This window comes from Nilaparvata lugens, chromosome 3, assembly GCF_014356525.2.
Source record: "Nilaparvata lugens isolate BPH chromosome 3, ASM1435652v1, whole genome shotgun sequence".
Taxonomy (NCBI): domain Eukaryota; kingdom Metazoa; phylum Arthropoda; class Insecta; order Hemiptera; family Delphacidae; genus Nilaparvata; species Nilaparvata lugens.
The window spans coordinates 35,331,962-35,457,402 of NC_052506.1; the positions used below are offsets into that span (position 1 = coordinate 35,331,962).

Consider the following 125,441-nt stretch of genomic DNA (forward strand, 5'->3'; position numbering starts at 1 on the left):
TCATATGAATTCGGATTTTTATATTTTGTAACAACAAACTTATATCGTCATTTGAGTAGGAAAAAATGGTTTTGACAGTATCATCAAAAGAATGTTACATTTTTTTGAGATATTTAATAGTGAACACTAAATGCCCTAAAATATAAGTTAATATATATATAAATGTAGAATGTAGCCGATAATGTATGATAGATGAGATCTATTATAGTATGATGCAATGGTTTATAGGCTATATTATGAATTCGATTAATACATAATATTATGAAGAATGTATGATAGTAAATGTACGGCGATGTTGTTGCATGTTATCTTGTCTGGAAGGAGCTTACAGCTTTACCACCACACATCCCCCCCTCCGGCCATGTTGACGTCACCTACCACCACTGGGTGATCGCTGGAGCCAGCCAGCAGCCAGGTGGGCGAAGGTGAGTGAAATTGGCCAGCCAGAGAGACAGGCCAGTCTTCTCCAGTGCGTAGTCGAGACAAGGCAGTGTGCCGTCGCCGTCCAATAATAATACAGTACAACAGCCAGCGAAAGAGAGAGTTCCTTTCACGCGAGTTGCTATAGTGGCCGAGTTATTGTGAATAATAATTATAATTATTGTTGTGGTTGCTGTCCAGCATGGAGAATGTCGCTGGAAAAGTGGTGACCGCCGTGCAATTGTAGCAGCTGGTCTGTGCCTGCCGAAAATCCCTCGCATAATTGCCTACCGCCGATAACGTGAGTATAAAATCTGCAATAATGGTCTTATGGGAAAATTGAGAATTCAGATGTATCCTTTGTAATTTTTCTGTACAGTGTACATCCTGCATATTTCAATTACCGAAAACATGCAACGCTTCTCTTTTTTTTTACTGGAGAGACAATAAATTTATTCAAATCAAACTTACCATAAATATTATATTTTGTATATGACTATCATACTGTATAACAAAGCATACTTCAACTATAAGTACCTTCATATCATTTCTGACCCCTCCCCCCCAATTCTCAAAAATTCAGCTTCTACCCCTTCTACAAACAGTGAATCCGAAAGGGGCCGTTGGTAGTCATTTAAAACACACGACCTATTTTTGGGACCCCCCCCCCAAGAATTTTACTCCAGCTCTACAATATGGTTTTCGTTGGAGAAACAAAAAATACATCTGTAACTTCTACTTTTCCATAACTCTGCATATCCCATACTGTATAGGATATTCATCAACAGTGAATTACAAATTCCTATTCGCTCACATCTCTCATGTACCGTATTATATTTATCTTGTATTTATCATGTTACAGTATGAAATGTATTTGTACTCATTCATTGTTTGATGAAATAGAAACATTCTACAGTTCTCCAGTCTTTGCAGTTGTAAAATCCCCAAGTTCTATAAAAACTTATGTGTGGACATCGTGCAGCGAAAAGCAATTCATTCATTTCATTAGAACTGAAAATATCTTTACTACTTGTTCCTTTACATGCAATTGTTTCTATTGAGGATTTCTTCGAAGGATAGACTTGTTTCTATATTGAGGATTGGATTGAAGTGAAAGTGCTCCTATACTCAGGCACGGCCCTAGGGACTTTGCCGCCCTGGGCGAGATCGGCAACCGCCGCCCCCCTCTCAAGTATCCCGTCTAATTGTTAATCCCGGGTTCCACCCCTTCCTTGAGGGATCGCCCAACTTTACTATTGTGTCTCTGCTCTAATGCGATCGCGCCATTCGCACCACAGAGTCTCAGGAAACTCTAAATAATTAAAGCCGACTAAAAATTTACCTTAGGTTATCAGCTGTTCAAGTTACAATTTATTGACATTTAAACAAATATTTGATAAATATAAATATTGGGGAACAGTAACACAAAATATCTGATTAAACTATTTTTATGTTCGAAACAGGTACACATGAAGATAACAGGCTGTGCAAAGGCTAAAAATAAACTTTCTACTGGTGATATTTTTCAAAGTTTTTCGATTTGTGTATTATCAAGCTATCAAAATGAAAAAGTTCTTTTAGGAAAACATTTTTTTCCAATCATTACTTTTCAAGACATAAGTGCCCAAAGTTTAAATTTTTGGGACAGAACATTTCAAATTCGGTATGAGATAAATCAATGAAACTCAAAGGAAGTCTTCATGGATGATTGAATAAAACAAAAATTTTCTGAAAATATCTGATTTAAAGAAAGTTATTCAATTTACTAAAAATTACCAAAAAAAACGTTTAGTTGAGTTATTTTTTGTCATTTTTGGTAAATTGAATCTCTTAAAAAAATGATATTTTCAGAAAATTTCTGTTTATTCAATCAACAATACCATGAAGAATTTATCCTTTGAATATCATAATTTTATCTCTTACTGAATTTGAAATGCTCTGTCCCAAAAATTTAAACTTTAGGCGCTCATATCTCAAAAAGTAATGATCGGGGAAAAATGTTATCCTGAGAAACCTTTTTCATTTTGATAGCTTGATAATACACAAATCGAAAAACTTTGAAAAATATCACCAGTGGAAAGTATATTTTTAGCCTTTGCACAGCATTAAGACGTAGACTGCAAGAGAGTCTTAGGTCTAATTAACTTGCTAAGTAATTAAAACTAAAATTTCTACAACACATTAAATTTGCTTAACACACCTGTTTAATTAAGTAGAACTCGTCTGACTTTTGCATGGGAGAATTCCTTCACCAATTCTTCAAGATCTAGGGACTGAGCTACTTTATGTTCGCTAGACCACTCAGACTTCCTTGGACATTGTTGATCTTGGAAAAGTCTTAATATTAGCTTCTCAATTAGAAGTTTGGAAAAGCTTCTTATACAATTTTACTATTCACATTTATTATTATGAATTTATTGTTTATGTTGTGCCGGGCACTCTCTTTAATTCAGGCCTTTTCCCAAGTTATAATAGTAAATTTAATACGCAATAGACTAGAGCCATTATTGTAAGTGAGTTAGCGAAATAAATTATTTTCTCTCTCTATTATGAACGGCCATGACTTCGAGTTTCCCATGATAGATATTTAAAAATTGTGGCTCCGAGTCGTCGAGGAATGTAGATTATGGAATTATCTCTAAAACTTAGCCTTCTTGTCGCGACATAAAGTGCGATAAGTTGGAAAACAGCAAGCATTGAAATTATAACAAACTACCGATTTTGCAGTTACTATTTGGTCCAAAGGCTCTAGAAGCCACGCGACGATTGGTCAAATTGATTCCATTCGCCCAATAGGAGACCTGTTTCTAAATACAGTAGTGGGGATTCCCCAGTCGAGAGACCAGATTACGTTTCGGAGGACACTTTGCTAGGAGCACTACGAGAGTAAAGATGTAGTCATTATGTTTCGCCCTTTTTGGGCAAGTTTATGAGTTTATATCATTTTTAGTTAATGTAGGATCTAGTTTTATTTTTTATTAATGTTTAAATTTACTAGTAGTGCCATGTCCTGAAAGGTTTAATTGTGTTTCTTCATCATGTACGAATAATTGTTTCTTCAAATAACCGCTAAGGTACGTAAAATAAGGTTAAAATATAATTTAGGGAATTTAATTGATTGAAACTTCCATAAGAGTATTGAATTAATTAAGCCTGTTATTTTTAAGTTAATAATATGATTGAGAATAATCCTTTTGATTTTATTAGTGATGGAAGATAATTATAAATTTTTTTTCTACAGAAGTATAGAAAGTTTTCAGTTACGTTACATTTGAGTTATTGTTTCTGGAGATATATTATCGTAGAGTATTGCTGAAAGTCAGGAAGATAGCCTTTAAATTGGAATGAAACTTTTAAGAATTGTTCATATTGAGTTTATGACATTTTTTAATTTATATTTTTCAGACTCTGTTTTCTTATGTCATTAAGGCTTTTGAATGATTTAGTAAATTTTTTATGATAGAAATCTTAATAGATGAAGAAGAAAGTTTTCTTCTCCAGGAAATTAATATTAATGAATGTTCAAATTTTAATACAATTTAAATTATTTTCTATGTGTCTACTAATTTTATTTAATTAAAGGTAAAAACTATCCACAAGATGAATCTTATAAGGCAAACATTATCTTTCCTTAAAGTGAAATTTTCAATATTTTTTTCTTTTATTGTATTATAAAGTGTCTTGTTTTATTAGGTGATAAATTCATAATTTCAGTTGATACTAGTTTTTGGACTTGTATTTGTAGGTAAATCAAATCATAAACTCTGGAATGTTCATTTTTAATTAAGGTTCTGAGCAGTTTTGGGCGAATGCCCGTTATTTACTCTTGGATTGCGTCCTATAGTTCATAAATAATAAATAAAATAAATGTTGGCTGGCGCACAAGTTTCCAACAATACTAGCCGAGCTACTATATGAAAAATTATATTTGATTTCGCAAACCAAACGAAAAATATCATATAAGTTAGCATCATTTCAATTTGAATTATTTGTGAAGAAAGATCCATTAATTCTGATAAAAAGAATCAGTAGTTTAAAGATAAAAATCTATATAAAATGAGGATTCAAAGAATGAGAGAATTTAATTAATTGTAATCAATAGATAACTCCTGTTTTAGCTTTTGATGAATTGTAGGAAGAGTTAGAAATTAATGCTGTAATACATTTATTTACAGCGGTCATGTGTGTTCCCAAACCAACTTCTTGTACTACCACCCCTTTGGTTCCGCAATTTATGTAACACCGCTTCAAGACACCCGTTCAGACGACAGGTCTAGGGACGTAAGAGGACGTCGCCGTCAAGCCAAATTCAACCGGTAAAAGCTCACCGCCAAAAACAAGGTACTGTAACCCCGACGATAAAGCAACGTACAGACCAACGAAAGTGCAGTGTAGTGAAACAAAGGTTCATTCGAGAATGTCAATCAAAAGTGGGGATTCAAAATTATTATGAAATGGGTTATATGGGTTACTATCGACGAAACTTGGGTTCAACGGGCTTTTCTTTCTTGAGGATTGGATTGAAGTGAAAGTGCTCCTATACTCGTAGTATAGGTAATATCAAAGAAAATATGTTGTAGGTCCATTCTATTACTATCCTCTTTAGTCATATATTAAAACTTTATAGATTGGAGAACTCCTATGGTCAATATTCAGTAAGATGAAGATGAAAATTGTCCGGTATAGTCTACAATAAATAGGTAGGCCTAGTTGTTGATCCTTCTGTTCACCATCCACCTACTTTATTTTCATCTACAATAAGATTTGCGTCAACTTGATAGATCTTCATAACTTGAAAAACATATCTATTTTCACGCAAGGAAACAGATTTTTGAACAATCTGAACAATGCATGTACCGTATATGTAGAATCTTTGAACATACTATTTCAAGGATGTAAAATTGATGAAACAAGCGAATAATAAAACAAAGAAGAATACAGAATACAGGATTGGTCATTTGATAGATCATATTATCAAGTTTTTCTATAGAGTAAACATTTAAAAGTATATGCCCATCTCTGTTTAGATGAATGTAATAAGAAACTGAAAATGAGCATGATAAAGGTTTATACAGTTTTGAATCTGAAGCTTATTATACCTGTTCTATAACTGTACCTTTATCTTATTCCCATAAAGGTGGAAGAGTGTGTGAGAACTTGATGAAAATACTTCTTGTACGGTGAAAAAATCATCGAAATGTTTATTATTTCACAGAGGCATTCAAATTCTCATTTGCTTGATTCTGATTATTCTAATACAATTTGTCACCATGATTCACTATTGACATTTCCAAGTATTTCCCTGTAGGCTGTAGCCAATCCAAAGAATATTACCGTATCACATTCTATACTCTCTGGGCGAATCAGGGTCTTTAAACTTTGCCTTTTCTCACCCAAGATAGAAATATTGTTGATTTCTTATGGGATATCAGTTTCTTCCTCGTTTCATAGTCATGGTTTTTCCAAGACTCTTACCTTTTTGAATGTGAACCCCCACGTGAAGGTGAATGACACTGGATACCATGGCCTCTGGCTGTGGCCATCGACTGTGGTGAGGTGCGAAGGTCCGCCTCCGCAGTTTGTTATTCATCACATCAAGCTAGTCTCCGTTATTGCATGCACTCTATTGTGGGAGCATCTTCATTTGCCTGTGCTACCGGAGCCATCCGTTTGCTGCAACACTAAACAATCAAACTAGATTCAAAATAACTTTATATTATTTTTGTAAAAAAATCATTACATTCTCTCCCATAATGGGAAATTTGAAATTAATATTTTTAAATATTATTTTATATGAGTAATCTGTGACGCAATTTTTCTATTTTATTATTTATGATTCTAAGCTGACCAATATAATATCAGTGATAGTCGGCCTTTGTATTATTTTTGTGAGAATGGAATCTACTTCTCCAAAAAAGTTGTTTTTATTAAAAAATGAATAATAAATAACTAACATCTAGGCTATTATATTTAATACATATTATATTTATCTCTTCATGGATGAATGTAACACTATGTAACGTTTTTTGTGAGAAGTATTTTTTCAATTTTTAAAAAGTCCTTAATAGGCTACAGGAATAGAGTTCTAAAATTCATAAGAATTCTCTCATTTTCCAATTTGCAATTCTCTATTATCCAATTCCTTGTAATCACACAGTAAAGAAAACCCTGTAATTAAATTCCTTTCTCCATTGAAAACTGTGGTAAATTTCAATTCTCCTTTAGAGTAAAATAAATCATTTGACAGGAACGTCCCTCTCAACGGGCTTTCCTGATGGACAGGAATTTGCCCTCCCTCTCTTCCAATAATTATAGAATAGAAGTCGACGCTAATGTTAATGGTTGACGTCCTTGGGCTCTATACCTGGGAATTTCTAGGTATCATATCTAGAATTTTAGAATCCAATATCAACGTACATATTCTATTATATACGGTAATAGAAAATGACGAACAATCAGAATACGTATCCAATGTTATTGAATAAAGCATTGTTTTTGTGACATTGATTGTTTCTATGATTCACTGTTTAAGTCCACATCAGTTAGGTACCGTACCTCATCAATGATGGCCACAATGTTCTCATAATATGAAGGTAAAAACTTCAACTTACCGCTACCCCACTTTACTACTTATTCCTTATTGTGTTATTGATATTTTATATTATGAGGAACAAACGCCAATTTTTCTTAATCAAATACAATAATATTTTATTAGAAATATTCTCACAAAAACTTATGAGATGTAATAATGGAAATCGAAGTTATCGTAACATCCTTAACATTCTATTTGTGTTGACTGAAATTGCAAGTGTTAACCGTATTCTCATTTGAAGAAATGGTCATCAACGAAAGTCACAGAATCTTTTCGATTGTCAATAACACTCCATTAGTGAGAGATATCCTATAATTGTGATCCTATGATTTATGGCAGGTGACTGGCGCCTCTTGTTTGAAATAGATATATGTGAATGTCATTTAATCAGTCATCGTCTAGCTCGTTAGTGGTTAGTTCATCCTTTTATCGGTTCACTTTATCAACTGTTTCATTCACTCTATTACAGTAGGCCTAGTTCATTGCTCTCAACATTCCGAAAATATTCTGAAACATGGGAGCAAAATAAACCATAAATTATTATCAACACAGTCTTTGTAGATCAGAGAAGCGAAATCGAGACACATTTGTAGGAGTCGACTACCTAAGCTACGTTTAATTCCTTGGTAATTTATAATAGATTTCTGTATTATTGTTTGACGTTCTCAAATCTTAGTTATTGGTGATAATGAGGAACTTCAGGTTTTGGGACCGACCAATTCTAAATTGAAAGTGAAAATTTTCTCTTTTCCTTTGGAAGAGTTAGATTGCAAGCAACCACAACGTTGGTCTCAGCCACCTCTTCTTTCTCGCTTTCCTTCTTTTCTTTTTTCCTTTCCTTTACTCAATCGTCGATTTCCCGGCCCACCAGATGAACCTGACAAGGTCATCGTGCCTCCAACGTGTCATCTGTCCTTGGCGACATGCTTATTTACTATAACCTTTCAACAATTTATCATTAATCACACACTTGGACTGAATGAACTTACATTGTATATTCTAAATTCAATCATCGTCATACGATTAAATACTATTTTGAACCATAGTGGTTAGAAAAAGATAGGTAAGTAGATAGAACCAAAGTACCGTACCTAGAATACATGTATTCTAGGTGCCTTGAGTAGAACGAAAGATAGAAGAACTTATTGCAATGTTTATATCACGAACTTTATCTTTCGTTCAAAATAAAGATAAAATATATTATAAATATAATAAAGATATATTGTGGAATCTTTAATCATTTGTCAAAAAACATCAATTTCTTGTAGAGTTGGAGTAGACAACCAGGGCCGCCCGAAGGGTGGGCCGCCCCGGGCGCCGCGGTCGTATAATGATTACCGCCCCAACATTATCGGTTCAAGTACCTTTATTTCACCTTCACCTTAAAAGTCTTGAACCATTTTCTAATCAATCTATTTATAACTCATTACTTATATGTGTAGTGTAAATTGTGGCATAAACAATAGAAACTTGACGTTCACTGACTGAACTTTGGTAAATACAGTCACTCTACGCATAGCATAGGCGTATATTTTTCCAGTCATTGAGTGCGCCTGTGCGCGCCCACTGCTCCTGAAACCCGCAAGTCTTCATTGTTCGCTGGTTACAAAATTTTTCCATTTAGGAATATCAACGGAAATTTAAAATTAAATAGGTTTTAGCCTGCATAATACAAGGTTAGAAAAGACTATGAGATAAGACAAGCTGGGCCGGATGGTTTAAATATGGAGCTGTTCAAGCATGGGGAACTCTTCTTCAAACTTCGCTTCCTCCATTTGATAAAATGTATGTTCTGGAGACAATTGAGCATCCTAGAAGTTTGCAAAGTTGCTACAGTCAAATCTCTTCTCAAGAAGAGAGATAATAATAGTCACCATATACATTGGTGCTTGCAATTTATAATGTAGTTCTAATTTTTTAATATATTATTCGGATACATGAGAAAAGTCCAGAACCAATTTCTTTATGCAAAATTTCCTTGTGCTAGATACAGAGTGGCCGAAAAACCTCGTATTTCCAGTTCATTTTCCAGCTATTTCTGCCAAATCCAGTACGGTAATCGGACGGAAAAATTTGCTCTAACCTTTGTTTCAGATTATAAAATTCTGAATAAAATGAGATCATTCAGAACTCTCTATCTTTAATAAGTACTGAGCTATGATTTTTCAAAAATGAGTGAAATTTAAAGAAAAAATCAATTCTGATGAATTTTAGTTTTTGATCAACAATATCTTCCGATTGTTATCATTTAGTTAGATGTAAAATTCAAAGTCCCTCTGGGCGTATTTGTGTGCCTACAATCTAAGATCAGGTCGAGCGCTCTATCTCATATAGATTCTCAGTTACAACTGACAACAATGCTCCTTGTATCATGAAAAATACCTCATTTTCGGCTTCAACCATCCGTCCGATTACTTGATTTGGCAGAAATAGCTAAAAACTGGAAAATTAACTGAAAATACGAGGTTTTTGGGCCACTCTGTATCTATCACAAGTAAATTTTGCATGAAGAAATTTGTTCTGGACTTCTCTCATGTATCCAAATAATATATTAAAAAATCAGAACTACAATATAAATTGCAAGCACACCTTCTTCTTTATGTCTATATTGACTGGACTAAGAAGCTCCTGTGAAAACTGTAGAGGAATCAGCTTGCTAAACACTGCTTACAAAATCTATAGCATGATTATCAAGGAGAGAGGATGCAGCCCTTAATGGAATTTCTCCTCTTGGAAGAGCAATGTGGCTCTACTTTTAAATACTAACTTACCGCCCTATACTTGGGGGGGGGGGGCGCATATCGAAAGCTCGCCCCGGGCGCCTATTAACCTGGGGGCGGCACTGTAGACAACAATGTACTTTAAATAATGGATTTCAAATGCACTCTTTAAGAAATTTTGACTGTGCCGGGTTTATATACTCGGCTTATAGGCTAATCGTATCTATATAAATATACTGATAATTTACTCAATTTATTCTTTTGTACCACTAAATAAAACTACCATCATTCAGGCTTTGCTGCTGTGTCGATGAAGATGAATTAAATTTTCAAACATTTTTCTATGCCAGGCTAAATACTGTATTGGATATACATACTATTGGATCTCTGCTTCTAGCCAACAAATTCAGTATGTCTAGTTGTTCCGTTGAGTATATAGTTTTAAAAATTCTTTATCGATATTACAAGGATACACAGTCGTTTTCGCTCGAGCCGACAGAGAATGTCAGTTACCTAAATAATATCCTGATTATGAAACCAGGTCTTGCCTCTTGCAGACCACGCTGCCTGCAACTCCTTTCACTTTTCCTGCACTGCTCACTCCCCCACTCATTGTATTATCTCTCCTTGTCGCTCACTCACTCAATTACTGTCTCCCTCCTTCACTCACTCCTTCCAACCTCTTTCATGTACCGCTCCACTATTTTATTTTTCTATCTCGCTCAATCAGTTTAATCATGCTCTGTCCCTCCTTGCCAATCCCAGCTAGCTGGCTCATTCGATGTCTTGTTTGCCCACATTTTTCTTTCTCACTTGGAACTGAACTTCAATATTGCTATTTCTTCTTTATTATTTGAGAATTGATTTTCAATATAGCTGTCCGCTTCCATATGACATTCTGTCTTCTATTTCTTTTTACAGTGTAATCCAACATTGAAGCTACTGAAAGTTTTGCCTGACTCATATTCTAAACAGGATACATTTTATTTTCAAGGATTTCATGATTTCAAGATGCAACTTCTCCCTTTGATTTCAATGTTCTAAGTGAATTTCATCAATTGCTGCAATTGAACACTTGTAAAGTTAGTTATGTGCTAATTTAGTTTAGACTTTTCTTCTAGATTGCCATTTAATTTCTACCTTATAAGGTTATTCATTATTTCAACCTATTGAATCAATTGTGAGACCGGTTTGAAATTTTTAATAAACTTGATGTTACGGTGCATGATTATCGGAACTCAGTTATCATTTTTTAGTATTTTGACTGATAATGCATTGGTTCATCAATAAGTATCAGTTTCTCCATGATAATTTAATAGGGTTCTTTGGACCCTACATCGCAAAACTGATGTGTAAATAAGGTACTATTCTGATTATCTGACAAATGATTTTCAACATTCAGCAATCTTATTTCTCTTGAGTGATTCATTCCTCATTTTAATAGAAATAACTGTGAATTACTTCAACTCTATAGAGTAGTGATGGACAAAGGCAAGTATGTATGTCGAGGACCGTTGTTACTTTGGAAGGACTTTCCTATATATTGGGAAAAACAAACCTCTGAAGGGATTAATGAATTGATTAATTAATGATATCAATGAGGTTTGAGATGAACCAATATTTAAATGCATAATCTAGATTGGAATAAGATCTTATCAGATTAAACTATGATGACATTGCATTCTTTTATTGAGCCAATAGCTTGAGTCACTCGCATTGCAACCCTGACATATAACATTCTAAAGAAAGTCATCGGTTTTACAGCACTCGCGTGAATCACTGGTGAATTGATCAGCGTTGAGTTCCATTCAACAATTAAGCAATCTCACCAGCTCAGGATAGAAAAATATAGTACAAAGTATCATTTGTTTGGTTTTTGTGCCGTGTGCCGTTTCTTATTGCTTTGTACGAGTATATGCGTCATGCGGAGTGCAGCCTCTCTCCTGGCTCAGTACTGTTCTACTGTACAGTTAATCTTTATTTCAAGGTCTTCTTCAGACTCCTTTACACCCTGCTCTGCTCTTACCCAAGTGATTGTAACGGACTGAAAGCTCTCAAGTAATAGCTATTTACTGTTTAATGAATACGGATATGACTATGCAAAATATTTCAATTTTATAGTTATGAGTTTTATCAGGATTAGGTTTTAGGATTAGTTTTATCAGGTGATTGAATGCAACGCAAAAATGCATAGTTTCCTTATTAGCTTATCACTGATACGGAATTGAAATTATTATTCAGCGAATGTGTTCATTCATAGAATAAAATAAAGCATAAGGTTTGGCTATGACTTATGCCATCTCTTCTCTATGGGTCTTCTATACATTCTCTGCTAGCCAAGCTAGTTGCTCTTACCTATTTTGAGTCTGATAAGTTAGCCTATACTTAGAAATATTATTGTGCATACTGATCCTGCATACTCAGCTATTTATTCAACAATACATTGGTTTTATTTATTTTTCATTTGAAAACTCTTGAACTCTTACAATCAACAAATCATAATTATTATTGAATTTATCATTAAATTCATTAGTTTATTCACTTCTATTTTTATACAATTATTTCTGTATGAAATTTTCAAATGAATAATTATTATCAGAATCAAAGTGAAATACGAATAATATGGTTTTAAAGAGTTAATTACAATATTATAATTTTTGCTGAGGATGATCCCCACATAAGCTTGAAGCTTGTGTGTGATGAGTGAGTAGGATAGTGAACCCACAGTTTTATATGGGTTCTGAACCACTGGTTACTCATAAATAATGTTTGTTTAGGGGGCTCGGTTCCTCAAGTGGTCAGTCGGGATCGGGAGTAGAACGCGCGTCATGCGATATCTATTAATCTGAATAAGATACAAGCAAGACCACATTTTATTTTTCAATGTAATCTTGAAAAAAATATTAATCTGATAAGGAAGTTAACAACTTAAGTCAGATGAATGAAGTGGTCAGTAATTATGTGGAAATAGTTCTATACACACTCATTACTTGGAGAGCTGGATGTTCCACTAACCTCCTAACGTACGAACTCACTCTCACCACCTGTACTCGTATCCGATCTCAAATAACTCTCGTCCCGACCGCAGGACCTGTTTCATCGCAGAGGACAGGTTTCCTTTTCATCTGGGTGTGGAGTGGTTTGCTAGAGATGCAACCCCTCCCCCCCATTCTGTTGATGTGATCTGTATTGTAATAAATTTTTTATTAGATTGAATTTAAATGGGATAAAAACTCTTATTCTGCTCTTGTTTTGATTGCAAGTAGCTACAATTTCTCTCTCGATTTAAAAGAGTGCTTTCTAAATGCGGCTTTCTATCTTATAGAATGAAATTTAATTCACAATGACCATCTTTAATGAACCCATTAAATTATTATCGTAAACTGGAGTTCAAAACATTGCTTCTCATTTGTGATCCCATGGTAAATAGATTGATGTATTTTGATAAAAATGTGTACTCTTTCATGAGAATTGCGTCAGTTCGTATCATAGTTTCCTATTTGAAAGTGGATGAGAAAAAGTAAAATAGTAAATCGATATTAATTGAAGTAAAATTTCCAATATCGGCAACATGCATTTATGTAAATTAATTAATTTATCATAAAAAAGGAAACAAACATAGTCTTCTACAATACTGTTTCAGTATTGACTGTTGTGAATAATGAAGACCTTATCACAAAATTGATAAATATCACAAATATCAGATTATTCAGACCGATATCAGAAGAAATTCGAGCTTACAACACACTCATTTGCTTTAGAAACTTCTCTCAACTCTGGCAAACAACTCAGTACTTTTGAAATTTCCTTTTAGCAGTTGAATCACTACTATAGTGATCTACCTCATCTCGGTGTGACTATTGGATTCATTCATATCAAGGTTTTGTTTCAACATACCACATTTCCTTTTGGAAAATTTTAATCTTGATCTACTGTTCTACAATCTGTAATCGAGTAAAACTCGAAATCACTTTTTGTTTCAATTTTCTCAGTATTAATAAAAAAGATAGTCCTCTCATCTCCAAACGTCTTGTACTACTGTGAATGAAGAGCGAGTCTGCTATTGCAAGACAAAGGGTTGGAAAGAGTTTTAACGAAAACGTCTGAAATAGTGAATGTAGAGTGAGTGATGTGGTAGATTGAATGTGACAGAGACAGCAATAAGCGAATGCACCACTCGATTTGCAAATCACGTTCAGCTCTGAGGCGTAAATAATGTGAGAACGAAATTTCACCAGCGAAAACTATTATTATAATAAGCTCTATAATGATCGACCGTTATTCGGTTCATGTCTCCCTCTTTTATTTATGCGATCAAATCACTGCATTGCAATATAAGTCTCAATGCACCGTTAAATCTGGCAATTATATTAGACTAGAAATTGAGCCATAAAAAATTACAGTCTACTTTCTTGAGATAGACTTTTAATTGTAGGATTGGAGTAGTCGCACTTATCATTGGTTAACTTGGGACAATGATTTATTCAATTTGGAGAATAATATTGCTGAATCTGTTCCATCCGTATTGATTCTTTAAGTAATTAATTTTTTCAACATTTCTCAGCAATGATTTCCAGATTCTGTTGTTGGCTACTGAGGTGATCTTCTAATTTTTTGTAGCTTTATTATAACTGAGCTATATTATACGAATTCTCTTAAATTTAGTTCTTTACAGAAACTAAGTAGCCTACCTATATTCAATTGCTTTCTTACAGACAAAATAAAGAAAACGATTTCTTCTTCTCCTAGAAACGGATCCGTCATTACCAAATGTTATTTTTCCAGGTAAAAGAATACTGGAGTCACAAAGAAGCCAGGTACTTTCTTGTAATCTGTCTTGTTAAGTATTTTTTTAAATGGATTGGAAAAATATAATAGTAGATATAACTATTATAACATAGATATACGGTAACACCCTTTTCTTAACTCAGGTCCTTTCCAATTTGTATCTCTTCTATAAGAAGTAGTATCTGAATAACTGGCTATAGACTATAGACAATGAATCAATGCATTGGCTGAATTATAAATCTCAACTGATATTTGATAAGTGGGAGGAGCATTATTTGAAGTTTCTGTTGTCCGCCGGGGTTCAACGCATCTTAAATCAACTCAAGAATTGTTTCTGCTGTGGTGCCAAGGCTATAAGCGCTTCAAATTTATTGCCTACCAGTTAATTTATGTGCCTTGTTCGGTATATTCACAGTTGTTGATGTTGACTGCTTTAATTTACTGCAAGGTCTGTAAAGTTACAATGAATGAGGATGATATTTTACAATAACAATGAACAGTGAGGGCTATACAATGACAGTTTATTTTGAAACATTCTCTTCAGTTTTCAAAGTAATTTTCAAACCGAAACTTATTCTGGAAAGTCATTTCGAATCATTCCATCAACTAGAGATTGCTCAGGTAAAGTATAATCAAGTGAGAAAGAGAAATATTGCAAGTTCTACCCTCTGAGAATCAATAACCCACCAGTCTTAATTGTCTATTTTTCATTTTTTTGAACAGTATTTGTTAATAAATTACTGTCACATAATATTTTCCATTTTTATACAAACAACCATGATGTTAGAAACAATTATTGTTTACTCATAGGACTCACGCTTTCAAGTTTCATGAATTCATTGTCAACAGTTCATGAATGAGTTCATGCAACTTTAAAACGTTATGTCACCTTCATCTCTTTGACATACGCGAACATGTGCCAGCGAGTGAACAAATTGTTTCCTATATCCATTATAACTGACTGCATGTCGATATGAAAGCAAAAATGCCATGTATGTATAAATATATAGCCGCTAGGAAAGGATCCAGGAGGCAACATTCTTTAATTATTACATTTCATTAAATGTTTAATATTGCAACTATGGTACGAGCTACGAGGGTTCGTGCCATATGGTACAATTTGGGTAAGAGGATGAAACATAAACTCAAAAGCCTTCAACTTATTGAATACGTGAAAGAATAATTATTCAGTTGTCAATCCAAGAATAATTTTAGAATAAGATGCATTTATTGCCAATTTTTTGGTACCTGTACATATGAGAAAGACATACAAGATTCAAAATTGTACACATTATGTGCAAAGAAAGAATTCCTTGATTATTATAAAGTGTTAAGACATTATATTCTTCTACTTTGAACTGCACGAAAATTTGTTTTAATTATTCTGTCGAACATTACCTCTCAATAATTGAGTGAGGTATTTAAATTAACTATTACTATATCATTGAAAGAGTCTTGTGTGATTACATATTGTCATTTCTAAATTTTAAATAACAAACCACAATAATGGAGATCCTCCTTGTCCAAAAACGGAATTATTCAATTTCTGGGTTGAAAACCTCGTAGCTCACCATATTTTAAACTCACGCTCATGGTGGGCTGGTAGAGTGATATTCTCTTATTTCTTGTTTGGAGTCCTAGCACGCATATAGTAAGGCAGCAGCGCGTGGAAATAGCTTTTCTTCTGGGTCTGGCGAAGGGGAAATTCTCGGTTCTTGCGCAAACCCACAGCATAAACCGAACAAAGGCTGTGGTCAGGCTAACGCTGTCTCTATAAGAATACCATTATAGCTTTCGCAAGCTCCAAATATCGGCCTGCATGATTGGTCTCTATCTTATTCTACACCTACTGCTTGCAACTGGAATCAAAAATGTTTTGGTATTACTGTGGGATATTTGAATAAATCTTGAAACATTGCAGTTATTCTAGTAGAAGGCAATGATTTGGTTGTAGGCTATACTGTTCAATGAAAGCAAAACTTTATCCTGTGTCTCTGTAGATATCATTTACTGTCGATAACAGCTTGTTGTAACTTTAAATTGTTCTGGTTTCTGTCCAGTTAATTTTTGATAATGGTACAATTTCCGATTTCGTATTTTCGTTTGAAAATTTCCAAAAAATGAAAAAAATGTCAGTAATGCTCCAATATTGGTGTATCCTCTTGGAAATGTTAATAATCCGAATATTGTTTTCAACATTGCTATCTACAGTTATGCATTTTTCAAAGTAATAGACAGCTCAAGCTAATTGGTTTAGGTATCAGCATTTACAAGAAATTCAAAACAAATATGTTTTGGAGCATCGTCCGCAATTTTGACAGAAGGTGGTAGGCCAATGATTTACATTGTATATTGCTAAGTCTTTATTGGATACTATGATGAGATATGTTTTTTACTTTTAAGAAAATAGTTGTCTAGTGGTTTGTTGCGAAACTCTGATTCAAATATCTCATAGCAGGATACATAATTATTCCATGATAAAACAAAGTCAGGTACCAATTTTTCCTATTATTTGACTATATGAATTAATTCAATTATAATTGATAAACTGAGTTGATATATGGAAAGTGGATTGAATTTCACTTAGCACATGAAAAATTGCAGAGTAAAATGATGAATCTTTGGTAGGGGTACAATAAAAACTTACATTTTTATATTGATACTTTGAGACTCACATGAGCAGTTTGAAATTCAAGTTCATTTCACAAGGTCAAGTAGGTTGCTAAAGGAAGTTGGTAGTTGTAATTAGATGTTATAGTCGAATAACAATCAATCATTGATAACTACTGCTGAAATCTACTAGCTAATTTGAGACTTTCCTGTCAGTCCTTATTTCTCAGATTATACCAATGATGGTCGTCAATAATCCATCAATTTTCAACGTTCTTAGATGGAATATCGTCTTATTCCCAATCCAATTAGCATTCTGTAGTTCTTTGATAACTAAAATCCATTAATGTTGTAGATTACTTTATTTTTGTCTTCTAAATCTTGTTTCCTTTGATTTAATTTGACTCGCTTAAATTCTTTAAGGAACTCAAACCAATCAAAATTAGGGGGTTTCACGAACAGGTCAAACTATACTATTTTATGGAACTAAGATGATTCTTAAATTCTGTTCAGGAACTGATAATGTTTATGTTTATTCAAAATGATCATATTTTGTATTCAGACCCTGTGTTCTGTACTAAAAGTATTATAATTTATAGGTGATTAACATCTTAATTATTGAACAGCAGGAATGAGCGAAATGCTACTGTTAACCCATGTCTGGACCACTCTATGAATGAATTAGCAAAAAAGTTAGATTTGTACCAAATATTGTACAAAAATAAATAGCTTGGGTAACGTCATGCAACATTTACATCAGAGATGAACCACATCATTTGTCTTTGAAAATCTTATAAATCCAACAGATTAGTCCAAGTTTCATGCCTGAGAACATTTTTTTAAATGTTTAAAGAATTTTAGAAACCAATATCATAATTGCCAGGAATTATTGGCATACTCCAGGACGTATGACATACTCCCTTTCAATTATGCGAAAACTTCATTGGATAAGACAAAACTGTATTGTCCATTATCACTTTCTATTTCAAGAATACGATGACTGTTTAAATCTGTTTAATTCACTGAGCATTAATCAGAATTAATCCTTACCAGACTGAGCGGTCGTAGATTTCCTAATGGTCTAATTTCAAATAGGTTCAGGAAGACTAGAGGCTTTCATCCTCAATTAGAGAGATATTTTTGATTCATTATCGGTAATTATCCGTGATAAGAGTATAGTTGTCAGGCACGAGTAGAGCCCCGGCCCGTGACTTACCACCACGGATGATGCTTTATGTAATTGAGATGCATTCGTCCAACTAGACGCGGCGAGATGTTTATCTGAATGGGGAAGCGATTCGATTAATTAGGCTACTGGAAGCGCGCAACGCATTCCATGAATGGTGCGGTGCACTAGATCGTAGTTGTTTTTAAATCACTGCTCTATTTCCATCTCGAGAGGGAAGCGTTGATTTAGCAATACGCTAATGCTAAGAAATCGCTAATTGAATCTAGAAAAAAGAACGACGTTACATCTACAGTCTCAGAAACCGTTTTCTGTGCAGTGTTTGTTGAATTATGTAATTTTTGTGATTTTGAGAACTGAGTTGAATATATAATACTATAATGGGGTGGAACGGAAGATGTACAGAATCGTTGTGTGTTTGAAATATTATAAAATAATCATTTGATTTTGTATTTTCTTTAATGTATCGCAGTCTTATAAATATCGGGCTACTAACAGACAATTCTATTGAGGATTTGAATTTGACTGACACTTCTAGTTTTATGTTCCATTTTCATTCTTGTTCAGCAGTCTTCTATTTAGTTGTGTCGTTTAGAATATTATAATGTTTCATTTACATAGCCATTCCCTTATGACTCATACTTTGAACAGAAGAACTTTTCTAGATGTTGCAGAGTCACTCAACCATTTCCTTTTTCATCTACCATAGCTATTCCCTTGAGATTCATACTTTGAACAGAAGAACTTTTCTAAATGTTGCAGAGTCACTCAATCATTTCCTTTTATATCTAACTGACACCATACTATGTAGCCCTTCGTACCTCAACCATTGAACGTTCTTCCAAGGTTGACACTCGTCCAAGAAGAAACTATTATCCAGTATGACTCCTACAAATTAACAGTTTCCTAGTAAATCTCGTAATTTCATGCTTATTTTCCCTAAATAATAACTCGCGCTTGACAAGAACAGGCGCTTTCAAATCAATAAATACATTACCTACCGCGTATTATTCACACTCTAGAAGTGACGATAGTCCAAGGAACGTCTTGAGTTTGGAAAGTGAAGCAATCAGTGTCGACAATATTGATTCCTTTCACTAGTAGCTGAATGGATGCGAGCTCTGTGGCTGTGTGAAACGAAAGAAGGCACTTCCTCGTGAAGTGAATGAAAGTGTGCCAGTAGTTTCTAGGAGGCCATCCATCGTCTGAGGTGCACTGCACTGATTACGGTGCTGCGTTGCTTTCCCTCGCATTGTGAACGCTGTTCACTCGCACTCAGAATCGTTGGTGACCGAGAAAAAAATAGCGTCCGATTTCATTGTGTGATCTCGTGTTTCGCTCAGTGTGTTGCATTATGTTCAGCAGTTTCTCAGAGCATATCTTCTTCCTCTTAAAAGAAAAACAAACACCGGCGTACATATGTAACAGCTTCAATAAAAATATAGTCAACAAGTATTAAGTATGTAACAATTTTATTCAATATGTGAGATGCCTGAATACTACACCTTCTTCACATCTTCCACATCATCTACATTACCTTAGTATGTAACCAAGCGTAGACACGGTAAAACGTATGAAAGAGATATTTGAATTGCCCTAATATTATCTGAATACTGCAATTCATTCACCCAAAAGCTTAGCATGGCTTACATATTATCCGGTAAAATGAGAGAAAACAATTCAAAGGCATTGTATTGTACGCAATGCACGTACAAGTTTGTTATTGAATCTTTATGTACGAGAGTATGTTTACATTGTGGTCTTTTGAAAAATCTGGATGGATTGCCAATGTGATCAACTCTTGGAATGATAATGCTGAATAAACCTTGATCAGCAATGTTAGGTGTTGTAGTTGCATATCTGAACTGTATAAGCAAAGAAAACTACTATTCAAATAGAAATTAAGTCATTATTTGAAATTGGTTGAGCCATGATACCATGAAAGACGTTTATGAAAAATATTAAGAGCTGTGTATAACGTAAATTTTAGAGGTGGCTGGGGTATGACCGATACAGTATTTAAACAATGGTATGCAGTAATATTCACTCAACTAATATAATATTGTAATAATTTGGAATTTTGTAAGTAAGTTCATATGCTCTTATGAGAGAAATTCCTGCGATTTGCAATTTCTAATTACTCCTCAATCAAGTCACTCGATCAATGTGTCTTTAATACGGTTCCAATTCTAATGACAGTACATCGTATTAGGAAGGAAATTTTATGGCAAGAAGGAAATTATTTTTAATTGGACATGGCAAAACTTCCAAACAAAAAAAAATATCTGTAACATTTTCATTAAATGATAATTAAAAAAATGAATAAACCTCAACATATCTCATGGAAACAGAGGAGTAACTTAATATCTAATGATACTTGGTAGGTGAAACAACAGTACTGTATCGAAGTCTCTTTAGGTACCACTATTAACAGATATAACTAGCAAAACAAACTTGACATCAAACTCATATCTAGATTTCTGCACAACTCTGACTGTTCAGCGACTCATCCTTGAGGAGGCAGCGACGGAATTACATTCATCCACGTTTAGCCATGCGCGTCATTACAGCTGAGAAACACCACTAGGCTACTCTTGGAATGGAGAGATCCGTTGGCTGCAATTAGACGCAAAATAACGGCGCGTTCACTTTCCGCGGGAATCTGCCATAATGTATTTGTGTCTTCTCAAGTGAGAGGAGAAAGAGAGAAAGAGACTGAGAGAGTGTGAGTGAGAGGGGGAAATAGAGGAAGAGTGAGTGAGTAAGAGAGAGAGAGAGAGATTGAGTGAGTGAGGTTGCGAGTTAGTGAGAGAGATTACTATATAGAAAGACCGCTTTGCGCTTTCGCCGTTCCATGGAAAGGAAAAGCCAATCTGAGGTCTGAGCTTCTCAGCCGACCATTGCATCGGCTTCAGGGCACTTTTAGTTTCAGGCGCATCCAACCAATGCTCATCACTACTCAACCTTGCTCTTCTTTCCTCGGTCTTCAGCCTCTTCATAACCTTCTCCTCCTTCTCCTAACCACCTTCTCCCAACCTCCTCCTGGTCCTCCTTCAAAGGAGGTGGTTTATCATCCTCCTCACTGATTCTAACTCTTGCTCGAGGACGTTCCAGTCACGGACGTCTAGTTGAGGATCATGAATTACTGTTGGAGAATCTTATTTACATTGAGTAGTAGTTGGAAAATGAATAGTGAAATGAATTGAATGAATATAACTTAATTGTCATTCAACATTACAGTTAGATATTATGTCAGAAAATCAACTTGAGCGATTGCAACATACCGCTCGTAACATATACAATGACGTCGGGCAAGAAGTTGAGAGTTTCATATAAATTATTATTAATTGTTTAATCATTTTGCAGACCTACTTTTAGTGAAGCTACATTTTGAGTTTGGCAAAACATCGAGAAATTCCATATATGATATCTATAATATTCTGGGATATAATGTAAACCTTTGAAAGTAGGCTAAGTGAATCCATGTCTCTACAGTAATATTCCTCAGTACACTCAGCGTTTCTATTTGTTCTCTTTTCGGACTTCATTATTGCTTCTTCATCTTGATCTTCAAAGCTCTCACGAATTTTCCATTAGGATACACCTTCAAAGCTCCCACCAATCGAACAACAAATCCTCTATCTGTCAGCAAACATTCAGCAATCTGTGAGTTCAACGAGTCTTTCTTGGTCCAGTAATGGACAGATTGCATAATGGACAGCTGTAATCACTCACAATAGTGAACTGATAAATAATAGTAAAATATAGTATAGTAAATGATATGGAGAGAAATGTGGTGAAACAAGCTCTTGATTTTTCAGATCACCTTCAATCACATAACACAGCACTTACATAAATAAGATCATACTCTATGAAGCGAGATGATTTCACTCTATAATAATGTCAATTCTATCATTTTCATGTGCAGTATTCTGTAGACTCAACTGAAACTGAAACTGCCACTACAGATGCCAACTCGAAACCCGTTCCATATCATTCAAACAAGGATTGGCACCACCATACTTGCTGTTTTATAGGTCTCAAGGTCATGAACAAGTCAATTTCCATTTTGTTGAGCAGTTGCTTAGTCGGCTATAGCGGATGTAACACAATCCTCTCACATTAACCAGTGACGAGTTTGGCTAGGCTTATGTCACACAAAGCAAAGGATAGACGCTTAGAAGTTACATGAAATATCTCTGAGCAGAACTCTCTATTGGAACCTTATTACATATTTATAGTAATTTATTATAACTGGAGAAAAATAAGATTGAACAATGTGTTTTGTTATATTTTTTGCCTAAATTTCTAGAGTGTATTGTACAACTTTTTCAATTATCCCTGATATCAGAGAACAGTGTTCATATAGAACTGATACAGTGATCCATACATATTTGCTTCCTGAAATAACTCCGGTTATTGATATAAATGTAAAGTAAAATAGTTAAATGACGTTCCACACTGTGTATAAATAATAGTCTGTGATTTCATAGAAAGTCTTCAATGAGATGTCTCTGTTGTTATGACAAATTACTTCTCTTTAGAGAAGCCGTTTTACATGTTTGTTTACTAGTGAGTAGCCAGTTCACTCTTACATCCAGAGACTGCAAGACTGCATGACCCTTATTTTCTTTTAAAGCAAGTATTTTTATTCAAGTATTTTGGAAAAAGTCTTGCGGGCATTGTAACTTCAACAATTCATGAATGCATTTACTATGCTCAATAAAATCAATAATTTAACTGAAGATCCAGACTTGTTGACCCGTTAACCTGTTACCGCGTATAAGTCAGAAAAATGGTCACAGCTACGGAATGTGAAACCGGATCGAGATCATTGTCCAAAATACTGTAGGTAATGCGTATTGAGGGCTAGAAAATGATACTCATTTATCAGTACTGGTAACCCATGATTGATGAAGCTGGTGAGGTTAATACAGCGTATCAACCTTGTTATGTTGCAACCCTGCAGCTACATCAACATCACTTAGCCATTCCAAGCGCAACTATATGCAATTTTAAAAGGTGGTGGTCACTAAGGATCAAGGCTACTTACAGTACCCACAGAAAATACCAACATAGCAATCATTATTGTATTGAAACAAGCATAGGTCGTGCAATAATAGATTGATTTCTTTTTACTGTTATTTTTCAGTCGATATTCTTTTCTCTTTCTCTCCTTCTTTACTCTTTCACATTGGATTGAGTAAACTTGTTCGGATCGGCCCTATGCTTGAGATTGGAAGTCTGCTATCGTAAACCTGGCCTTGTCTACGAAGGACGCCCAGATTAATATTGACACACCTATATCACAATCCCCAGTACCGCTTGTTCTATTTCAAGATTAAAATCAACTTCATATTATTGTTATTTATTCAATTTTTCTGATCGATTGATTCAAGGAAGTTTCATAAGAAACTGAAGTTGGGAATCGTCTTAATCTTAATTTCATGAATGATATCTCTGATTTATTCATCATCATTTTCATTCTCACAACAAATGAAAAATTCATTAGAGGATTAGAGGTTGAAGATTTCCTATTTTTTCAACTTTCATTATGACAAATAGAAAATGAGCCGCATCCGCGAATAACGTGGGTTGTGGGTAGACCACTCAATTTTCAGCCTGGAACGGGAAAATAACTCGAAATTCTAACGTGGCAGAGCACCCACTCCACCCCATACGCGTAAGGTGATGCTTAATATTATATTCCTGATTTCCCATTTATTTATTGTTGAATTATGAAGTGTATTATTAATATTGTTGTAGTTTATGTATAAATAACCAATAAATTTGAGTACTTCATGAATATCAATGGGCTGCGGTGATGCATTCTCATTATCACCTTATAAATTATAAATATCATTGAGAATAACTCATTTCATTTTTTGTAAGGACTCCCGTATCCTATTTTTATTATATATGCTATTTATATTATTATATCTTTTACTAACCTTGCTCTTTGAAACTCAATTATATTCATGACTTGAAAAGATTTCAAAAGTTTATAAGAATTTATTTAAAATGAGAATGTGTGCCTTCTTATTGTTGACTGATGAACATTATTGTTTTGCGATTGCAGGGGGCTGCAAGATGACGGGTCTCCGACCCCATCTATTGACCAACAACCCTGGCAGTGACGACAACTTCTCCGACGATGAGGGTTCGCCGCTCAATCAGGAGATCTATGGAGGGAGGTGAGTTATAATCACCTAACAACTAACTTATCTACCCTCAATTAGTAGATAAGAATTCCCTGCTTGCGATCTATCATGGCTATCTCATGTCTGTCATTCGTTACAGTTTGATATTCTGGGGTGGCTATGACACACACCTTGGGGTAATTTTCAGGAGGCAGAAAAGAGCTCTGAGAATAATCTTCAACCTCAGTTCCCGAACATCCTGTAGGCCTTATTTTGTGAGAGAGAGTATATTAACTTTGCCAGCCATGTACTTTCTGGAGATCATCACGTACGTTAGTAAAAATTGGAGGGCATTCTCATCCGTTCTACTTGATCATTCCTACAATACGAGGAGTGGTGGCTCAATCCTCGGTTACCCGGCACATAGACTAACCCTTCTGGAGAAAGGCCCACACTATTGCGCAATAAAAATTATAAATAGACTCCCCCATAACTTTAACGATTTTTCCAACTTTTCAAAGATGACCGGAAGGATAAGGAAGGTTCTGTTAAAAAGAGCGCCATACACAGTGGATGAATGTGTGGATGTCTTGAGGGAAGAAAATTACATGTCATAGAATTATTACAGAAAAAAAAATTTCCTTTAAATCAACTGAAATTAATCGATTTCTTCCAGGGGGTGTTCTTTGAGACAGTGTTTTTCTTTGACGTCTCCTCTTTGCACTAATTGTATTTTTCTGTGTTTTTTTTATTGATTGTGACGATTCAATGTTGAGAAGCTTGTCTTTTATATGCAACTACTTGAATAAATGAAATTTGATTGATTGATTGATTTGATAGACTAGATTATTAATACGTCAGAATCCCTCGAAGATTGCGACAGTAAAAAGAGAAAAAATGTCACATTTAAAAAGAATACACACCATGACTTGAAATTGATTCATATTAGGCTTAATTATTAAATTTGAAATTAGAATGAATGATTTTATCATCATTGACATATTAGTGAAGGTATTCTTTCAAATTGATCAAGATATCAAAAACAATAATAAAAATTGAGATACAATAATCTCAACTCAAGAGGAGTAATTCTGAGAGGAAAAAATATTTTTTACGATTGTCCCAGACGACAGAAATCTACATGAAAAAGCAGTCATTCAGAGAATTGAATTTTTCTATGATCTAACTATGGATATCAGTGTCTTAAAGTACGAGGAAGACACGACTCCTTGGATCGTTTCTTATCCTTTGGAGGAACCAACGACCCTTGTAAGCCAGCAAAGAAGAATAGAAGATTGGGAAGGCTCAGGAGCAATACAAGGACAAAGTGGCATTGTCTTGGACTAACCAGGCTTAGCCGACTGGCTCGTGTTAATCGTGCGCCACTGGGACAATAAAGACTTAAGGAGGTCGAAGAAGAGCCACAAGGAATAGACAAGGAGAGCCTGAAGACAGATAATAGGTGGAAGGGAGTTGGAGAAGGAGATTCAGAGAAGGATGTGTGGACCACTCACTGAGGAAGTCCACCTTTTCTTATCTGAAAGATACTGCGCGGAGATCATTCTTCTTGCGTAGCTGTGTCCTTAACCTCTTCATTTTAGTCTGCCGAATTGAATTTTCAATGCCTCCTCAATTATTATTTTCACAATGTATGAATGAGCATAATTAATATTCAGTTATTTCTATGTAGATATAAGCAGGAAATTGAAGCGAAAAGTTTTTTCATACTTATACATTTTAGAACATTGAAATGTGTTTAATGTGACAATGAATTAAATTATTCTTCGTAAAATGAACTCTATAAACATTAATTATTGAGAAACTGCTCAATAAACCTACAATTATCTATAAACAAGTTCAATCTCTTTTCGACTGATAAGACTGATTAACTTACCTTTACTTGCATGGGGAGTTTCAAATCTCAAATGAAGAAAAAATGGATTCAATTACATCAATATGAATCTAAAAGTCAGGAATGCGAAGTCTGAACCACTGTCAGTGACACTTATTTTGAAACACATAACGAAAAGTTGGCAATACATTCAGTTGATATAAAATAATATTTGGTTGGTGACTCTTTAATTGGATGGATGTAATTAATATCGAGATCCAGTCAATTTCACCTTCTCATTTGCTTGGACAGCCGAAGGAAAATTTTAAAGAACATTCATGGATAAATATAATTTTTCTTCATGATTGAATGGTTTGAATCAACTTTCATCAGAGTATCTAATATAGCTCAATGTGAACCAGCTTCAAGAGAAGTGTTTTAAGATTGATCAATATGGGAAGAATTCATGTTTTCTCCTTTATTGCATTACTGAGAACGCAAATCTAATCTGCCAACAAATCTGTTTCGCAGTCCCTTTCATGAGTTCATTGCACATCTAACTGTCAATCCAGTTTTATATCTTCGTCCACTTGTTCTCCGTCATCTATCATGATGAGATGTAGTATTGAAGCAATAGAAAGGTTGATGAGTATCACTTGGGAAACGATCAAGATTCAAAAGAATGGGAACGGAAGATGAATTTCGGTTCCTATCAAAAGAATCGATCGATTGCGAAGGCAGTGTCACCGGAAACACTTCTTTCTTTGTTCGTAGGCAGCACCCGCCTTCTTCGTTATTTTCTTCTTATCCTCTTCTTTTTATCTTTGATTCTACTCCGCATCTATCTATCTTCTTTTACGTTTTGCTCTTTGACAATGCGAGAGTAGGCAAGCAAAGCAAGATAGGTGGTGTCCGCTTGAGATATACTATTCGCTACGAAGCTTTGCAAGACGCACAGGCTGTTACAAAGAGTTCATCAAAGCCAATGGCAAAAGATTCGATAGAAATATTGCTGACTACACATGTCATAGATACAGTGAAAAAGATGAAGGTGATTGACTTGGTATTCTGCTTCAATTAAAAAGAAGGAACCTGGACAATGATATTTTTTGTAATAAATAATATCAGTGATAAGATAATATTGGCGTATGACAAAACTACTAAAGGGGGCTTTCAAATACAATTACAGTGTTACACATAACGTTGAACAGCTTCGTTTTTAAACTATCTTCTCCACGCGTGAGTACTAGTTTTAATTACTGTTATTCAATAAACTCGACTGTAGTGTCGTGAAAAAGTAGTTCGTCATGCAAGGTATGTGAAATAGATGAGTGTTCAACATCTTTTAATATCTCTGCTGATGAAAACCTTTCCAAGACAGCCCTTATAATGATAAACAAACAATATTAATTTAATGATATCGTCTTATGATAGACGACTGTCTATTAACTTTCAGTACAATAGTGGAGTATTATCCTATCATTAATAACCAGTAGAGCTAGTAGTAACAGTTTGACGGAATCCACCACACAGAATCCTTCAGCAGTTTTGAATGTGGGATGAATGATTGGTCTCCAATTCCACAAAAAACTGATAGCTAACAGTAAAAAGATAACAGTAAATCTAGACTCCTCTGAAACTCTACAAGGTCCCGATCGTACTAAAAGGCATTAGATGCAACCTGAGAACGACCTCTACAGATCAGTTTGTTTAAATAATATACTAAGACTAAGCTATAATAATCAGATACATCTGATACAAGTTATGCTATCTTCGCTCTATGCTATAACCTATAAGGAAGATTGTTGTTGAAAATCCAGTTTAAAACTTTAAAATGTAGTGAAGAAAAGGGGAATGGGGTTTCTTGGTTACTGACAATAAACTAACCAATTATTACAGAGAATTAATGATAAACAGAAGTGTAGACATTCAAAATTCTTCCTATCTTGTTCCTTATTGGCTAATAAGATGAAAATTATTCTTCAATATTGAAGAAATAAAATGTCATGCACCAACTCACCTTAACATGCTTATAGACGTTGCCTCCAGTAAGGAATATCATGCTTTAATTATTCACAACAGAATGTTGCATTTGATGAAGCAAAAGTAAACATAAACATTATAGACCTAATTCAGAAAAGTAAATAAAGGCGATTTAGGAGATAAAAAGTCATAGCAGATCCGGCTTCATGATGCCGGAGCATAAAATTGTCACAGCATCTTTGATTTAACTTATCTATCAATCTGTAAATCGATTGTGACTGCCATTATTGGTCTCTCGGCTGGATACATACATGCTCGGCTAGAAATGCTCGCATCATGGGGATCCTTGGGTAATAAACGCTCAATAAGTTACCAGTACGGTACATTGCAAAAAAGGTATCAAATGAAGTCTTTTCTTAATGTGACTCACCTTCGATGTAGTAATAATCCGACTTTATTGTTCTCAACCGGAACAGTTGAACCACTAACCAGTTGTAGGTGTTCCTTGTCTTGTATGGTTGGCTTTTGCCAAAGGTCATGGCATTTCAGTTGAATTACGACCTACCATTTAGATCACCCAGATATACCTAACCAATGTTCTTTCTACAGCTTATATACTCCACATGCCACTTGGAAATTAATATACACGTGATATTTTCTTCACGTGTCCAATTTTCGCAACTATTGCAAATAGCCTCCACTATCCTCGGCCATAATAACTAAGGTTCTTTGGAACACTCATGCAATTCTCCAGCATTCTGCCTTCAGAAAATAATCAAAAGTGGCAAACTTGAACCCCAATCACGTCTAAAGTTGTGTAGCTTGTAATTGCGATCTCCAAAAGCTAGAACACTGTATAGGGTATTCTCTTTTATCAAAATATATCTATCAGAGTAGCCAAAAATAAGCTATGCATTTTCTCCGTTGAGTGTAGTTCAAAAACTATTATTTCTTGACAAATTTGTTCAGATATTCAACATATAATTACGTCAAGGTGAACACAAAAGGTATCTATTAGAAAAACGTCAAGAGAAAGTTGACTGGAAATAAGAAAATTCCTCAAACTTCCTTGTTTTATCACGTAAACAAATAGCGCCTTGAGGCTAATTACTAGTCGAAATGGGAATTCTCATTCTCCGAAGGAAGTACAGAAGATCCAATCATCGAAATAAGAGCTCAGACCTGAGTAAGAAGTCTCACCCAATGATTTTATTCTTCTTTGCCACTCCAGCGACACCATAATATCATTATCATTCTTAAAAGCATTATTCTATCTATCTATCCGGCTATGTATCTATCTATCTATCTATCTTTCAAAAAGCATTATTAATCAATCCAAACAATCATAATGGGTGATAAATGTACACATCTATTCTAGTACATGGGTTTCCCATAGTTGAGTAGGTTAATTTCCAATAGAATTAAATTCCATATTTTTTCATAAGCCAACTATTGTATTGTAGATATTTTGTACATTTTATGTTTTAATTGCTTGACTGTATTTTTTAAAGGAAATAAATTTATTTATTATTATTATTATTAAATGGTCTTTCAGCATGTTTTTCATCACAATCAAGAAATTACGAAAGAGTTTTTTCCCCATTCGAATTTTTTCTCCAAACAGGTAGACTCAATAAGAACAGCGAGAAGAATGAGGTAGATTGGCATTATTCTGAACATATAAATAATTGAATGTAGATCGTATTGGAGTTGTTGAGACTAGATAAATTGTTTCAATGGAATGTATTTATGTTTTTTTTAATGCTTATTAGCTTATAACATTATCAATAACTTAATAGTAAAACGCTCTGAAGTGAAACACCGTAACACTTCAGCAACAGGATAGTGTAGTAATTCACTATCGAACAATTTCAACAGCCCGATACTACTTGTAGTATGAGTATACCTTCGACTATACTCATAACATATAACTCGATAAGCTAATATAATTATATAGAACGTCTATGTAGTCTTTGATAATATATATATTCTCATGTTCGGCCCCGTAACCAGTAGGCTACTGAGCTTGTAATAAACTCATTACCGGTACCAGTTTAGTAGCTGGCTTATGCAACCAAGAACTGTGCTTCGATCAAACAGTTGTAGCCTGTTCATTGTTATCAATAATTGACAACTGAGTCCCAACTCATTTGTGTTCATTAGATAGGATGATGTAAAGCTAAGAATCTTCAATAATGCTATTTCTTTGAAATTTCATTATATCGGTGAGACGGAAACCCATACTTGAAGATGTACATACTTATATGTTGTAAAAGACATTGATTAAGTCTCTAATTTCAGGTCTATTTTGAAACCATAATAATCAACAGAGCTATAGACTTGAAGAATGTAAAGATATTCAATACTCATCGAGGTCTGCTGCGATAGTGGAATTATTGCTATTTTCTATATTGTGAAAGCTGGTAGCTTAGAGTTTGAGCTATGATTATCTTTTCAACGAGCATTGGGAGAACGCGGATACTATCAGGTCATTAGATGCATTATTTGGGATTAATGACTGTCGGAAATGAGACATCAGTTTGAGTAATCGTGAGTATTTCGATCATGGAACCTTTTTCATGCTTCTACAGATTTACAGAACAATAATAGTGTTATGTAACACAGTATTGCTGTCTTCATGATAGATATTATCAAAGTGTCATTAGACGTATAGTGCAAGAGTTCATTGGGAGAGAAAGCCAAGTGCATTTTCTAGTTAATGCTTCTGGAAAAACTTCAGCTTTCAATCTTGGAATAATATCATTTGTTGATGCAAGTATATCATGAAAACATAATTTTTTCAAGTTTATGAACAATGTTCACATGAGAAGTAATACGGACTAGAACATTAATAAAATATTGTAAACAATGAAAAAAACATACATGTATTATAATAAGTTGGTTATCGAATCAAAGCTTCATGGCGCTATCAAAGTGCTTCATTGTTATTAAAATGTATGAGCTCTCAGTATTGAATCAAGCTTTTTATCATGTAAAAGCATTTAATTGTAAAATAAAAGTACTACAAGCATTAACAATGACCACTACTTCCCATTCTGTGTTATTTCTCACAATCAAGTTTCCTTACATCCACTAAAGTGTTTTTCTCAAACTTTCACTTTCTAGCTCAAAGGTTTTATTTTCAAGAATTTATTTTTCATCATAGAACTCAATTTCGAGTGAATCATAGGAATATGAACTCCATGAAGTAGCTTTAGAAGTATATTTTATCCAAGTAGCCTACATAATATTGATTTATTGTGATGATTCAGGTAGAATGCAAATTATCACATAGAAGATTTTCCAAGATATTTATCTAGATATTTTTATGGTATTTACCTATCATTTTAAAGCTGTACCTCTCACTCCTAATCTTTCTATTCACTAGTCTGTATTTTATTCAATATGAGATCTTCATATTATTAATAATCTACTCTTTCAATAAAATCTCACAGTAGAATGAATTCAGCGTCAATGACATATAGCATGTTATAAAGTCTTTGAAACGAGTGACATTTAAATAAATATACCATCCAACAAGAATCCTTTCCATTTAAACGCAGTATCTCTTCTCGCTCTTTCTCATACAATTTTAAGGCCTCTTTTCTCACTCTTTACTCAATGTCCACTTTTACACACACTTTTTCTCCTGAGAATTATAATTCTCCATGAAAACAGTCATTCTTTCTTTGTCACTCCTTCATCATTCTCACATCTTCTATCTCACCGTCAAAATCAGAGTGTCGTGAGCTGTAGCCGCAATCTTATAATCATAATCGCCATCATCATCATCATAATCATTGGTGGGGTTATCGAAAGCTAGCTCGCGTACTGCATAAGCAAGGTCGACGAGATTCCTCATCACCCTCGTCATGCCATGCCATGCCATGGACCCGCCATACTAACAATAGCTGGCTGGCATGCTGGCGTTCAACACTTCTTTTTTTCGCTTGCAGTGGACAGCGGACAGCACCAGAGTTATAAATTTAGTTACTTTCAGTTAGACTATCTCTACCTCTAAATCTTTCGCGCTATCCCCCTCCACTCCTACTATACTCCTTTCTCCCACACACTTTCAGTTATCATAAGTTAGTCTTTTCAGCCAAAGGATTTCTTAGCCAACAGAGAATACTTCGCAGCTCCTATATTGTCCAGTCTTTCCTCGTAACTTTTACCATTCAATTACCTGCACTAATAGGAAACTTGACTTGAACAATATTATTTATTATTTAATTATTTATGGTCCAACACGCTAACAACGAAAGTTATTTTCTGTAATTGATAGTAGAAAAGGTTTGTTGTGAGTGTGAGCATAGAAGTTCTATTATGACATGAAATGTGTATAGCATTAGAGAGAAGTTAGTACTTCTCTTAGATCTTCCCCTATCTCTGATAGCATCAACCACAATATTCATAATATGTTGATCATTTGTCTTGAATTTAATAGACTCAATACAATTGGTTGCCTTGGGAATCAGGGCTTCCTCGGCTTTACAATAGAAAAAATTAAATAAAAGAAGTTTTTATACAAATATATGGAGTGTTTATCTTAAATTGAATTCATAAATAAATCGTAACATACGATTTTAATAGATAATACATTTAGTTTTTATATGAGTTTTGTATACTCTTGATTTATCATGCTTTTTTAGATTATAATAAATATTTATACAGAAATAATAGTTATTTGTATTTCTACACATCGACTTCCTTTAGTATACATAATATATCCTTTATGAGTGAATTTTATATGATTCAACCGGTCATATGGGTTGATCGAATAATCAGCTGATTCGTTCAGTATTGGTTCTAATAATTATCGATTTATCCAAGATCGACTAATTCTTTTCAAAACGTAAACAAGTAACTCTAACCTCAATGTTCATGCATTTTATTTTATTTTTTTGTAATCCGCCAATAATAATTATGCCGCTTTATAACTTTTTGATCTTACCAATGGGTTCTCATAATTATTAAATCACAATAATACATGTTTTCTTATCGTTGTTGATAATGCTATTACTCCTAATCGCTAATAATACTTGATTTGAGTTGATTTACTCTTTGGATAGGTCTAACCTTCTTTCCAATTTTATAGTTCTATTACATTTTATTGGCTCATTTAAAAATATTTGGTGGTTTCAAATTACCACGTGACAACTAATAGGAAACTTGACTTGAACAATATTATTTAGTCTATTATTTAATTATTTATGGTCCAACACGCTAACAACGAAAGTTATTTTCTGTAATTGATAGTAGAAAAGGTTTGTTGTGAGTGTGAGCATAGAAGTTCTATTATGACATGAAATGTGTATAGCATTAGAGAGAAGTTAGTACTTCTCTTAGATCTTCCCCTATCTCTGATAGCATCAACCACAATATTCATAATATGTTGATCATTTGTCTTGAATAATAACTAAAAATATCGGGGACCGAGCTTCGCTCTGGAGTACAAAAGCATAAAAAATTATTACGAAAGAAGAAATTATAATAACATTCATAGTTCATACAGAAATGTTCTATCTAATCACAGTAAATTGAGATTAATTCCCAGAGGAATGCAAAAATTTCCCTCATAAAGGCCCGGTTGCACAAAAGCCGGTTAAATGTCAATCCTGATTAATTTCACGTGAACCAAATCAGAGAAGACCATTTCAAAAAGATGGATCTACTGGAATTAATCAGGATTGAAAATAGCCCGTTTTTTTGCAACCGACACTAAGTACCTGATTGAATGATTACAAAAGTTCAGCAGCTGAGTCATAATTTTGACACAGTCCCACACACATGAACTCGCTCACTCACTTCCATCATCAATAGACGACGAAATAATAAAATTATTATCAGCTGTTTTCCCAAGGATGAATGATAATTATCCTTTTAATGTTCTTTAGCGAGTTTTCCCAGGGATTAGACCTGGTGCAATGGAATTTTTATATTATAAACCTACTATGTTCTGAATTTCGTGAGAATCGTTAGAGCAGTCTTCGAGATCCGGTGAAATACAAACATAAAAAAAATCCAAACATCTAAACAGAAATTGCTCGTTAAATAATATAGGATGAATTTCAGCCTATTCGTTTCAAGTTTCAAGTTTTATTGTTTACATCAGCAATACAACAAAATAAAAAACATCTCATCAGATACCTATAACTAACAATTTAAGGATACTAAGCACTTCTGAAATGTTAATTTGGCACTATATAATAATGTATCAATAATACAGTAGAAATTAACTTTAAACTTATAAGTACACAACTCATATCAACATTTTGGAATAATGTAACTGATGGTGGAAATGAACCTTAACATTTTATGTGAGAACCGATGCAAACAAAAATACTATTCACAAAAGAGCCTCCGCAAAGCCCTTGTCCGTGAATAGGAGTTTGAATAATGGGATAAATATGAAAACGATAAGACACATACACACACGCATTCACACAGTCATCAATATTCGACAATTGACACATCGGAGCATTCCCCTCGTTACTTATATCTCATAGTGATATAAACTTCATGTGAACAGAAGGGAGGAAGCCACCACCTATAAATCGACCAATAGGTATTTTAAGGCAGAAAAAAGAATTTAAGACAGAAGAGAGAAGAAGAAGAAAAATGTTTAGGTTTTATGACAATTTATTTACTTAGCTTACCACTCTGAAGAAATTTTCAATTTCCAAAGGTGAATGAAGCCATAGCCAACACTTCGTTTTACGGATGAATTGTTTGCAAATTTTCAGTTTCCTTATTTCCTCAGGAAGGATATTGTGAAATTTTGGTCCCAGAAAAATGAAACATCTTTGGAAGGTGGTACAGTTGGGTTTGGGAAGTCTCACCAGCATTCGTGTAGTTTGCCGTGTAACCAAACTGTCTTGTCCAATATTTTCCATCAAATATCTATCCCCACTCATTTTATAAAACAGGGATAAACTTTCAACACATACATATATCTAAAAGGGAGAATACCCAATGATTTAAAAATAGGGAAAGTATGAGCCCGTCTACTAGCACCATAAATGACCCTAATGACAGATTTTTGTAGAACTATAAGATTTTTAAAATGTGACATGAATGTGGAAGCATAGCAAGAAATGCCATACTCCAACCTACAATTGAAAAAAGCAAAATACATCATACGAAGAATAGATACAGGGAAGAACTCTCTTAATCGATAAAATGTCTTTACTAAATATAGAAGGTAACTTTTTATTTTTCTTATGTGAAAGTCCCAAGTTAAACTCTGGTCCAAAATCAATCCTAAATATTTGACGGATTCTGATTGTTTTATAACTTCACAGTCACAACCCACCGAATCACATCCAAATTGATGGTATTTAATAGGATCTGGGAAATAGAAAGTTGCTGACAAAGAGAAGTTTATGTAGGAGGTTTTAGCTGCATTAATTGCTAATTTGTTGCAATCAAACCAACATCGCAGATCAAATAGATCATGCTGAATCATTCTATGCAATTCTCTTTCGTCTTTGGCTGAGTATGCTTGGGCTGTGTCATCAGAAAAGGATGTAATGGATCCATTAAAAGTATGAGAAAATAAATCATTGATGTACACTAAAAATAGTATCGGACCCAAAACTGATCCTTGTGGGACACCATATTTAACCATTGCCAAATCACTATCACTGTTAGAAATTGAAACATATTGCTTGCGATCTGACAAATATGATCTTAGCCACATGTTAGCCACCCCACGGATTCCAGCAGCACGAAGCTTTTCCTAAAGGATATTGTGCTCTACAGTGTCAAATGCTTTTCTTATGTCTAAGAATAGACCTGACGTTCTGTACTTATGAGGTGTATTGATCCCGTGATAGATATCTGCCATGAACTTGTTAAGCGCCTGCTCTGTACTTAAGCCCTCCTGGAAACCAAATTGATCCCTATGAAAGAACTTTACTCTACTGAAAAAGGATATTATTCTTTTTTTAAAAAGTTTTTCAAAAATTTTGAAAAAACTGAGAGTAATGAGATGGGTCTGTAATTTGAGATTTCTGTATTAGATCCACTTTTGAATATCGGGATCACTTTTGCAGTTTTGAGTCTAGTTGGGAATTTACCCTCTGAAAAGCTCGCATTAAAGATGTGACACAAAATAGGTACTATTGCATAAGATATTGATTTTATTCAATTAGATGATATATTATCCGGTCCTGGAGACTTTCCTCTCTTCAATATTTTTATTTCAGCTAATAATTCAAAAAAATTATGGGTTTTAGAGAGAAAGAGTTACAGAAATTAATAGTTTTGAATTTTCTATTATAATTATCATTCATCGATTCATCTGGATCATGTATAGAAAAAATTATTTCTTGTGGTATGTTTATGAAATATTCATTGAATTTATTTGCGATGAGTTTTTCATCAATCAAAACACTATTTCCGCAATGCAGATGGATAGGCTTTTTTTTAGAAGTAGCTTGACCACAATGATCATTGATGGTCCATCCCACTGAATGTCTTTTGAATATCGCATTGCTCTTTTTATTTAATAAAAATATCGCAGCATAAATTTTTCCCTAATATACATTATATACTTATAAGTTCGATTGGAAACGAACTTATTTATATAATAATATAAGTTTATAATTATAAGTTATTTTATACATTGCCATTGAGGCAATGGTATATCCCACTGCTTCTTTACAGGAAAAGTCTTCAATTTTGAAAAGTATTTATATTTTTGTTCTTTTATCAATTTATTTATATTACTCTTTGCAGTTAAAAAATCATGTTATAATTATTATTTTGGGGATATTTCTTGTGTTTTTTGTAAAGTTTATCACGATTTCTAATTGCAAGGCTAATGCTATCTGTCATCCATGGTTTCAAGTGCTTATTATTTTTAAAAGAACTTTGGCGCTGGTAAGTGCACTGATTTATATAGTTGAGGAGTACATCCATGAATATGGAAAACTTGCCATCTACAAGGTTACAATCATATAAATAAGTCCAGTCGTGTTCCATCAATAAGTCAGCTAACTTTATTAAAATCTGTTATATTTTGAACTACTGGAGTAGCATCACTGTCTCTATATTCTGGTAGACTATTGAAAATGAAGCTGAAACCGCTCTGTGGTCAGTAATGAGCGATTCAATCACTGCACTCCGAACTTTTATCCTATTATATTTCGACTTAAAGAAAATGTGATCAATACAAGTAGTTTCCATTCGACATCAATTATTAACAAATATAAAATAACTTCATGGTTCCCTTTTTTGAAAAATTTTTAATATAAAATAACAGATAAAAAACACAAATTAAAGTCTAATTAGGCCGCTAGGTATGTCCAAGTTTTAATTTGTGTTTTTAAACTGTTATTTCATATTAAAAACTTCTCAAAAAAGGGTACAATAATGTTATTTTATAAATAAAATATGAGTAGTCCTGAATCCATTAATTTTAAGAATATAACAAATATAAATATTTACCAGTATGAATAAATATGCAGATAGCAAATTAGCAAATACGCGTCCGTCGATTTGAATCTGATACACTGGAAAAACGTAAACAGATCGCAGCACTGTACGGACTGTACCACGTGAGTTTAGGTGATGATGTTTTGAGGTTATGATAATATTATTATTGTTATTAACAATCCATCTTGTTCGTTTTCATAATAATTTCAAATTTCAGTGTTTATGTGTTTATAATATTGTGATTATAGATTAACTTATAGGTAGTTGTTCAGCTTTTCTCTCAGTTCAATGAATTAAATTGAAAAACTGATTTACTCAAGGTTTTAAGATAAAATCTTGAAAAAGAAGGCGGTAACTTATATCAGATATCAGCATTGTTTACCGTACGTAAAAAGTACTCTTATAAACTTGAAATTCTAAAAAACGACAAAATTCACTAGGTACGGTAAGAGTTTAAAGCCCAACCCAATCTTTTTGCACTATTAAATAGAATTAGTGTAATTTTAATTTATAAAAATTAAAGTAGCTACAAGATTGAGCATCAAACTCCTACTAAATCAAAAATATAGAAATTCTCTAAAAGAGCAGAAGGAATTATATTCAAGATGAGTGTGATAATACTTTTTTCAAAAAGTTATTTACAGGCAGACCCCTAGTATTGAGGCAATGTAGGCTACTGTATTCTATAAAAATGTATTGGTGTTACCGTACCGGTAGTTGTGCATGGTCTATCATGGTCTTAACAAGTCTGACATAAGGTGTTATAGGTACAATATTTTTACTCTCAATAATTTGAAAAACTTGAGATGTAGTCCTCGGTAGAATATGAAGTTAGTACCTATTAAATAGAAAACTGAGGCTTGAAACTCTACGTCAAAGTCTGGATGACTAACCTCCTGGCATAAGATCACTCATATTTTCATGTTATTTGTTACCTATAAGGAATTTTTATAGATTAAATTGAATCTGACTATCGCATAATTTGTATGAATTGAAATTTTAAAACGTATGTCATTTCCTTTGGCTTGATACACTATATCAGTAATCCATCCTCAGCTAACTTAAAACTTGAAAAAAAGGATCAAACTAAAACAAAAAATCTGGTGTGGCGCAATCACACAACTTTCCTTGCCGTTATGAAAATTGATCACCTGACGCTAGTGTTCCAGCCCATCTCAAGTCTACTATTCAAAGATTTGAGCCAGCTGGTGACAGGGCAATAACGCTGGAGACACACGAGGTCTGCTATCTCTTCATAGTGAATGATTCAATAGAATCAACAATAATTTGCAATTGAATAATCACATATTCTCGAATTTAGAGTTTATTTTCAATTTTAGGTGGAAATGTTACTGAACATTAATTGTAGAGATTTTCATGCTCAATCTATTCCACTTGATTTTTTTTCGTTTAAATTGTATCTGAAGCCTGATAATTGGGAATCTAAAATCAAACTTTGCATTGATGGGGTGGAGCTCCTGAAATGTTTACAGATATAGGACTTGTGGCAGTTGATAGAGCTTATCAATGAATATTATAGGTATGAATTTGATCAAAATCGTTGGAGCCGTTTCCGAGAAAATCATGAAAAACCCTGTTTTTGACAACATTTTAGCCGCCATCTTGAATTGCATTTGATCGAAATGGTTCGTTTCGGATCCTTATAATGAAAGGACCTTAAGTTCCAAATTTCAAGTCATTCCGTTAATTGGGAGATGAGATATCGTGTACACAGACGCACATACACTCATACACACACACACACACACACACACACACACACACACACACACACACACACACACACACACACACACACACACACATATACAGACCAATACCAAAACACCACTTTTTTGGACTCAGGGGACCTTGAAACGTATAGAAATTTGGAAATTGGGGTACCTTAATTTTTTTCGGAATGCAATATTTTCCTTACCTATGGTAATAGGGCAAGGAAAGTGAAAATAATTTGACATACGTTACTATGTCATATGGTGTCCTTCGGCTTGAGACACCATCCATAATCCATTCTCTAAGCTGACTTAGAAAAAAAGATCAAACAAAAAATGCAAATTTAAACAACAAATGATTTGACACACGTTGTAACGTACTTGAAACAAAAAAAGGGTAAACGCTCTCCAGAGATTAAAAAACGAAATATAAAAAAAAACACTTTACTAGTTCAACTAAATCACAAAGTGCATTACTTATTGTTTTTTAATAATCAATGAAGAATCTATTGTAAATCAAATACTAGGGAGACTATTGAAATATATAGCTCTGTTTATGTTATTAAACAACCTCTCAATGAAACTTAAAAAAATAGTTTTTATGTCAGCTATGTATTGGAGCGTTGTAAAGCATTCAATTGTTGAGATTTCTAGGCCTACTAAAAAATTAATCTCAATCTGTCGGTATCAAAATCCTGTCAGTTTTTACCACGGAAACTCCATCTCAATTACTGGCGAATCAACCAATCGCTCATTCAACAGCAAGGCGTTATGTCGCTCTAGGCAATATCGCAACCTATACCGATGTCTTCCGTGTAGGTTGGTTTATGTAGCCTTCTAGTTCTAGTCGCCCAATGGGGAATGTGGCCACTGCATTGCTTGAAGGTTGTGATTCCGTTATCGCGCGCAGTGGCAGGAAAACGAGAGCGCATTTTCATGTTGCAATCTAATGACAATAATAATTCTGGTACAGTTTTAATGTAAAGTTGCGGCGGCGGCGGTGTTGAGAGACGGGGCGTGGTTGAGATTGTGGTACAGTTCATTGTTCCAGAGCAAGGCCGTCCAGACCACTCTTGCTTTCTTAGGTCAGAAATCACCTTCCCACTCCAAGTTGCCACTCTGGACTCCAAGCCACATCACCTCCCACTTATCTCCAACAACAGATCCGCTAGTCTGCAACAAACTTGTTTTCGCTACACAATTGAACATGCCAACGTGTCTCATGTCTAGCGGCTTTTAATATCAACTTGTATAATGGCTGATTTGAGTGAATGTAATAGCATGGTCCTTGATTGGCACATTCTTTATTATTTGGCGGAATGCGGGCTACTCAGTCGAAATGAGTGAGGTGTTGCTGGAACTTTCATTGCACCTCTCCATTTTCCAATAAATAATTTTGATGACTATCATATCCCTTTACAATATATAAGTACTAATAAGAAATATTCATACGGATTGAAATGAGATTTTTATAAAATCCAACGATTTATATACAGAGTGATTCATAATTATGGTAAAATAATTTAGAACGTGATAGTAGAGGTAAAAATAAGAAAAAATTCTAATAAACATATATCCATAAACGCTTCATTAGCGAGCTATACAGGATGAAAGATTTCGCCCGGAATTCAGTTCCTCTGGTGAAATACACCGATGCTGAATTGTTTTGGGACTAGTTTTTGAAAAACTTATGCTGGATTCATATGGAAAAATATCTGAAAAACTGAATAAAACTAGTCTGGAAGCTGTAGTGTGAGTAGTTTTTGAGATTCATAAGTTGTATCTGATTGCAAATAAAATATTAGGTTTTTTATGAAAAGTTTTTTTTTCATATGAAAGTAGCATATCTAAATGACATTAAACCTATACCAAAAGACTAGTAGAGTATGCCATTAAGCCTGGGAGGAAGCTCGAACAGAAGTAGATGATCTGCTATGATTCCTGCCCAAATGTTTACTGAAAACTGATGTTGTGGAAGATTGGGATTGATGGCATGAGGATTCTCAGCTGCCCAAATATGTTAGTTGTTGAGGTTAACGATAGCTGTTCTTGTAAAGTGTGCCTCGTCGGTAAATAAAACGGTTGTTAAAAAGTTTGGGTAAACAAGTTTTACTAAAAACCATCGGCAAATACCAGCACGGGGAATACAGTCTCGTGGCAATAGAGTATGAACTTTCTGGAGGTGGTATGGATGTAATTGTTGCTATTTTAGTATCCTCAAAATAATAGATTGATTGACATTAAACTGCACTTTATTCTCTCGTGCTCTTCTCTGGATGTTCATAAATTTCATTAGGAACTTGTTCTTCTAACTCAACAGTCCTAGTAGATCGGGGTCTGCCTGCATAAATGTGCTCTTTGGACATCAGAGAACCTGTCTCAGACAGACGTTGATGAATAGTGGAAAAAAACATTGAACTTGGACATACTCGGTTAGGAAAGTTCTCTTGATACAAACGTCTTGCTTCAGTACTATTACAGTAGTGTCCCATTCCATACATTAAATGCATGTCAGCTAATTCGGAGTATGAATAATGTCTAAAATTACCTGCCATTTTTTAAAAAGTTAACACAGAAGCAAAGTGAAATGGTTACAAATAACTGGTTAATAGGTTAAACAAAAAACACAGCGCGGCTACAGTAGGCCTAACTTACAGTTTGATTTTTTGTTCAACAGTGAGCTAAAATATTTCTGAAAATAATTCTCAGCTGATAATTTCTTTTAAATATCTTTTTATTTAAAACAAAAAAAATCAGCTGTTTTGGAACAGCTGTTCTTAAAATCAATGTTCTATTTGCAATCAGCTACAACCTATGAGTTATTAGTGTTCTCTCCTCATAAAACAGCAAATTTTGTGGTGTAATGTACTACATAAGAATACATTTTATCCAACTTTTATTTAAATCTAGTTTACACAGCTTACATAATTTTTTCAGAATTAAATTCTCTACAATTTTTATTGCGAAAAATTATTTGTTTACTGGTCATTAAAGAAAGTTTTTGGGCATCAAACGTAGAAGTCTGTGTTTTTCTTCTTAGATTTTTTGCATATTTCAACTTTTTTCTTAAAAACTACTCACACTACAGATTCCAGACTAGTTTTATTCAATTTTTCAGATATTTTTCCATATGAATCCAGCATAAGTTTTTCAAAAACTAGTCCCCAAACAATTCAGCATCGGTGTACTTCACCAGAGGAACTGAATTCCGGGCGAAATCTTTCACTCTGTATAGCTCGCTAATGAAGCGTTTATGGATATATGTTTATAAGAAATTTTTCTCTTTTTTTTTACCTCTACTATCACGTATTAAATTATTTTACCATAATTATGAATCACTCTGTATATGAATTGCTGAAAGAAAGCTCTTGGGTATAATCTGTAATAAATATTGTATTCAAAATCCTTCATAACTATGTTGACAATACTTTCATTTCCAAATCTCTATAATTATCTAGTATATACCATTCAATAGTTGAATTTTCAAGTCAACCATTATTTCAGAACCATCACAACTTATTGATATCCCTCCATATACCTGCATACGGACAAAGGACAATCATTCCCAAAAATTTATCATAACAGGAACATATTTTTTGTGCACAATATTCATTCATCCACCGTAGCCTATTTCCTTCTTAATTTTTTTCCAATCCTTTCTTATTTATTGCTAACATAAGGTGGGTGGGCCTAATTGGATAATTGTAAAATACAAAGAACTTTCTCAAGTTTGAAACCCTTCTCTTTTTGAGTCTACTTTTATATCTTAAATTGCTCTAAACTGAACTTTGAACTCATTTTTTCTATAGTATTTCAAGTACCGGTACCCATTTTGTGTATTTTGAATTCTGTCTACCATCACAGTTTTTTCAATATTGCTTCATCGTTGCAACGATGGTAGTAGCACAGGTGTACATATGTTTAGTACCATCCTAATGCTTTGGAATCCCCACATGAGTTGGTGAGAATTGGCACAGCCAGTATACAAGTATTTGTAGCATCTACTTCTATTTTAGCATATTTCTTTTACTCCCTGACTACTCTCCTTTACGATTTTTTGGTATTGTGGATTTGATTTTGCCAACTACCAATATACTGATCTTATTCGTTGTTTCAGCTCTTTCAGTTTTCAGTATGAATAATATTTTTTATTAACAGTGGATTTTAAATTCCATGTAGTTGTCTGAACTAAATAGAAATGATTTGTATTTTGTTTCAGTACACGGACTGTTTCTGAAACGAAAGGATGGGACGTGTTCAGAGACCTGCCTCCGAAGCAGGACAGTGGATCGATGGAGAGCCAGGTCTGCCTGGAGTTCACCGTCAAGATCCTCAAAGTGATCGCCTACCTGGTCACCTTTGTCATCGTGCTCTGCTCTGGCGTCTTGGCAAAAGGCACCATCTTCTTCATGACTTCGCAACTCAGACCCGACAGAGTCCTTCCCTACTGCAATAAAGACTTAGGTAAGTCAACGCAAATCAAAAAGACTACAAAACAATGTAGTAGAATTGATTCATTAATCAAGATTATGATAATAGGAGTATAATCATAATAATCTATATGATCCTGATTGTTCGTAAGTCATCGTTTTTTCTGACATGAATGCCAACCGTGTATGAGAAACCAATTAGTTTGACACTCTAATTCACTGGAAATTCACTTCCGATCGTGAAAGAATGGCGAATACCATTATTTGTTCAATCATTGTTGTTCGATATTCATGGACTTCATTATTAGCTTCTGTTTTCAGCTGAAATATTCAGGGATTTATAATTGTACCAAAAAATTCTAATAGAATTTACAATTTATCGATTTTTAAAAGAAAAGAGAAAGTTTTCAATTTCAAATTTCCGGTCTCAAATGATACAAATGACAGAACTACATGAGTAGTGGGTACAAGTAGTGTTCTAAAATTTCAATTGAAAATACCGAATTCGACATGAAACTTCAAGCTCTTCTGGTAACTGAGCAGTAAGGAGTATTTAGCTGAACATAACTGCTGGTACTGGTGCTTGTTACCTGAGCAGGAAATCAACAGAAACGTGATGCTACGCAATTAAAGGAGGATTCTATCCATTCTGTGGTATGATCCGAGTCTTCTCTAATTGAATAAGTCAATTATTGAAGAATAATTGAGTAAATCACAGAACTCTGTTTTGTGTATAATTTATCTTTTTATCTAGGCTGAACTATCTTTCTGTAATAAATCTGCTGCTATCAAAAATGTTCAACTTATAGAAGTAAAAATTTTATTTAATCGCAATTTTCAGTTTGCATAACTCTAGTAACATTGGTTCAAGAAAATTTCAAAATTCAGCATTGCTTATTATTCATTATTTGCAATTTCATATTCCTTTATTCTTGTTTCCTATTATGAGATGAACAGATGATACAACAGATAAAACTGATTCAATCTCAAATTTAAGTTAGTTCAGAAATAAATTCAACAGTCTAGAATCCAGATCTATTGGAAGAAGAAATGATTCAAATGTTCAAAGAAGAAATTATCACTGAAAAAAAAATTATTTGGCTTTTTTTGGTAGGGAATCCCTTACAAAATGGGTTTCACATTTGTTATTTTTCAGCCGGGACCGACAAATTAACGTTCTCATCCATTAACACAGGAGTGATCTTGCTAGAAGCTTTGGGTCATGTCTGGGATTGAACATGATAGGCTTTATCCACCAGCCTACGAATAACTCCTAATCACTAAAGAGTTTTAAGAATCCTTGAAATCAATAATCATGTTCAACATAAAATTAGAAACCAATAATATTACCCAGTGCCGTTTGCACAATGACAGTTTAAACTAAATTTCATTTTAAACTGGATTAAATCCATATTTTATCAAGTCTCGCTATAATGTGGTTCATTTTGAGTTCAAGCCACCAGCTGATTGAGTTCAGTTTAAGCGTTGACTGTGCAAACGGCCCTTAGGCCCGTTACAGATGCTCGGCTTAGGGCCATATGCTAATATCACGTTTAACGCTAAACCACGCTTACTTGTAGATATGGTTGCATTTATTACAATGTGTTTCATATGGGGTTTAAACGAACAGCTGACATTTCTCCGTTTAAACCGAGTATCTGCATGCAGATAAATGCATCCATATCTACAAGTAATCGTGGATTAGTGATAAACGTAGCATTAGCATATGGCCCTTGGACGGAGAAATGTCAGTCGTTCGTTTAAACCCTGTATGAAACACATTATGCTAAATATAAATGCAACCATATATACAAGTAAATGTGATTTGGCGTTAAACATAGATGGTGCATATGGCCCTTATCCCCTTAAACACCACCTCGGTTTAAAGAGATAGATCAGCTGTTGGTTCAACCGGGAATGAGACACATTATAAAATGAAATATACCATACCTTCATGTAATCGTAGATTAGCGTTAAATTTAGATAGTGCATATGACCCTTAAAAGTTTAATATATTCTATTACAGTTTCGCTTGCAACGAAACGAAGCTCCTCCAAAGTGGGCTACTATGACTGATGGTGCTTGTGTTGCAGGTAGAGATAAGCAATTTGTGGTGAACCTGCCGCCGGAGGAGCGTGTGGCTTGGACGTGGTGCCTGGTGGTGGCGTTCATGATTCCTGAGCTCGGCACCCTCATCCGCTCCATCAGGATCTGCTTCTTCAAGTCGTGGCGGCGGCCGCCCTTCAATGACTTCATGTTCGTCTTCATCATGGAGTCGCTCCACGTGGTCGGCCTCGCGCTGCTCGTGTTCATCGTGCTGCCCAACCTCGACGTCATCAAGGGTGCCATGCTCACCAACTGTGTCTGCTTTGTGCCTGCACTCTTCAGTCAGTATTTACTATTGATTTGAAAATATAATATTTGAGGGGCACTAGGAACTACATCTCATTATTGACCTCATAACGCAAACTGAGCAGTACAATTTAAAAAACAATGCATGAAAAAGAAAAATTGAGTATGTAAAGCATACTAATCAGTTTATAAATGAATTTCAGTATCCCAGAATTACAATCTATCATTATAATAGGTTGCAGCCTACTTATCATTTAGGTTATTCATAAAATAACTAGATCTCACCTTATAAAAATTCGGTGGCATAATAATAACATGTGCTTGAAAACTTGTGCCTGACACCTACTTGAAAAAACTCCAAATACAGTATTCTTCTCAATGTCTAGAAATAAAACTGCTTTTTGTACAGTTAGTCACGTCACATGGAGTTAAATTTACTTGAAAATATTGTTTTTGAGAGATAGAAAAGATTGCAGTAAATTTATAACCATATTCTGAGTGCAAAAACAAGTTGTGTTATTTATTATCTAACTAACTTGAAACAAACGTACTTGCTACTTTCTCTGAAGATAGTAGTTACTCGCTCTCACTTTACTGGCAATGACAGTTATTCATTATAACTAATGTAATGAAACCAACTTCTAATACCTTAAAAACCATACTAGGATACATGTTGTTTCTTCATGTTCTAATCCTTAGTTATGATGAAGAATATGAAAATAATAACGTAATTACCCTCTAGCAAAATTATTTTCATGTTCTTGAAGCTAGATGGAGTAATGTATATTATTCAAGTAGATCATTTGGGATCCAATTTTTAAAGCAGGAACTCTTTACATAATTAATTTCACATATTATCGTTCCCATGAGTCCAAGTGAATGAGACTATAACAGTTACGAATTTCTTTAAAATACCAGATCTAGATTCCATACATGGAAAGTGAGCACAAAAACGATAACACTTTATAGACTCTTTTAAAACCAATTTAGTTGCAGATTTCATTTAAATCAAGGTCAACACCATTGTACCTACATTATTTTTGATTTGATACTTCGTCAACCATGAAGTCATATTATATACTATCAATTCGAAGTCTACCAGTATACTATATGAACTGTTGAAGGATTGCTTCTCCAGCCCAAACCACTATGAATGCCATGAACTAGACAATAAAGAAAATGCGTTCTACTATTGGAAATCGCAGCAATAACATTGATATAACATTATATTGTTGATTTATTATGACACAAATAAATTTATAATTATTATTAAACGAAAATACAAATTGAATGTTGTAAATCACCCCGAAGACTTCTGCTCTGTCAGATATTGACAACAGGGTAAACAGCTAGTTGTTAATTCATTAGCATTTGAATAAATGCAATATCTCAGTAATTTCCATCTAAAAATAAATTTAATCAGCAAAGCTGTTTCAACTCATATTTTATACATTTCAACGCATCAACTAGTTTTTCTTTCAATAATAGACAAAGTCAGGACTATTTTACTATTTGGAGCATCCGTTAATACAATATTCATTTATAATAATGATTCCTGCAATCATCTACTGCGATAATTGAATTTTATCTACTTTCCTTCAATACTCTTACGAATATGAAGTGGTATTTTATTATTGTGATTTTACGGTAATATATTGTATAGATCAACTTGTATAAGAAATGCAAAGATTTTAGGAACGTCAAATATTTTTTGTTCCAAATTTTGAGTGAACTATCGGAACCGATATTACAAAATAGTATAAATATTTTTGCAGGTTTAGTGTCACGCAACACTAAAGGCTGCACGTCGCGGTCGGAGAAGACGGAGGTGTACATGAAGGCAATGGTGGATGTGGTGGCTCTGTGCGCGCAGGCCACAGGCTTCGTGGTGTGGCCCGCCCTCGAGGGTAGTCTGCGCCCTGACCTCTGGGTCATCCCTGTCTCCCTCTTCTGCATCTCCTGTGGCTGGTGGGAAAACTACGTTTCCAAGCATTCTGTGTTCAGTAAGTACTAACAAAAAAATGAATATTTCCACCATAGAATAAGCATACAGGAATAATAAAGTTTGTCACGAGTGTGGACGCAATTTCAAACAGTTGGTAGCGCTACCCGCTACCCGCTACCCGCTTCCTATCGTAGTAAGCTGTCGAGCTAGTAAACAAAAAAGTAGCTTAGGTAGATAGATAAAGTTATAGCCTATAGAGCTCTTAGATAGAGATTTTTTGACATATATTACACATACGTTGTATGAACTTTTTGAAATAAAATTGAAGTAGGTCTAGATTTATGCTGATTATAAACTAAACTTTTTATTGGAAACAATTTCCCATGGAATACGTAGCTCTTTGAACATATCAAAATCTAATTTAAAAGGGATTGTTATTCGAATATTGGCATATAGAATTACCTGAAACGAACAAACAACAAATTATATCTAAATCTTGATACAGTCATGTACACACAATAATAAATGTGCAATATCCAATTTTTATTGTAATCTTTTTACAATAGTGTTTTTATTCTATTTAATGACTTCACTCTAGACTTGCTTCAGAATTCAATTTGAGGTTTCATATTTTTAGTGATTAAAATTTATTTTTGTTAAATTTTTCAAAGAGTAAGAAAGTTGGAATTGAGTTGAAAACGTTTTATCCTGTCTCAAAAGTTTAGGGCGTTTATGCTCCAAATTTCACTGTTAACTCAAACCGTTAGTCCTAGTAAGTAGTTCTTTTTCGTTTACACTCACCAGGCCAAAACAGTAATAATAGGCAGTAGTAGACAGTAATAGGTTTGAATTAGCAAAAAATTGGCCTTAAATTTGGAACATAAACGACCATGGGATATCTTTTTATGTTATTTTCCCTCTATGGTTGTACTGTACATTACTACACAGGATTGAATGTTACTGGATTCAACATCATTGCCTGATAACGTCGTTACTCAAATTGATGTGTAGTGATTTAACTCTTCCTCTTTATAGTTTTCATGAAACCATTATGGAGAGTGAAGGACAGACTGAAAAGAACTCGATACTTCACTTATCTATTCATCTCTATATGGAAAATCATCCTCTTCTTTTCCTGCACTCTCGCGGCCGTTTTCTACAGAGGAGAAAGCATATCGAAATTCTTCACGTCGATGTCCACTGGATTTTCTGAACACAAAATTAGGATAACTGAGGTGAGACGAATAGAAATCATTCTTTATGAATATTTCTCAAATAAAATGATATGATGAATATGATTGTAACTTTCTATTATACTAGCAGGTATTAAAATAGGCCTATAACCATCCTCGGTAAATTAAGAATCTATATGCAACATTTCAAGATAATCAGTTGAGTAGTTCAGACGTGATGTTGCGTCATTTGTGAAATTCGTGATTTCAATCAATGATGAATATCATTCATTGAATAATGTACTACTTTTCAATTAATTAGGCCTATATCCATTAGCATTAGAATCCTTGAATCTTTTTTGCCCTCATTGACTAATTCTTTGTAATACATTGTCAAGACAAAAATTAGTTATCATATTCATATGCATCTTCTAGTAGATCCCATACTAACACATTAGAATACATAACAGTCATAATGACTTTTTTGATTGTTTGAAGCTGCTATATCAAAGCAAATTGAAATTTTCTGTTGAGTTGGGTACTATTAATTACAAAAGCATATGATACGCTGTAATATTCAAATAAATTGTCATAGTTCTATGATTTTATCACTTGGAATACAGATCATCATTCTACGAGTATTCATTTCTTACATTATGCATGTCATCCAGTTTATAAATGAAAAAAAATTGCGAACCATAATCTTTATTATCCACGTTGTTGAAAGTGTTGATTTCTCTGCTTTTAATTTCAGGTGCGAGCATCCTACGGAGGAACGAGCCTCCCTGATCTGGCAGATGTCATTCCAACTGGCGAAATAATCGACATCAACGCTGAGCAGAAGACGGCTCTCATGGTGCTCACGGTCCACATCATTGCTGCCTACTTATGCTACATTTTTGGTAAAGCCACTCACATCATTCAATATAATTCATTTACATTTCTACTTTCATTCATTTTATATTTTAGACTTTGGACTGTCGAAACCATTCAACTGCATTCTTTTACTACAGATATATTAAAAAGTCCAAAAATATCTACATGAATAACAAAAAGTTTGCAGGTGTAGGGAACTTGAAGTATCTAGGATGCCCAATAAATGCCACAGGTAATAATGCTTATATAAAAGAAAGGATTCAAGCAGCTAATATGGCCTACTATGCCAATGTCAGATTATTCAAAAGTAAGTTGGTCGGGAGGAGCACCAAGATAACAATATATGAAACATTGGTGCGTCCAGTGGCAACATATGCGGCGGAAACTTGGGTGATGAATATGGCTGACGAAAATGCTTTAAAAATCTTTGAAAGATTCATATTAAGCAGAATCTGAACGTTCCCGTTCAGGTTAATGAGCAGCAATGGCGAATGAGAAAAAATGAAGAAATAGAAACATTAAAAAAAGGATAAAATATAATACGCTTCGATAATGCCCAAAGAATAAGGTGGTTGGGGCATGTGATGAGGATGAGTAAGGCTAGAATGCCCAAAATAGTATTCAATAGCAAGTTGCACAGCAGATGAAAAAAAGGTAGGCCAAGGAACAGGTGGGTGGACCAAGTGATGGATGACCTGTTAAAGATGGGGGTGAGAGGATGGAAAGAAAGAGCCATGAACAGAGAAGAATGGAGGCGTGTTGTGAAGGAGGCCAGGGCTCACCTAGGGCTGTAGCGCCGGATAAAGAAAGAAAAAGAAATATATTAAAAAGTCCCGCGCTTGTGAAACCTCTTTTTGTAGCTAAGTAATTTAATGAATTAGCTTCATTTGTTGGCTCAAAGTAGCATCACGTATAATACTCACTTCAATGCAAATCTAGAGACCATCGAAATTGAACTTGTTACACAATTGGCCACATTAAGTCTAGTTTAGTTTATGTTCTCAGTTATTTCTCATTCCTAGAAAAGCAGTAGTTAAAGTAGCACTAAAAAATTATAGTTTTTAGAATACATTTTATACTATTTGATTATTTCAGACACTTTTTGCTTAACTTATGATGTGTTAGATTTTTTTATCGCTCTGTACTAGGATACAATAAAAGCAAGATATACTTAACCACTAGAAAGTGAATTCCCTATTACTTGGCTTACCATACTATGTGCTTCCATTGTGAGCATTTCCCCACTTGATAAGACTTCTAAAATTTCATGAATCTGGCCCTAGATCACATCAATCAGCCAATGATCAAAGTCAATCCTGATCTTTTATGATTTCTACTATTACAGAACAATTAAAGTGTAGAAATGACTAATGTTTTCTAATAATATTTCAGGTAAATTCGCTTGCAAGATTGTCATCCAAGGATTCAGTTATGCGTTTCCCGTGAACTTGACCATCCCAGTGACGATATCTGTTCTTATTGCGATGTGCGGTTTGAGACAAGAAGATCCCTGCTTCTTCCATGGCACAATTCCTGATTACTTATTCTTCGAATCGCCACCCATCTATTTCCTCAACGACTTCATTTCTCGACAAGTAAGTTCAATGAATATCGATGAAAACAACAAAAATACAAACCACAGAAATCACACATGTTCTCAGTTTAATTACGATCCAATTCCAAAGTTATTTTGCTTAATCTTGTAGTTATTTAACTAGTCTTGAGAAATTGACTTCATTTGCAACGTCGTCAAAATGCCTCCTACTATTTAGATTTAGTGGATGAATTAGTGTCATAGGACTTATACAACTTGCTTCACAATAATAATGATTACCACTTAAAAACAAATATTCCGACGAATTGTTATCACTAATCGCTATTTAATAAAAATAATAGTCCAGCCAATGACTATGGTTTGAGCTTACTCAATAGTAGCTTAAGAAAATATTTTGAAAACAAGAAGTTTAGGAGATGGACAATATAGTATGATACTTCAAGTAAAAATAGTTTATGTTTTCTCATGAGTCTCTTATAATTCAATAATAATAATAATAATTTTTGTGATGAAATGTAAAACTCATTTTTACATAGGCATGATTTCTTCCAATGATTTTACTTATGTTTCTGTGAAGAACTACCTTACCTATCTAGTGACAAAAATGGATCAGGTATTTTCTATGCTCACTGTATTAAGTATTTTCAAACCAAGAAGTGTAGGAGATGGACAATATAATATGAAACTTATAATACCAAATGTAGAAGTAGTTTAAGAAATTCCATAATCTATTCTTTGGAACTTTCAAAGTTAGTCAAAAAAAGTATTTCTAGCAATTGAAGTGTACTGTTGTTGATTACAGTTATTATTGTAATCTGCAATATGTTTGTTTGGAACAGCATGCTTGGATATGGCTGGTATGGCTGCTGTCTCAGACATGGATAACCCTGCACATTTGGACGCCGAAGGTGGAGCGTCTCGCCACAACCGAGAAACTGTTCGTCCTGCCCATGTACGACGCTCTGCTCATTGACCAGTCGCTCGGCCTCAACAGGCGAAGGGACGATGACAAGGACGTCAAAACCGAAGTAAGCACACACACACACACAATTGTTATTGATGATTGAGATGAAAATGTTTACAATAAATTGGCAAAATTCCAGAGAATTTTTGGAAATATACACAGAAATCTAAAAAATAAAACAAGGCAGGACACACGGATTAAATTTTTACAACACCATCGCGGTTCCAACTCTTCTCTGTGGAAGTGAAAATTTGATTCATACACGAAAAATTGACAGGATACAAACCGGCTGCACCAGGACAGACAGAATAAGAAATGAGGAAATGAGGGCAACATTGTCTGTAACACCAGTACACGACAAGATTATTCAAAATAGAAGAAACTCGTGCTGTCACTTGAATAGGATGCCTCCAGGAAGAATCCCTTTAGAAGCTAAACATTATACACCCACTGGGAAAAAGTTGGGGAGGACGAGGAAAAGATGGGTACCGGAACAGGTTATTTACCAGACCTAATCCATGAAGTGAAGATGATTATGAGTTCTTTGTTTTTTGTTTACGATGTGGTTAAGTGATAGACTTTACATTACCATCCAAACTTCATCACGTCATCATATAACGAGGTCATTCTATTATTTATTTCAACAAATAACACTCATCATTAACGATAATTATCAGAATGATTGGAAGATAAATAATAAGGTTGATTGTATTCTATTATTCTTGTGTAATATGACCATCCTTAATATTCTCATTCTGTTCCCAGGAATTGGCAGAACGTGAAAAAGATCCGGACGAATATTATGAGACAATCTCAGTTCACACCGATGCAAGCAGCACAACTCCGAAAACAGTGAAAAAGTCTGATAGTATAACGAGGATTTATGCTTGCGCTACTATGTGGCACGAAACTAAAGAGGAAATGATGGAAATGTTGAAGTCTATTCTGAGAATGGATGAAGATCAGTGTGCCAGGAGAGTCGCTCAGAAATATCTGAGGGTAGTTGATCCAGACTACTACGAATTCGAAAGTAAGTAGCATACTACGTTGTTTATTCAGTGGCCTGATTTATTATCAGATTATGGCTGTATTTTTAAATTGAGATACTAGGTATTTTACAAACTCTCAGAATAGTCAGGGTTGAAAAGGTTGAGCACTATTATCAGAGAACCTAGGCAGCCAGGTTAGCCGTGTGGACTAAGACGTTGCACCCTTCTGTCAGCTAGCGTTGTCTGATCAAGGTGATTGGAGTGGATATGTTTCTGTTTATTTCCAAGTTTGAGATTAAAATATTACTTTTATATGTTTGAATCTCCTTCTCTACGTTTGGTAGAGGGCTACTGAGAAGGATATCCTGAGTATTCTTTCCAAAGAATAGACATTGATATATTCAAAGCTCCGCCAATTTATTTACATACAAAACAATATTATCTTGAAGTAATTTCTAAATTGCTTTTTGTTTCTTATCATGCAAAGTTCAATAGTAATTATTATTTCAGTTTATATTTTGTAAATTCATCTGAAACTTTGCAGTATTGTATCGTATTCAAGTGTATAAGCCAGTATATATTATAATCTGCATAAATAAGGCAATCAATCAATCAATCTTACCTTTGCGCATCAAAGTAGTATCTGTGAAACATAATATGAACAACGCATATATTTCGGGGCTTTTGCAGCGCACATCTTCATGGACGACGCGTTCGAGATCAGTGACGTGAATGACGACTGGTGCCAGGTGAATCGGTTCGTGAAGCTGCTGATATCGATCATCGACGAGGCTGCCTCGCACGTGCACGAGACCAACATCCGCATACGGCCTCCCACCAAGTACCCGACGGTCTACGGCGGGCGCCTCGTGTGGACTTTGCCCGGAAAGACCAAGATGATCTGTCATCTCAAGGACAAAGCCAAGATCAGGCACAGGAAGCGTTGGAGCCAGGTATCAATACTCATTCTATCCATGTAGGATTTCTGCTCTCTCATATACCTTGCAATATCTCACTTGCAAAGTGATCGTAAGATATATAATAGGATTGCAATTTCATTTTCATCTATGCTTGCGCTACTATGTGGCACGAAACTAAATTCATTCATTTGTGAACCATAATAGTCAATCAATAACTGTACAGTGACTGTAAATTTGTAAATTGGGCTTAGTTCATTTCTGTACTGAATGAAATCAGAATAATATTATTGTTTATGTAATTTGGGAGATTTTCGTCCTTATATGGTACTGAGAGCGTTGGGGAAAAATATTTTAATGTGACATAGAAATTGCAATTCATAAATGTTCCAAAATTCAAATAATTCTATTATAAAAAAATAATAATTCATGGAATAACCACATGTGATTGCAATTTAGCTGTGCTATTACAATGTCTACTGTTCACACTTCTTATAGGTGTGATAGAAATGTGTATACAGAACTTCGAAAAAGGTGATAATAATCATTATAATTTGTTCCAAAGGAGAAACTGAAAATTATGTCTTTCTTCAAAAGTTATTTTGCCAACGTTATATTTTCGAACAAATGCTAAATATTGCTACAGAACTAGCATTAATTAAAGTTGTATTTCTTAACTTTTTGCTGTACCGTACCTATTATTTTAATCATTATTTGAATCTCTCGCAGAAATTGAGTAACGTTTATCAGTGGCAAAATTAATTCTGATACATCAATAGGGCCGTTCGCACAGTCAAAGCTTAAACTGAATTCAATCAGCTGGTGGCTTAAACTCAAAATGAAACATATTGTAACCAACGAGACTTGATATGGATTTAATCCAGTTTGAAATGTAATTTAGTTTAAACTGGAACTGTGCAAACGGCACATAGATAACTTTATTTTGTGACAGGTGATGTACATGTACTACCTTCTTGGGCACCGGTTGATGGAGTTGCCAATATCTGTGGAGAGAAAGGAAGTGATGGCCGAGAGTACCTATCTGCTGACACTGGATGGAGACATCGACTTCCAGCCTCATGCTGTCCGACTACTTATCGATTTGATGAAGAAGAACAAGAATTTAGGAGCCGCTTGCGGCAGAATTCATCCAGTTGGATCAGGTTTGTAAACTACAATTATTATCAATGAGTAGTAGAGTGGAGTAACTCCTGTAGAAAATAATTTCATTTTCAATCCTCTTTTAAATACTGAATCATCAATTTATATCCTAATTATAACCATTTACGAAAGTTTGGTTCACAAAAATATTTACTCAACCCTGTGAATCAGGCGCTTTATGCTCTATTCTCACTGTTTGTCCAATGAATTTGCGGTAATGGAGATTATGCCTTAATAATTTGCGGTATGTCTGTGACTATTATTATTTCAAAGAGGAGTTTTTATTGTGTGTTTGTGTTTTTATTATACATTGTAAATGGAGCTTGTTGATGTTTGTAAAAACAAAATAATATTGATTATGAATGGATATTATTTTTTGATCATCTCTCAATATACCTCAATATTCGAATTGCAGTGTTTCAATTATAAATTACTAAATGGAGTGTATCTGCACAAATAATATCTTTGGGTAGATTTGTAAAATAATCTTTACTTGATTTAATAAACAAACTACTACTCAATTTTAGAATGATTGCATAAACAATGCTTACACATCTTTAATGGAATGGGGAGTCCGATGGTAGCAAGCATTCAAAAGGCACACCAGTGTTTAATGTTAAGTCGGGCCTAGGCTACAAACTCAAGTTCTGTCGTAAATTTGTCAAACTCTTTAAATAAGGATGATATAATATGGGGTTAAGTGTAAGAGTTACGGCACTCTTATTCCCTCAACTTCGACCACAACACTTGTAATATTTTTAAAGTGCGATAAATAATGGCAATTATCTATCTATCTATCTATCTAATGCTTACATCTGGCTCTTGTAAAAGATCTTGTAGTAATGAATGAATAATTGACTGAATTTGAGAGTGTTGAGTTTTTAAAATATTCAAATAATTGAAATTCTAATTGGTTATATGTTGATTTGCAGGACCCATGGTATGGTATCAAATGTTCGAGTACGCGATTGGTCATTGGCTTCAGAAGGCAACCGAGCACATGATTGGCTGCGTCCTCTGTAGTCCTGGATGTTTCTCACTTTTCCGTGGCAAAGCTCTGATGGACGACAATGTTATGCGACGATACACCACCAGATCCGACGAAGCTAGGCATTATGTGCAATACGATCAAGGTTTGATTCTATTATATTATAACTCATTATGATGGTCACTTGTGACCAGCAACGTTTATTATATAAAAGTTAGTGAAACTTGAACAAAATTATCAGTAAAATTATTATTTGTATTCTAACTAGTAGTTCTGTGAACAGTAGACCTCGCGCTCAGTAAGTTACATTGACCTGTTGTTATTATGTTTTCTCAAAAATTAATAAATAATTTATCAATTTAAAATGTCTAGAAAAAATCGGTGACGTGTCGTCCCAGAATGTGAGTGTGAGCGCTGTTATCAGGTCTGGCTGCAACTGTCTTCAACGTTGATGGAAAGATACATTTTCAAGATTTTCGATGTTTTTGAACGGGTAGTATTATAGTCAACTGTCTACTAACGTTGATGGAAAGATACATTTTCAAGATGTTTGATGTTTTTGAACGGGTAGTATTAAAGTCCACTAAACAGTTGATTTATTATGAATAATTCTATAGTCTGATTTTTAATCTAATATTGGCTTATGAAGGAGGCTCCTTTTTCCTTTTGTATTATCCTTGAAATGCAAGATTTCCAAAAACCTTGTATATACGTCGACGCGCAATTTAAAAAGGAACATACCTGTCAAATTTCATTAAAATCTATTACCGCGTTTCGCCGTAAATGCGCAACATTTAAACATTAAGAGAAATTCCATTTCCGAGGCTCTTCATGTTTCTTTGAATCCGATTTAACCCGACGTGTGGGGGATTAGCCCAACGACGTCTTGTTGGAGCACTTCTTTGTCTGACTCCCACCCTTCGACCTGTCCGGCTTGGGAGGCCCTGCTGGTAGTTACACTACCGCCGGCATAGCTCTTGGGGTCACAGGAGTACACAAGCCCCTAAGGGAAGTCATAAGGCAGGAAGTGGAGATTGAACCCCCAGTTGGCAAAATGCACGAAAGGCAGTTGAAATGGTTCGGTCATGTAACAAGGATGACAAACGAGAGAAAAGCCAAACAAATATGGGAAATGAAACCTATTGGAGTGAGGCAAAGAGGACGACCAAGAATCACGTTTGAAAACCATGTCGAAAGAATGGGGGCTGCTAGGGGTAAAAACTGGCAGCAGATGAAAAGATTGGCTGAGGATCGTGGGGAGTGGAGACGCTGGGCCGAGGAATCTTCAAACCACCCTACGCTGTGAGGCAGAAGGGGATCGAGAAAGAAGAAGAGAAGAGAAATGCCAAACCGACGACTTGAATCTTAGACCTCACTTCGCTCGGTCAATTAATTGAATGCATGCTTATTTTCATGAGGAAATGAGCTATAAATGCCAACCAACCAATGAAACTGAATACAGTAGTTAACTCGAAAACATAATCAATAATTGACAATTGTGCTCCGTATGTAAAGTCAACCACTCAAGTTGTAGGCTCCCAACATAAGGCCGGATACATCACTACATTAGTGAATACTTGAGTAGGCCTACTGTCTAACATACCTATATCTTAAATGCTGGTTAATTTCCTAAATGAATCTGTTTTTTTCAATTCTTGTTACAGAGAGGATGTGAGTAGGCCTACTAAATTAGCTTACATTCAAAGCATGCTATAAAATGTTAGCCACCTTCTCGATATTTGCAAGGCATTCGATACAATGGGTGAAAATATTCACGTTGCAAAATTAGAGATTCAATAAAAAAATTGATGTGACTCTTGAACCTTTATTTAAAAGCTCCTAGTAAAATATACATTATTTGGACTCTACTATACTCACTATTCACTCACTACGTAGGCTATTAGGCCTAGTTGTGGTTGAGAGTGTCCTAAGTAGTAACATCATATCTCACTCAATAAAATAATCATTGACGGCGGTTGATAATAATTACATTCCAATTTATTACACTTTTATTTTTATTTGAATCTAATTTTATTATTTTTACTTGAAATTTTATTTAGTACTAATGATACTTTTTAACATTTTTCTGCCATTCACAGTCCACTATTAATCCTTATCATTTCCATTACCCAATAGTCACCCAAAATTATTCATGTCTACTTATTTATTTATTAATTCATTATTTAGTTCACTGATTTTACAGTATTATCTTATTTATTATTTTATCTATCGAATCAATATTAGAAGCCAGTCATGAGCTCGATTAGCAGTCGAGCAGTATAGTCAGTTAGTATTGTACGTGTTGTAGGAGAGGACAGATGGCTGTGCACTCTGCTGTTGCAGCGAGGCTACCGTGTGGAGTACTCAGCGGCGAGCGACGCATACACGCACTGCCCCGAGTCATTCAACGAGTTCTTCAACCAGCGCCGCCGCTGGGTGCCCTCCACCATGGCCAACATCATGGACCTGCTCGCCGACTACAGGCACACCGTCAAGATCAACGACAACATCTCACTCCCCTACATCTGGTATCAGGTAAATCATTCACTAAATACATATATCAATGCCAGTCAGAATTAACAAAATTTAACTACATCACTAAAGTTTTGGTTTGCAATGAATTTCGCACTGTTGGGAAGATAAATAATATCATTCTGAGGCTAGCCACTTGAGGTAGGACATTCATGATAAACATATGTGTACATGCATGTCGTCATACATTCTTGTCATCACAGCAAAAGGTTTCGAACAACATTTTTTGAGGTGAGGTTATTGTATCTCAATCTTTTGTTGTTTATTTTTCTTCACTACTCTATTTGAGGTAATTAATTTGGTATCATTATAATTTGTAATTTTCCAATGGCTTATTTATTGTTATTGGTTGTCTATTTCATGTTGGAAGCTGTTGTCAAATAGCTATTTTCTGTTCAAAGCCGCTTTTTTCGCTATATATAGCGTATGGCATTTTGACACATTTACCTCTCAAATATGAATTATATGCTTAATTATGATAATTGATTGTCATTAAATTAAAAAAGTCAAAATATAAAACTATGCACATGAAGAGAACCGGTAGTTTTAATATCATAATTATTAAAAGGTAAAACTAGACATTTATAGATCCAAGTCCAAATCAACCAGCTATTCAAGAGCTGCTGGTGCAGCATTCACAAAATCCTCAACAGCATGGGGATACAACCTGACAGGACAGACCTCAGCAATATGTTTCAGAGTTTGTTTTGGAGCTCCACAGTCACATTCAGGTGATGGAATGATCCCCTATTTATACAGACTGTCCCCACATACACCATGCCCTGTTCGCACCCTGTTTAATCCCTTCCAAAGGTGACGGGGAAGGCTGAAACCTTCTGGCTCTTTATTTGGCTTGATAAGCCGTGCCAATTGGTCAGGTGCTTGCAAATTCCAAGCAGCATTCCACTCTGAGTCTATGTTGAAATTGGTTGTGACCAAATCCTTTGCAGATGTCAATGGAGGCATTCTAGATCTGAGGCGACCTATTTCTAGGTCGGGAAGGTCTCCATGAATTGGCAGCATTGGGCTATCGGAAATCTTTTTGAACTCCTTTAACAGGGCATTTTTCCTCCGTAAGGGAGGTGGAGCAATATTGCTCAGTATTGGAAGCCAATTACAGGAGTTGACTTGATACACCCAGTAATCATTCTCATAGCTATGTTGAGCTGTGCATAAATTTTCTTACTGTATGGGCTATTGATCCACACAGGTGCACAGTATTCTGCTACAGAATAAACAAGAGACAGAGTGGAGCACCGCAGGGTGTGGGCTGAGGCACCCCACGTAGAACCACACAATTTTTGAATGATGTTATTGCGGGTTTGAATTTTCTTTGAGGTGGTCTCCAGGTGTTTTTTAAAAGACAGTGTTCTATCCAGTGTAATACCTAGATACTTGGGGAGATTTTGATGCTGGAGAAGTACATTATTGAAATAAACCTGGAGTTTCCTTTCAGCCATTTTATTATTTAGGTGGAATGAGCTGACTTCTGTTTTCTTCAGGTTTGGAATATAAGCCTCCATTTATGGAAGTATTCCCCCATCTTCTTCAGGTCTTCAGAGAGCACTTCCTCAGTTTTTTCAAAAATTTTATGCTGAGCTGCAAGGGCCATATCATCAGCATTATATGAACTTTTTAGAACATGTGATAGGCAAGTCTGCTGCGTATAAATTGAAAAGACTTGGAGCAAGGACTGAATCCTGTGGAAGACCATTATTAAGTTTTTTCTGTTTACTGATCTTATTGCCCAGAATCACTTCAAATTTTCTATCAGAAAGCATATTATCAATGAGCCTTATAATAGTTTTTTCGCTGATAACAAAACATGCATGATGATCGTGTGTTAAGTCAGGTCAAGGTCAGGGTTAGGTGAAGTTAAGTGAGTAATGTTAACAAACATTTTTATCATGCATGTCCTACCGTTAGTGGTCAGCCTTATCGGAGTGCTCACACATTGATATGGTTCCCAGATCGTTCTATGAACGAATACGTTGTCGACGATTTATTTTGTCCGCTGAACGTTTTGTCAGTATGTGAGCACTTCCATGTATAAGAACCATTTGTATTATTCTTATGTAGAGTAGGTTTCAATATTCTTGTATGTATCAATAATAATTGTACATTATGTGTGTTTTCTACAATAGTTGACTTTAGTGTGTCATTGTTCATTTATGTAGCTTGTGGTATTGGTAACTGTGCTTAGATGTATTCGACATGTTGAATATTTTGTTGTCTATTTCAAGAGTTCATTCGCTCACTATGATTATTATTCTTGGAATTAACGTTCTTTGTAGATGTAAAGATAATATTGTGGTTGATATTCATACTGTATGAAAATATTTGAAATTTATGCAACCACTCAACTTATTCATTGAAATAAACTCCGATTATTCATTAGATATTGATAATGGTGAATCACCGAAACTTGCTTCTCGTTATTTTAATAAATGTTGTTAAATGTGAGAGGTTGTGGCAATTGAAGTTTCTCACCAGATGAATGATGCTTTTCCATTTACTTGTATAATTTAGATTCTCAATTCCACGCAAGTTTTTTATACGTAATGATTGAAAAGTAAACTCCTTCTTAAAAATGAATTGAAAATCAAAATAAATTGGTGATTCAATTTTTTATATTTTTCACTCTATCAAGGCTAGAGTAAATGACTTTTATCTACGACCATGTTATAATGTTAACATAACAACATCACAATCAATGCCATAACAGGGGCATTTTCGCAATGCATTTTCAAAACTATACTATAATGAGGACTTTATCCAACGAATTTAACATTATAAAACGGTTTTCGTTGCTGGTGGCATCATTATTAAACACGGTTGTGTGCTGGCAGCAGGTTTCAGTTTTCAAGTTTACACTAAATCAAGTTTTCAGTTTCACAAGTTTTTAATTCGTCAAGTTTTCAGTTTATCAAGTTCTCAGTATGTCAAGTTTTCATTGCGTCAAGTTCTCATTCCATCAAGTTTTCGATTCATCAGGTTTTTAGTCCATCAAGTTCAAGTAATTAGTTCAAGTTTTCAGTTCATCCAGTTCTCAGTTTATCAAGTTTTTAGTTTATCTAGTTTTCAGTCTGTCGAATTCTTATTTAGTCAAGTTTTCAGTACGTCATGTTTTTAGTTTGTCAAGTTCTCAATTCGTCAAATTCGTCAAATGAGCGTCAAAGACCCTCATTATAAAACTGTTCTATAAACTACTATAATGGCTTTGTGTTAATTAATGTATTGACTTTTTCTTTCTTGTTTTAGATTATGTTGATGGGTGGTACCATTCTTGGCCCTGGAACGATATTCCTTATGTTGGTGGGAGCTTTCGTGGCTGCCTTTAGGATTGACAATTGGACCAGTTTCTATTACAACATCATACCCATATTCTTCTTCATGTTGGTGTGCTTCACTTGTAAAGCAGAAATACAGGTGATTAATATTATATTGTTCGTAGAGAAACCTTATTCGTTAATGATAATGTGTTCAGTATTACATGTACCGTATTACCTTTATAATTTTAGTACGTCATTATTCAATGCAACATAAATTGCTTAACGTTCAATTAACACAGTAGAAAAAATCTAAATTAGGCGAATAAAATAAGAGTGAGAATTAAAAATAGTAGGATAAAGTTTTAAGGATGCAGCCAGGAACTTATGCATTGGAACTTCAATAATCTGAGCCCTAAAAATTAAACTTCCAAAATGCACTTCAACACTATAAACCTGAATTTGAATAAATACTATTTGTTATTGTTCTACCAATATGTATTCGCCAATTGCAACATTTTTTGCATTGTACATTATATCTTATTAAATGGCATACATTTTTTATTCTATTCTGAAGCTTCACTAGTATTTTATTCATTTATGGAACTCAAAATGCGAACAGTTTGAAAATTTGAATCATCCATGGGCATTATTAGCTCGGATGTTGCAGTTCTACTCGCATTGTATCAATATAGTATCATTCTATCATCTCTTCACTTTTCATCAAAAATCAATAGAATTCGCCTTTTTAACAAGTGAATAAATTATCTTTTGTAATCCAGCTTTGGATTATTGCATTATTTGGATACATTTTATCATCCTACTATCCTGAATATCTTATTCCACTGAATAGAGAAATTACATATTCCTGAATATTAGTCCGGGCGCATATCTATAAGATGTATTATGTACCTATCATGTTATATGGTGCTTAGACATGGACGATGACAGAGAGAGAATGGAGTAGAATACAAGCAGGAGAAATTAGGTTCCTCAAGGCAATAAAGGGAGAGACACGTAGAGACAGATTTAGGAATGAGGAGATGAGAAGAGAACTGAACATGGAAAGCAGAAGGGGAAAGATAAAGAAAGCATGAGACTACGCTGGTTTGGACACGTGAAGAGAATGGGAGAGGATTGGCTGCCAAAGGAAATGGAAGAGATGTGGATCGAAGGAAGAAGATCAAGAGGACGACGCGACAACAATGGAAAGACACAGTGGTCAACGAAGTAGAGAAGAGAGGATAAAGATGGTGACAGGTTGAGGATGAGCGTGGAAAGACTGAGGAAGATGGAGAGGCATTGTTCATACCCAGACCCGGCAATAGCTGGAAGGGGACACGGACATGTATGTATGTATATTTACTCCAATACTCTATAATAAAGAAATTTTCTAAAATGATTGAGAATTTACAAAGTCTAATTATTAGATAAATTAAATTGATAGAGTATCCCATTTACTGTATTACTTCAAAATATCGGGGGACCGAGCTTCGCTCTGTAGTACAAAAGCATAGACAATTTACAAAGGGAGAGGAAATTATAATATATTTTTAGTTTGTATTTAGAATTATATAGCCTACTATATTTGCTACAATATTTGTTAATATACTATGTACTATTCTGCACTCATAGCAGCTAGTTACTATTTTGGACTTTTTGTATTGATAACAATTTATTGCCGGATAATATTTCTCGTGAGATAAGCGGATTGAATGCAATAGTTCAACAGCTGAGGCATAATTTTGTCTCACTCCCACACACGCACTCGCTCACTTACTTCCATTATCGACAGACGATAAAATTTTCAACTGTTTTTCCAAGGATGAATTATCCTTTTATGTCCTTCAGCAAGGTATCCCAGGGTTGAGACCTAGTGCAGTCGAATTTTTATGTCATAAACCTGCTTTACTTGTGACATACAGACATATAAACATAAATTGCTCGCTTAATACTATAGGATTTTAAACGCAATGTGTTGAAATAAACTATTAAAAAAATTAACTTATGAATTTAATGAGTTTATGAAAATTAACTTAGAAATTTGAACTAAAATTTATAGCTTAGAGTTATGCTAAGATGATTGCATCTCAAGTTCGTATTAGCACGGTGTCTACAGTGTACATCAATGAGATTCAGCAATGTGAAATATGAATATGTTGGCAGCTATTTGTGGCACAAATGTTCTCGACGGCGTACGCTCTGATCATGATGGCGGTGATAGTAGGAACGGCGCTGCAGCTAGGGGAGGACGGATGGGGCTCGCCGTCGGCCATTTTCCTTACGGCCATGTTGGGCTCTTTCTTCATAGCGGCCGTGCTGCATCCGCAGGAGTTCAAATGCATTCTGCCGTTCGCCATCTACATGCTGTCCATTCCGTCCATGTACCTGCTGCTCATCCTCTACTCAATCATCAACCTCAACGTCGTCTCGTGGGGAACTCGAGAAGTCGCCGTCAAGAAAACTAAAAAGGTGAGCAAATATTCTGATTAATTCAAATCAAACACTTTATTATTCCTCATGATATGATAAGGTAAATCATTTCGAAATAAAAAGGCAAGAGTCATCCAACCTACAAAGACTATGCATTTGTGGACAGGGATCAAGGAATTGTAATGATGGAAGGAATCATGAGATTTGATTTATTTATTAATTTTATTTATACATTAGCTGATGTCATTGAGAATATCATTTGCAGTAATGTGAAGTAAAATCTCAAGTAAGCACTTTTAGAAACATATTTTTTCAAGTCGTCTTCATCAAGCCAGTTCTCAGGTGGAACTTGACTTATTTGACTAAGCTCAAACTAAGATCATTTATTCAATCACAAGCATTATAAATTATACCAACGAAATGAAAAAAGAACAGGAATCATGAAGAACTCCACTTTTTAAGAATAAAGAATAATATGATTTTTCTTTTCAAACTCTAAATCCTGTATTCTTGAATATTTGGAAGGAAATCAGATATGTTATTCACAATTTTGAAGCATGTTTCAAGCAATAGTTATTCAAACAGCTATTGAATTTAATAATTTATATTTGTCTAATTCCAGGAACTGGAAGAAGAGAAAAAAGCTGAGGAGGATGCAAAGAGAAAAGCGAAAGCGAGATCTCTGCTGGGCTTTCTGCAGAACGAGGACATTGGCCTTGGGAACAACGATGACGAAGGATCCCTGGAGCTGTCGTTCGCTGGTCTGTTCAGATGTATGTTCTGCACCTACCCATCTCCGGTCGATGAGAAGCAGCAGCTCATGAGAATCGCTGAAACTTTGGAGGCAATGGAGAGGAGGCTTGACACTATGGAAAAGTAAGACAGATAAATAAGACATTATTCAATAATTAAAATACTGTAAATAATTGAATAATAGAATAAAGAGAAAAATCAGTTTTTCAGGAGGGCAGAAGAAAGGTTGTATTTTCCTAATATTTTGATATTGAGATATGCAAAAACTACAAAATACTTGAAATTAAAAAATTGTAATTTCAAGAATTTTATATGATCAGTAATTCACTATTCACTGAAGGCATGATCTTCCAAGTTCGATAATAATATATATGTTTTCTAATTAATTTGTACATGGTTAATATAAAATTTGCATACATTGCAATTTGTAGCCCTTCCGCTACTTTCTCGCCGAGAATGTGGCCGAGCGGCTCGCTGAATGGCTTAGGTCTCCGATCGATGAAAATCAGACAAGGCTTGCCAAGCAGAGTGAATGTGAGTGGTGGCACATACGTCGTCATTCGTAGATCTCGGCGAGAGTGAAGCGCTGGCATAAGGATTCCTAACAGTTCATTGAAATTAATATTATCAAAACAAGAAAATTTGAGTCAGGCATGCGTTTTGTTATGTATGTAGCGATGTTCTGTATGATATGGAAATCTTATTTGAATTGACAAATGAGCTGTGTGCTTTGCAGGGTGATGGACCCAAACAGTCAGGTGATTGGTCGGCGACGCACCACTTCGTCGAGCAGCCGCGGCGACCACCATGGTGGGGGAGGTGGAGGGGGAGGGGCGCTGCACGCACTCACCGAGGATCCAGCCGAGGAGGACCAGGTCGACGACAACAGCGACACCGTGTCCACTTTGGCCACTGGTATGTGCACTGTGCACTCATTCCAATTCCACCATAATAATCATGTTGTTGAATTGCGATTTGCTGTTGTTTGTGATGTATAAATAAGTAAACAAATAATAAATAGATTTTATGATGGCAATTAAGATCAGTATTTTATCAACTAATCATAATGTGTATGATCTCGCGGCTGGATAATGAATACTGCTAGTGACATTTCTCACCTGTGACAAATGAAGACGTGTTATCACAGTTACCAACCACATCATTTAGTAACTCTGATTATAGTTTTACAACTTAGGCCAGCCACTAACTTCACGTTTCAACAGTTATTTATTTTTACCGTAATTATCGTCTGGTAGAGCCGCAGTTTTTCCAGTAGAATGACGCACCTCAATTGGTCAAATGAAATAGAATGGAAGGTAGCCAAACGCGCTGCAAATAGTCGCACTTTTACATTTATTAGACCTATAGTAAATAAAAGATTTACAGAATTGATGCTGCAATTTGCTGCCCGTCTGGCCCTACCCTAATATTCAGGGTTAGACATGGTAAAACGTGACGGGAATAAGTAGGTTGTGCAACAATAATTAGAGTTACTCAATGATGTAGTTGTTAACTGTGATAGACCTACCATATCATACCATAGGCCTACGACTCCTCCTGCACACGGACAAATCATCCACGCAGGGAGTATATCCTTTATATTAATGTGTTACACTATTATTTTGTAAATATGTTTTTTTGATGAATAAATTTGAATTTGATATTTTCAGGCTACAGGTGACAACTTTCATAAGTCACATTCCTTATCCAGTGGTTTACTCATACACATTTTATACAATTAATAAATAAAATCATCCTATTGAATATTAATGAAAAATTTATTTCCGTTAAAGAAAACGTTAAATTGATTTTGATGGCGGTAAAAATATGGACAACCTATCAACGTAGTTTTTCAGAACCATAATTTCATTTTTTCAACTAAGTTATTATAATTGATAAAAGGGAGATGTATCTTCTTTTTCAAAAAAATTTGCATTTTCCAATTAGGACTCGAATTCTCATTCATGATTCTATGTTATGCATTCTGGTCAGAATGATTTTCAATTGCGCTGTTATTATTTTTTCAGAACACAGAATTGAAAGAAATGATGAATTTAATCCTTATTGGATCGAGGACCGTGATTTGAAAAAAGGACCTGTCAATTTCTTGTCCGCTGCTGAAAATCAATTTTGGAAAGAACTCCTTGATAAATATCTCTTCCCTATCGATGAAGACAAGGCTGAGAAGGTAATATCGATAACATTCACAATAACAGGTTTATTTTTATATTTATTTTCCAATTTCATTGAAATATGCTATAATGAAATCATCTTACTGTTTTTACATACCTACACAAATGTACGAAATAGAATTTGCCCTCACATTGACGACTTGAATAGCGTTCAACTGCTGGAAAAGCGATTTATCCTCTCATTATCCATGTGTCGGTAATCTAAACCAATTGATAAATCCATTCAAATGTTATTAAATTATTATATTATACAATCATGAACTATTTTATTTCAGCTGAATTATTTCTGTCTTTCGAATCTCAGCTACATTATAGTGTAACGTGCATAATGCATTATGCGTTATAGATGACTTATAATTCATTCTCTGACTGGAAATAATTCAACATACTAAATAAATAGAATTATTCAAATTACTCAACGCATATAAGAAAAAATAACACTACAACACAGACGTATGATTTCTTTTTTCAATTATTGGTATTACTCTAGAGAATATTCTTAGTTCATTTCACATAATAATGTTTATGCTAATCATTTAAATCAATCTCACAAAATATTTCTTATTAAAAAAATACTTGATAAGATGATTTGATCAAATCTTAGCACGTTGTCCACAAACAACTTTGGAAAGTTGAATACTGTGTAAATTGACCATCTTTATATTTATGCTACAAATAACTTTGATATAAATAAAATTGGTGGATAAATTAATAAGGAAATCCTTGTGCTATTGATTCTGTGAATTTACAATGTTTGTTGAGAGTATTATCTTACAAATTAACCTCTTATTTTTTAATTTTTCTATTGATCAACAATATTTTATTCAAGTCAGTATTATATTGAAAATGAATTTTATGTGAAAGGAAAGACTTGAAAAATGTATTGCTTGTGATCGGCTCCATCCGAGAAACTGTATTTGGCAGAAATTGTGCTTGACTGAAAATAATGGAATTTTCCGAACGGCGTGCTGTTTTTAGGCGAGAATAGCGTCGGATCTGAAGGAGCTACGAAACTCGTCGGTGTTTGCTTTCTTCATGATCAATGCTCTGTTTGTTATGATCGTGTTCTTGCTACAACTCAATAAAGACGTGTTGCACGTCAAATGGCCGTTCGGTGTGAAGACTAACATTTCCTATGATGATGTTACTCAAGAGGTGAGTCTTTCCTTACACGGCGCTTATCTCATCTCGCAGCCATTCATCTCATCTCAAAGTTCATCAATCATCTCTTTCGGATAAGTAAGTTCCAGATAAGACACCATTCAAGAAACAAATGAAATAATAAACATTCATGATCAACAATAATAACAGGAATTTTCTCAGAGGTGGAGATGATCTTTATTTGAAAAAATATACCGCAATTCTGTGGTTGTGCTGATAAGCTTAATTTTGATTTCTTATCGGTAACAAATCATCTCGGGACCTATTTCTTAAAAAATCTTTTATTTTGATGAGTACTAAATATCCTGAGTATTCGAGGTGAATGTGTTTGGGCTGGAAATTTCTTGTAGATGAAAGAGATGGTTGCCAATCGATGGTTGAAGCAGCGTTGCGTTGCGTTGAGCGCCGAGCGACAAACTGCGCCGCTCTTTCAACTGACATTTATTGTGTGCCTTTGAAAATTTGCTTCCAGGCGAGAATAGCAGCTGACCTAATTGAGTTGCGAAACAAAGCTGTCTTTGCTTTCTTCATGATCAATGCGTTGTTTGTACTAATCGTGTTCTTGCTGCAATTGAACAAGGACAGCATTCATGTCGAATGGCCCTTTGGGGTCAGGACCAATATCACTTACGTCGAAGAGACAGCTGAGGTATCAAAAGACTCAAAGATAAAACTCTGAAACACACCTCTCTCTATCTCTCTATAAATACTATCTCTCTGTCTCGCCAGCATGGACTGTGATATGGGATCAGTGACTTTCAACTACGGTTTGCATAACACCATATTCGGGACTTGGTGGTCTTCAATAATATAAATAAACTATATTCTACCTTACTTTTCATTTAGTCACCTCCACCATATCCAGATTCCTTCTCATATTTGATCTCACTCATTTTCATCTTTCTCACATTTCTGTTTCAATTCATGTCATCAATCACTTCACCAAAAATGCACATTTTTTACATTTTATGCATTATAAATTGAAATGTTCCATGCTATTATTCTTTCATATTCCATATACTTATTATGATGAGACATAAATTAAAATTTTTGATTGCTTTTAGCAATCTATGCGTGTATTTTATATTTTTTGTAGTTATTTATTGAATATTTGGTCGTCAAATCACAAACAACATGTCATCATAACATTCTGATTTCCAACTGTTCATTCCATTTTTTATTCCTGAGAAAAATTGAAATTTTCAAATTATCTCTCAATTATATTTTACTTTACCCAACTAACCCATCATTCGAATCATTCATCATCCTTCATTATCGAATCATCCCATCTATATTTGGAAAATTCATTGGAAAATATTTGGAAAAATTTAGTCAATAGTGTGTAATCTTTCAGCCTTTTATACCGATAAAGTGCAAGTTTAGTTCTCAAAGTAACTTTCTTTAAACTTATTCACCAAGTTATCTGTTCATAATCTTTGCATTGTATATTATACAATGTATAGAGAGAGCTAGGTCGTACCTTGTCAGTAATTTAAAGTGGAAATAGTCCGCTTTGAATAGTCTAAGATACGTTTTAAATAAATAAGACATCAATCCATCCTTTCCAAATAACATAAATCAATCAATCATATGTAAAATGTAAGTTATTGATTACAATAACTTGTAAGTTCTTGTTTGTTCTCTATCATAGGATGGAAATATATTGCATCAATATATAATCATTAAAGATGGTAAATCGTTACATAATATGTTGGACAACACAGATATCTAATGTTTGAAAACTCCAATGACACGAGAAAAATAAAGCATGAAACATTTATTTCTATTCTATCAAATAAAAGTAAATTGAGAGAGATCAATAAATATTGAAAATCCTCCTCAACAAAAAGAATTCCTTTCCTAGAAACCGTTGATGGTATAGATAGAAACTAACTGGGGTTTTTGATGTAGAGATTTCAATTCAATAACTTGATAGAAAGTAACTTTGAGAAAGCATGTACGGTATTTTATTTCTGTAGTGTAAAGTTAGATTTTTATTATACTATGTAGCTAATGATAATTTTGTACATTTGAAGAATTATCATACAAAACTTCATATCGTTCTTCAATGCACGCAGATAAATTCAACCTCCTGTAAATTCATACATTGATTGTTCATACTTATCAAAATTGTGAATAAATTATATAAATTGTCGATAATTATTAAAATCTTAGCAATAAGTTTTTGTGTGAAGGAAAAATTGAGATATTTCCAAGTATTCATTTTATCTTTCTCAACAACCAACTTATCAACATAAGTAGCTCATTTTGTCATCATATCAATAAATCAATTAAGTATTTCACTCTCAAACTTTCATCAAATAATAAATATCATCATCCCTCATTCACCTTTCATTATAGTCGGAACTCGATTGCTGATAAGCTTCCTTATATCATCACAAAGGCCTGAAACTTGAGTTGTAAAACACAGTCATATTATACAACATTCATTTTGTTATTTATACACTCTTGACTTCCGATCTTATTGAATTGTTTGAAATATATATATTCATTTATTTCCGAATAACTGTATGTTATTTTAACTAGTAAAATTGCACAATTCGGAAAACACACTCTGTTAGAAGATATTCCACACTTTAACATTATTATGTTTCTACTGAAATGAGGGTAGGCCTACATTTCAATATTGTTTCAACAGACTGCGAATCCAAACTCCATGAATAAATAAAAATACGCATCTTCTAAGCTTGAGAAATATCAAGAGTTATTATTTTATACTATTATTTATGATATGGTTTATGATATCGACAAACACTACAATTGAATGGATTGTAGTCAACTCCCTTCTCATTCAACTGTATTATTCTAAATTATGTAAACCATCAGTTCATTTCATTATCACATTCAATCCTGAGAGATTTTCCTTCCTTGAATAATAGAGAAGCTGAATCCATTCACGCATGGATTTCCTCTACGTTAAAAAAGCATGAGTCTTTCAGTTACCAAAGCTAAATCTTATTCCTAATAATTGTTTCAATACTCTACATTCTTGCAGTGCTAACGCGATATATTTTAAAAGACTTATTTCAATAACAGAAAATCTCAATTAAAAACTATAAAGTATTGAAATGGAGGTATTAACATCCATGTTTTTAATCTATAAACCTTTCTACCATTTATGTGTTTATAACTTGCATGTGTCTGGGTGTTTATATGTTTATTAAAAGTACAATGTTGACAATATACAATAATAATTTTTATCTTTGCAATACTTAATATTAATACTACATGCGTTCATATATTATTATTAATTATTAGTCAATTTTCACTCTATTCTTGACAAATTATATATACTTTCCAATATTCTTATGTAAATTCTTACTCATACACGCAAGTTTAATTATAATTATTGTACATCTCATGTTCAATATGAATGAATCGCTTCAAATTTCTTTGCAAGCTGCACAAGCTGAATGTGAGTTCAGAGCTGATCTAGATGGTTAGTAAATAGCTTACGAGAATGTTTTTTTATTGTGAATGATTTTGTTAAAGCGCTTGCCATAAACCTATTTCTTGATTGCTTGTTGAAATGTTAAAATTTTATTGATTCATCACAAACTTGGAGTTGTAGAGTAAAAATAAATCCTTATTGTATTATTCATGAAGATTGTTTTTCAATATATTGCACTCTCAATTAGTTCAATTATTCGGGAGAATCGATGTGTTTGGAGATTCAATAGATTACATTAGGTGTACTGCATTTTTTCTGCTTCAGACTGTTGATCAAATCGAAAAATTCTCATGCTATGAATTTCATTACAATTATTGATGAATGAGTATTTATCTTTTATCAAGTCTGATAGTTCAACAATAAAATATATAGTTTCCTAGATATATTTGCATGAGAGAATTGAGTAAATGTGAGGTCATATCACAATAAATTGTGATAATTTGTTGAATTAACCAACGTAAATTTGTATGGAAAATATTTGAAACATTTATTCTTCATTAATATTTGAGAAAAATTGATTGATCAGTATTGTTTCTGAATAGCAGGAAAATAGAATCTTATGTTATTGCTTATTCAATACGGTATCAATTAGTAATTTATGCGTTTGTTTATAAATTCAAACCCATCCACAATCGATTTTTTCAATTGACCATCAATACAATATGCATAGTAATTGTATTGTTTCAATAAATAATTTTTAAAACTTCATTTTAGACGTTGTAAGAGTGCCTTAATCAAGTATTATTATATTATTTTAAATGACTTTAAAATCAATTCTTATGTAACATTTTTTAATTTTTCCACTCTAGGTATTGATCAGTAAGGAATATCTTCAATTGGAGCCTATCGGATTGGTGTTTGTGTTCTTCTTTGCGCTGATTTTGGTGATCCAGTTCACTGCTATGTTGTTCCATCGATTTGGAACCATCTCTCACATTCTCGCTTCGACTGAGCTCAACTGGTGTTTTAGTAAGAAGGTGAGAGAAAAATATACTACTTCTCTCTTATCTTTTTAAATTCCTTTCATATGAGATAAATTTATTTTGAAATACTGATATAGTTTAAGTTCATATGTAGATTATTGGAATTTCAAAGGAGTTTAAAGTTGGATTCTTCATGGATAGGCCTATTCTATCTGATGTGTCTTCGTCATTTTTGTTCTTCCAATTATGCAAAATGTTTCACGTTCTCTGATGTTATTACGAATCTACGAATATTATTGGAATTGATTGATATTTAAGGAAATGAATAGCCTGTTATGGTTTTGAACATTGTATAATGGCATAATTGGCCGATACTGGCTGAGTCTTCGAATAAAAGGGTACAAGTAATTTATTACTGTTGATAACTTTCAATTACTTTTAACTAGCAAGTAATTTATATCTAATGTTAGTCTCTTCAAATCAAATAAATATAATAATTATTTTTCTACTAGTAGTATGGATCGTTATTGTGAATATTAAGTGAAAGTTTTTCAATTCCAATTACTGAATAGAAGTCTTCTCACGTTGAATAAAAATTCTGAGAATTGCAGTTCAATGAACTAGTAAATAAATTACTGATATTTCTCATTCAAAAAATAAGAAATAATGCAATACGAATTCAATTTAATTTATCCTTATGACTAGATATTTTCAAATCTAAATGGAGTTGAAAACAGATTTTATCTATCTATCATAAAGGAGATGTGATTTACATATTTAATTAGTACGCTTAGTCGTATTCGTTGTGGCTATTTTTTATTTTGAATTGCCATCTAATTTTGATTTGTTGTAATATTTTGATTGTTTTTATGAGTGCATTTAGGTGCCAGCCTGTAACACTCTTATATAAGGTACTAAAATGAATAATTATTTTATCCATAGAATAGAATTTTATTGGTCATATAATAATCACATGAATACATAGACTCCGTCAATACGACTGTATTGGAGGATGTATGAATCACAATTATTCAACGAAAATCTAAATAGAAAGCTGTCATGCAATTAATATTTGATGGCAGGTAATTGTGCTGGCTGACTAATGCAATTAATATTTGATGGCAAGTAATTGTGTTGGAAGACTTATTAATATTCCATTATTATTATTCAACGAATAGAAAGCTGTCATGTAATCAGTATTTGAAGGCAAGTAATTGTGTGCGCAGGTTGAGGACATGTCGCAGGACAAGCTGCTGGACAAGCAGGCGGTGGACATAGTGCGACACTTGCAGCGACTGAAGGGCATCAACGGTGACTACGACAACGACTCGGGCTCGAGTGGCGACCGCGTCGGACGTCGCAGGACCATCTACAACCTGGAGAAGCAGCGACACAAGACGCGCACCATTGGCACGCTAGACGTCGCCTTCCGCAAACGATTCCTACAGATGAAGATGGAGGACGGCGAAGAGGCTGCTGGTACGTTATTAGGTCCTTAACCAACATTGGCAATTGGGCAAATGACAGTCACAGCAGTAAACAAAACATAATCACCAAATACATTCCTTCAAGTACTATAAAAAATCGTTCAAACTATAAAATGGTCTTGCAACAAGCCAATTTAATAGTAATTTCTTGAATTGAACAATGCTAGCACAATATTTGAGCTCTGTAGGCAACTTACAGATTCTTATTCCTATGCTGTCATAATGCTTCATGCGAAATTGTGAAAATGCTCATTCTTTGTTTTCATTTCAGAATTAGGCCCATATTGTAGGGGAATTGTAAAAATGCATGTATAATGATCCACCTCTTACGCATTGTAAACTTCTATTCATACAACTTGAAATGAATTATGTGCTTATCCTGTATTTTTACATTCGAATATAATTATCTGTAAAAACCAATCTGATCCCATTTTCTAGTTATTCTGCAATTCATTCTCACAATACAAGTAATCGATTGAACCAAATAAATGATATTGTCTGTATAAATCCAGTACGTGAGTTTCAAGGCTTGTGCAATAATAATTACATTCTACAATCAATTAACTTTGAGCATTACAAACTTATCTGTTAGAGATTTCAAATTAAGGATTTTGTAATCAGAAACTGTTTTTATAACAAAATTGAATATTCCATAACAATTAATATTTCGTTTATACGAATAATTTCAAAGATGGAATTTTGTATGTACAAGTAAGTAGTTAATAATGATTATGAATTCTATGACGTGGCCTTTACTTGTTGTAATTCTTGTCTTTGGCAATTGATTGATTTTTATTCAACTCATTTGACATTCATAAAAGAATGTAATTGTGGTAATTAAAACATCCTCCTCTTTCAACATGATGTGGAGTATTCATAATCACGTTCAGTTGATATATTAATTACAATCATGAAGTGAGTTCCGGTTTGAAATAATTTAGAACTAGTACAGATGAAACCATGTTGATGTGCAATGTTTTGTGCAACTCAGCTCTAGTGAGATTCAATTTGAATTCAGCATCCATTATAAATAATAACACCAATATTCTCACTCATGGTAGGTAGTTCAAAGTGAATCTCAATATAGTGATAAAGTTTGTTATGCCAATCTTTATCTCTACTCTCTGTTTCTATATTGCATCATATGAAATTATTAATTCATGCTTACGGCTTTTATTGACAGAGAGATCCTTTCATATGTTCCGCCTCGTCATAATACCCAATTTTACTCACCTATTATAAATACTCAAGTATATAGGTTATATTGGGTTGAAGTATTATCACAAGAAATTATAATAATTGGTACCATAACCTTATTCAGAGTGGATCATCAACTATTTAAATTCGGCAGAGAAATAGTTTTGATTAATTCTGTTGTTTCTCTCCCAATCATTGTTTTGATTTTTTGCATGTGTGAATGAAATAATTATATATAATAATAATAATAATTCGTTTATTTCACTGCATTTTTACAATAATTGGTAATACAAATACATACATTAAACATAATGGTTGAACATTACAATTGGTAATACAAATACATACCTTAAGCATAATAATTGAACATAGATAATAATATTAAGCATGTAACAGAAAAAACCACAGTGCATCCCTCTTTAGGCTAAACCTGCGATGAGGGATGTCTCGCTTTCTAGTTGAGTCAACTTAATTATAATACAATAACAATTTTGAGGTATCAAACAATAAAGTAAATTTTATACAATAATCAGGGTGCTTTTCACAAGATGGGATTACGAATCTTTAACAATAAATTACATTTGAATGAAGACAGCAAAAAAATGTAAATAATATTACACCTCTATTAAACGTTTTTCTTCATAGAAGCGATTAAGTCTATTCTTAAACAAATTGTAACTGGGTGCATCTGATATATCTGATTGCAGTTTATTGAAAAGTCGTGGTCCCTTAGCAAAAGCATGTAAGGAGGCCACTCTACTTCTTGTGAAGGGTTCTTTTAATTTATTAGCAAGATTTCGACGAGTGGAATATACATGTTCATCCATAACTGGAAACTCTGAACGTCTTAAATACACAAACTTCAAAAGATTTATTTCAAATAGGGCATCAACACTAAAAACGCCAAATTCTCTATACAATACTTCGGTTGGATATCTTATGGGTCTCTTTAAACATATTTTTATTATTCGTTTATAAAGAATTATGAGAGGTTGCAAAATTGAACTCCCACAACTTCCCCAGGATACAATACCATAGCAGATAATTGACTGTATCAGTGCCAAGAATACCATTCTTAATGATAGATAGGAAGGACATTCCTTAATTGAACGAATTTATAAATTAATTTTCTAAGTTTTGAACAGATGTATGAAATGTGCGAGCTCCACCGTAAATGTACATCCAATACTACACCTAAATATTTTATTTCATTTTCTTTCTCTAATGTAGGACATCCACAGCTGTTGTATGGACTGGCACAATTTATATTATGTGATACTAGTTTACAGTCAGTATTATCTGGAGGCAATCCAGAGGACGACAATGAAAAGGGAAGAAATCTAGTTTTTTGAATATTCAAATGTAGGAGACTATTCTTTAACCAGGAACATTAAAGCATTTATTAGCTCTCTGGAAGGTGATTGGCCAAGTTTCCCCCAAACTATAGCAACTATGTCATCCGCAAAAGAGTACAAGGAACAATTCCCTAGATTTATATTTAATAAATCATTTATGTATATTAAGAACAAAACTGGCCCAAGCACTGTTCCTTGTGGAACTCCAATATTCACATTTAATAGTCCACTTGTCTTTTTATCAAGCCTAACTTTTTGTCTTCTACAATTTAAATATGACTCAAAGAATGACAATGCAATACCTCTTATTCCTATTGCTTCCATTTTATCCATTAGAATTCTATGGTCAATTGTGTCAAATGCTTTTTGTAAATCCAGAAATATTCCTAAGCATTTGTCCCCATTATCTAATTTGCTCAAAATTTCTCTTGTTACTCTAAAAATTGCATCGGATGTACTCATACCTTTCCGAAATCCATATTGATTACTGAATAAAATGTTGTGTTTTTCCAAATAGGATACCAGCCTCGACTTTACACACTTTTCAATTACTTTGGATATACTTGAGAGTAGGGAGATAGGACGATAGTTACCAAGTTCAGTCCTACTACCACCCTTATAGAGAGGAATAACTGTAGCTATTTTCATTTCATCTGGAAAATACCCCTGTTGGAAGCAAAGATTTATAATATGCTTCAACGGGTCACAATTATATTTCACTTTCACCTATTGAAATGAAATATATTTTCTGGCACTGATCACTGTGCATTGTTACAATGTATGCAGGTACACCAGTGCTGGGGCGCAAACTGACGATGCGCCGTGAGGTGCGCGAAGCATTGGAGGTGCGCCGGCGCTCTCTGCAAGCGGAGAGACGCAAGTCGCAGATGCAGACGCTGGGCGCAGCACACGCGCGCAACCCACGCGTCTCCAACGCCGGAATGAGCGTCAAGGACCTGTTTGAGGGTCATCCGAACCCCGCCTATGAGCACGGAGAGGACGACACCAGCTCGCTTCGGCTGCAGTCTGTCGCCCGCAACTGGGCTGAGCTCGAACGGACTAGCAACAGCCATATGTGATTCGTCACCCAATCGATACTCAAGTGTTTCGATGTTGCAACAAATTAGTCATCAGCCATGATTCTAAATACTGCGCTAATGGGATTCGTGCAACAAATTACTTAACAACAATAGTCAGCCATTTGGTTTATTTGAATTGGCCGTTTTCTCCAAGCAATTCAAAGTGTTGTTGATGTGACAATTTACACAGCATCAATCGACATAAGCTGACTGATTATTAGCTACTAATTAAAGCTACAGTATTTAAAATTTCTGATGATTGACTCTAATGATTTTTTGAAGTTGCAACAATTTACTCGGCATCCATTTGAAAATGAGTTGACGATGATTGGAATATTCCAAAAAAGAGTTGACGGATTCAAATTACAGTTTTTCTTCCAGCCATTAAAAATTCTTGTTAATGAGTTGAAATTTTGATGAAATTGTTCATTATCAACATTCATCAATTATCATACTCGAATTGATCAATGATTGAAAACTGGATTTGTCGTCTCAAAGTTTATTAGTAAAGAATGAAACATGTAATGAAATATTCCTATCTAAGAATATTCAAATAAATAGAAATATTTTTATGTGAACAATGAAACAAATAACGAATGAGTACCGTACGATAATAAAATATGCAGATTATACATTTTTTCGTACTTCTTCAATATAATAATATTTTTTATTTTTTGAATTAGTTCCTGATTATTAACTAATCTGCTTACTGAAGTATCACTTGTTCAACTATCACTGAATAAAGCATTATTTTTTGTAATATTCATATTATTTTCTTCAGTATCAGATAGCCTAACTCTTTTTATTGATACTTAGTGTTTCAGTAGGTACTCTGTGTACCGGTAACATTTTTCAATAGTTTTGTACCAATTATATAAAGATTTCTCCGTTAGTTGGTTACAGTTACTGAGTTTATTAACACCATTTTTTTTTAATTTGAAGTGGATTGTAACTAACATTGCGAATAAAGTAACTGTTCTTCTGCAATTTATTGATTGATGAACAGTGGAGAATGTAATTAGGTACGGTATTCTTTTCCGAAGTTTTTCTCTGTTCATCGTTTCTAGAACACAATTCCCAATTTCTCATTTATATATAATATTATATTATAGCTGTTCCAATTATTGTGTACATCGTATTTAAAATAAGAGGTATGAAAATATTATTAGAACAACTAATAATTATTCAAAAATATAATGATACGATATATTGCTCAATTGACAGAAAATTACCCAACTTTGTGATATGAATGATCAAGAGATTATATTGTATAATAAATTACCTTTTTTCTAACTATTTATGTGATTATTGTCTCAATTATAATGTTTTTAAAGCATCACGTATTTGCATAATTCTTTCCAGAACTTTTTTGAAAGAATAAAGCAATAATTTTTGTAATATGTATTTTTTTATTCTCACAAACTATCACAGGTTCTTCATTTCTTAATAAAATTGGAGTTATTTATACGAATAGCTGACATTTCTTAGTTTAAACCGAGAATCTATACGGGCATTGGAATATTACAATTAAACTATATTTTGATCCTTCACTTATTCAACGGAAATAAGTATTTTATCAGCAAACTCTTATCTGGATAAAAACAAATCCATTCCTGAGTGCAGTACTCCAGTAAAAAGAGTACAGTATTCAAACCGCCATCTCCTGATCGTAAATAATGGTTTTGATAGCCTATAGGTATAGCATATTATGGTTTTTCTTCCTTCCGTCAAAAAGTCGAAAGACACTTTCAGGCTCAATTCATTCACCAGTTTTCTTTAAGTAGGTAGTGCAGGGTTGCAAAAATCTTTATTTTTATCAGAATTAATGAATATTCAGTTATTTCTCAATTACCGACTTGGTTAGAATATTATGAGAATTATTGATTGGTCAACCTTCAAAATTTCAGATTTTCCAGAAATTTGACTAAAATTAGTTTTTTTGCATTGAAATTTTTATTTCCATTGAATAAAATGAATTTGTGTTTTATTATATATGCATTTAGAATTTTAATAGGTATATGTAAAAATGACTATACATTCTTTGGTACCTAGGCCCTACGGACCTAAAATATTTTTGTAATATTCACTCTATATTAGTACTAGTTCTGAAATAATGAATAGCTTCACTTTGTAACAATAGAACTGTAATCTCTATAGATAAATACAAGTTTAAAAAATCACTCATTAAATGAAAATTTTTCATAAATACATGTAAAAAAATGTTGACCAGAATTTCTGGAGGGGACCTAACCCCCTGAGCCCCTTTAGCCCCCTATGGCAGTGGCAATGTAGAGAATCTACAACGTTGTTCTGATCTTTCTTCACTGTCATTATAACATCAAAACCTAACATACAGACCAAGGAACCTAGAATACAATGTATTCAAGGTACACTGATACAGACTAATCGGTAACGGTCGGCTCGGCTAGTGCCGACAAGATTCAAGAACAGGCGCGGATCCAGCCAATCTCTTTCATACCGGTATGGGGGGGGGGGTGTTTGGGCTAATACCCCCCAGGAGGCGGGGGGTGCGGATCCGCCAGCGACTCAGAAAGTGAAATGTATGTGAATTTTCACAAGATATTTGTGAGGAAATATCAGGGGTTTGTTTATACTTCCAGCAGTGGTTCTTGAAGCCAAAACTGTCTCAATAATATTCCATCTCAGTAACCAGCATGTAAAAATACAATTGATCTCAGGTTATGAGGCAAAAGAATAAATCATCAGGAAGCTCCCCGTTACCTAGGAGTCAGACTTGATAGATCCCTCACATATCGACAACATCTGCAGGGGTTGAGAGATAAACCGAAGGCAAGGCTAAATATTATCAGCAAACTTGCGGGAACAACCTGGGTTGTGACATGAATGCCCTTCGAACATCAAGTCTTGCACCTCTATACAGCACAGGGGAGTACTGCTCTTCTGTCTGGGCTCGCAGCAGACATGTTGAGAAAATTGATACAGTTTCCAATGAAAATATGAGGAAGATTAGTGGAACATTGAGACCAACAGAGACTGAGTGGTTGCCTGTGCTTAGTAACATCATGCCTCCAGATCTCAGAAGGCTTGAGAAGAAGAACAAGTTCATTTCCCAGTTGAACACATTCATGAGGATCTCCCAGTCTTGAGAGATTTGGCTAACCCTCCACCAAGGCGCCTCAAGTCAAGAAGATACTTGAGACTTGATGAGCAGGAAGAAATAAGAAGTGAGGAGTTATGGAGACTGAGATGGTTGCAGGGAGAGGTTAGAAACAAAGGTCTTGTGGATGACCCTAATGATATTGTCCCTGGCACCCAGCTGAGACGTAGAGAGTGGTGTGGCCTTAACCGGTTCAGGACGCAGGTGGGAAGGTGTGCTGAGCTGATGACAGCATGGGGATCCACCTCTGATCCTCTGTGCCAATGTGGACAAATTCAATCAATGAATCACCTAATATTCAATTAGGACATTTGACAATCCGCATTTGACTGTTCAGCAACCGCTTGAAGTAGCTGAGGAGTTTAATAAATTTTTCGTCGCAATTGTAGAAAAGCTTATCGATCAAATCGATGACTCAAGCAATATGAACCCTTCTGATTTTAATAAAATGTTTCCTCCACTTTCTGTGCAAAACTCCTTTTTCTTTTTCCCAACTTGTGAAACGAATAATTTCTCAATTGAATCAAAATAAAGCATCTGGAATTGATGGTATATCAGCGTTTATCGTTAAACTTTTCAGTGAATTCATAAGTCCTGTGCTAGCTCATTTGATCAATCTAAGTTTTGAAAGTGGTGAATTTCCCGCATGCTTGAAGAGGGCGGTAGTCATCCCATTATTTAAAAAAGGTGATCGCATGGATTTAAATAATTATAGGCCTATTTCACTATTATCTGTGTTCTCGAAAATTATAGAAAAAATAGTTAAAGCAAGAATTCAAAAATTCTTCAATTTAAATAATTTTCTGAGTGAGAACCAATATGGCTTTATTGAGAAGAAATGTACAGAGGATGCATTGTTATCTTTCTGTTCAAGAATTTTCAATGGGCTAAACAAAAACTTAAATGTCTTGGGCCTGTTCATTGATATAACTAAAGCTTTTGACTCTGTGGACCATAACATTCTTTTGCATAGATTGAGGGAGGCTGGAATAAGAGGCATTGCTTTAAATTGATTCAAAAGTTTCTTGGTGGGCAGAAGCCAGTGTGTTCGGGTTGACAATGTTCTGAGCTCTTATTTGACCATCCCATGTGGGGTACCCTAGGGCTCGGTATTGGGATCAATTTTATTCCTGGTGTATATAAAAAAATTATGCGCAAGTAATCTGAGTGGAACAGTCACTTGTTTTGCGGATGATACGGCTCTGCTATATTGAGGAAAAGAAATTGATACGGCAACTTCTAAGATGCAAAGTGACTTAGATTGGATAAAAATTTGGTTCTCAGTGCATAGGTTGGCTCTGAGTACTAAAACCAAATTTGTTCGTTTCTCTTTGAGATCAAAGCCCATCCTGCAGGTTCCCGTACTATTCAAGTGTGGTGTCTGCCTATCTAATCATAATGAATTCTGTACATCTTGTGTAAAGATAGATCAAGTGCAAAATATCAAATATCTTGGTTTAGAGCTTGATGAGAACTGCAATTGGAAGGTTCACATCCAATCACTCAAGAAGCACATGAATATGATGCTTCGTAAATTTTATTTATTGAAATTCATTTGCCCTAGAAAAATTCTGAGATCTGTTTATTTCGCTATTGCAAATAGCAAGCTGCAATATGGGCTAAGCTGTTGGGGGGTGCATATAAAACAAATTTAAACTCTATACTTATTGCACAAAAAAGATTGAATAGAATGATGACATCATTACATAGGAGAGCTCATTCATTTCCCTACTTCCAGGCCTTGGATATATTGCCTTTAAGGCATTTATATATTTTCAGGGTCTTCAGAGAATATTCTTTTTAAGAAGTGGTCAGATTACAGGGAATGCCTTAGTTTTCTCAAACAGATTGAGAGACAGAAATTTGGTTGTTCTTGCAAACCCTACATGTGAAGCCTTCAAACGGTTTTACGATTACAGTGCTCCAAATTCCTTTAATAAGTTACCTCTACATATTACATCCACGGGCTCACTGATAACATTTTTGAAGAAATTGAAACACTTTTTATTCAATTTTGATTTTGATGAGATTGAGGAGTTTTTTTCACGTGAATTCTTTCTTTTACATTCTTTTGAGAATTTCTACTATTGCTTCCCAGGGTTCTAACAATTTTTCTGTCTCAGGATTTTTATTTATTTTTTTTTCATTAATATATTATGACTTTAGTTCATATATTAATATATAAATGTATATGTCCTCAAATTCTTCTTTATTTATTTTCCTAGGATTGTATTATACTTTTTGGTTTTTATAAATAACTTCTGTAATGTTCACTCCTTTCAATTGATTTTCTGTGAATAGACAAAGATTTTCTGTTAAATTTTTTTTTCGAGGCTTCTGTCTCTTGCAAAGGTCAAATAGTTTAAATTTCAGAGTAGGTAACTCCAACTCAGCTAATAGCTTATGAAGTACCTGTACCTTAATCATAACTCTGACGCTACTTAATGTTTTTGTTAGTTTTTAATTATTTTCATTTATATAAATAGAATTAGAAGATGATATTTTATTATGTATTTTAGTTTTTTATTTTTTGAAAATTATTGTACTGATTTGTTAAGTTCATTTACTTTTGTTTGTAAATTGTCAGTGTTATGAATAAATTTCAATATCTGAGTGTACACAACACTCCTATCATGGAGGGCTGACCGAAGTTCATGATGCTGGAGAAGAGGCAAGTCAGTGGCTCCAGAACTTACTAGATTCTATTAGTATTTAACATATTGAGTGTAAAATTTTTTTTTAACCTTATTGGCCTATGAATGCATATGCATGGCCTGTTATTTATATATTATAGGTGTTTGCTTCTCATGGCAATAATGTTGATATTAATTATAAAAATCTGGTGTGGCGCACTCACACAACTTTCCTTACCGTTATGAAAATTTATCACCTGACGCAAGTGTACACACTCATCTCAAGTCTACTATTTAAAGATCTGCCAGCTGGTGACAGGACAATAATACTGGAGTCACACGAAGTCTGCTATCTCTTGATAGTGAATAATTTAATAGAATCAACAGTTGCCAACAGTTTGCATTATTGAATAAACACATTCTCTCGAATTTCGAGCTTATTTTCAATTTTAGGTGGAAACATCACTGAACATTAATTGTAGAGATTTTTATACTCAATCTTTTCCTCTTGAAATTTTTGGTTTAAATTGTATCTGAAGCCTGATAATTAAGAATCTAAAATCACACTTTGCATTGATGGGGCGGAGCTCCTGAGATTTTTACAGATATGGGACTTGTGGAAGTTGATGGAGCTTAGCAATGAGACTATTTAAGGTATAAATTTGATCGAAATCGTTGGCGCCGTTTTCGACAAAATCGCAAAAAACCCTGTTTTTGACAACATTTTCGCCATTTTAGCCGCCATCTTGAATTGCATTTGATCGAAATTGTTCTTGTCTGATCCTCATAGGGAAAGGACCTTAAGTTCCAAATTTCAAGTCATTCCGTTAATTGGGAGATATCGTGTACACAGACGCACATACACTCATACAGACCAATGCCCAAAAACCACTTTTTTGGACTCAGGGGACCTTGAAACGTATAGAAATTTAGAAATTGGGGTACCTTAATTTTTTCCGGAAAGGAATACTTTCCTTACTTATGGTAATAGGGCAAGGAAAGTAAAAAAAGTCCAATCACAGTGGTTTGTAACCGTTATTAGTCATCACAGAAAAGTAATTTCAAAGAGCTAATTGAATAGAAACGTTACCTGCGCATGCGTATTATAGTGATGTGTTGGGATCAGATAGCCATGACGTGGCTATGGTTCTTTATACTTTTAGGTTATGTTATGAACATGACTTACTGACTGTTAAATCTTGTATTTTGACTAAATTCTCTTGTCCGCTGAAAGAATTATGTAAATTCTCATTGGAAGCAAATCTTATTAATCAAAAGATGGATAAAGCTGAAACAATGATGCTGAAAATGGGTTGGTCTCAAGGTATCAGTTTTTCTTTACTTCCACTTTGACAGATAAAAGAGGTTATGCATGTTCAACATGTTGCTTTAAATAAAATATAGTGTAGAATAAATTTAATTATAGCATTATTTTTATTTTCTTGGATTTAATAATACATAAAATTTATAAAAATAATTGACCAAGGACCGACATATTACATCTAAAAACTGTTTCCGACCCAAATTTTGATTTAGTCTGTACTTACTTTTTACTTTTACTTTAACCGTCTTCCCAGCAGTCCTGTGGCTGTAGGAGTCGTCATATTTTAAGGATTATCTCCTGTGTATGTATGTATGTTCATCTTCATATTCATGTATGTAGTAGTATGGCCGGTCAGTCAAATATCCTCTGAGCTGCTTTACGAAAACTCTATTTCCTGTGATTGATTTCAGGTAGCAGGTTGTAGAAAAAAGACCCTGCATATGTTGGGGATTTGCTATATTTTCCTAGTCGGTGTTGAGGTAGGTTTAGGTTGTGTTGGTTTCGCAGGTTGTAGCTGTGAAGATCCGATCTTAGAGTGGGATTTGTGTTCCTTGCTTGCACTATTGATTCCAAAATGTAGAGCGATATGACTGTCAGAATTTTGCTGCTCTTGAATAGGTCTCTGCAGTGCTCAATCCTATCATCTCTTAGTACCGTTCTTATTGCTCTTTTTTTTGATTCTCAGTATTCTTTCAAGGTTTGTTTGTGCTGTTGAACCCCAAGCCGCAATGCCATAACGAAGGTGCGATGCAAATAGTGAGTGATATGCAATAAAGGCAGTGCCTTCATCTGAGATGTGTCGTATTCTTGGGATCACATAGGCTGCTGAGGATAATTTCTCACTAAGGTGGTCTATATGGTGCTGCCATGTCAGGTGGCTGTCTATTAGTATGCCAAGGAATTTTGTGGAGCTTTTTGTCATCTATATGTTCCGTTTCTGCGCCATTTCCTGTAGGTGTGAATTTGATGTGGACTGTTTTGTTTTTGTTCATAGTTAGATGTAGTCTATTGCATATTGTGGTTACTTCCTCTATTGCCGGTTCAATTATATTTGTTATTGGTGTGGTATTCTCAGATGGGATAAGTATTGTGGTGTCATCCGCAAATAAGATGCATTTTTCCTCACTCTGTAGTTCCTTTGGAAAATCATTTATGTACACCAGGAAGAGTAGAGGGTCCAGTATAAATGGATCCCTGGGGTACACCTCTGGTCACTGGGCGAAGCGAAGATTTGTAGGTAGTGGTGAAGTTGTTGTTATGGTGGTCAATCTCTACATACTGTAGTCTTTCTGATAGGTTGTTCTCGATCCATTCAAGTGCTTTACCCTCAATTCTCAACTTTTTCAATTTTAATTTTAAGATGTTCCAGTCTATGGAGTCGAACGCTTTTTGCAGGTCTATGAAGAGTCCAGTGGCTGTTTTGTGCGTTTCCCATATGCTATTTATGTCGTTGCATAGTTCTGATATAGCTGTAGTAGTGCTAAGGCCCCTCCTGAATCCATGTTGTCTCAGTCAGTAATTTGTTGCTTTCAAGGTGAGTCATCAGTTGGTTGTATATTGCCCGCTCTATGATCTTAGATGTCACTGGAAGATTAGCAATTGGTCTATAATTCTTTGCATCATTTTTATTTCCACTTTTAAATTTTGGGTAAATTTTGGCGATTTTGAGTTTTTTTGGGAATGCAGCCTGTTCCATAGACGAATTTACTATGTCCAGTAGTGGCATAGTTAGTTCTTCCCCACAGTACTTTAGAATTTTACCCGTGATGTCATCGTGGCCAGCAGAGTTGTTGAATTTAAGTCTTGCAAGTAGATGGTCCAGTTCTTTTTTAGTAATTTTCCTGAATTCGCAGAGTGCTGGTATATCAAATTTATTTCCTGGGTTGTGAGGTATTATTTCGTTGGTTGCGGTAGTGTTTTCCTGGGTGAAGTATGTGTTTAAAAAGTTACTGATTTGGTAGGGGTCTGTTATTCTCTTTTTATCTGTTATCAGGCAAAGATTTTCCTGTTTTCCTGTACATTGGTTGTTTCTTTCATTATCTATTATTCTCCAAAACGTATGAGTTCTATTATTAGAGCATTCTAATTTACTTTTCAAATGTGTCTTTTTTTATTCATCACTTCCAAATGATATAGCTTTTTCAGATTGTTGTAGTGTTCCTTGTCTGTTGCAGATCCAGTAAGCATGTATCTATTTTGAGCATTGGCTAGTCTTCTTTTTAAAATAATGGTGTTGTTATCCCAGAATGTTGTTTTTAGAAAATTACTGATTTTCTTGGGCTCTCTAGGCATTATGTGATCCATATGAAGTCGCAGTATTTTAGTGAAATTGTTATACTTTGAGTCAACCTGTGCAAATTCAGTTATTGTACTCCAGCTTATTTGTGCTAATTCCGATTTCAATGATTCTAGGTTTTGTAGTGAGTAATTCCTGGCATATCTATACATTGTAGATTTGGTATTGGAAGTTGAGTGGATTTCACAGAACAGTGTATGATGATCTGATATTTGGTTGGGTAAGCTGTGCATTTGATAAGATCAGTTGACAGGTTGTGGTAGCAACCATCAATGCTTGTCATTGATGACATTCTTATTCTTGTAGCCGGTATGTCGTATATAGAGCATCCATGCTGTGTGAGCATGTTTCTCAGATCTTTGTAGTTTTGTTTGTCAGTGTTAAGTATGTTAATATTAGTATCTCGAGTTTAGAGTTTGTTAGAGTAGTATTAGAGTTTGTTATGAGTTTTGTTAGTTGTAGTTCTTCCTGTTTGAGGCCGTGCTCAGACAGGATTACTATATCTGGGGAAAATTGATTTAGCTCTATTGTAAGTCGATCTATTTTTCCTTGTAGGCATCTTTGGATGTTAAGGTGGTAGATTGTAAATAGTTTGTTTTTTCTATGACAAAGGAGGCTTTGTTTTGTTTGGATTTCTTTTGCTTTATTAGTTTTGGTTTCTGATTGCTGTGTTGTAGTTGTTTTAGTGAGGCGATTTTCTATGTTTCGTGAAGAGGTGAGGCCAACTCCTCGTTTGGGAATTTCTTGTTGCTGTTCTCCCCGTCCCTGGTCAGTGCCTCCATCAGCCTCTCAGCCAAAATCCTAGATCCCTCTCCAGTCAGATGTAGTCCGTCCCATCCTAAATGGTGTTTGTTAAGACAGTTTGAATTGTCTACAAATGTTACCCTCAGTTGCTCGCACATGAAGTTCAATGCCTTGTTTGTCTCAGTGATAAACTCCTCATTTACATCCTTCCGAGTCGGTATAGATGCCACGTACCACTTGGTGTGTGGGAAGCGCTTGATATTTGCTTCAATTGTGAGCCAAACAGGGCGCATTACGTGGTTTGGTGTTTTTGACCTAGGTAGATTGTTTGAGCCAATGTTGATTAGTACCTTTGGAGGTAGTGTGGTTCTGTTTTTTAAGTATCTACTAATATCTTGAATTTTCCCACCTGGGATGATTTCCACATTTATGGCCTGTTTGCTCTTATCCTGTATTATACTTGTGGCATGCTTTAGTAAGGAATCACCCACTATCATTGTCCTGCCGTTCTGCGCTTCACCCCCACTCACCTCCCCCCCTCGGTTCGCTGGCAGCAGCTCCTCATCTATTTCCCTGCTTGGCTGTTTTGCAACTGGCGGTACAGTCTTTGTTTTAACAGATGGGCTGTTGGCATCCGTGTGTCCCCGGCCGCCCTCTCCTGCTCCCCCCCCACCGCCCTCGATGTCATTCACCAACCTTCTTGTATCCTCCTCTGCCTTTCTCCTGATGGGGCATGTTGGCTCAGGGTAGATGCCCTGCGTGAAGTCGAAAATTACATTTTCTAGCCTATAAATAACATCAGTCTTCCTCGCCAATGCATCTGAGAGTCTATTTCTATCCGTTTTTCACAATTGGATTTCGTCTTTAAGTTCTTTTATATCCTCAAGTAGAAGTTTAATTATTTTATCATAATGGTCAGTATGACTTGTCCTAGTTATGTTTCTTGGTGTTGGGTTATGGCGCATACATGTATTAGTTGCAGATACAGAGTTTGTGTGAGCTGCAGAGTCATTCAACATTGATGAAATTAGGATGGCTTCGTCAGTAATTAGTGTTGTACAGTTTTCACACATCCATGTTTGTTCATTGAATTCTCCTTTCATCATCAAGTTATAATGTTCGTCAGTAACGTCTACACAATTTATGTGGTACCATTTGTTACTATCACATTCACAGGCCACTGCCCTATCCTCATCATGCACTATGAGTTTGCAGATACTACACATGGAGTGGTGTCGAGTACCTATTTCATCAGTATTTTTGGCAGTGCTAGTTGTAGGCTTTGTTTTTTTAGTTTTCTGTGACGTTGTAGGTTGTTTATTCTACATCTTGTAAGAGTTAATACAATTAGTGGAATATTCTAAAGCTTGTCTTTTGTTGAGAATCGGTCAATCTACAGTCAATGATAGCCTACAAAGAAATTAAGTTCCTTGAAGATTTCCTATTAATTAGTTGTATCTTGAAAAGTGGTCAATGATATGCATGTAAGTTAACAGTTGTCAAATATTTAAAATATAAAGAGCATCAATTAGGCTATGTCAAATGTAAATTTACAGGTAAACAAGTCTTAAGTACCTACTTGTTTTCAGCATTAATTTTTCAAATCGTATAAATTTATATTTAATAATTTAATCACATTTAAAGTTGTAGTTTTGTAGTAGTAGTAGAAATATTTGTAGTTTTAAGAAATATTTATGCTCAAACTTCAGTTTCGATAAAACAAATTTTGTCGTTGTATTATACGGGTTCAAAAGTAGGTTATGATACTTCACTTTTCATATTATTTGTATCCAATTTTTAGGGCAAATACAAGCAAATAGTTACATCTAAGAAGTTTTAAATCTTTGTGAATTCACAATATAACTTTGTGACTATTCACCTCCCTATTATCATCATCAATTATTATCATTTTTAGCAATACTCAGAATTTGATAAATTTGTATTGTACATTTTGCTAGACAGTCAGAATTACAATAGGTATAGTTTATAGAAAACTCGGCAAACTATTGCTATACTATCATAAGTACAATTTATTTTTATTATTAAAAATCAATCAGGACTACATGAAAACTTGAGTGTAGATGAGATTGAAAAATTACACCTTTTTAAGGATGCTATTTTCATACATCGTGATAAATCCTTCATCTTCATCTCAAATCCAATTGAAAAATTGACAAATTTAAGTATATCGTAATGATTGTAAAATATTGAATGAGAATAAATATGAGTCCTGATAAAGACTTAATATCCTTTACTCATTGTTCCATAAAGTTGAGTAGACCTACTTAATTAAAACTTTTCTAGGACGAGGTCTTGGTAAAAACGAGGATGGTGTAAAAAGTGCTATCAAATTAAACTCACAAATGTCGCGTCAAGGGATTGGTTACAGTGAAGTAGATACTGACTCATGGTGGGTCAGAATCTACGATGAAGCTGCAAAAAATGTTACCAGCTATACACCGTCAGAGGTGAGTTAAATCACAAATTATACTTACTTTGTTGATGATAATGATACTGATTTATAGCTACATGTTTGACGAGATACATCAATATTAATTTACAGTATTAATATCATATCAGTGACAGTGAAAATTATCATTCCCTGAGTTCTTCTAGGACTTTTCATACTCGTTTGGCTGGGCTGCGTAGTAATAATTCCATTTGAAATCAAAAGAATAATACTTTCACTGCACTTATGCATACGTACACAGATACTTCTATGACTTAGCTGTAGCTAACGTTGCCAAGCTTTTTAAAACTGCAACATTCTCAAATGTCCAGTTTAACCGCATTTCCAAGCATTTAGAATATCATCCCTGATATTCCAGTAGTGCTAAAAATGTTCCAGGGTTTAAGGATGAAAAGGAAATTGATGAAAACATTGCAAAAATGTTTTTTTTCTGATATCACTATGTCGTAATAAGTTGGAATTTTATATTAACCCAAAATGTCTCCAACCTAAAATGCAACCTATAATTATTTTCAATTAATGTTTGTCAATGTCGAGACATTTTGAGCAGAAAACATGATATTTTCGACATTATAGGAACTTTTGTTTCAAAAGATAAGTGGATGGTAAAAGCGAGAAAGTTTCATAGTGAAGGAGAGCGGCCGAATGGTGTGCCTCCATTTTTATTGAACGAGCGTTAGCGATTTCTCACTTTTGACTTACTCAGGTCAAAGTCGTTGTCCGTATGTTTGTATGTTCTACAATAACTTTAGAAAGAGTTGATCAATCAGCTTCAAATTTTGAACACTTATTCTTCGAACCTTTTTACAGGTCAAGTTCGTTGGGCAACAAAATTGACTCACTCCTTCGTCTTTTTTAGGATATAAAACTGACATTGAAAGTTTATAAGGAAAGAAGCTGTTGTGATTTATTATTTAGTATTTAGAATTCATTACATGCAATTACTAACAGTTTTTCCATTCATTGATAACATCAGCTGAGCCTATTTGGGAGCTATCACACAGTCCTTCATGCGCTGACACATGATTTCAGCTGGTTAATATACTCGTACAACATAATTTAAAACTTTTATTTACATCAACAAATTGATACGGGTTGAGATATCAATGTGCGGTTTTCGCCATTCATTTTCTCTTGGAACTCTGTATCGAAATCCGTATAGCATGACCACCTTCTCATGAAAAAAAAAAAGAATTTGAATTCATATGAGGGACAAAGATGTTGAAGCGACAGAGTAATTTTACATTTCAAATAGTATCCCCAATGGAACCTACTGTCAAATAATTATTGTAAAATAAATATTTAGCTGTTTCCATAATTTTTACCAACTATAATTGAAATTTGGGGGTTTCAAAGATTACAATACTGGGTTCTCCAACCCAGGGGGTCACTAGTGCTATCAATTGCTGGGACCAACAAAAACATGAGATCTCTTGAAAAATTCAGCGACTGCAAGTCACATGATTATCATCGGTGAGAATGACAACCCTGTCTCTAATAATCCAAGCAGTGTTGCATGGCAGCCTTTCTCATTGCAATCAGCTGCTTGCAGTTGGGATGTTTGGGTCAAACAACATTTTGTAAATTGCCAGTCTTCAGCATACAATTTAGTACAAAATACATAGCATGCAGTCCACAACTTTCAAATTCCTAAAGTAGGGTTTACATTAGTCAAGTTTCCTTGAATTCTAGGAAACTTTAATTTTTATCGGTTTCTTTGAATTCAAGGGAACTTCAAACTAAAAAAGAAGAAACTTGAATTCACTATATCAATGTAAACCCATCTTCTAGTTTTCTTGAATTCAAGTTTTGGATCGACAAAACTTCAATGTTCAAGTTTTCTCGACTCGAGAAGATTTTGAAAAAAATAAGATAAACAGTCGTAGAACAACTAAATAAGAAAGTATAATGCATTTGTGATATGGGAGATTTATTAGAAATTGCATTTAATCAACTGCTGGAGTATTATCACTATAATAATTGAACGAGCGTTAGCGAGTTCTCACCTTTGACTCACTTAGGGTCAAAGTCGGTGTCCGTTGTCTGATTGTATGTTCTACAATAACTTGAGAAAGAATTGAATAATCAGCTTCAAATTTTGAACACGTATTCTTCGAACCTTTTTACAGGCCAAGTTCTTGCTACCGCAGCACTATAGTTCATTACCGATTGCAACTGTTTTTTAGAAGTCTTAGGATTAGCAGCTCGCAAGATTGGTTTTCTTACCTCAATTTTATCCACTAGTCTTTTGACTTCTGAACTAGTACATTTCCCAACTGTTTGAGAATCATCAACTCGTAAGACTGGGTTCCTATTATTAAATATATCAGTACGTTGGGTCAACTCAGTATAGTTTTTATTAATTATTTCAAGTTTATCAAGCACAAAACTTTACTGATCTCTGTTCACAATTGTTTAAGATTATTCACGTTTGCTATCTGTACAGACTAAAACTCACACTTTTTACTTTATCCGGCTATACAGTTCATCCATGATGAACTTTGGCCTCCTCAACATGACGCCTCCACGTATCTCTATCTTGTGCTCTCCGCCGCCAGTTTGTCACTCCCAGCACACGTAGATCACCCATCAACTCACACTATCTGGGGCCTATTTCACAAAGGTACAAGTATTGTTACCAACCATGGTTACGGACAAGTACTTGTAGTTACAAGTTTACAAGTACTCACGTTTCACAAAAATTTATGATCTACAAGTTTACAATTTTACAAGTCTACATGTACTTCAATACTAAACATAACCTATTTTCATGATAATTTCCTTTTTTCATCCTTTATAAAGGTAACTTGTACTTTTCAATAATTACTTTGAAAATATTTGAAAGCAATATAATGTTTTTTCACAGTCTACTTCATTGATTGCTGAATTTGTATCCTACACAGTATATGTACTCTGTATATATATAATGTATACTATATATACTGTGTACACATACTATATATACTATAGTACACATAACCTATGAGGTAACACATTAAAAACTATTTTTTAAATTTAATTTCCTAACGCATATATTTCCAAAATAATGAATTATAGAGGAATATAGGGCATTTTTGATTATTAGAAATATTTATTGAATATTTAAAATCATTTTAATGATCACTTGTAAATCCTTTACATAGCTTTCCACTTCGGTAGAAATTTCATAGTTACGAACAAGTAATTTTGACAAAAATTGTTAGCTACAATAAAAATCTTTGTGAAACACTTGTTAGTAACAAGCAAATCACTTGTAAACTTGTAGAAATTCATTGTAACTACAAGTTTACAATTCTGATTTTGTGAAACGCTTGTAATCAGCTGTTCTCCAAAACCATGGTTGGCAACTAACAAGACTTGTAACCTACTTGTACCTTCGTGAAACAGGCCCCTGGACTCAAATCGTACGACTCCAGTCGAAGATACTCTAGTCTCTCGACCTTACGACTTTCTTGCCCATTGTCACTACTCAGTTCCATGCTACTCCATTTCAACCTCACATTATTAAAAATATGATACGGTACTCAATTCGTCACTACTGCGCATGTAACAAATTTTATAATGATAATTATGAATATATTTAATAATAATATTATCTTATCTAATTCTTATTATTGTCTTATCTTGAATGATAAACACTTTCATAAAACAACTTCACTTTTATTAAAAAATACATTGTACTACGCAACTCTAGTCACTTCTCGACCAACATGTCGAGTCGCTGTTCGACTCAGTTTCACAGTCGCGGAGACTAGAGTGAGTGTCACCATTTGAAAACACATGCTGCGTCGAGAAGAGACTAGAGTCGCAGCCTCTTCTAGATTCGCGTAAGTGTGAGTTTAAAGCCTTGTACACACGTCCGTACAGATTCGCGCGAACAATCGTATGTACATATGCCTCAACATTCACTGTACGTCCTTGTGGACGCGATCCACGTATGCCTCGGCATTCAAAAAGCTATCTGATTTGCAGACGACACGAAGACATGGTAGATGTAGATTTTCCACATCATGACAACAATGGCGTCATTCCATCATTGAAGATAGTTATCACAAATTGCAGCAGTATCATTTTATTTCAATGACTTATATAATAAAATCAAAAATAAAACTTGACAAATGATGTTGGTGGGTTGAACGATTGTAGGTTGAAGTAAGGAAATAAATTGCTACATGACATAATATTGACAATTCAAACTTTCTTAGGTTGTCAAAACATTATCTTGTTAATATACTGAATCTAATTCAACTAGTTATCTAAACAAAAAATGATATCATCATGAGGGAAGCAATAACTCCACAAGAACGATTGGCTCTAACTTTGAGATTCTTGGCATTAGGCGATTCATTTGTTGGTTTCCAATATCTATTCTGAATCTCAAAAAAAGCAAAATTCTACAATAATTCCAGAAGTTTTGATGACCTAATCAAAGCACTTAACACTGTCTCACAAAATTGACAGTCTTCTTTAAGGAAATTAGCCATAAATTGAATCAAATACTTAATTGCTGCCCATTTTAAACTAACTCTGCTCATACACATGACAAAACAAGATTCTCCAAAAGATTAGCTTCAAGATTTACCTTCAAGGGAATACTAGTTCAAAGTTTGAATAAATCTCTCTATAGATAGCCTAGCTATCTAAAACGTATAATATCATATTGAAGATTACAATTTTAATTAACAACTCTGATTGATAACATGAAACAAACACAAGATGATTTGATAGCCACAGTAAAATAATATTTGAGCTATACTTTCTTGTAGGAACCCTGTAGAGAAGCTTTTTTCACTTAAATTATGCAGTTCTAAATTTGTTAATCATGATACGAATTATATACTCCTTGCATGTTTCTATTTTAATATTTGACAATCCACATATCCTACAAAATTACAAAAATCCTACAATTTACAATTAGTTATTGGATCACAATTTGATTTGTCATTCATTAACCTAATTCATTGGAATTAGGTTATGACGCCTTCAATGTTTACGTTTTGCCTCACCCGTATGGCAAAATCGCGTCCACACGTACATTCAATGCTCGCCCGAGGCGCCTTTGAGCACGCCAAAATACCGACAGGGTTCCGGTTCGCCCACATGCCTCAGCGAACAGTGTCCACACGTGCGAATGCAAGCCCATACACGTATGCTCACCCGAGGCAAACGTACGTGTGTACACCGTTTAACCTAACCCAACTCCTACCTGCTTATTCACCAGTGACGTCACAGCAGCACGGCACGTCTCACAAAACCATCGAACAATATCTTCTAACTCTTGATTTTTTTATAATTATGTGTTGAGACGTTGATACACTTTATATGAAACCATGAATGACACAATCCCTCACACATTAGTGCATTATCACCCCCAAAAACCTCACAATTGAAAAATCGATTCATCATTACGATCCACTGCCATCACGATCAGTCACCATCATCACCATCGTGATGAGCAAGCAGCAATATTTGGTTGGTCGGAAAAAATTCTCGAATTAACTAACTTGCGGATAATCCTCTGGAAATGGAGAACCAAGGAAGAGTAGCATATTATACAGAATAATGTTGAATGATTTGTGCTAAATTTATTATTCTGGTGTATGGGCCACAGTGTAAAAATAACAAATGAAGACATGGGTAAAGTGTGGTCTCTCTATGGAGCTGATCATCAACTATTAATCTCCTTAGAAAAAACTTTCACAAAAGGGCGGCTTTTAGTTTTTTTTTAAATAATTTCAAATGAATGAATGAGGGGTTTGAAGATGAAGTTACTTTATCATGTGATGAGAACACTCAATAAAATTCCATTTTATAACAATAATCCAAGCAGTTTGAAAACCATTATGTATGTTTTTTGTTTATTGACAGGTAGAAGATCCTAAGAATGACGAAACATTGAAACCTCGTAAACGAAAATCATCAAATGAAAGGTAAACACTATTATGCAAGCTAATTTGACAGTGTTATGAATTCTCCACCATCATTATTCCTTTCCTCATTAGTTCAGTCACTACATCGGTGCTTGTAATATTTATATTGTAGTTATGATTTTTTAATATATTATTTGGATACATGAGAGAAGTCCAGAACCAGTTTCTTGATGCAAAAATTCCTTGTGCTAGATACATGATGGCCCAAAAACATCGTATTTTCGGATCATTTCCCAATTTCAGCCATTTCTGCCAAATCCAGTAATCGAACAGAAAAATTTGCTCTCGACTTTTCTTTAGATTATGAAATTCTCTATCTCATATAGATTTCCAGTTACACCTGACAACAATGCTCCTTGTATTGTGAAAAACACCTTATTTTCAGCTTCAATCATCATCAACTACATTGTCCTCACATTGATATTTCGCACAATGACATAAGTTTCATGAGATTATGTTCTATGAGAATCACCCGTTAGATGCACTTCATTTCTAACTTCGTTAGCAAAGAAATTTTTAATAAGTTAACTTAGCAAGGAAATTTTGCATGAAGAAATTGGTTCTGAACTCCTCTCATGTATCCAAATAATATATTGAAAAATCAGAGCTACAATATAAATTGCAAGCACACCCCGTTTTTTATGTCTATATTGACTGGACTACATTACTCATCCTCATCCTAAACAGTTGCACATATATTTTAACATTATCATCTATTATTGAGTTGGAGAGAATAAACCTTTGGTTTTGGTTTCCGTGCTTTTTCTTATAATGAATAAAAGCTTCCAATTAGGAAGTATCTCGAAATCATTATGAGTGACTATATTCATTCCATTTTAAGTAAATAGTAATTGGCTCATTTAGAAAAAAAGATAACAGAATAAATTAATTAATCTCTTCTCAAGATTTATTTATTACCGTAAACATCTATTACAAAGCATCAAGCAACATCACAGGATAAGTGCACATGCTATTACCATTATTCAACTACACCGCGATGTGTTTTTGGTAACCTCTATCTCTATCAAGTTGATACTAGTATAAAATGTTGATGATAGAGATTTTTCCCTCTTATTTAATTAAAATGTGTTTTTTGCAGGAATAATTCGAATGGTGTACAGAAAAATAAGAAGCAGAAGAAAACAAAGAAAAATAAGGAATACTCAGAAAAAACCAGCTAATATATTCTGGAATTATTTTGTTGTTAAGAAGTATTAAAATGTGAATAACCTGTTAGAACTTTGATAACAAAGAAAAACCTGCTAACAAGTAAATGGGCCATATGAATGAAGTTGAGCATTTGCTTATACTTCTAAAATATGGAGAATTTGCTTCATTTTCTATGAATAAACGTGAGCAAAACCTTTTACTCATGCTCATCAAAAAATAGTTTGAGCATTTGCTCAAGAGTAAAAGCTTTTACTCAAAACTGTATGAATAAACTAGAGCATTTGCTCAACTTTTAAAGCAAATACAGCTTATAGCTCTACCCTTTTCAAACACCACACCGTTGTTTAATTGTTTGTAGCTTATGTGGAAATATTATGAATTACCAAAATATTTCATATCAATTATAAAAAATTATAATTTAATCATGAAGCATATTTTCTTGACAAATGATTGAAATATATTTGAGATATAATTGCCAGGATAGCCGAGACAGCGTTGAACCCTTCAGTCTGCTAGCGCTACCTGGTCGTGGGCACCAATCCCGCTGTAGGCATGGACGTTCGATCATCTCATAAAATCACCCACGCATCAGCTAAATGCTCATGTGGTCATCATCCGCAATAAAAAAATGATTATTATCAGAACGAATTAACAATTAATATCAGATAAGTTGAATGACAAGCTATCTACCGTAGAAAGGGCGGTGGGAAAGGGAAAGTGGCAACAAAGCCTTCCTATTATTTCTGACTTCATAACGTAAATATCACTATATTGGAAATTATTTTCAATGCTTCTAGTTTATCTATTTCAAGATTGATTTCCTTGGACTACTTTCGACTCGAGCCGACTAAACCTAGACATTAAACGTTGCAACGAGGCTGGATCATAAAATATCCATACTATTGTGAGGTCCACGTTATAATGGCAGTGTTTGATTAGCAATGGTATTGCTATCCTTGCCTTTCATTCAACAAAGCGGTTAGCGCTATCTCTTTCTCGCTTTGCTCTGTTGCCAGATCGTCTTTCGACAATGTAGAATTTATAATTAATTAACAAAATATTTCATCTTAATTATGTGAATTCATTATGAAATATAATTCATATAAAAATAACGAGAATGAACAGTCAATATTACATCAATAAACCCGTATAAGCTACCGTATATAGAAGGCATTGACAAGACAGAGGTTCGGCAACGTTGCTCTCCTATCTTCCTGTACTGCCATTATAACGTGGACCTCACTATAAGTACACATTATTGATACTTGCACAAGTATCAAGATGTACTGTGCATGTTTATTGATTGCATCGGAATTTTAAATAACTGACTCAAATATTTGTTTTAATATTGGTATGCCTTTAGAGTGCATTGATTTTCAACAAAGCATTATCTAGGGAATTATCAATAACTTACTCTATCTGAAGTATTGACTATCTTCCAGTTCTGTTGGAAGCGTAAAAAGTGATAACATTTCCATCTTCAAGCCGGATTACAGAAAAAGTATAATTTCAAGTACAGTACTGTGAATATACATTTTATCAAAATCAATTTCAATCGATTAATTGAATCAATAGGGTTATGAAAATCAGGAAACTTTCATATTAATATAGCATATATTCTCAATAAAAGACATTTGAAACGTCAAATTTTTACAATTTTATAACATTTTATGTTTTGCTCTCCTTTAAAATTATCTCTGATTTCAACCAACTTTTCGTTATCCATAGATTATAATCTTCGTTTGCCGTTTTCAGATGCCTTAAATTCAAGTTAAATTTGTTGGAATTTAACTAGTATATTAGAATCACAGCGTTTTAGACCACATTGTAAAATTTTGTGTGTAATCATACTCTATAGTTGGAATGACTGATTGAACAAATTTCAGAAAAATTATCAAATACATATGAACACCTAGCTCGCCTCCTCCTTCCAATACGGTCTGAATTATCTTCTGCATCACTTCAGCGTGCCTGAAAATAGACCAATACAGCAAATTATGTTAATTTATCTATCAAAGAAGAATTTAAAATGACATAAGTTGATGATCGGTTCAGACGGTAGTCCCTGAAGACAATAATTGTTCACTTCTACTTTTACTTTTGGTTCTCAAACTATCAACTATAGTGACGTTTTAACGTCGCCACCTGATTAACATTGGTGTGCTATCCTTGTCTGTCAATGGACAAAGCAGATAACTCTATCCATTTCTAGCTCAGCATCGTTGATTGTTTTCAGACAATGTAGAATTATTATGAATTACCAAAAAAATATCTGATCTCAAAATTATGACAATATATTATTGAAGCATTGGAAAAATATTTTCTTGCCAAATAAAATATTGATTATTAAAAAGAATGAACAGTCAATATTATACAGAATCCGTCATGGGAAACGGACATTTTCCAGGTTGATATTACGCATCCGGTAGAGTTGAAGAGGGAAGCCGAAGCCAGCAAGGCACTCGTCTGACCTTGTAATTTATGCTTGGTAATTGTTCAGTTGCCATCAAGCCCCTGTGGAACGTAGAGCATCGCGTTTTCATGTATGAAAGTTTTGTACGGAGTAGTGGATTAGTTACGGAAGTTCAATGCCTCTTTCGTCGAAGGTTTAACGTTCCTCGGCATGGAGACATTCCGAGCCGAAACACCAAAGGGATGATGCCCTTCGTAGTGGAGGTTGTTCAATGAAAAGGCAGTCACCGGGACCACGTCAAACAGTTCCAACTCCGGAGAACATGGAACATGTAAGACAGGCTATATTCCCTAATCGCGTTATCTCTAAATTCGGTGATCAGCATTAGTCTCCTCGTTCTCCAGACCATTCGATGTGTGATTTTTTTCTAGTGGGGATATAAAAACAAGCCTCGTACGTTGGGCGAACTGCTAGTTATAGAGCAGGCAGAATGTCGCTCACATCGATCATCAATTGAGAGTGCAAGTAAACTTTAGAGAATCTCCACTTGTCAGCGTGAAAATGGACATTATATTAATAATATTTTTTGTACATATGTTAGTCAAATTGCCTATTCTAAGAAACGTATTTCTTCCAATGTATACATTATTTTTAAACTTTAAAATAGACGAGTGATGTCCCTTTAAACAAACATTCGTTTCTTGTGGCGAACTCTATATAAGATGAACTTACACGGGATGACTTGAACCATGCTATCTTCTATAGAAGCCGTTGGGAAAATAATTGGCGACAATGTAGTCTTATAATTCCCATTGACTTTATAACGTGAATCGCTTTATAACAATGCATAACTGGGAAGTTTCAGGGTGCAATCTTTCAGATTTTATAATTTATTTATTATTTTCACAAGAAAGCACAGACCGCGAAAAACTAAGGATACTCCTTGTATTATTTCTCTCCCAAATTCAGATAACATTTTTAAAGTCCGAAATAGGGTTATGTTTTTACTCTTCTAAAATTTAGTCCATAATGCTCTTCCGTCATCGGTAAGAGACCTAGATGCGGCTGAATTTGGAGTTGGAGTCAGAAATGGCCTGATAAAAGTAACAGAATTTTATAAAATTTCCCAAACTTTGAGAAGCTAGTAATAATGGCAGGAATGGATAGTTTTCGTAAAATAATGATAATGAGATATTTATTGACCAATTATGTGTTTAGTAGCATATGTTATATTTTTGTATTGACCTGTGACAATGGCCGATGTTTGTAATGAATCAAATGGCAAAAATATATTTCGATATTTCTAAAAATCTCACTATAGTACAAGATCGACAGTTTCACGTTGAACACGCATTGATTCCATGAAACGGCATTAATAAGATTCAAATGAATGAGACTACCTGCAAGGATGGACAGAAGCCATGGGAGGCCCTGGAACGTGCGGATGTGTTTCCATTGTCACAGTTTTCTTCGCATAATCTTGATTCACATCTTCATACATCTGTTCAACATTCAGTGGCTTATGGTTCTGCAAAGAAAATCCAGTAATACATTCAAAATCTAGGATTACCGCCATGAAATTTTTTATCATCAATCTAAGCTCAGTTAATTGATTAATTTATTCTACAATGCAAGAATACTCATTTTCCCAAAGCTCCTCAAGTTGCATAAGACTAATTGGAAATCAGACACAGAAAGTTTAAGGAGGAATAAATCATACTTGAAAAGCTGTCTAAGAAACTGAAAATGAATAAATTGCATAGCTAAAATGTAATTATTCCTTTCCTAGATGGGGTCTGTAGATTTCAACTCTTCTATAGCAAAAAAGAAAATTTGATTGAAACTTATTTTTCACAATAGTACTGTACAAGATTCAAGATGAATAATTATTGTCAAGTCAGGTCAATTCATTAATTTTTAAATGTACCTAAATAAAAATGGATAAAAATAACTGAAAATAATAACTATCAATTTCGTATCAATGAAGAAAAAACCCAAATTGCATGATAGCAACAACTTGAAAAAATTAAGAGGGAGGTTTAGGTCAAAGTGAGAAAACGTTGACCTTTTTATCAATTTTTATAAAGTTAATTATTTGAAAATATGTAAGGATCAACTACTCGTTTTACTTTAGTAAAAAGCTGATAATCTTGAAACCAATAATCAAATTAAAATCTTCATGTGAGTGACTTCCAAAACATGGGTATGAAAGACCACTTAAAAGTAAAGACAATAAATAAACAAAACAAAATACCCATTGTTGATGAAAAATTCTAATATTGAGAGTTTTGCACTGATAACCATTTTCAATAATAATAACTTAACGAAGGTGGTGGTAACTAAGGTTTAGATCAACTATTGAAATAATCTATCAGTGTGATAAATACTATACATTCCTCTATTTTCTTGCTTATTCCGAAATTTCTTTCAATATTCAGGAGATCAATAGAGAGGATTTTTCTTACTTCAAGAATAAACTGTTGGAAACATCCATCCAGAACAATACGGTCGTATTCATAAGTTATTTATTAAGTTAGCACAAACAATACAAAGATCGGAAAAGAAAAAACAGGCTATTGCCCAAAACTTTTTCAATTTCCTAATTTAGTTTCAAATTGTCCAAATATTATACATAGGTTATGTCAATTTCAATTTCTACACCAAATCACAATCTGAAAATATAAATTAGAATAAAACAAAGAATTTTAAATTTAGATAGATTGATGATAAAACTATTATGCTCGATTGTATCAATTAATTAATATAAAGGCTCACAAAGGTGGAAATAGCTCTCATTTTTCAATACATAGAGAAGAATATGAACATATAACTGTCAGTGACAGTTAATCTGTCAGTGACAAAACACATTAGAAAGCATTTATTTAATTAGCATTACCTGATGTAGTATTAAACACTCACCTCATCATAACCAAAAAGCCATAATCGCGGAGTCTGGTAATATTTGTCGTATGTGATATGTAAGTCATACGTTCTGGTTTTGACTATCTCGCCGTCACCTACAGCATTTCTTTCATCTTTTTCGATTTTGACATCCTCAGCAGTCGCCTGAAGAAACACAATAGTAGTTTTAGACAATTCTACAACATTTTTATTAAAAATAGACATGAGCACATGACTTAGAATCAACTACTGCTACATCAGCAGTATAATATAAGTAATGTAGTAATATAAAATGAAAAAGAAGATAATTGTAAACCGTACTGTATATTCATCGTATTCTTCCATCGAAAAATCAGTTCCAATCTGATTCACGTCAACATTCAGCACAATATAATATAATATTCATTGTGTATTACACTCTGGTGATCTATTAATTATTCGATTCTAATTGCCAATCTACCTAATTTTTAGGAAAGAGAAAATCGTTAATAGTATTCATTAGTATAGTAGTATGACATTATTGAAAGGTGGTAAGGTGTAACATTATTCAGTAACTTACAATCCACCTGGCACTCCAGGTCAGATGATCCCTCCCGTCACCCATGGGTCTGCATATTATTATGTAGATCATCTAGCCAAATAATCGGAATTCCACGAGTTTCAATTTACATGAAGAGGCTTACCTCATCCTCCTCGTCTAGAAGACCACTTTCCTCAAACATTTCCATGTCGGCTGCTTCTTCGTTATCATCATCGTCATCATCATCATCATCGACATTATTATTGGCGTTTGTGGTCTTCGTCTGAAAGTCTCCAGATGGAGGTGAATCATTGACCCTCTCAACCTGACATTTTAAATCAATCAAATCAAAGGGAATTAAGCTTACTGCAGTTTATAAAATTAAAGAAACATTTCATTCATGGTGAGAAAGTTTCTACGGTTACTAAAATAACATTTACTGTGTTTTGAGTTGTCTTTTTAATTTTTAGTTAAAAATATAATTTGTTGTGTTTTTTTTTAGTTAATAAAGTTATAGTCTAGCTTATTGGTTCTTTTGAATTTGAAAGTACAATTTAATGCAAATATTAATTTTGAATGCATCTGATTAAAGAAAATGATCTGATATAATGCATAAATGTTGATTAAATAAATAATAGATTAAATGCAAAGCTGGTGTATAGGTAGGTTGGACAAAATTGGTTTGCTAAGTGGGTGGTGCATCTGATCTTAAACATTACACAATGAAATGTACAAGTTTGTAATTCCTGGATCTACTCAACTACTTTTTCTATATTTAACTATTCCATCACTTTCTCTAACATTCATTCATACAAAAAATGAACATCAATTCTACCAAATGCTTATCAAGATTGAATATTCAAAAGAGGGAGAAACTAAAAAATGAATTGTATTTAGGATTTCTCCAACATAAAACCAACGATAAAAGTTAAGATAAGAGCAGCATACGAGTTGAGATGGAATCATTTTAGCATGATTATGAGGAACTGAGCAATATTACCCAATAATAAATAATAGAAAACCTGGCATGTCCACTATTTCTGTGGATGTAATTTAATGAGGAAATTTAACTGCAAATTGGAAGTCTGTTAGCTAGAAGTCGATCATCGTTATGGCTTGAGGTTGTAGCACGCTTTCCCGTACTGCTGATTTTCTCGATCACTTCCTAATAATAAGAGCTAAACAAAATGTTATGGGCCTTCAATAAGTGCGATTGTTGAAGATGATAGGAAATGTAATTTAGATTTGACTAACATAATAGCCATAAATATTAAGAATAGCGTATATCACTCAATTCACAAATTTCTTGCAAAAATGGTTGATCTAGCAAAATGGTAGTTGTAGATGGTATTTCTCATCCCGCAAGGATGTTGAAGTAATAAACACAACAAGGAAACTCTGAAACGTTGTAAAAGAGTAACAAGTTTTCAACTAGTTTCTACAAGTAGGATGGTTGCATTTAGTGAAATGGAAATACAATTAAGAAACAGAGCAAAAACTAAGAATGTTATAGGGTAATATTAATAACTAATATCATATAAAAAAGAAACTGTAAATAGAAAATCATATCCTCTTTGCTAATATCTAGAATTTTTGCATTAGTGAGTTGCAATTCTACAATGTTATTTAAATGGTTCACTAGCTTTTTATTTTTAATGTGCTTTACAAATGCTACAGGGCTTTTAACAATGGAACATCAAGAAAATCATACATGGATTAAAGAATATAAAAGATTTTACAAACAAATGAGAAGTATGTCAGAATGTGTAATTGTCAGAAATGCAAATGCTACTTTACAGTTCCATACAGAAACAATAATGTATTTAATGTTTTTGAATATTCCTGCTATGATAAAAACATACAAATTTGACGATAAGAAATGCAATTCTATTTTGGTTACTTTGGACAGTTACAGTAATGCAAGAGATGAGCTGAAAATTATTGAAAGATTGAAATCCATGTACAATATCATTATTATATTGATAGAAAGCAATAAGAGTTTGGCAGAAGAGCATACTTTAAAGGACGATAGAATTAATTTCGATATGTTTGGGTTTGCAAGTGTTATCCTACTATCTCACGAACAAGTATACGAATTATCTTCTAAATTATCGGTAAAACGACATTTTGAGCCAAAAATTAGAGATCTAGCAATTGGAAAGTGGACATTCATGGCAGAACCAACTAAGTTGCCAAATTTTGAAGGCAGGAAATTGAGAGTCGTAACATTCAATTGTCCTATTTATGTTATGATGGCAAGTAAGAATGATTCAAAAGGTATGTAAATTGGAATATTAGTTATGTCAATAAAAGCAATTAAGTCACAAATATTAGACATATTAAACCTTCATCTGTGAAGCTGTTTATTGGATAAATTAAATTAGCAATGCATTTTTTATTCTAGTAGCACTTTTTTTAGTAATAGATTTGAAACCTAATGCATCTATTTCTCATAATTTGTGTGAAGCCACATTCTTCTACAAAATATAACATAGTCTCCAACAATAGCCCAATTAGAGATTATTACAGTTGAGGCTGAGCCTAAACAGAAGAACGAAAAGATAATCCAGTATAAGAATCCAAAAACGATTTTGAGTTTCAAAACATTCGAAAAATCAAGAAAGACGTTTTTTGGAAATCCAACTGTCGCTATTGGTGCTCATTGGTTGAATCTTGTAATTCAATTAATAAATTCTTCAATACTATTCAAGCAATTACAGTACACGTTCTATTTTTTTCTGTGCTGTTGTTCACTATTGTTTTGCTGATCTGGTTGTTCTTTTCCAATGATTTGTGATTGTATAAATTAATTTCACCAATATCGAATAAGTTTTTAGAAGGGATGGGAATATTGAATTGAATGGAAAACCTTTGAAAAATGTTAGGAGTTTTAGGTACATGGGCAGTGAAATTGCGGAATGATGGGAAAATAAATTATGAAATAACAAGGAGATTGCAAAAGGGAGGAAATTTTTATCAGACAGTTAAACATTTAATTTGGGATGGAATAATACCAGAAAAGGTAAAGATTATGATGTATAAGATGCATTATGTACCTATCATGTTGTATGGTGCTGAGACATGGACGATGACAGAGAGAGAATGGAGTAGAATACAAGCAGGAGAAATTGGGTTCCTCAGGGCAGTAAAGGGAAAGACTCGAAGAGACAGAGTTAGGAATGAGGAAATGAGAAGAGAACTGAACATGGAAAGCATAAAGGGAAAGATAGAAAGCATGAGACTATGCTGGTTTGGACATGTGAAGACAATGGGATAGGATCGGCTGCCAAAGAAAATGGAATAGATGAGGATCAAAGGAAGAAGACCAAGAGGATGACCGCGACGACAATGGAAAGACACAGTGGTCAATGAAGTGGAGAAGAGAGGATACAGGTTGGCGACAGGATGATTGATTGATTCGATGTCTTTATTAAAAAACTTTATTGAAAAGCGATGGTGGGAAGACCGAAGAAGATGGTTAGGCATTGTTAATATCCAGACCCGGCACTAGCTAGAACGGGACACGGATATGTAGGCTATGCATGTAATATCTAATTAGTGCATATTTAAACGGTTTTTTGAAATTGATTCAGAAAAATATGACTAGACTATTATAATATCAGCACTAATTCAGTTTCATAATTTTATTTTAGTTCTAGAATTAGAGTGAAGTTTATAATATTGATGTGTATTCTTTTTAAAAGCAGGCACCGGCACCAAGCCTGGGTTAGAAGAGTATCTATTCAACGAGTTTTCTCGATATTTGAATTACACGTGGACTATGAATGACATAACTCATGACGAAGGAAGATTCGGAATAAAACTTGGAAATGGATCATGGACCGGAGCAATCAGAGAGCTGATTAATGGAAAATCAGACGTATTTTACTGTGGACTATGGATCAACCTTCAAAGGGCTGAGGCAATCGGATTCACTTCTCCTCTTCTGCAGGTATCAATACTAATGTAATTCCATGAAAGAATTCTCAACTTCCAAACGTTCATGAAAGAGATTATTTAGAGAAGTCATTAGCGCGCATATTTTTTCAATTCTTCATTTAAGCTATGAGAAACATTGATTATCCAGGATTTCTCTCAATAGTTTTTTTGAAGGCTGAAAACTTTTCTTCAACTCATAGCGTAAACAGTAATGACTCACTATAAGTAAATCTAATAACTTCACTGAGAAATTTGAAACTCATAAGGTTAAAAAACAAAAAAGAAAATAGTCTGAAAACATTATTAACTACTGCTAGCATGTAACCCGTGCTCCACAGGGGTCTAATTGAGAACTTGATGTTATGAAATCTTGAAGAATTTACAATGAGCCCATAACCATCCTCGGTGAATTAAGAATCTATCTGCAAAATTTCAAGTTAATCAGTTCAGTAGTTCAGACGTGATGATGCGTCATTCGTAAATTTCTAAATCTCACATTTTTACCTTAGATTTACCACTCCTGAAACCAAACTGGGATGGCGTGAACAAGTCATTACTCTCCATGAAATTGACCAATTGTTTTTGCATCAGACTCTCTACCACCTTTGATATAACTGGGACAAGAGAGATAGGTCTGTAATTATCTGAGCAAGATTTATCTTTCTTATAGACAGGTACAGTGACAGAAACCTTTAGACAGGAAGGATAGACATCATCAATGAATATCTAGTTAATGAGGTAAGTCAAGGGTTGCAACAATTCTTCTTTCAACTGCTTCAATATGAAATTAGAAAGACCATAGAAGTCCTCTGAATGAGAACCGCTCAAACTGTTTAATATCTGACATCATCCACGGTGAGCTCTCTCCATCCAAAAATGCATCTCTCTCTCTCTCTCTCTCTCTCTCTCTCTCTCTCTCTCTTCTCTCTGGCTATTTTTATAGCGCTAGACAAATCCGCATTATGGTCTTTGGGTCTTTGTATATTGTTACAGATGTTTGCAAAGTGTTCATTGAAATCAGTAGCAGAGATAGGTAGGTCCTCATCAATACTTTTTAGCCGGTTGGTCTCAGAATTAATTACTCTCCAGACAGCTTTGGGACTCATTAATATAATTTCCAATTGCCTGCTGTTTTGCTTCTGTCATCTTTTGCTTGTATTCCCTTCTCAATCTACGATAAATCGGCAAGAGATCAGAATTACATTTTGAATTTCATGATATACCACCAAAATTCAACGGATTCCATCCAATTCAGGAGTGAACCAATTATTCAGTGGCAAGTTTGTTTTTTGTTTGCAAAATTCCTTCTTCTGTAAAATTGGACAATTAACACTGATTCCCAAAAGACAAGTCAAATTGTTTATAAACAAAGTTGTGCCTAATTCAGCAGTATCAACTTTGTTAAAAGCTTCAACCCAATCAATAGTGGATATTTTATGTCTTAATAAATCAATATCTCTTACACTCCTGTAATAAAAGGGTTTGTCACTTACCGTATCGTTAGATTTCTTCAATTCCTTTTTTATGTTTTTATCCCAGAATGGTCTGATAAATGAGGCTCCTTTACAGTACATTCAATTTCCTAATGTTTTATGTTTGAAAAAACATTGTATAGATAATAAAACTATACAAAAGACGACTTTTCAAATAGTAAGACAGTATAGAATAACCTAGAGAATATATCATCATAAACGCGCGATTTCAAACAATACAGAACATTATCCTATTCAAGCTATATAGCGTATTAATTGTACTCAAGGATATCAATATTTGACCACATTAAATTTCTGAAAATATAATTTCTTCATTCAAACATTGGCCGTTTTCACACATACCGATTCTAGGCCGACATTTATCGTCACGACACCCAGAATGTTGTCTAATGCTCACCAGCGCAACAGCTGATTGTCAGCCAATCGAAGGACATTGTGTCTAACAGTGTGAACCACTTCAACTTGGCAGTGTGGCATGTTATCAACAAGAATAGCAAGATAGTTCATAAAGATGAATTCAGTAGTGTCCCCAGGATGAAACACAATACTGACAAGTATATCACTGAATGTTCAGATATTTGAAATTTTTCAATAATTATTACCAACAAGTAGATAACAATCTTCAAGAATCACTCGATAATAGGGGTTTCAATAACATAAATTCAAGTAACGCCATTTTGGTTCAAAATCAATTCAAATTCTATGTATTAACTCAAGATGAGTTGTCTAGCATAATTGACAGTCTAAATAATAAAAAGACCACAGGACTGGATGGAGTGTCAAGTAAGATTTTGAAAGAGTGCAAAGAGCAATTATTGGAACCATTAACTCACCTCATCAACCATTCATTAGAAGAAGGAATTTTTCCAGACAGTTTGAAGGAGGGTAAGATATTGCCAATTTTCAAGAGTGGTGATAAAGAAAGAGTGGAGAACTATAGCCCCATCACTATTCTAAATATAGTTAGTAAAGTTTTTGAAAGGGCAGTCCTGAACAGGCTAAACCTGAAAGAGAACAAGCTCATCTGTGATGAGCAGCATGGGTTTCAGAAGGGGAAATCAACTAAAACCGCTATAGTTGCTCTTGTGGAAAGACTGATAGAGGAAATAGATTCAGGTAATAAGACCGCTGCAATATTCTTAGACTTATCTAAGGCGTTCGATTGTGTCAATCATAAAATTTTATTGGAAATTCTCCAGAACTTAGGGGTAAATGAGGTCGAACTAAAATGGTTTGAGTCATATGTTGTTGGCAGGAGTCAATGTGTAGAGCTTACCACAGTAAATGGCAACAACATTGTAAAGATTAAGTCCGACAGAGTGCAGGTTCAGGCTGAAGTGCCCCAGGGCTCGGTGCTTGGATCATTGCTTTTTCTGCTTTATGTTGACCAACTACCCACCCAAAGAACTGATAAATGGTAGAGCTCTCTTATTTGCAGACGATACGTCACTTATTTTCAGCAGTTCTGTGTTGGATAATCTCGAAATAAATGCCCACTTAGGGGTGCAGTCCATTGTCCAGTTTTTGAATCGACTGAAGCTGACAATAAATAGCAAGAAATGTCAATACCTCCAATTCGAAAACAAATATAATATAATAGAAGATAGGAAGATAAACATTTTTGTGAATGATTGTCAACTTGATGATGAAGAACAGGTTCGATTTTTGGGTATTTAATTAGATAGGCGACTGACTTGGACTCCTTATATTGAAAAATTGTGTGCCAAAATAGCATCTGGAGTATTAGTCATGAGACAGCTTGCAAGGCTCAAAGATAAAAAGCTACTAATAACATTCTACCATGGTCTCTTATTGTCGCATATAAGGTATGCCATCATAGTGTGGGGTAACTCGTAAAAACAAAATATGGATAGAGTATTTAAGATGCAAAAGAGAGCTGTTAGGTGTATAGGAGAAGCGAATAGGCTAGATTCTTGCAGGCCACTGGGTCTACTAACAGTGCCTAGCTTGTTCATCTATGAGGTTATTTTATTCGTAAGATCAAGTGATTTGAGCCAAAATCTTGACGTTCATGAAACCGATCTGACTATCACTTGGTTAGGCAAAATAGTAGAATATTCGAGAAAAAACCAAGCTATACTGGTAGATTATTCTATAACAAGCTACCGCTCATGCTGAAAAGAATTGAAAATACCCAGACATTTGAAAAACAATTGGAAAAGTATTTTAATTGATGCAGCTTTTTATAGCTTACAAGAGTTCCTTTCAGATTGAACTAGCTTCAAAGAATTAAAATATGACGAGTAATTAGAATAGGGCTGCATTATCGACTTATATGTTCACTTGACTATTCCGTATGGATTGGTATTTATACACTTTGACTGTTCTGTACTGTATGGAATTGAGTATTCATAAGAATGACTTAATTCATGTGGAATAATTAAAAATTGTCTTTTCAGCAAGAGATAACATTTTTCGTGCCATTGGAACGAGGGCTACAGTGGTCTTGGATATCACTCTTCCTCCCATTCACTGCTACTGTGTGGGTCATAGCATTTACTGTGTTCTTTTTACTGACTTTTGTTCTATATGTGGCAGCTCACATAACCAAATATTGTCCATCTTTGCAACGGATTTCATTCTTGCCAAGTAAGCATTTTAATGAGTGAGATCTATTAGCAACATATTATTTGAAATAGTTAGAACATTAAGAGATAGTATGAAAACATGTAATTAGATTTTTTTAAATCCGATTTTGACCATTTTAGAATATTATAAATCACGGCTGATAAATTAATTGTAACCTATTAAGTTAAATTCATTTTAAACTAGCCAATTCATTTGGTAGATGAATAAAGACTAAAGAGTGTTCTATATGAATGAATTTGGAATTTTTTATTTTTTTTTCAATTTATATTGCGATCTAGTCTGAAAAGATTAATGAGCAATTTTTTCCTAATATAATAAATAATTGGTTATTAATAAGATAGGTAGTTCTCACCAGGACAACTACTTCTAGCAACTAACTTGAAATTATTGACAAAAGATAATAATAGTAATAAAATAAGTTATCATGTATTAAAGATACACATTCACACTATCAACACTGCTCTGCTTTTGACACTTTCACTCCACAGCACCACACAACTCTAAGGGTTTGGTCCGCTTCAATCTGCGCAGCATATGACGTATGTTGTCAAGTAGCTGAGCGACTTCTTCATTTTCATGCCGTTGGATCCTGTCTGCATGCTTGCGTGGAAGCGCCCAATCTCTGTTGCAACGAACTCCACCTCCAGGTCTCTGTGAATGTCGGCGTTTCGACTGAATCTTGGAGCATCGACGATGTTCCTCAAAACTTTCTTCTGGAATCGTTGAATTACATCAACATTGCTCTTGCTGGCACAGCCCCAGAGTTGGATTCCATACATCCATATGGGTTTCAGGATTTGCTTGTAGATGAGGATCTTGTTATAGGTTGAAAGAGAAGAATTTCGGACTATCAATCAGTAGATTTTTCTATACCTCATTCCCAGTTCTTCTCTCTTTTTCTTCACATGTGCTTTCGAACGCAACCTTGCATCCAGAGTCATGCCTAGGTATTTGGCCTCGTTAGCAAATGGAACAGGTTTCCCATTGATGGCTAGGGGAATTTGCTCACATTTTCTGTTTGTGAAGTTGACTTGGACAGACTTGGTCTCATTTACATTGATTTTCCACACTGACAATGATTTTACATTGAATTGACAATCAATGCAGTTGCCATGAAAGTGTAAGCAAATACAACTAATATGAAATCAAAAATGAAGATTTTTTTATATTTGTCCAAGTTATAGCTGTTTGAATTTTAGTGTCCCAACGTGGGCTAGTTTACCCTGCTATGAAATATTATGATCCTATACAAACTAACTTACTAACTGAACTGAAAATTGTAATAGAATAAATTTTAATTGAACTGAATTGTAATAGAATGTGCACTATGTGAACTGCTCTGCTCGAAACCGCTCGGTTGACTGAAGACATGTGTACGCTCTCATGCCTGCTCTAGTATATCGAGCCGCCCGGCAACCGAGCGGTTGTAGTCTGAGTTTACAACCGCCGCGATTCGCCGGCGACTACTCAAACCGAGCGTTGCATGTGTACGGCACCATGTGTTTCCCTATACCTAGCAACCTCTCGGTTGGTTACGCGACAACCGAGCGTAAATCGCTGTCATGTGAACAGGCTCTTAGGCCGGTTGCAGACGAACCACTATCGCATGTGGGATGTGGGACCGACATACCACAGAACAATACGACTAACGCAGAGAGACTTTCACACTACATTCGAAAAAACGCACACTAGTGCAACAGTTTCCAGATGTTTGTATCATACTCGGTTTTTATTATATGTTTTTATCATACAGCTGTTTTCAAAGTCACAGCGACTGCGATTGTGGTACAGAAGCTAGGGGAAGCGTCGTGCTCAAACCAGTGGTACCACAATCGCAAGGAAAATAATCGCATACTACAGCGCGCAACGCCATGTGGAAGTATCAGTGCCACTGCCATGCCTGCCAATGTATTCCATATGCACTGCGTTTGTGGTACCACGGATGGAGAATAGTCACTCCCACATCCCACATGCGATAGTGATTCGTCTGCAACCAGCCTTATAATGACCGTAGTCGAGTGGATTAGATGCTGGTTTTATAATTCAAAGGCCCGGGTTCAAATCCCGGCCCGGGGAAGATATTTTTCTCCGTCCACTCTCGTGTTTCGGATGTACATATTAAGGCGTCAGTCCAGGCTGCCTAAAAAGCAGTCGTTAGGTCATGCCAGAGGCCCTGAAATTGAACTTTAAACTCTGACACCAGACCTTAGCCAGACAGGTCACTCGATATCATTATTATTAAAATATTCATGTGATACTTGAGAGTTGATAAAGTTAGTTATTGAATATTATTTGGAATTATATAATTTTTCGTTCACGTTCAAATATTGTGGGGTTTTACAGGATATCGTAGATATAGTACATGTTTTATACATGTGTACGGTATAATATCAACCTTCTCACCACCCAACAGAAAAAGAAGATCGCTGCTATTCATAATCATGCAGGTTTATTCATTTCTTCTAATAGCTTCATACAACAGCAAAATTCGAGACGAGTAAGTAATTAATCATAAATTATTGAGGATATAGTAAATAAGAAAATAAAAATAAAAATCACGAATTATACGAATGTTGCAGAAAATTAATATAATAGAATAATTCATATGTTTTACTAAACTTCTGTGACAAAGAAATATTTCAGTAATAAGCAAACGGAAATTACTTCAGTAATGGTGCAAAGCTTTCTTGTTTATGTTTCGGACAGTAATAAAGAATAACCTGTACATGTAGTCCACATTTATAATAGCGTTCAAGTTTTAGGTTCCAAGTGAGTGAGTTGGGGTATTTCTCGCTTAAAAGTATGTGAAATAATTTTATAATTACAAGTTTCCAGATAAAATTATTATTGAGTGGAATATTACAACTTCTAATAACGTATTTCAATAGGGCTACTTGATTTATTAATAAAAAATAATAGTTATAGTAATAGTTCTTCAATAACCTAAATTCAAAAGTTTTAGTTATACATTATTGGACTGGAAATTGGACTTAAATTTATAATAGCATAGTTGTTCTATTTTTGGAACTATTACTATTACTTTTTTCAAATCAATTAGAGAGAGAAACACTTTTCAAATATCCTGATTCCAAGACCAATACATGCAAAATTGCCAAAAATTAATGAGATTTGAAAATTAATTCAAATTACTCTCACTCTAATTTTAATTTCCTCAGTTTGCAGTAATAATTATTTTGCAACCCTTTTGAAAAAGCACCCGAAGTTATTTTTAAATGACTGAATGTTTCAGGATAATGACACCAGAATATGTAACTATAAAAGACATACAAGAACTGGTAGAAATGAACTACGATTGGGCAGAGCCGAAAAGTACTAATTCTCAAATCGTGTTTAATGTCAATGTAAGTTGAAGTTTGATTGTCCATATGACATCGAAGATTAAAGTTCGATCTTCCTTGATTAATATTATGTGTTTACCGGGAACGTTAAAAATGACTTGAGAACTTATATGGCTGGGGTTAGACCAAACGAGCGAATGCTTGTTCTGAACAAAGATTAATATAAATCTGTATTAAGCCAATTTGAAAGCTCTAAAGCCACGAAAACTAAAATTGAATTCATATACTTTTGGAGTCACAATTTATTATATATCATTCTTCTCATATGTCTAGTTGCTTCTGTGTTTTATGCTCCAGAATTCGTGCTCTAGCTCAATTTGGTCTTTCTAACCCCAGCGTAAGAGAAGGAAATAATTTTTACTGAACTCATCGGTCCTTTTAAAAACAATTTTTGCAGGATATCAAGTTAATTTATGAATATTTGAATTAATATTCTGATTTTGCCTCAGGAATAAACAGAAATCCGTCCAAAGATACAAAAACTGTCAGTTATTTGTTTACAAATACGGCCCTAAATGTAATTTGTGAATCATATTTGATAAATTAAAAAAATGTAGAGTCCCCTAATTACATTTCAGTGAATCCCGAAATTATTTGAGTAAGGGTGCAAACATAGTAGAGCGGCGAAGGTAGCTTCATGCTGGTGAGTGTTGCATTTAGTGCATTTGCATGTCAACGTCTATAAATGCAGGTCATGAGACTCGTGCTCCTTATGGAGCGGCCATTATGTGGGGTCTTTATGGCGGTACATTTCAAGTTCCAATTTGCTCATAACAAAATCATGCATTATGTTTTTAAAAACAATATTCTGGTTCAAATAATATGTAAATTCAGGTTTTCGATTTTTTAATAATGAAATTTCAATAATAAATGGTTCAATATTTCATTTTCTTATTATTAAAAACTGTTTTTATTCTTGTAACTTGTTATGATTCATAAGGCATTGGGACAAAAGGCTGACCTCATAAACAGTTTAAAGTTCCCAATCAATTGAATCTAAAAATCAACAATTCAGTTCCTTGTTGGAATCTAAATGTTATTATTCTGTCAGAAGAATTTATTTTACAATTCAAAACCAAGAAATATCCCTTGAACAATATAATAAAATAACACATCATGTTGTTCAATCTATAATTATTATGACAGCTGATAAATTTGAAAATTGGTGAACTAGAACCCCATAAAATGGTGATTATGCAATGCATCACGGGATTGTGTCATGACTATGCTTTACTATGTTTGCACTCATAGAGTATTAATTGATAAGTTGTAAATAGAACCTAATCATAAAAATGTACACTGGAGATCACTTTCAAAATTAGCTGTGAATGTAATAACTTTTTAGATGAATATTCTAGAAAGAATATTCTAGAATTAGTATTCTATTACTGAAGAATAATAATAATACAAATATCAATAGAAATCCAAAATATTATTTTGACAATGAAGATGTAATAAAAATATACTGATTTTTTATGTTGAATCACGAATTAATATGTTATGCACAATTATTGATTGTTGGTTGTTGGCGATTATTAGGATTATGGATTGTTGCGTTGTAATAGTAGCATTGAAAATGAGCATTATGGCTACTCCACACTATCGCCCAGTCGCTGGCCACGTTGGTCTTGCCATCCACACTGCAATGTGACAATTTGTGGATGCTCGGCTGGCCACTCGCCTTCGCTCGACAAAAATCGGAGCGATGGTAAACGAAGGCCAATGAAGGCGAGCGCTGGCAAACCAGCCATCCACATTCTGGCGCTCGTCGTCATTTGTAAGCATTGGGCGATAGTGTGGATGAGGCAAAAGACTGTTAAAGTTGCTGCTTCAACACTACACCAAGCCTGGTTGATTATTTTCAGAATAAATGGCACATGAAATTCATGAATAAGAATAAAGTAGTGAAACCAATGGACATTGAACGTGTATTGGAAAGACGAAGGACAGCTGTGTGTGGCAAGACAATAACAAGGAATATCTACATGCTTAATTATAAGTTGAATCCCAACACTCTGAGGAAGCTGAAAAAAGTGAATGAAGTTACATCGAGCTTCAATATGGCATTTGGATTGGTGAAAAATTCTCGATACACTGAAAGCTTCAATAGAATAATCACACGTGCAACGGACAGTGGATTGATTGATTTTCTCTCTCACCGAGCTGCTGAAGCAGTTAAGGAAGAACTTCTATTCACAACATTTGACAAATACAAATTGACTAATTACATACAGCTTTCGTATGAACACATTCAAGGGGTTCTAATGTTTTATTTGGTGGGAATTGCTATATCTTCGATTGTATTTTTACATGAACTTTATACCGTGGAAAAAAGAACATAATTTAAGTCCTAATGGTGGTAAATTACGGTTATCTCTTTCCTTTCCTCAAATACGGCATAGCCCTATGGGAAAGATCTAGATTCTTCATTCAAGTATTTAGATCTCAGAGAAAGCATTGAGAATTATTTTTGGTATGCGCACCAGATATTCCTGTTGAGAACTTTTCCTTAGTAGCAAGATACTCACACTGCATTTCTACTCACACTGTATTTCTACTTACACTTACAAAAACCTACCGGCAATAATGAAATCCACAGGTACAATAAAAGGCACTTAGCCTAACTATGAGTTCATAGAACCGCCATGTTTGAAAAATCACCGTAATATATGGGTCCAAAAATATATAATAGGCTGCCTCAGGATATTAGAGACATAACGGCCTTTCGAAAATTCAGAGGATTGTTAAAGAGGCAGTTGCTTGAAAGGCCATTCTATTCTGTTGATGAATTTCTGCAGGAGTGATACATCGTTCCTTGTCTTTGATTCAACCCAGGCCCTTGCACATAGGTATTTATGACTGACTGCGTTCTTAAAAAATAAATGTGACTTGTGAAATTACAGTGTTTTATCATTGTGATTGTGACATGTGTTGAGAACCTTCCCAAGGTTGTTCTTTTTTTACTCATCCTCTGTCTGATCATCAGATATTCAGGGTGCAATCATAAATTGAATTGAATTTCAAAAAATAGATTTAAAACTCACTGCTAGAGAAAAATGTGATTAGAAAAAATCAAAATTGATTTATGGTAGAATCCAAATTGATTTGAGGGTTGAGAGCAATGCAAGTTGGTAGATTTATAGATGAATTAATTTCTAATTCTCATGAGAATGTACTTTATTTGGATATGAGAGTGCCGCTTCAACAATATCGTGGAGAATATAACAAATGAGAGACCAAGAAGTAGAAAACTTTGTTTCAATAATATTATAAAATTATACTATTAGCTACTTTTTTTGAATATCAGAAAATATTGTAAGCTGAGAAAATGCATAATTGAAGATGTTATTGTCAACTTACAGTTGTGTTTGAGTCTAATGTCATTTCGGAGACATTTTCGTCGAGGCCACTAGTGGGGTCCACGTGGTGAGTGTCCACCCAGCCACCGTCAGGATCATCAGGCTCTAGAATTTTCTCTTGCTCGTCACAATACTCAATCTAGATAAAGAGTTTAAACAATTCTATTATTTTACATTATATAAATCATCTTTTAATATAATAAATTTATACTTTTATGTAGCTACTAGCAGGTAACCCGTGCTCCGCAAGGGTCTATTTTAAAACTTTACAAACTGAAAAATTGACATAATAAAATATTGGAAAATTGAAAATAGGCCTATAACCATCCTCGGTTAATAAAGAATCTTTATGCAAAATTTCAAGTCAATCAGTCCATTAGTTCAGACGTGATGATGCGTCATACATAATCTTCCTATCCCGTTACGTGTATAAGCCAGTTCTTTCCATTATTATAGTATAGATGAATGATTTATCAGTATCTTTGAATGAGAATAACTTTTGAACGGTTTGAGAAATCGATGTGCGGTATTCACCATTCATTTTCTCTTGAAATTCTGTATCGAAGTCATGTATTATATGACTACCTTCCAATTTAAAAAAATGAAGTTGAATTTAAAATTGCTGACCAAAATTTTGATGGGACAGAAAATCTGTTATTTTTATTCGAATAGGATCCCAATCATACCTTTCATCTAATCTCCCTTTTAAAAGAAATGTTCAGCTGTTTCTATACAACAACTGGAAGCATGACAAATTGAAAACTTGACGTAGAAATCTTGAAGATTTGAAAGTAGGCCTATAACAATACTCGGTTAATTAAGAATCCATATGCAAAATTTCAAGTTAGTCAGTTGAGTAGTTCAGACGTGATGATGCGTCAAACATAATTTTCCTATTTCGTACGTGTATAAGCCAGTTCTTTCCTTTATTATTAATAGTATAATAACTGAAAAATACATAATACTTGACAAACTCAAAGTATCATATTGATTTTTTCAATACATCAATTTTAGTATCGATTAGATCCTCCTCAATTTGAATCAGGCAGCCTTTTGCTTCCTCAACTCCAAACAAAATGCCTACAAATTCGTTTCACTCCTAATTTGTGTCTAATAGTACATTATAACTGAAGAATATAAATTATTACGGTACTGATTTTATTGTGATCTATTTATGCATTTCTTATGAATTCAAATGATACAGCATGAAACCCATGTCCATTTCATTTGTACTGGTTGCAAAATTTTACATTTTACTAATTTTAGTAAATTTTACATTTACCAAGATCAATCGTAATAAAAAAAACAACTTCATTCAAAAATAATTTATAATAACACGTTTCGAGGGAAAAAATTAAGAACAAAAAAACCGAAGAATCGGGATTCGAACCGAGGATCACCTGCGCCGAAACCGAGTACTCTACCGCTAGACCACTGCTACGTTCAAAAAATGATGTCTTGTACTAACGTTATAACTTCCTTACTTATAAACAAACACATTTTACAACAATGTGAGCTATTCTGTATAAAATTTCATGTTCCATGAATGAAATTTGAACATTAATTCTGAAAAATCTAGAAGGAAAATTGAAATTTGGGTTTCGAGGTGCACGAGTTTGATACTTTTAGAATCTATGTGCAAAATTTGGAGATCTAAATCATTCCCGTTTTTCCGGTATGCAATCCACAAGTTGACATGTTTTGATGCGAACAAACACAACCCTACTCTCTCTTATTATATAGCCTAGATTAGAACATTTTGAAAGCTCTAAATGATATGTTAATAAAATAAAATAAAACGTCACGAAGTTATAATAGAGAATAAATTCTATACAATGTACTGTGTGTATAATTTTCCAATCATACAAACATTTTTAATGAAAGTGAGATGAAGGTACCATAAAAATTATAATATTGCTTCTGTTACAGTTTAAAGTTACATGTAAATAAATTGAAGAATTCGAAATAATTCACTACAGAAGAGGTAATCAATTTAGAATTTAAACAGTTTCAGTGACATAAAAAACACAGCCAGAAATACCAATCTATATATATTTTTAATCCCTGTTTTGGATTGATATTGATACGTTCCGGCTGCCTAAAAACATTCGTTGGATTAATATCATGTCAAAGGCCCTAAAAACTCTTGAAATTTTATTTGATTTATTTATTCAATCATTTAAGATAACACAACTTCCAGAACAGTACCACAGGCTTAAGCCCAAAACGGTTGCAATTCTAATTTATGCAACAAAAGTCCAATGTAGGTCTTAGCCAGCCTGAGAGTTTGAGTTAGCTAATAAGAGATATAAAAGTTAACTGATGTGAGAGTCTTCGGAATCCAAATGATTTTCAAACAGAAAAAGGATCGCGGGGTTATTTGAAGTTTCATAACATTTACCAAAAGCAATATAAGAGTATTTTGTTTTTTTAGACTCAGCACAAGTTTATGATTTCAAAATCGTCATGTTGAAACTTCATCATCATTTTTTTGGAATACTGTTGTAGTAAAACGTCCCTTCTTCATACAAAACCAATTTTTTCACTTTCTATACAATCGAGTCTAGAAGTTATCAATAAAATTGAAGCCATTCATGAAGTTGTTTGGTAAAATCATTTTCAATTGATTTTAAAACTTACAAGTTTATCTAGTCTAGAGTTGAAACAGCATACTTTTCTAATATTGTGTAACAATTCAAATACCCCGCTCTCATAGGATATTAATTATTAGAATAGCGGAGTCATCACTCAGGCCACCAAATTGGACTTTTGTACCGGTGAGCTGAGAGAGTGATGACCGCGTAGAGGCGAAACTAGAGGGAGAACGTTCAGAGACGCGCGAGAGGAAGGTTGTGCGTGAGATAGTGAGATGTAGTCTTTAGTAATGTGATTGAGGAGTGATTATGTTTAGAGAGAGAGAGTATAGATGTTTGTTATGGGATTTTTTCAATAGCGTGAGATTGTTTTGGTGAATTTGCGTATTTATTTAATAATATTATCCTATAAAAGTAGCAGGGCCCAGGACCCTAAAACCTGGTGGTGGCAGCGCTACTGGAGAGCACTGTCATGCTAGCCACGCACGCCACAATTGAAACTTTCTTTATTGAAATAAACAAACAAATACACATACATCTCAAAAAGAAATTACAATAAAGAAACAAGATAAATGATTGGAGTGAATAAAATACCTCTTTGCACCTTCGTGAGCAGGGCACATTCTTGGTGATGAGAAACTGTTTGGTCTTGGGCAAGTAGGTCTTGGCCCTGGCTTCGTCCCCGGACGCCCACTGCCAGGTGGGGCAGTGATGCACCAGGTGATCGCCGGCCGCCACAAACTCTTCAGGAGTGATCACTCCCGTCTCACGAAATTTCGATTCCTGCTCATAATCAATTCCACATATCAATATTAGCATAGACGAATAATGTTTGTTATCCTAACGGTATATTTTCTGTGTTAATAGTTTAAATTGATAAAGATTAACAACAAACTAAGACATTTGAGACACCTCATTTCTAATACAATCCATTATAGAAACAAATTTATCAATTCCCCTGGAGGATTCATAATTATTGTGATCTTATAAATCTCTTTTCCAAGTGTTATTAGTTTGTTAGACATTAATTAGATATTGGGTGAACAATTTATATTCAAAGTAAACAAATTCATAAACTTATTTTAGTCCAGTCACTATACATTAGTGCTTGCAATTTATATTGTAGTTCTGATTTTTTAATATATTATTTGGATACATGAGAGAAGTCCAGAACCAATTTCTTCATGCAAAATTTACTTGTACTAGATTTATATATGTCACTCATATAATTGTGTGAATTATCAATTTGAGTGCAATGTAGTTGGTGATAATAGTTGAAGCTGAAAATTAGCTGCTTTTCACAATACAAGGAGCATTGTTGTCAGGTGTACCTGGAAATCCATATGAGATAGAGCGCTCTACCTGATCTGAGATTGTAAAGCAAAAAAATACGCCCAGAAGGATTTTGAATTATACATCTAAATGATAACAATCAGAAGATATTGTTGATAAAAACTAAAATTCATCAGGATTGATTTTTTCTTTAAATTTTACTAATTTTTGAAAAATTATAACTCAGTACTCTTTGGAAATAGAGAGTTTCGAATGATCTCATTTTACTCAGAATTTTATAATCTTAATAAGAGGCGAGAGCAATTTTTTCTGTCCGATTTCTGGATTTGGCAGAAATAGCTGAAAACTGAATCGAAATTACGAGGTTTTTGGGCCACTCTGTATCTAGCACAATATAGAATTTTGCTTGAAGAAATTGGTTCTGAACTTCTCTCATGTATCCAAATAATAAATTAAAAATTAGAACTACAATATAAATTGCAAGCATTAATGTATATATATAGTGACTGGAATAGCTTGTTAAAGTAGCGTAGTGCTGAACTCCTATAGCATACCCGCTATCTCTGAAGGCGCACCCTGGGGACGTCAAACAGACTCTCTCAAGGCCTAGTATTGTGGTGATGCACATCAGTCCAAGTCAATAAATTTGGATAATTTTTCTTGAAGCACATAATGCTGAGAAGGAGAAAGTGGCTGAATGCTGTTAGAATAAGTAGCCTAACAAAAATGGGCTTGCAATAAGCATGATGTTTACTTGCAGTAATGATCCTAGCAGCCCGTTTTGCAGCTTCAGTATGTCCTCAATCTTGGCTGGGTGTATTAACCGCAGGAGATATGACAGTGGAAAAGTGCATGATACAGTTCCATGACCAGATATGCCTTCGTTGCATGTACCCTTAGTCTGAGCAAACAGAAACAGATTCGGGAGTCTCTTGGTCACTTGCTGGTTGTGGCTGGCCAAGACATTGCCCAGACCTCTGAATTATAAAGCCAGCATTTAATTCACTCATTCGACTACAGCCACTCCAATTGATCCAAATTAATACATAATTGAGAAGTGCTGATTCATGCAATTGAGAAAATAACTCTTAGCTTTTTTTAATGTAGGCATAACAGTGACCCAGTAATGTTTTTTAGGTTAGAATGTTGTATTTTCAAATTATAGGCCTAAATAGCGAAATTTTACACAATATCTATAACAATATTTACAAATAAGGTTACCTTTAAAACAGGTGTTAAATACTCAGCAACACCGAGAGCAGTCCCTTTTACAGTATTAATAACACTTTGCATTTTGTTATGATACTAATCGGGTATGCTTCCAAATTTTAGCCTACTGTTCAGTTCAGAGCTCAGTGTACAATTTCAAAATTCTAATTGATAAAGCGGTGGTTGACATCTATTACAAATTAATATAGATATTTTTTAATACAATCAATGTATATTCAGACAACTTTATATAACCAAAGAAGATGATTAAAAACTCTTCAAATTGAAAATAATCAAGTGTCAAGTACAATGTACAATGCCATCAATATTAATTCCATGCATTATCAGCTGGGGATAGGACGAGTCAAACTGGGCTGACGACAAGGTAGGCTGACGACAAGGTGGGCTAACGACAAGGTGGGCTGACGACAACCAGGTCTGAGGACAAACTGGGCTACCGCCAAAGTTGCACGCCGTCAATGTGGGCTGCATTCCTTAAGCCCCCATAAACGTACCGGCTTTCCTATCAGTTTTTCCTGAACAGTCCGCCTGTTGGATTGACTACCCTTAATTCTGTCCGGAAAGCCCTTGAAAACACATTGATTCCTTCGTGCGTTAAAACTTTTTAGTAGTTAAGTTGAATGTTTGTAGTGAGATTATCTCAGTTTTGTGTAGTTGTTCATCTTCTGAAGATTATTCATAGTTTAAAATGTCTGGTGACAATGATTACACCGTTTTAGCTTTATTAATAGAATCAGTGACAAAAAAATTTGAATGTTGGTCAAAAAGGTGGTTGAAGAAGAGGAACACGTATTCTCATGTGAATTTATTAAAAGAGTTGAAGGCGACTCCAAGTGACTGGCACAATTACTTGAGAATGGACAAAAATATGTACCTACTTCTTTTGACATTGGCTGCTCCATCGATTGATAGAAAAAACACTGTTAGGAGGAATGCCATATCTCCTCATTAACGATGGTTCTCTTTCTCACATGACATTTTCACAATCACAAAACAACAACTCACAAATAATCACAGCAACAGTTCACAACTACTTGAAACAACTCGGAAATACGATGAAGTTTGGTTGGTTGCCTGACGCCACTCCACATACACGTTCAGTTTTGACTGAAACAGCATCTGGCAACCCAGTTGAACTGATGAGCTTTCATTCAATCAACTGTTCAGTCTCAACTGATAGTCCAGCTGGACCATACACATGCAACGGCTGCCTGTCAGTTGGACTGTTCAGTCAAAACTGACAGGCTAGCGTGTATATATAGGGGGGGCTTTAAAGTGCAAGTTTGGCATTGCATTCAATGACAAACTGGCACTCATCAGATTTTCTCAGCTGGTGTCATAGTTGCATGCTGTCAAACTGGGCTGCATTCCTCAGAGT

General features: G+C 34.3%; 4 protein-coding genes across 6 annotated transcripts; 3 read left to right on the plus strand and 1 right to left on the minus strand.

The window, feature by feature from the left end:
* Window positions 1-432: 432 nt before the first annotated feature.
* Window positions 433-80,044, plus strand: LOC111046048 (chitin synthase chs-2). Of its 2 annotated transcripts, none has more exons than XM_039423630.1 (23): window positions 433-721; window positions 24,396-24,510; window positions 43,664-43,908; window positions 45,968-46,261; window positions 48,002-48,229; window positions 49,207-49,406; window positions 50,098-50,245; window positions 51,612-51,814; window positions 52,614-52,802; window positions 53,504-53,768; window positions 54,418-54,680; window positions 55,597-55,807; window positions 56,738-56,938; window positions 59,102-59,328; window positions 62,587-62,754; window positions 64,761-65,066; window positions 65,650-65,903; window positions 66,517-66,695; window positions 67,808-67,968; window positions 68,951-69,127; window positions 73,415-73,582; window positions 74,755-75,007; window positions 78,354-79,982. In XM_039423630.1, exons 2-23 carry the CDS (start codon window positions 24,407-24,409, stop codon window positions 78,644-78,646), a joined length of 4,737 nt encoding a protein of 1,578 aa, XP_039279564.1. In that variant the 5' UTR covers window positions 433-721; window positions 24,396-24,406; the 3' UTR covers window positions 78,647-79,982. The 2 variants fall into 2 exon arrangements, with proteins under 2 accessions (XP_039279564.1, XP_039279566.1); XM_039423632.1 differs by lacking the exon at window positions 68,951-69,127 and adding an exon at window positions 69,606-69,782 and having other exon boundaries at window positions 458-721; window positions 78,354-80,044.
* Window positions 80,045-85,526: 5,482 nt separating this feature from the next.
* LOC111046042 (G patch domain-containing protein 4) lies at window positions 85,527-98,456 on the plus strand. Its single transcript, XM_022331528.2, has 4 exons — window positions 85,527-85,742; window positions 91,087-91,250; window positions 97,121-97,182; window positions 98,282-98,456. The coding sequence occupies exons 1-4, from the start codon at window positions 85,562-85,564 to the stop codon at window positions 98,361-98,363; spliced, it is 489 nt and encodes a 162-aa protein (XP_022187220.2). The 5' UTR covers window positions 85,527-85,561; the 3' UTR covers window positions 98,364-98,456.
* Window positions 98,457-99,947: 1,491 nt separating this feature from the next.
* Window positions 99,948-124,434, minus strand: LOC111046045 (ubiquitin-like-conjugating enzyme ATG3). The gene is made up of 7 exons (XM_022331530.2): window positions 124,055-124,434; window positions 122,135-122,323; window positions 118,948-119,085; window positions 104,350-104,511; window positions 103,685-103,831; window positions 102,166-102,293; window positions 99,948-100,323 (listed from the first exon to the last, which is right to left on the minus strand). The coding sequence occupies exons 1-7, from the start codon at window positions 124,124-124,126 to the stop codon at window positions 100,158-100,160; spliced, it is 1,002 nt and encodes a 333-aa protein (XP_022187222.2). The 5' UTR covers window positions 124,127-124,434; the 3' UTR covers window positions 99,948-100,157.
* LOC111046046 (glutamate receptor ionotropic, kainate 4-like) lies at window positions 107,900-116,026 on the plus strand. Of its 2 annotated transcripts, XM_039423633.1 has the most exons (4): window positions 107,900-108,138; window positions 112,039-112,228; window positions 114,572-114,725; window positions 115,479-116,026. In XM_039423633.1, exons 1-4 carry the CDS (start codon window positions 107,968-107,970, stop codon window positions 115,597-115,599), a joined length of 636 nt encoding a protein of 211 aa, XP_039279567.1. In that variant the 5' UTR covers window positions 107,900-107,967; the 3' UTR covers window positions 115,600-116,026. The 2 variants fall into 2 exon arrangements, with proteins under 2 accessions (XP_039279567.1, XP_022187223.2); XM_022331531.2 differs by lacking the exons at window positions 114,572-114,725; window positions 115,479-116,026 and adding an exon at window positions 112,717-112,911.
* Window positions 124,435-125,441: the final 1,007 nt, after the last annotated feature.

Excerpts from the sequence above, each read along its gene's own strand:
- LOC111046048 (XM_039423630.1), top strand. The coding sequence starts at position 24,407 with ATGACGGGTCTCCGACCCCATCTATTGACCAACAACCCTGGCAGTGAC. Across the intron at positions 62,755-64,760 it reads CTTGTAAAGCAGAAATACAG|CTATTTGTGGCACAAATGTT; the intron begins GTGATTAATATT and ends ATATGTTGGCAG. Across the intron at positions 69,128-73,414 it reads ATGATGATGTTACTCAAGAG|GTATTGATCAGTAAGGAATA; the intron begins GTGAGTCTTTCC and ends TTTCCACTCTAG.
- LOC111046042 (XM_022331528.2), top strand. The coding sequence starts at position 85,562 with ATGGTTCTTTATACTTTTAGGTTATGTTATGAACATGACTTACTGACT. Across the intron at positions 91,251-97,120 it reads CCAGCTATACACCGTCAGAG|GTAGAAGATCCTAAGAATGA; the intron begins GTGAGTTAAATC and ends GTTTATTGACAG. Across the intron at positions 97,183-98,281 it reads CGAAAATCATCAAATGAAAG|GAATAATTCGAATGGTGTAC; the intron begins GTAAACACTATT and ends TGTTTTTTGCAG.
- LOC111046046 (XM_039423633.1), top strand. The coding sequence starts at position 107,968 with ATGAATGACATAACTCATGACGAAGGAAGATTCGGAATAAAACTTGGA. Across the intron at positions 112,229-114,571 it reads ACGGATTTCATTCTTGCCAA|GATATCGTAGATATAGTACA; the intron begins GTAAGCATTTTA and ends GGGGTTTTACAG. Across the intron at positions 114,726-115,478 it reads AACAGCAAAATTCGAGACGA|GATAATGACACCAGAATATG; the intron begins GTAAGTAATTAA and ends TGAATGTTTCAG.
- LOC111046045 (XM_022331530.2), bottom strand. The coding sequence starts at position 124,126 with ATGCAAAGTGTTATTAATACTGTAAAAGGGACTGCTCTCGGTGTTGCT. Across the intron at positions 122,324-124,054 it reads ATTTAACACCTGTTTTAAAG|GAATCGAAATTTCGTGAGAC; the intron begins GTAACCTTATTT and ends GATTATGAGCAG. Across the intron at positions 100,324-102,165 it reads GCTTCTGTCCATCCTTGCAG|GCACGCTGAAGTGATGCAGA; the intron begins GTAGTCTCATTC and ends GTCTATTTTCAG.